A 144,179-nucleotide genomic window follows, 5' to 3' on the forward strand; every position below is an offset into this window, starting at 1 on the left:
TTGCCTTCACAGTGCCTACTTATAATAATTCCAAGCCTATTAAAATATACCATTGAAAGATTCTTCCACAAGGAATGTTAACAGACCCAACTTATATCAATATTTTGTACAACAGCCATTAGAACTAATTCATAAACAGTTTTGTCAATCTATATGTACTCATTCTCCTACAGGAATACTTATGTGAAGAGAAGATAATATCTTAGAATGGATATTTTTACCACACAGAATAAAAAATTAAAGATCTATGTAGAAAAAAATTTGATTTGATTCTAAAGGGAAAATTGAGACTTTGTCAATTAGCAGGAGTAGACCCAGCAGAAACTGTGGTACCTTTTCCTAATGCTGAAATTACCTCGTTATGGACAGAAATTGAACACTGGCAAAGAGTTTACAGTAATGTTTTAGGAGAGATTAGTATCAAATATATCCAAAGCAAGAGACTTCAGTTTATAAAAAGAACTAATTAGATTCTACCTCATATAATAAAAAGCACCCCAATTTCTGGAGCCCTTACATTCTATACTGATGCAAATAAATTAGGAAAGGCAGATTGTAAGTCAGAATAAATAAGTAAAGTGACTTAAAGCCTTTATTATTTAGTATAGAAATCAGAATTATATGCTATTCACATGGTATTATTAAATTTTTAGAACCTCTTAATATAGTTACTGATTCTCAATATGCAGAAAAAGTTGTTTTACATATTGAAACTGCTGAACTTATTCCAGATGATTTAGAATTAACTTTGTTACTTATTCAACTACAACAAATAATCAGAAATAGAAATCATCCCTTGTATATAACACATACTACATCCCATCGGGTTTACTAGGCCCTCTAGCACAAGGTAATGATGAAATCAATCAGCTATTTGTAGGAAATGTGCTAGAATTTCATAAGAAACATCATGATAACAGCAAAGTTTGGAAGAAAAAAATTTCTATCATTTGGCAACAAGCCAAGAAAAGTATAAGAAAATATCCTGTTTGTTCTTTGTATAATCAAATTCCATTACCTGCAGGACGTAACCTGAAAGGTACTCAAAGAAATGAAATTTGGTAAATGGATAGTTCATTTTGCAGAGTTTGGAAAATTATTAAAATATTTGCACCAGAGTTCGAGACCAGCCTGGTCTACAAGAGCTAGTTCCAGGACAAGCTCCAAAACCACAGAGACCACCACTGGCAGGAACCGGTCATTGCAGGTAAAATATTTGCACCATACCATAGATACATATTCAGGATTTCATTGGGCAACTGCTTTAAGTTTTGAAAAGACTGGTTCTGTAATTACACATTTCATGTAATTCATGAAATCATGGCCATTATGGAAATACCTATACAACTTAAAACTGATAATTCTCCAACATATATCTCTAGTAAAATGAAATCATTTTCCATATATTACAACATAAGGCATATTACAGGTATACCAAAAAATCCTACAGGGTAATCAGTCATAGAAAGATCTAATTGCAGTTTAAAAGATATGCTTAATGAAGGATCCCAGAGATAGATTACACAATGCTTTACTGAAGATATATATATATATATATATGCATATATGTATACATATATAAATCTTATAAATTTAGGGATAATATTTGTACCTTAAAAGTTTTAAAAAGTCAAAATAGGATCAAAGGATTATGAGATTAGTGACAATAAAATTGTCCCTTCATTTTGGTTTTTCTGTCCCATAACAGGTGGCTCTTCTTACAAGAGACAGAGATTTTAGATTTTGCTTTCACAAGGATACTTGGGTTTAGAGAAGGAAAGAGCCATGCTACAACTCCAAGTAGGACCACAAAGACCATTTGTCTTCTATGTTTGTAGAAAGCAACAGCAACAAATATTTGGGAAAATTTATGAAATCTTATCCTGTTGAAAATGTTCTATAACATTAGACAGAATTTGCTCTTTTTCTTGGGACATTCTTCTCTGGAAATTCATTCTTCTTTCTCAGACGTCTCATCTGTACAGCGGTCTTGACGTTCCTTCGTTGGATGCTTTTATTCTCCTGGAAGGACAAAAATAAAACCAAACCCTGCCCAAACCTTAACTTTGGGGAGTTCCTTTTTTGTCAAGTTATATCTTTGTTAAGACAAAATGGTTTTTGGCAACAGAAAAAAATGATCTTTTAATAATAAAAATACTTTTTGTATTATTATTTTTCATACTTGATCAAATGAAAGACACTCATTAGTCTTAGTAGTTAGTTTGGATTAAATGACTAATCTGTTTGCTGAACATCACTCTTATAATCAAGATGTGTTTCTTGTTAGAATCTAATCTTTATCATCTTAATGGTATTCATGGTTTTTCTCCTCCTGTGAAAACAAGCACAAAACCTCCTCACCAATATAACACATATCCTGGCTTCCAATCTTTAAAATATACAGGATGATTTAATTCAGCAGCATTTTTCAATGTCTCTCATAGCTATTGTTCCTTTTTCATTAGCATTTGAAAATTTTAAAATACATAAATTACTGTATAATCTATTTCTGGGAGTCTTTATTACCCCCTTTATGTTTATTAAGCATATCTTTTAAAGTGCAATCAGATCTTCGTATAACTGCTTGTCTTGTCGATTGTGTACTATACCTTTAATATGCTTTATATTGTAATACGCAAAAAAAAACTGTTTCAATTTACCAGAGGCATATGCTGGAGCATTGTCAGTCTTAATTTGGGAGAAATAACTTCTAACAAATGTGCAATTATAGAGTCAGTCTTATCAGAACTTAAAGCAGTTGCCCATTGAAATCCTGGATATGTATCTATGGTATGGTACACGTACTTTAATTTTCCAAACTCTGCAAAATGAAACCCATCCCCATAGGTATCCATATTGGTGTTGAGATCAGGCTGGTCCCTGTCCTAAGCTACTCCTTTTGACATAAAACAGTGGTTTCCCTGACTGTACCTTGTCCTGACCAACTACACAAGTAGATTCTGACTACATTCTGAGGATGGAGGATGACTCAGCCCCTGGCTAAGTGCACAGTGCCACATGTCCAGCACCACACCCACAACACAAACTGATAATTTATGCCTGGAAATAGAAAGGATACTTGTCTGTAAATTTATCAGAGTGAATTGAGACTTTAGAAGCACACTGGCATATTAAAATCATATCATGGAAACTAGGCCCAACGACTTACAAATGAAAGGGTGAATCCCTTCACCTGGACCCCTTAAAAAGGTGGACAGTAATGGTGTTAGCATCCACTGAACTGTCATCTGACCCCGGCATATGCACTAATAAACCCAAAAGCAGAGAACTCCTGAGTGTCCCAGGAGTTTAATTTCAGGTCATTCCCTGCTACTGACAAGGCCTACTCAACTACTGTCTGCCCTTCCTCCTATTCACCACTGTAGATCTGCTGTTCACCTGTTCACCTATTCATACATTTTATTCACCACTGTAGATCCGCTGTTCACCTGTTCACCTATTCATACATCCTATTCACCAGTGTAGATCTGCTGTTCACCTGTTCACCTATTCATACATCCTATTCACCACTGTAGATCTGCTGTTCACCTGTTCACCTATTCATACATCTTATTCACCACTGTAGATCTGCTGTTCACCTGTTCACCTATTCATACATCCTATTCACCACTGTAGATCTGCCATTCACCGTTCACCTATTCATACATCTTATTCACCACTGTAGATCTGCCATTCACCGTTCACCTATTCATACATCCTATTCACCACTGTAGATCTGCTGTTCACCCGTTCACCTATTCATACATCTGGACCAGTCCAGCCTTTTGCTTTCTCTGACTCTAGCAGCTTAACTCAGCCCCTGCATTCTGACTCCATAGCCAGCAAGCAGGGGTCAAAGTGCCTTCTCCAGCTTCTGCAGCTCATTGTGTTGGTCATGTCACTAATACTGTCTCTGTTTGCATTTCTATCAGCTTTCCAGCTGCTCAGACTTCTGAAACCTCAACTCTGCCACAGCCTCTTTAACCTTCTGTAATCATTCTATAACCACTATATACTGTAAATATATATACATGTGTGTATGTGTGTGTCTGTGTGTGTGTGTAAAGATCAAATTACTACACAGAAGTAGTATGTGGCCTGAAAATTAATTGTTAAGATAGGAATAAAATAATTAGGTTCCCCTTGACCAGGGCTATCAAAGAAAGCAAGAATATCTGGCAAATACTACCACTGAAACCCCTCGTGTCAATTTATTGTTATTCTGACATTGCAGAAAGACACAGACGTTTTTCTCCCACGAAAACTGAAACCTGAAGAGAGTGGCGCTTCTGATTATCTTAGGAAAGAGTTGTGGACCCTTTGTCACAGAAGACGTCCACACCATAGCCACTAGACTCCTTGTTTTCCAAGAGCCTGCAGCAATCTATCACCAAGTGACAATTAATGGGCAGGCCCTTCACTGCCCTCTTTAGAAACTCCCCAAACCTCTCCTTTCTTGTAGTCATGTCTGCTCTCACGTCTCAGCACCTGCCAAAGACCTCACCTTCTCCTCCGTTGTCTGGTTGATATGAAAGAATCACACAAAGATTTTCATCTCTCAAAACAAAATAAAACAAAAATAAAAAAGGTTGTTCTATGGCAACATCTGCTTTCTATTTAGCAACCCAAAGCCCCTGGGGCAAAAGAACACAATGACTTGGCTACTTTCTTGGAAGGGGAAGGGGAAAAACAGTGTTTAGCAGAGCAAACAAAGCAAAGATCTGAACTACAGAGCAGGAGGAAAAGAGAGCACTTAAGGATTTGGGGGAAGGGGAGAAAGTTTATCAAAGTGTATAAAGTATAATTAGGAGGAATAAACTTTGAAATCTATGGCATAGTGAGGTAAATACAATCAATGACAAAGAATAATGTATTCCATATTTCAAAATACTTGATAAATTTTAAATACATCACTACAAAAAATGCCAAGAACGTGAAGGGATATGCTAATTAGCTAACCATTTTACATTGTATACATAGATATCACATAGCTTCTCTGAATATATAATAATATTAGTTATAAATATTAGTATTTATATACTTCAATATAAGCATACATATACACTAAAAGCATAAGAATGGAAGAGAAGATATATAAGTATAAAGTTATAGTCATGAAACAACTGAAAGTGCTGTGAAAAATGAGGTTTTTGTTGTAACAGAGATTTTACTAAAAGGACCTGCTGCAACCTCTAGACGAGAACCATTACCTTTGAACTGCATTCCAAACCCAGGGGGAAAAACATGCTTATAAAACTGCAAAGGTCAAGGCCAGTAATGGAAATTGATTTTACATGCTCAGCAAAGTGTTTTTAAATCCATGGAACAGTACAAGGGAGAAAGGAGTCTATTTAATTACTCGACAGTCTTTTGTTGTCCATTAAAAAGGCTCCACAATTGTCTGCTCCCCTGAATCAACTTAATATAAATCCTTCCCATTAAAGAAGTACTTTTTAGAAACAGCATGGAATGAATGCTCCAAAGAGGTGAAAACTCCGGAGGATGAATTCAAACAGAAAAGAACGATTCCTGCACCAATATAAACTGTTTCCTTTCGATGCTTTTAATCAGCCAGAAATTTTCACTTAAAGTTCCTGCCTGCTACCTGAGTACTAGGCCCTTTGAACTCACATTTTTCTCCCTTCATTTTCTCCTTGAAGAGATAATGGAGAAAAAAGAAATCAATAGTTGCCCCTGCTTCAGGAGCAATTATGGTCTATTTTTTACCTTATTCTGTCTTGATTTTTTTTCTATCATGTTCAACACAAAATGTTTTCTATATTTAAAAAAATTCATGAGTTGAACTAAGATTTTACTGTTCAGCCCTTAGAGCATTTTAAATTCTTCCATTTTAAAAGGGATGTAAATATGTAAATTAGTTTTATGGAGCTGTGGTTGTGACTGACTAGTTGGCTATACAAAAAAAAAAAAAAAGGATACATTCTGTGACAGGTCAATATGCAAAGCAGTCCCCAAGGATGGCTGATGGAGGAAGGTCATTGGTTAATAAAGAAACTGCTTGGCCTGATAGGTTAGAACATAGGTGGGTGGAGTAAACAGAACAGAATGCTGAGAGGAAGAGGAAGTGAGCCAGACACCATGCCGCTCCCCTTCAGGGCAGACACGATGAAGCTCTGACCCAAGATGGACGTAGGCTAGGATCTTCCTGGTAAGTCACCACCTCGTGGTGCTACACACATTAATAGAAATGGGCCAAACAGAGTTTAAATGAATACAATTTGTGTGTTGTTATTTTGGGCATAAGCTAGCCAGGTAGCTGGGAGCTGGGCAGCAGGAATGCAGCCCGCTGCTCCTTTCTACAGATAGCAGTATTAGAACTATAGGAAGTCAGACTGCAAGTCCTTCTACAGATCACTATATTCAATCAATCACTATTCAAGTAATTCCATTTCATTAAAATTTCTAAAATGCACAGTTAGGCACTGTGTATATGAATTTTAGTCATCTTTCCAAATGAGTCACAATTAATTAATCATGCATTAGCTGTAATATACAGTACCTAGTCAAGGACAGTAACATGGAAACCAGGGCAAATGGCTCTTGCTACAACTATTAGTTTGAAAGACTTCACAGTTCCTATAGATTGATAGTAGTCAAAGAATGGACTTTGTCATAACTGTCACAGCTAGGTAAATTTTCACCTATGCCAATACTACTTCTGTTGCTTATCTCAACTGGAATGTAGCTTTTCTGATTCTTTCCCTTGCAACTCACTGAAATGGCATCTACTTCCTGTTAGTCATCCCAACTCTGAGAGTTACCATTTATTCTTCCTGAGGACAGTTTCCAGCCATTTTTGTTTAAACACACTTGAACTTTATACTGATCTTTTGAAATTTATTAGTCAGCCCTTTTCTGACCTCTATATGTACCAGGTACATACCTGGTGTGCATACATACAAAACAATTATACACATTAAGTGATAAATAAATGTAAAGAAATTGAATAAATTTTCTATTTATTTCAGTTTCCTATTAACCTTCTGCACAACAACACACACACAAACACTTTTATCAATCTACCACTGCTCTAGAAGAAGCATAGCCATGCTGACATTTTGACTGCAGCTCATAGATACCAACTATACTTCTGGCATCCAAAACCATTACACAATAAATTGTCAAATCACATTGACAGCACAACCCATTTCATAAACCTTAAAGCTGTTTTGTTTTATCTAGCAGCGGTAGAGCTCAAGAATTTTTCTAGCATTGAAGGCAGACAGTAAGTATGCATGGGGTGGGGGAAGGGTAGAGAGGACACAGAGCAGAAGGTGATGTCAGCAAAGTGTTAAAGTGGTAAATCAATGGCTAGGAGTAGGATTGCATGAGACTGTAAACATAATAAGGGCAGACATAAGAGGTGTCCAGGGTTCATAGAGGCGAAAAAAAAAATGCAGGGTCAATGAAAGTCATGTGATTCTGCCCAGGAAAAATCAATAGGAGACAAAAGGGCATTTGTTAATAACAGAGGTCATTAACAAAATTTTATGAACTGGTAGTAGAACTAAGAAAGCAATAGACTAGAAAATATAAAGTTGAGACAAACAAATGAGAATGGGTGCATGTGCTCACGGAAATGGAGAAAGTTCACAGATGAGGACTTCTGGGATGTGGTTATGAGAGGGAAGTACCAAAGTGGTTGTCTGAACATAGATGATCAAAGTCACAGTGGATATGGAAACTGACGTGATCCAACATGATAGCATGCATTAGGAGACCAGGATTCCAAATGGACCAAAGATGTAAATACAAAAATAAATGTGTAAAAGATAATGGAACTACTAGAAGAAACAAACATTTTTAAAAAGTTATCTCAAAATAAGGAAAGTAAAAAATATAACCTAAAATACTGGTAGCAAAATCCAAAGACTGACAAACTCCAATAATCAAGGAAGAAAATATTATCATTTATTTCAGTAGAGATAAATTTTCTTTACTATTTAAGGATTTCTTATTGGGAAATAGACAAAGAAAAACAAGAAGACAGGCAAAAGAGATGGCCACTGTTCACAGGAAAGGACATACAAAATCAAAAGACTGATAAACTCTAATAAAACAGGAAGAAACTATTATCACCTATTTCAGTAGAAATAAATTTTCTTTACTATATAAGACTTTCTTATTGGGAAAGAGGCAGAGGAGAGTAAGAAGACAGGCCAAAGAGATGGCCCTCATTCACAGGAAAGGACAGGCGACATGAAGCATGTTAAAAGATGCCCAATGTCATTCACAGCAACATACCAACAAATTAAAAGTTAAATGAAATATTTTTTCATTTTTGGATTGATAACCGTGTGTGTGTGTGTGTGTGTGTGTGTGTGTGTGTGTGAACGTGTGTGTTTAGAAGGATAATAGGAAACTGGCTTTTATTTATTTATTTATCTTATCATTTTATGTGTATAATTGTTTTGTATGTATGCACATCAGGTGTGTGCCTGGTATGCATGGAGGTTGGAAAAGGGCATCAGATTCCCTAGGAGAGCTGCTGTGGGGCTATTGGAATTCAACTCTGGTCCTCTGCAAGATCAACAAGTGTTCTTAACTGTTGAGCCAACTCTCCAGGCCGCCCCCCCCCCCCCCAGTTATTCAGGGTTTTTTTGTTTGTTTTTAGATAGGATCTTGCTATATGGCACAGGCTGGCCTAGGGCTCTCAATTCTCCTAACTCAACTGGCCAAAATGTGGGATTCTGCCAGTCCAGGAATGCAGCATTTTGTCAGACTCGGAAACTGGATCTTCCATATATTGCTAATGAATATGTAAATTGGCACACAGCCTGTGGAGAAAAGTGTTTCATTATCTAACTTTTTTTTAGTTTTTTTGTGATAGGTTTCTCTGTGTAACAATCCTAACTGTCCTGGAACTCAATTTGTAGACCAGGCTGGCCTTGAATTCCCAGAGGGATCTGCCTGCCTCTGGCTCTCAAATGCTGGAATTAAAGGCATCCACCACCACCACTTGACTAATCTACCAGAATTTTTAAAATCAAGCAATTACTCCCATTCTCACTACTAGAAAATGATGTCACAAATAACTTACTGTCAGGGAGTTGTCCTAAAGATGATAGCAGGGACCATTGTCCTAAGGATGTTTGCAGAGAGCCCCACATCCCAACTATCTTGAGAACTGTTTGTTAACAGAACCACAAAAAGAATGCTTCCACTTACACCAGGTGTGTTAACTGGTGACCTCTGCTAACCCCTACCCCCCACCCCAAGCCAAGTTCCTCATTCAAGGGCTATATAAACTGTAACCATTACCCTAATAAACGGAGACCTTGACAATTGAATTCTGATTGGTCTCCTTCTTTTCTCTCACCCATGATTCATACAGGTAGAACCTCTTCAGACCCTGAATAACTGGACCTGATGGACGGGTCGACTTGCAATATAAAAGATAACATTAGTAAAGGGTTATTTGTGGCAGCCATGTTTGTGATAGTAGAAGGTAAGAAATGAACTTAAAATGTTTAGCAGTATTCTTTATTCTTTTTTAATTTTCACAGGTAGGAGGCAGAAATTTTTGATAAAAAAAATTTAAAAAAATGATTAGCAGTAGATAGATTCTATAAATTATTGAACAACATATGAAATACTATGTAATAATTTCTTTTGAAAGGGAAACTTTGCATGTGCTGACAACTTCTTTTAAATATTTTGTTAAGCAAAATAAAGAAAGGGTTTTAGAAGTGTATAGAACATCCTATTGTTTATTTCTTTAAGAAACAAAAATGTTAATATAAATATGCATACATACTCGTGTATAGTCATATGCTTTTATGTGCACAGTATATCTCTGGATGGATATGTAAAGTCTGGTGACAATGCATTGCATCCAGAGAAGGAAAATGGGGAACAAGGAGACACACAGTAAAGACATGTATCATTGAATGTTCTTTTTGATGAGAAACCATGTGTCTTAGTCCTCCATGATTTATGGAAATTACCAAATTCACTGGGACAGGGTAGTGTCTTAGATGTGGTATCATAGAACACAAAGAAACAGTGAAGAGTCCAGGCCGAACATGGCTGTAAAGACTAAACCAGAGCATGAGAGAGGGAGGAAGAGCAAGAGAGTCACAATGGACAAAGAGAAGCAGCCCAGGCCAGGAGACCAGTCAAAAGGGCTGAGTTATATGGGGATCCATCTAGGGGAAGGGAAGCAGAAGCCTGGACCCTGGGAGGGAGCAGTTTAGGGTAAAGGACCAGCTGAGGAGGGCTGGGAGGAGTCACAGACACTGAGTGAGACTTGTCCTGGGTTTGAGACCTAACACAGGTATTGGATGATGAGCATAAGAAGGTCATGCTGGTCATATTTGGGTATCTTTTTTTTTTTTTAAAGATTTATTTACTTATTATGTAATCAGTGTTCTTTCTGCTTTTTGTCTGTCTGCTTGCTGACCAGAAGAGGGAACCAGATCTCATTATAGATAGTTGTGAGCCATCATGTGGGTGCTGGGAATTGAACTCAGGACCTCTGGAAGAGCAGTCAGTGCTCTTAACCGCTGAGTCATCTCTCCAGCCCCCTGGGTATCTTTTCTTGTTGATGTTGAATTAACCACCTAGTAAAACCAGGAGAATAGACAGTATCACTGTCAAACAATATGACACAGAAAATGAGCAAGTGATTGAGAGCTGGCAGACCTCCCTCCTGCCTCTACTGTTCACATGGCCGACTTCAGACAGTCTCCATTAACTGAATTCAAGCTCCTTTAACTCCATTCAAATAAAAATATTGAAGTAAAGCCATTTACAACTGTGATTGTAATGTGATTACTGAGGAAGTTGGAAGAATATTAGAAAATTATTCTTTGTTCCCATTTTAAAACAATTAAGTTGGGAAATGTGGTCTTGATATATATATATAGAGAGAGATACATACAAACATACAAATGTATATGTATATATAGAGTTTATATGATATATTATATCACAGAATATATGACATATAGTTTATATGAAATCATATTGCATCATATTGTTATATATATGTAGTTATATATGATATGTATAACTCATAGTTCCAGGGGAATTACCTGAAAGTGTGTGTGTGTGTGTGTGTGTATTTCTATCAGTCATCTGCTTAATCCAACTACCAGTCCGATGTTGTTTGTTAAGTAACAGAAATACTGAGGACATTTAAAGATGGAAACAATAAAGATCATATGCTTGCTTTATCATGGGAAGGTCAATTTCAGAGGAAAAAGAAAACGGTAACAGCAACAACTTTAATTCAGGTTGCTGCAAACTTTTCATTGAGATGGAGAAGAAAGGAGAGTTTCAGAGGAAATCAAGTTTCCTCTGGATGTAAAGGAGTGAGAAATATCCCCCATAAGCTCAGCTATTTGAATACTTGGTCTCTGGCTGTTGGGGAGGAACTGCATCACTAGGAGTGGGCTTCTGGGTTTGTGACCTTGCCCTGCTTCCTGATTTACCTGAAAAGTGGTGTCTCACTTTCCTTCTTCTGCCACCTGCTACCATACCTATCTCCCTCTAGAACAATAAGCCAAAACAAATTATTTTTTTCTGTAAATGGCTCTTGGTTATGTTGTTTTTAATCAAGTTACAGAAAAGTAACTAATACAGATACATTGCCCCATTAAAATACCATAGATGGCCGGGCAGTGGTGGCGCACGCCTTTAATCCCAGCACTTGGGAGGCAGAGGCAGGCGGATCTCTGTGAGTTCGAGACCAGCCTGGTCTACAAGAGCTAGTTCCAGGACAGGCTCCAAAACCACAGAGAAACCCTGTCTCAAAAAACCAAAAAAAAAATAAAATAAAATAAAATAAAATACCATAGATGATCAAAGGCTTCTTTAAAATGGAGATATGTACAAAGATTCCATGGTCAAACAAACAGGTTTTTTTTCGTCTTAGAATGCTTATTTGAAGATTTGGATGAGATCATCCAAAACCAAGATATGGGATAAAATTAGAGTTTAAAAGCATTAGAGAAAATGGCCAAAATCAGGCCTTCAAGTCCTGCTTCTCAAGCTAAGTACATGGAGAATTACCAACCATGTTATAAAACTGCATATCCTCACTGGGTTAGTCTGAGATTTTGTGTTTCTTATTTATTTGTTTGTTTATTCATTCATACATTTATTTATTTATTTATTTATTTATTTATTTATTTATTTATTTATTTATTTTGGTTTTTCGAGACAGGGTTTCTCTATAGCTTTAGACCCTGTTCTGAAACTAGCTCTTATAGACCAGGCTGGCCTCGAACTCACAGAGATCCGCCTGCCTCTGCCTCCTGAGTGCTGCGATTCTGTTTCTTACAAGCTCTGAGATCATAGCACTGTTGCTATTCCATGGCCACTCCTTACATAGTACCCTTACTCTGGTCTGCCCCAGGTCCTCAGCTCCCGCCTACCACCCTCCCTTTCCACCATCCCCGTCCCAGTTTACTCCTTCAACCTCTAGCATTCCCTGCTCATCTTTCATTTCACATATATTCTACTGGCCCTATAGTGTTGAACTGGGCTGTGAGATTGTAGGCTTCCACACAGTGTTTCATGTCTCCTTCTTGTAGGTACTTCTCTCTCTCACCTCCCATTTCCCCCATACTCCTGTACCCCTTCCTACTTAAGCTTTGATGCTCCCCAAATTTCAACTCTCTGCTTTCATTTCACCTCTAATCTACTGTTGTCTTCCCCTTACTATGCTCCTGTTACCAAAGGCCCCTTTCTAGTTTCTTGGCTGCCATTTGGCTTCAAGTTAAACACACAAAACAAACAAATAGAAACCTGAAGCTAGAATCTGCCCATGAGGGAGAACAGAGCCTTGTCCCCTAGAACTGAGATATCTCACTGTCTCGGGATCTGATTCCTGCTTCTCAGGCTCTGCTGTCACCCACTTCCTTCTACAACATCCCTAACACAGAACCATGCAAAATACCTGCTTTGAAAACCTTCGTCTTTGTCGAGAGCTCAGTTTTACAGGCCACCTGCATACGTATCACATTGTTCAACCCTTACAGAAACTATGAGGGTAGAATTATTCATGTCCTCATTTTACAAATAAAATGAGGCCCTAAGTACTTAAATGATGTGATCAATACTAATAACTAACTGTAGCAGGCTTTCTTGGACTGCCAGACCCCAAATAATGATACAGAGACTTACTATTAATTATAATTGCTTGGTCAAAACTTTGGCTCGCTTCTAGCTAACTTTTTTCTTGAACATAAATTAACTTTTTTCTATTAATCTACATGCTGCCCTGTAGTTGGGGGAGGCTGTTCCTTCGTTCCCAGCTGCGCAGACTCGAAATGATCATACAGAAACTATACTATCCGCAGTACTGTTTGGCCATCAGCTTAAGCGTATTGCTAGCTCTTATATCCAAACTAACACATCTCCATTAAGCTGTGCATCACCACAAGGTCGTGGCCTATGGCAAAGTTTCAGTGGGCTGCAATGGAGGCATCTGTTCCTGGTGAAAACATGGCTTCTCCCAGCATTTAGTTTAGTCTCCCACACTCCACCTGCCACCTACCTCTATTCTGCCCTATCATAGGCCAAAGCAGTTTCTTTATTCATCAACCAATAACAGCAACACATATACAGAAATACTTCCCACAGCACGGCCCTGAGACTTGTTTACCACATCTCTGTACTGTCTATCCTACTTTCCTGCTTCCTCTGTGTCTGGCTGACTGGCTCCCTTTTCTCTCTGCCCACCAGCCCCGTCTATCCCTCCTCTGCCTAGCTATTGGCCATTCAGCTTTTTACTAAATCCATCAGGTGCCTTAGGCAGGCAAGATAAAACAGCAACATGGCTTTACATAGTCAAACAATTGCAACGTAAAGGAAAGTGATACATCTGTACATAGTTGAGCAAATGCAGTGTAAAAAAATGCAACACATCTTTATGTAGTTAAACAATTATTCTGCAACACAAACAAATGCAGCATATCTCTACACAGGTAAAACACATATTCTATTCCACAACAGCCAGCTCCTGGCACTTGTCTTGTACAGCTTTATTTTCGTAAAGCACAAATTGTCTCCTCTTAACAAAACAAAAGTTATCTTCTAATTACCTACTGAATGATGCAACTTGCCTTTCCAGTTCTAACTCCCCCACATCCTATTCTACATTACTCATCATCCCCAGAATGTACCAGTGCTTTCCCAACGCTCATTTTATTCACTGTTCTCACCACCTACAATGTCTTCCTCCCATTATCACCATTCAAAAAGATTACATCTATCATTCAAATGGATGTCCTGGCATTTATGAAGTTCTTTCCTCAACAACTATGACAAACTTAATTAATGCATCCTTTCTCTCTTGTCAGATTGTTTACAACATGGTAAATAAAAGTATTGCTTCCGGAATCTAAGCGCCTGAGTAATGCCATCCATGCATCTTGGGCTTCAGTCCCTATCAGTTAAGTGGAAACCATAACTGTTCCTAACTTATGATGAAACACCATGCAAGCAGCAGATTTATAACAGGGATGAAACTGGAGAGGGTTCTGGAGCTGTGAATTTTCATTTCACAGCAAGAAATAAACAAGAAAAAAGGAAAAATCATGGTGCAGTATCACAAGCTAGGTGATCAGCTGTTTAAAGGCCGTCAGAGAAGTGAAGAGTGATCAGGGTCCAGCCTGTTCAATACACTGAAGAAACTGTCCTAGAAAGGGGACAAGTATGCATAAAGAACAGGAAGACCAAAGGAATCTGCCATGCTTGCATAGCTTTCACAGCAAAAGAAAGGTAGAAAAGAAGGAGGCAAAACCAGAGATACCAGGTCTTATATTAACCACGAATCAAAAAGTCCCAATGTATTTGAACTATAATGAGAGGACTGAACTATTTTAAACAAGTGACCAATGTGGTTCTTTTTTTTTCCTTTTTAAAGAATGATAGCCCAGCACTTGGGAAGCTATGGCATACAGATCTTGAGTAAGACACAACTGAACTACACAGTGATCCTCTTCCAGAAAGGAATAATAAAAAGAACGATGAGAAGAAAGGAAGTGAAAAGCAGAAGGGACACTGGTGCTTCTATAAATGAAACAACGATGTTCCCACATCAGCACTTAAGCAGGCAAGTAAATCATCTCCCAAACGTGCCAAATCCAAGACGAGGCGGCCCACAGGCTCTTCTCCCAATATGACATTACATTCTCTTACTGGTTACTGGGGTGTAAGTCGGTGAACTGCACAGGGATGGTGACTATAGCACTAGTGATAACATGAGGATTCCCAGATTCATCCAATGTCTTGTGAGGAAGCCAAGCAGCCACCGTGAGGAGCCACATGAGGCTTTCCAGCCACTGTCCCAGCAGAGACTCTGGTTACTAGACAAAATGAACCCCTCCATTGTAAAACTTCACGGGTTCCATCCCACACTCTACTCACTATGCGCTACCAGAACTAGGCTTAAGACTTAAAAACACACAGAAACAGACAGACAGGCAGATGTGGCCATGGGGACATCCTAGCAACAAGAATGCCAAAAATACCCCCCCACACACACACACCATTCCCGATCTCACTATGGGCATCCATGTGTAGCTCCTATGTCACTACAGGTCGGTATGCGAATCGGGCAACTATGCTGGAGACTTAAAAACACATGCACACAGACAGACAGAGACATGGGGACACGGGTCATCCTTGATAGAAGGATGCCAAGAATGCCCATTTTATTGTGCTCAGGGGCAGCTTATATAGGGCTCGGCCACGCCCCAGTTCTTGGGAATCTTTCAGCTGCAGACCCATCAGAACCCACTCCCCTGCCATCAGAATCTTGTGCTCAGAGCCAGCTGCAGGCTGCCCGGAGCAGAGAAAACAAGTTGTTTACAAGAAATTCAGGGTCTGGTGGTCCACAGTCCCCACCACTCCATATTTAAGTAAGACTTTAAATGATCTCAGCCTTTACCTTGAACCTCTCTAGCCATAACAAAGGAGACTGCTGATCTCTGCCTAAATGCAGACTTATAAGCAAATTAAGTGTTGTCACATTCTTTTAAGTCACCCTACACTTGGGGTGCCTCACTGCATAGCATTAGATAAATGAAACCGTAAATGCTAGCCTGCTAATTGCTAGCACAATGAACTCCCTCCTTTGCCTTTCAGTGCCCAGCTTTCTTTGCAACAGCAAAACTGTTACAAAATATATTCCTCAGATAGATTGCAGCTAGCAGTTGGCGTATGAATTGTTTCTGGCTAATAAAATATAGATGCATATTTATTAGTCGGGGCTTCCAGGAAAGCTATTTTGTTTAAAAAAAACATATAACAACAAAATATCAAAGAAGAAAGGAAGAAAGGAAGGAAGGAAGGAAGGAAGGAAGGAAGGAAGGAAGGAAGGAAGGAAGGAAGGTTGGTTAACCTGCTTCGCTCACCCATCTTACTAATACTAACCACACATGGATGGGTCTGCAACCATCTTGCAAGCATGAACATAAAGATCTGCCTTCATGAGTATGTAACCTGTGAAGTCACATGGTATCTTGTAATGTGGCTTGATTCTCTGCTGTCAGTACCCTGGAATTATTTGTCTTTATTATTTATTACATTTATTTATTTAGTATAGTGTGTGTCTGAGTAAACATGTACATTTGTGCACTTGTATTGTAAGGTATGTGTGTGTGCATGTCTGTGCATCATGGTGTGTGTGTGTGTGTGTGTGTATGTGTGTGTGTGTAGATCAGAAAACAACCTGTAGAAACAGTCCTCTCCTACTATACATATCCCAGGGATCAAGCTCACTCATCAGGCGTGGTGACATGCTCTTTTACCTGCTGAACTATCTATCTTTCCAGGCCATAGGAGTTCTTAATGACTGGAACAAAAAGGGGGATCCTTATTGGCATATTTCACTAGGCACTACAAACTTACTTTGCTGCCTTACTTGCTCCATTCCTCCTCTCTACCTTTCTTTCTTGTGATAGAAATTGAATGCAGAGATGCATACATGCAAAGCAAACATGCAACCACTGAGCCATGTCTCCAGCCCTAAATAACTCTAGCTTTTTAAATCAGTGTGGTAGAAATTAAAGATACCCTTCTTTGGCACTTAGCCCTGCTTTCCTAGATTATCCACAACTGTTACTGATGTTAGACAACAGTAATCTGTGTAGGAGCTGAGACATCTCTTTCTCATCTTGTTCTCCCTAGAGCATTAGCAGGGATTACAATCATGTCGGTCTACTGAGACATAGAGAACTTTGCCTCAAGAATTTACCATCCTCTAGGAGCCTGAGAAACATTAGGAGTAATTCACTAATTAACGTGACATAGCTAACACAGCCTTTAGAGAGGGTGGATGATAAAAATTAGTCAATAAACATTTAGGAATTGTAACTGTTAAACAAATAACTGTCCCTTCAAGTATGTCATCAGCTAAGGACATGGGTATTCCACCAGGTTTTATATCTCTTTATAGCTAGTTTAGAGAACCAAGCCTATTCATGCTTTTTTTTTCTCCAAATTCAAGGACAGTGTTAAGCACTTGCTACATTATTTGTTTTCTGAATCCATGATTTAAAAAGCACAGCCATAAGCATGGACATGGTAGAAATCTCAGTGGTTATCAGGTGCTAGGGAATAAGATCTAATAGGCAGATCGCAGATTTCAGGGGAGACAGTTATTCTGTATGAAGCTTTGAAGTAGATCATGTCATCAAACATTTGCTAAAAGGCAAACAACACACAATACAAGGAACGAACTCTCCTGTAAGCTATAAACATCCAGTGATGATGATGCATCAATGCAGCGTCTTTACTTGTAATAAAAATAATATCCGGGGGTAGGATGTCAAGAGGAAGATTGAGTATGACGGGAACATATGAGAGCTGTGTATTTTCTGATCTTTTTTTTTCTGAGAACCCAAAAGTTCTCTAAAAATAGCCTACTAAAAAGTAAAAAAAAAAAAAAAATCTATCTAAAAGTAGGAAATGATAGACCTACAATCATGTGTTCCCTTTAAGTATATTTACAAGGTACATTTCTCTCGCCTTATCAGACTGCCTGATATTTTATTTCTTGACCAAAGTCAGAATACTTATTATTTGATAGTGACTTAATGAGGATGCTATTAGGCAGAAGTTTTGATTGACTGGCTCCTCAAACAACCTAGCCGAATGATTGTGTGGCTTTATGACACCTCTGCGCCTCAATTTTACATTTCTAAGTGAGAATTATTATGGCCCTTCCTTGTGTTATGAAGCTATTTTGAGAAGAAATGAGTAAGGAAATGTTAAATATTTTATTCACATCTCTTTTTTTGTTTTTTTTTTTGTTGTTGTTGTTGTTTTTGTTTTTGTTTTTGTTTTTCGAGACAGGGTTTCTCTGTGGCTTTGGAGCCTGTCCTGGAACTAGCTCTTGTAGACCAGGCTGGTCTCGAACTCACAGAGATCCGCCTGCCTCTGCCTCCCAAGTGCTGGGATTAAAGGCGTGCGCCACCATCGCCTGGCTTTTATTCACATCTTGAGCTGAATAAATGTTAATACTAAAGACAACTACTGATTCTGGGTACTCATAATCCATTCCCTCTGGCTTTGGCAATCATATCTCTAGTTCTCTTTAGGGAAGTAGTATCCTTGCCAGTCACTCACACCATTATGGTTTAGTTGGCCCAGGTCCCAGCCTAACTACTTGTGGCACACTGAACATAGTCCTAACCTGTCACCCTTCCAAGGTCATAGCAACTTACTTCAGGATCTGCAAGCTGACTCCAACTTAGGTCAAAGAAAATCAGCAAGACTTTCTTAGACTTCCAAGTCAAAAGTAGATACTCTTGCCGGGCGGTGGTGGCGCACGCCTTTAATCCCAGCACTCGGGAGGCAGAGGCAGGCGGATCTCTGTGAGTTCGAGACCAGCCTGGTCTACAAGAGCTAGTTCCAGGACAGGCTCCAAAACCACAGAGAAACCCTGTCTCGAAAAACCAAAAAAAAAAAAAAAAAAAAGTAGATACTCTTTTCTGGGGGCCTTATAGATAAGGCTATACAAAGAATAAAGGTACTGTTGCCAACACAAAAGCAGAAGTTATCTATCATAGTTAGCTTTCTGTTGTGGTGATAAACCCATGACCAAAAGCAACTTGGGGAGGGAAGAGTTTATTTTGCTTACACTTCCAGGTAACAGTTTATCATCAAAGGAAGTCAGGGCAGGAACCCAAGGATATAACCTGGAGGCCATGTAGGAATGCTATTTACTGACTTGCTCAACCTGCTTCTTTATAGCAAGCAAGACTATAAGCCCAGAGATGGAACACCCACAGTGAACAGGGCCCATCCACATCAATCATCAGCCAAGAAAATGCACCATGGGCTTGCCCACAGGCAAATCTGGTGGGGACATATTCTCCATTGAGGTTTCCTTGTTCAAAATAATTCTAGCTTATGTCAAGCTTACATAAAACTAGCCAACACACAATCAAAGAACAATACTAGGCAAAAAGAGAATAGAGCCTGGGAAAGACAAACTGATTCTAATGGCATCACCTCAGTCTCTATGGCTTACTTTCAGGTACACGAGCAAATAAGCCTTTAGCTTTGAGGTAGTGTAGTTGAGATTCCTATTTAATTTCTATTTCTATTCTAATTGACTCAGTTATTATAACTGATAGAAAAAAATGTCACTATAATGTACACCAAAATAGAAGAACTGGACTAGTGAGATGGCTCAGTGGATAAAAGTGTTTGCTGCCAAGCCTGATAAATTCAATTCCTGTGACTCACACAGTGTGAAAACCAACACTTCCAAGTTGTTATTTGACCTTTACAGAGGAATTCTGACATACAGATTCCTGCGCACACTTGCTCCTTGGTGTAAGCATGCATATGTATGCTTGCTTGTGTATGTACACACATACAAGGAAAAAGTGTAAAAACAACAATTTATTAAATTTAAGAATCTAACAGATATATAATTATCTATAATCACACCAATCTGACTACTTTTTCAGCTTGCATATTACCTCAGAGAAATAAAGACACTTAAGCTACCTCAGCCTAAGATGAAACCTATATGAAAATCTGCTATAGATAGTAAACACTGAAAGGCTGAATTCAACCCAGTTCTTGCATACCAATAACAATTCTCCAGTGAAAAAGATATGATATAAATACATATATACATACACATACACACATTCATAGCAAAGATTTGGCTCATGGGATTATAAAAGCTGAAAAATTCCATCATTTGCAAACTGAAGAACCAAGAAAGTAAAAATCTGAGTCTGAAGACTGAGTCTAAAAGCTGAGAACCAACTGAACTAATTATGTAAATTCCAGCACAAGAGAAGAGATAAGATGTTCCAGCTCAAGCAGTCAGGCAGAACAAAAAGGAGGAATGGGAGATGAACTCTTCCTTCCTTTGCTCTTTGTTCTATTTGAGCCCTCACCAGATTAGATGCCCTCCCACATTCAAAAGACCAATCTACTGTAATAAGTCCGTTGATTCACATGCTAATCTCATCCATAAACAGATACACCCACAAGTAATGTTTAATCTAGGTACTCTGTGTCCCAATTAAATTTGACACAAAATTATTCTCTCCAGATATCCATGCTAACTATCTCTAATCAACATTTCAAGGAAATTCTAACATTATAAGAAGAAAAAGAAATTATTAGCAAATGGATTGGAAAAGAAGTCGTAAGTCTCTCTTTATGCATAGAAGGCATGATTATCCATGTTAAAATACTAAAGATTTACAACTATGGTATTAGCACTAAAAGTGAGTTTAGTTAAGTACTAGTCTATTAAGTTAATATAAAAGAGGTTATGGGCTACCAACACACACACACATACACACAGAGACTATATGTTAAATGTTAGCAATCAATAATAGGAAATTGAAGAGAAAAACTAAGATTTACATTGGCATCAAAAAATATGAAATACAATACAAAAGACAGGTAACACTGAGAACTACAAAATATTACTCAGAAATTTTAACAAAAACACATAAAAAATCTTCCCATGTTTAAAGATTACATGTTGTTAAGATGCCATTTCTTTCCAATTTTATCTAAAAACAAACAAAAAAAAAAACCAAAAAAAACCAGCAGGCTACTTTACAGAAATGACAAGCTGATTTGAAAATGTGATAAAGATTTAAAATAAAGAAAACTATTAAAGGAAATAAATGAACAAAGACAGAGGGGGTGTATTGTGTGTACCCTGTTTTTTCATTTTGGGGGTATCAGAGAGGCACCAACCAGCTCTTAAATCACGACACAGAGATGTATTATTTGTTTTGAGCACTCCGCTTAGCTTAAGTTCTTTTCTTTCTAGTTCTTGTCTTCTGCTTTTTATTAAATTAATCAGGTGCCTTAGGCAGGCAAGGTGAAACAGATGCAATATCTTTACATAAGTAAACACAATCCTTACATCATTAAACAAATGCAGCATAAACAAAAGCAACACACTTTTACACAGTTAAAATATAGTCCACAGAATAAACAAATGTAACACATCTTTGCCCAGTTAAAATAATATTCTACAATGTGTGTGTGATTGTATATTTGTATAAAGTATCTTCCTAGAAAGTAATTTCCAGCAGTAGTTTTAGGGAATGAAATGAATATATTTATTAAAATAATATACTATTAATATAAACCTTGTACTAAAAATCTGCTTTTGGAATACTTTTCAAGTAAATTATAAGTGAACTTGAGAAATGACTGAGTGACTTCCCTTTGGAGACTGTCCCTTGGAGCCCGCAGTTCACCCCTGCACAGTCCAGGAATCTCCATTTCTGTTTCTCTCTTTCTCTTTCTCCAAACCCCACCTGCACAGACAGTCTCCCAACAAAGCAAAGGCACCAAAAGCTGGCAACTAATGCAGCTTCCTCCCCTGATGCTGCCAGCTGCCCAACCTCTGCTAAAGCATCAGCTTTGACCATACTTGGGCATAAACCCAGCTTGTGGCAAACACATCACCACCTTTCACCTACAATTTGTAAAACCACCTTACATTAGTTTGGGCACGACTTCTCTGACCTCGACCTCTGAGACCAGTGAATCCATCCAGGAGCTGCTTTGCTCCTGGTACCTGTTATTATACTTTTTCAATTCAGCTTCATCTTGCTTACCGAGTCAACAGAGAAACTTATAATGAGTGCAGGGGACAGAAAACCTATTCGAGCCTAAGTGAGAATGAAATGTGGTCAAATGAAATTACTAGCAATATACATGATGGGCAGGAAAAAAGTGCAATTTCTAATAAGTAAATTAATATAGTGGTAATTAGCAAATTTATTGATAAATTCAAGGGAAGTATCCTATTTTTGAATGTATCTTGCAAATATTTGATAGCTGTAATTGTGTTTTAATAGCATAAAGAATAGTTAACTTAATGCCTATTAATAGAAGTTCTTGCAATGAACACTTGCAAATAATGATATATGGGGGGAAAGTAGAGGCTCCAGAAAATAGCTTGCACTAAGAATCTGCTGATGTAAACTGCAGTACCGGATCTGTTAATAACCAGGCAGCTAATGTTGAATAAGTGACTTCACCCCTCTATATTTTAGCATTGGCATTTTCAAAATAAGATGACTGGATGACTGTTTTAAGGTTTATTTTTTATTTCTTCTTATGCATGTGGGTGCACTGTGTGAATGTTCACATTGGTGGTTGCATGTGTGTGTGGATATTTACAATGGTAGATGCATGTGTGTGTGCATGTTCACATTAGTGGGTGCATGTGTGTGCATGTGTTTGTTCACACTGGTAGGTGCATTTGTGGGTGTACTGTGTGCATGTTTACATTTGTGAGTGCATGTGTGTGTGCATGTTTACATTGGTGGGTGCATGTGTGAGCACATGTTCACACTGGGGATGCATTATGCGTGCAGATGCACCTGAATGACTGCAGCTGATGCTGGTGAACTTCTTCTATCATGTTCCACTTTCCTCTTCTTCTTTTTTTTTTTTTTTTTTTTTTGGTTTTTCGAGACAAGGTTTCTCTGTGGTTTTGGAGCCTGTCCTGGAACTAGCTCTTGTAGACCAGGCTGGTCTCAAACTCACAGAGATCCGCCTGCCTCTGCCTCCCGAGTGCTGGGATTAAAGGCGTGCGCCACCACCGCCCGGCCCACTTTCCTCTTCTTAAAGAACATTCTCTCAAGGAAATCCAGAGCATTCTGCTTCGCAAGTCTAGAAGTACAGGCAAGCCTCCACACCTGAACAATATTTCATGTGGGTTTTAGGTAACCAAATGCTAGTTCCCTAACTGCAGGGCAAGAGCTTCAATTGCTGAACCATCTATCTCATCAGTCCTGTTTCAAAATATCCACTACAGATTCTGTTTATTACTATGTCAGTACACCCACACTTCGAACTTTCATCAGTTCCACGTCTTTGTGTCTATAAAATCCAATCTATGTATATTAGAGAACAATACCATAAGACTATTGTTTCTCTGTCTGAGCAACTGGTGTTCTAAAATGTTTTTCTTTTTCACCATCATTGAATCGTAGAAACGGAATTTAACAGTCTCTATCATTATGAAGTCTCCTGTTTTTTCATCTGTCTCCTAAATACAATTTTTGTTAGCTCATATACATGGAACACCTGCATTATTATTTCTGCTGATTTTCAGAGAACTTTAGGATAATGAAAGATATATAAGTGGAAAATGGTCTATCGTCTATAAAGAAGTGACTCTTCCCCTTCCTCTAATAACAACTGCAACAGCTCCTTTTCTTACCTTTACAAGTCTCATTCTGTACTTAATGGGAGAACTACTTAGTTTATAATGAGTGTAATCCAAAAGAGAGTCCTCTTAGGATGACTCTCAGTGCATAATCCAAAATCCAGAATGTAAGCGACATGAACCATCTTGCAGTCTTTGAAAACAGCTTTGTTTTGTAGAGCTTCTGTTATCCTATTTACCCAAGGCAAGTCTCAGGTCTACTCTGAAGAGCAAGCTCCCGCGTTCATGACCTTAGGAGACTTTCTTTTTTTGTTATACTAGAACAATTCATTAGTGCAAATGATTTGCTAATCTTTACCACTTAGTCTACCTGAAGCCTGTTGTTGATGTTGTTGTTTTGAGACAGGGTTACATTTTATAGCTCTGGTCTATAGCTCTGGAAGACAGGCTATAGATCAGGCTGGCCTCAAACTCACAGAGATCCACCTGTCTCTGCCTCATGAGTGCTAAGATTAAAGGAGTGCACCATTACTGCCTGGCCACATGAAGCCATTTTAAGGTGTATGCCTCATGAAGTTGGTGGGGTTATCAGGTAAAATACTTGCTACAAAATTACCTTAGCATACTGTGGTAGGTCGAATGCAACTGAATCTCTCACAAGGAGTGACACTACTAGGAAGTGTGGCTTTGTTGGAGTGGATATAGCCCTGTGGGGAGAAAGTGTGTCAGGATACTGCCCAGTGTCTCAGTCAACTTCCTGTTGCCTGCAAGATATAGGACTACCCTTCCAGTACCATGTGTACCTGCACACCGTCATGCTCCCTACTGTGGATGAAAATTGAAGAACCTGTGAAACTGTAAGCGAGCCACCCTAATTAAGTGTTTTCTTTATAAGAGTTGCTGTGGTCATGGTGTCTCTTCATGCAATAAAAACCCTAAGAAACATACTTTTTAAAAAGTTAAAATCACATACTCCTTGAGACTCTCTAGCCTATATGTTGAGCAGAATCTGAATTCCCATCTGCAATTCCTTTAGAACCCACAGACACATACTTTGACATAAATTCACCCCCCTTAGTCTTTCTGTTTTTGTTGTTTTATCTTTTTTTAAGACAAGGTATCACATATCCCAGGCTGGCTTCAAATTTGCTATATAGTTGAACTTGAGCTACAGCCTCCACTTCCAAACCTTGGGACTCCAAACATGCACCACCCTGTTCTCCTCAGTACTGAATACAAGCTAGACTCTAAAGACTGCCAGAATTTCCAGCTTGCTTTGTGTATCTTAAAGGCTGCCTTTGGGAAAATCTGACCAGCGTGGTCTAATGAATTTAGTAGACCCTCCATACCAATATGCAACTCAGTTACTCTGAGTGTTACCCTTATCTGCTCTTTTAATAGCTCTTCCCCTTCTTGATCTTTCCAAAGAGAACGCCAACCCACACTGTATTTTCTGAAGTTCTCCACTGAGCCCTTAGTCTTTGCTTTTCACATATATAATCCAGTCCCAGTCCTCACTAGACTGTAAATAAATGCTTTCATACTCCCGGAGAAGAGTGTGAATTTTGTTGACCTCAAATCTACTCTGAATCTTTCCATTTGTACCACTCAAACCGGAAGTAGATGAGGGAATGATCAAGTCAAAACCTTCACAGCCCCTCTTTGGCTCTGCTGAAGCCTACAGAAGACAGGCATTTTTAATCAGTGTGAAATGTCCCACCTTCTTCACTGCCCCGGGAGCAAGTGTAACTAGTGTAGCACACTTAAGGGGGCGAGTGTAACTAGTGTAGCACACTTAAGGGGGCGAGTGTAACTAGTGTACCACACCTAAGGGGGCGAGTGTAACTAGTGTAGCACACTTAAGGGGCGAGTCTAACTAGTGTAGCACACTTAAGGGGGCGAGTGTAACTAGTGTACCACACTTAAGGGGGCGAGTGTAACTAGTGTAGCACACTTAAGGGGGCGAGTGTAACTAGTGTACCACACTTAAGGGGGCGAGTGTAACTAGTGTACCACACTTAAGGGGGCGAGTGTAACTAGTGTACCACACTTAAGGGGGCGAGTGTAACTAGTGTACCACACTTAAGGGGGCGAGTGTAACTAGTGTACCTCTTATTCTTAAAATAATGTGGGGGAGTCTCCCGGGGGGGGGGCTCACGGAGCAGCAAGCTCTGGCGCGTCCCCAGCGGTGCCGGGCGCCAGCTCCATGCGGCAGAATTCCCAATGCGCGGTGGTTGTGAGCAGACCCATGGACACAGAAAGTAGCCATAAAAGCATTTATTAAAAGGGGAGAAAAGGGGGAAGGGAGGGAGGGAGGGAGGGAGGGAGGGAGGGAGGGGGGGGGAGGGAGGGGGGGGAGGGAGGGGGGAGGGAGGGGGGGGGAGAGCCAGAGAGAACGTGGCCACGCTGAAAAAACAGAAAAAGGAAGAGAAAGATGGCGCAGGCAGGTCAGAGGTAATGGGAGTGGGTGTGGCTTGTCCCTTAAAGGGACAGCAAAGCACAACAGTACCACACTTAAGGGGGCGAGTGTAACTAGTGTACCACACTTAAGGTTGCTGAGCAGGAGGAGTAAACATCCACAACGTCCAGCAGCTCTTAGATGCCAAGGATGTGGAAGGACAGACAGAGTAATTATTGGTATTGTGGAAATTAAATATGACATAAAGAGAAAAGAAAATGAAAATCATTAAGTCTGCCATGGCAACTTCAGAAGGTTTTGGTGGAATGAATAGTTGATATATTTGAGGTGTTATTGGATTCTGCACTGATCACTACTGTACAAGAAATTTACAAATGAGTCCTGAAAATATTTTATTATGTTTAGAATTCATAAAACTGTTTCATAAAAAAGGGTTCCAGACTTGGTGTCTGTGAGTGCTGTCCTATACTTAGGTAAAAACAACCAGTGGCCTGGCTGAACTTTTTTTTTGACACTTTGAAATATTTGGCTTAAAATGAACTCATGCCCTGAGCCACAGAAAACAAAAGGACATAAAAAGCATCAGGGAGAAAAAGGATTGGGGAGAGCAAGACATTTTCCGTTCTACTTTTTTATTTTGTGTTCTAACACTGTAAAGCACCAAATTACAAAACTATGGTGGACTGAACTGTTTACCACCATTGGGCGTGGCATGATTCTACACTAAAGTCATCATCTGTCTGAATGAAAATGAGGACCTGACTGCTCCTAAGTATGATTGAGGAGGATGTTTATTATAGATATGAGGAAGAGAGAAGCGAGAAACAGACTGAATATGGCCAGCAAACTGAGAGGAAAGGTGGTAGGAGGGAGAGAGGAGAGACGGCAAGAAGACCAAGTGAGATCTAGGAGCAGAGCCAGCCTAAAGTCATGGGAGTGCATGGGAAAGAAGAAAGAACATCACCAAATAGCTGAGTTCTATAGGAAGGGAAGCTGGGGGAAGGGAAGCTGGGGGAAGGGAAGCTGGGGGAAGGGAAGCTAGCCCCTGGGTTGAAGAGGTTTAGGGTATGGGGCAGGGTAAGAAGTATTGGGAGCCACAGGTACTGAGTGAGATTTGCCCTGGGTTTCTTTGAGACCCAACACTAACCTTTTCTAGAGATGAATCTATAAGTTGTATGTTCAGACTAAGGAACCTCCAATGCTAATGAACCAGTGTTCACTAGTTAGTGGGTAAAACATTTTGCTCTTGATATTCAATTTTCCTAGTCATTTTAGACTGACTTTTCTACAAGCATGTCAGAGTTTCGACACTTGGAATGCCTGTGAAGGTTGAAAAAAAAATTCCATCTCAAAGCGTGGCACTTTAACAAGCTGCAAACTTCAAATCAGGAGGAAGGAAAGGCCTTAAATTAGCTGTCTTAGAGTCAAGCTTCCCTCTCCTCTGACACAGAGAGGGCTTTTGTAAAATTCTCTCTCTACGCGAAGACCAGAAGTGTCAAAAGGCACAAGATTGCCTTCACTGTCCTTCCCCAAGATTCTACAAACCAGAAAAGATTAAATTCATATCACGGTAAGGAAGAATGGGAATGTCACCACGCCCACACAAACTCTGTCCCAAGTTCTGAGAACCCGGACCGGTGTTCTTCAGTGGGCCCACTGACATCCTCTGACCATCATGTATCACCTCCACGTGTGGATATTTCCCCATCATCATATCACCATTTACACACATTCCATTCATGTCTTTGCCTGGGTTTCAGGTAGCAGGGATGCACTTAAGACCCTCTTTGCCCCCGTTCCTTCATTCCCTTGCTCTAGATCCTGTATCTCACATCCTGCCCTTCCTTTGTCTTTTGCACAAAGTAGCACTGATTTGGAAAGGATGTCTCAGTGTGTGAAGTGACATGGAAGAATGTTGCATATTTGCTTCCAGTATGCAGCAAAGAAAGAAAAAGAGACTCAGGAGGTAAAGCATGTATGTGCTCTCTATTTGTGTTAATTTTTTTCATTGCACATAATTTTCAACTTTAAAAATTAAAAAACAGGGTAAAGAGATGATTCAGGTGTTAAGACCACTTGTTGCTCTTGAAGAGGATCCGGGTTCATTTCCCATCACCCAAATGGTTTATAACCATCTGTAACTCCAGTTCCAGAGAGCCCGATACCCTCTTCGGACTTCCGTGGGCACCAGACAAATACATGGTATACTTACCTATATTCAGCCAAAATACTCATATACAAAATGAAACAAAAAAATAAGTAATAACAAACAGTTTTGTTCCTAGGACTCCTGGTAAATCCTGAATCCTAGAGATTTGCATTTATGTATTTTCCATAAGAATCAGTCCAAGATCAATCAAGACCTGGCAATACTACTCTTGGGCATATGCTCAAATGATGCACAATCATACCACAAGAACACTTGCTCAAGTATGTTCATAGCAGCATTATTTGTTAATAGTCAGAACATGAAAACAACCTAGATGCCCCTCAACCAAAGAATAGATAAAGAATAGATGGTACATTTGCACAATGGAGTATTATTCAGTGTTAAAAAAAAAAAAACAGTGACATCTTGAAATTTGCAGGTAAATGGATGGAACTAGAAAAAAAAAAAAACATCCTGAGTGAGGTAACCTAGGCCCAGAAAGAAAAACACAGTATGTATTCACTCAAAAGTGAATAATAGATGTAACAAAGGATAACCAAGCTACAATTCACAACTCCAGAGAAGCTAGGTAAAAAGGGGAACCCTAAAAGGGACACACATTGAGAGCACCAGGAAGGAAAATAGTTAAGAAATCCTGTGTAAACTGGGAGGGGACGAGGGATGGGAACATGATGGGAACATGACGGCTCAAGAAGACTGAGTTGGGAGAGGAATGTAGAGGGAGAACAGTGGAAGAGATACCTTGATATAGGGAGCCATTATGGGGTAAGGGAGAAATCTGTGTTAGAGAAGTTCTCAGGAACACACAGGATGACCCCAGCTAAGACTCCTAGCCATAGTGGCAAGGGTGTCTGAAAGGGCCTGCCCCTTTAATCAGAGTAATGACTACCCTAATTGTCATCATAGAACCTACCTCCAGTAACTGATGGAAGCAGATGCAGTGATCCACAGCCAAACACTAGCTGAGCTCCTGGAGTTCATTTGAAGAGAGGGAGGAGGGATCCTGTGAACAAGGGGAGTTAAGAGCATGATGGGGAAAACCACAGAGATGGCTGACCGCAGCCAGTGGGAGCTCACAGAGTATGGACTGGCAGCTGGGGAACCTGCATGGGACTGAACTAGACCTTTTGGTTGACAATTATGTGACTTGATCTGTTGCAGGGGCAGAGGGGCTAAAAGTCACGGGTTTTTGGAGCCCATTCCCTATAGTGGGATACCTTGCTCAGCCTTGATACGGGAGTGGGAGGGGGTTGGTGAAGGGGCTTGGTCCTGCCTCAAGTTGGTATCCCAAACCTTGTTGACTCCCAAAGGTAGGCACTACCCAATGAGGAATGGATGGGGAATGGAAATGGGGAGTGAGGGTGGAAGAAAAAGAGGGAGGGAAAACTGGGGTAGGTATGTAAAATAAAAAGTAATTTTTTAAAATAAAAATTATGGAAAAAGTCAGTCCAACATATTTTGGGCAGTCTTGATTTCTCCCTAGACTCTCACTTTTCACTGTAGCGACTTCTACCTTCAAATACTCATTTACCTCCCACGCAGAAGAACGTAGAGAGACTCTGAAAAGTCTTGCAATGGCAAGAGACCTAATATCCATAAAGGAAATGGCACATCCCAGTGTTTTACTAAAAATACTGGTTTGCTTGTGACTATATTGGCTTCACCCTTCTCCACAGGTTGACTTAATCATTCTGCCATTTCTGTTTTCATAACATTTTTAAATAACTCTATTTGAGCATGGATGAGAAAAAAAAACCTTAGATATTTTAAATTTAATGAGAAAGAGCTGGGATAAATGAAAAAGAAGGGTTTGGAACAACAAGTTCTCTATTTTAAAAATAAATAAATTTGGTTTGTAATCATGAGTGTATGTTGACACTTTAACTCAAGTGCTAATGTGATGCTGTAGCTGCCACTTTAAACCACTTACAGGACCAACCAGTCCAGAGGCAATAGTGACTTCCCTTTGTAGACTGTCCTTCTGTTCCAAACTGTTCTTCTGATGAGGCCACCCTCTAGTCAACAGGAAAGTGTAAGTTCACTATAACTAAGTTGCTGTCTCCTGCTCCTGTTTCCATGTAACAGTGTTCGCCTTCTCAAATCTTTAAGTATTGCTAGCAGTTCCAGGAACTTGTCCCAGGTCTCTCGCTTGTCCTGGATAGTATCTCTAATGTCTCAACACATATCTCCTGATCTCAGGAGCTGGGTCATTAGAACTATGCGTTACTATTTTACTTTTCTGTTTACTCTAGTAAATTATAAACCCGTTGAGGACAGAAACTGTGATGACTCAATGTATGGATACACTTGACTGGCCCCTCAGATAGCTAGTCAAATGCTTTTATAGGTGTTCCTGTAAGGGTGGTTTGGATGGGCTTAATATTTGAATCTATAGGTTATAAAACTCAAAGATGTGAGTATCGTTCATCTAGTCAGCTGAAGCCTGAAAAAGAAAAGAGTACTGACCTTCTTCTTATTGAGAGAGAATCCTTCCTTCCTTTCTGACTGTCTCTAAAATAAGACATCCAGACTTAGCAGACATCAGCTCTTCTCAATGCAACAGGACAGAAGAGCACCATGGGTTCTCCTGGGTGCCAAGCCTTTGGAAACAAACAAGGTCTTTCCCAGTGGCTGCCCTGGGACTCAATTTCCTGGTTCACCCTGCAGCTGCCAGAGCCAAACAAGCTAATTTTTGAAACGAGTGATTTGTACATATTTCTATACATCTTACAACTCTGGGTCTCTACAGAACCCTGACACAAAATCGCACAATCCTAAGAACCCAGAACTTGGGCATAATGTCTAACCAAAAGCAGATGCTTCTTTTTCAAGGTATGGCAAATAAATTGGTATTTAGAAACAGTTTTCATATAATCTCCTGTTCTAAATTTGATTTAGTATTTTTTGTTTATTAAGACAGAAAGAAAACTAAAGAGATAGTTTAGAAAAGTCAAATTATGAATTATTTGCCTTTAAAAATAATGTAACCAGAAAGTTACAGAGATCTAAAAGGAAGAGGAATCCATGCAGCGAGGCTAGAACTAAGCATGTTATGTATTTTATTGATCTGAACTTTGAATTTGTTGACCCACACACACCCTTCCATCAGTCTGGGTCTTACTTTCATCTTCACAGACCATGGAGCCTGCTCATCCTTTTGTGTCTCCTGTCTGTCATTGCTCTCATTTTGGCTGCCCTGGAGCAGCTGCAAGCTCATATTCCTACTATGTGCCTTTCAGTTGCCCCAAAGGTTTTAGTAACTATTCAGCATCCACACCTTTACTTTTCTGTTTAAAGTATAAACCCCTGTTTGAGACACTCACAATATGATCACCATATATTTTTCAGGCTCATCTTTGATCAATCTCTCAAACGCTCCAATCTTCCTACTACGTGGGTCAATATATAACTGACACAGAACTAAATTTGCCCACATTTCAGAGCATTTCCACCTCCCTCTCATCAAGGTCAATTATCTCAAACACTATAGAATGAAGTTGGAGACCTGGATTCTAGAGTTCTCCTAAACCACTGTGGTTTGTCACAAGGGCAATTTTGTCAATTGACGTCCTTGAAACTCAATTTCCTTGTCCACTTGATAATGGAGAAAGACACATTAGTTTCAGTTAAAGGAAAGGATAATCACTTTCTGGAATGACTTTCATTATTAATAAAACAAACAGGTCTTGAGTACTTCTTCTGAGCAATAAACATCTGGCTCTCATTTCCACCATGCAGGTTCCCAGGATCTAATTTGGGTGGTCAGGCTGGGCAGCAGGCAGCTCTACCTTTTGAGCTATCATGCTGACCCTATAATAGTTTCTTAAACTTGGACTTCTATATATGTTCCAAAAAATAAAGTTCTCAGACTTTGAAAAATGTAACCTGAGATATTTGCTGCAAAAACATAATTTCCAAACCTCGATTCCATTCAATTCTGATTCGGTAATTAGTAGCCTATATTATCATAGGTTAACTCCCTCCCTGGCCCATGGTTCTGGTTCAAGTGGTCCATCAACCACTCTCTAAGATGAAAACAACTGCTCCATCTATTACAGCATATTTTTCTGTACTTATATATACTTCAAATTTATTTTTTAAACTATATGTTTTGGTCTAAGGAATAGTAATACTTGTGTTGACAAAGATCCAAACTAGCAAATGCGTCATAAGAGGCAGGTAAAACATACAGCTCATATTATTAAAAATCATAGGAAGGAAAGGATAAAAAGCTGAACATGCAAAGAACACGGGACACAGCATCGCCTGACGGGACAGTCAGAGGCACAAAAGGCAAGGACTGAGACCTACGACAATGGTGACAGGAGGCAAAATGTCAGACAGAGCTGGCTGGCCACAAGCAGTTGTTGAGGCAAGTTCAGACACAAGCAAACCTGCAGGTCCTCGTTCCACTCATTCTTTACTCCCAGGGAAGACGAAGCAGGGAACAACAGAGCCAATATTCCAAGGAATGGAGTGAAAGAGAAAACGGAGCCATTTGAGCAGTTGTTCTCCAGCTCTAGCTATCTGCAGGCTCGGGGCACGCTGTTCTGATCTCTAGAGAGACATTTTATAAAGTATCAAGAATTGGCAAACATTCTTGACTTTGAAAGAAGTAAAAAGTTGGATTCTGAGGCATGCTGCAGACTTGACCTTTAGTTCAACCAAGATTTTAGCACATTGGACTAAGACCTTTGTGGCTTTTGTGCTAAGAGCCTTAAGTTACTATAAGCAGACCAAGGACACCATTGCCAGGCAGCTTGTTTGTTACGGACCAGGAGATTCTTAGAAATTTGCTAGTCGTGCCTTTAATAGGCATCTCACAAACTAATGATATTCTTCTGAATAAGATCTCTTTCAAGTGATTCTCTGAAGTCAGTCCTGAGTTAGCTGCCTCATTTTTGTAAGAAATAATTAGCAACTGTGGTCCCTGGGGCTTTCTTTTTCATTATCGGTAATTCTCATTCAGTCAACAAATACTTATTGCACTTTTTACCAGTTATCAGGGACTGCTGTAAGTAGTGGAGATCCACAGCGCATAAATTACAGTTTCTCCTCTCTTGAGACACAGGTAAGAAGACAAAACGCAGGTAAAGAAAGAAGAATTGAAAGTGAGTAAAGGGTAACTGGAGGATGTGTCCTTCAAAGACCAGACAGAGAACAGCGCGTGAGGATAACTGGCCAGAGACACGGCGGTATGATGGAACTGGCTGTGTAATTATCCGAGGGAAGACTATTTCAGGTTGTAGGACCCTGAGCATATGCATCTGAAATAGACAGCCAAGGAACGGCCTCTCATAGCAGAAGCCTAACTCCCCAAATACATTCATTCATGAGTGTATTATTTTTTTTTAATGACTGCAACAAAAATACCTGAGACTGTATTACTTCATAAGGCAACAACTTTGTTTAGCTTGCAGTTCTGAAAAGTCAAGGTGCCACAATGACAGCAGCTTGCTTGATGCAGTCCTGAGGAATGCATGCCGTCACGGGACAAGAAACAAAGAGTGCACATAAGTGTGTATGTGACCCCCTTGCCACTCTCTCTTCCTACAAAACAGCCAGCATTCAATCAAGGGACCCCATTCTGATGGATATACCTATTCCTAATCTCTACCCAAAGGTCCCATTTCCAAATACCAGAGATGAATTATATTTTTACCCTTTTGATGATTTGTTTGATGCAGGGTCTCACTATGTGGCCCTGTCTGACTTGGAACTTGCTATGCTGCTGACTGGCCTTGAAGTCACAAAGATCTTCCCAAATGATAGCTGGGATTAAAGGTAGGGCTAACACATCCATCCCACCTTTGTAATTCCTTATAATGGAGATTACATTTCAACACGTGCCTTAAGGGACTCACTGAACTCATACCTCAGCAAGACACCACTTCTTGGAGTATATGAATTTGTTGGATTACAAGGCGAAAGAACCTTGGAGATAAAATATTGTTTCAAACCTCAAGACAAGAGATAATCCCATATTATCCAGATGGACGTAATCTAGTCACACGAGCCCTTACAAACAGAAAACATTCTCTGACTGCAGCAAGAATTCTTCAACACAAAAGGTAATCAGAGATGATAAGTAGGAGGAGGATATCATTGTTGCTGACTTGGAAACATCAGGACAACCAGGAAAGCCTTAGGAGACTCATCTAGGACGTAAGAACAGGCTCTGTGAAGCAGCCAGCAAGGATATGGGGACCTTAGTTGTACAAATTTCAGGCTCTGAATTTTGCTGACACCCAGAGAAATACCTAAGCCAACTCCAACTTCCAGCCCAGAACAGCCTGACAATAGATAGATGTTGTTTTAAGCTGTGCAGTCAGAGGCAGTCTGGGATCATTTGTTATGACAGCCATAGCAAAGTCATATAGATCCTAACACTAGACTGAAATGAGGGAGGAACACGGTGGGAGGCCCGGAAAGAGAAGGGGCCTGGGGCACGGTGCAAGGACAAATGAGCAGGAAGCTCAGAGGGCTTTTGTCTGCTATTGGAGGAAAAGGTGGAGCCAATGGGTGTTGGGAGCAGAAACATGGTATACTTACACTTACATTACATACAGACCATTTTGAATGACCCTGTGTAGAATCCAGTTAGACAGATGTCAGCATAGTTCATGCAGCAAGAAATCCTAATGGAGATTGTTTTAAGTTGAGGCATATTAAATCTCCACTTAAATGGGACCAAGGTTGAAAACCAAATGATGAGGTAAGAAATACAATGATGGGTGGTTTATGGAGTGTTGGAGAAAGAGAGGAGTCACTATTGGGCCTGAGCCATGGGTAGAAGAGTTACACTGAGGTAACAAAGAATGCAGGGGAGCAAGATTGATGCAAGCTGGGGACAGAAGGAAACACAAGTTCAACTTGGGATGTGCTATGTATGAAATGCCTGTCAGGCAGCCACAAGGAGAAGCATATGCATCCAGCTGCTAGATATGCATCTGGAAGTCAGAGGGTTACCTGGAACTGGAGCTGTTTGGAGTGGAGTTCTCTCAAAGTAATGAGGTGAGCAGTTCAGAGAAAACTGGCCCTTCCAGACTGATTCTTCATGAATGCTTCATGTGACTACAAGTGTGTATGTGTGTGTGTGGGGGGGGTATATCTTGCTATGTAGCCCTGACATTGGCCTCGTATTTATAGCCCTTCTGCCTTCTAATTGCTGAGTTTACTGATGCAAGTTATCATGCCCAGCTTCAACAAAACAGAGTATTATTAGTATTATATTTATTATTTGTTCATTTGCGTGTGTGCATACACAACCCATAATCCATATGTAGAGGTCAGAGGTTGGTTCTCTCCTTTGCCATGTCAGTTCTAGGGACTGAATACAGATCATCAGACTCAACAGCATGCATGCATTTTTACCCATTGAGCCAACTCACTGGCCCCCCAAAAAATATATTTTAAATTGTTTATGTATTTATTAAATTAATTTCTTTATAATAATAAAATTAAACAAAGCCTTACTTATTTATGGGTCCTGCAATTAAGGTTGCACAGTTCAGAGGCGGGTAATGGTGTCTCACACCTTTAATCCCAGTACTTGGGAGGCAGAAGCATGCGAATATCTGTGAATTTGAGGCTATCCTGGTCTGCAAGAGATAGTGTCAAGCCAGGCTCCAAAGATACAGAGAAACACTATCTCAAAGAAACAAACAGGGGCTGGGGAGATAGCTCCGAGGTTGAGGACACTGCCTGTGCCTTCGGAGGACCTGGGTTCAATTCCCAGCACCCATGTGCAGTTTACAACTGTCTGTAACCCCAGTTCCAGGGGATCTGATGCCTTCACACCAATTCACATTAAAAAAAAAAAAAAGTTTAAAAAAATTTGAAAAAAGAAACAAACAAAAACAAAAAACAAAGCTTACACAGTTAAAAAAGCACATAAAATCCAAAGCTACATTAAAGATCTAGTAAATTGTATTCCTCCCAACTGCTGCCACCCCAGGACTTTCTAATGTCTCAGAATTGAACATTTTCAATGCAACATTTATGTTGACCATCCGGTAAGAATATTATTATTCATTTCAGTTCCCCAGAGGTATAAGAATTAGATTTTTATATGTGTACAGTTAAAAACAAAAACAAAACAAAAGAAATGACCAACTTGGGCTGGAGAGATGGCTCAGTGGTTAAGAGCATTGCGTGCTCTTCCAAAGGTCCTGAGTTCAATTCCCAGCAACCACATGGCGGCTCACAACCATCTGTAAAGAGGTCTGGCGCCGTCTTCTGGCCTTCAGGCATACACAAACAGCATATTGTATACATAATAAATAAATAAATAAATAATTAAAAAAAAAAAAAAAAGAAATGACCAACTTGGCCCTGAGTTCTACTATCTCCTTCCTTGCACTCTGTGTCACAGCTAGCTTAGTATCTTCGCCGACATCCTTCTGGAAAACAAGCCTGTGAGCACTTTAGGGTAGCATAAAAACACTGACAACAGATCTCTGTTATACATTCTCTTCCCATTCCCCTTAGAAATAAGTCCACACATTCACGGCAGTGAGTAGAAACACTCCAACTTAAAACACTGTCCTGCTGCAGTTACCTCCGAAAGCACTCCTATAAGCACACCATTAGAAAATACTTTTGCTAACCACATCACAAACAATTATTAATGTGCTAACTTTAGTGCTTACTTTAAGCTCCTGCTGGATCAGGGCGGGGTGGGAACATGCTCGTTATGGGAACATCTCATTGGCTCATCTGCTGACAAAGCACCTTTGTGAAGCCTACCCATAATCATTCTAATTAGGCCATCAAGTGTCAGGACTTGCTGAGTGAATTTCATTAATTCTCGCCATCTCTGTGGTGGAACTGATGTTGCCTGCATTAAAGGCGTGACTCTGCCTGGGAAGCAATTTCCTTATGTGTATGACTGCGCCTGGCTACCTGCTGGTACTGAGGAAGGCTGGCAAACTGTCCTCACATATCTGCAAAACTCCCATCCAGGCACTTTGATATGCCTCTGTACCATACCACCATTACGGCCTTTACTTCTTCATCTGGCCCTTAGTTAATAACTCAACCTGTAAAATGTGAAGTGGCGTGTTTGCATGTATCTGTGCTGCTTTGGCAAAATCTCAGAGACTGAGTAACTTATTAAAAAATTGAAATTTAGTTTTCTCAAGAAGAGCTGTCTGGTGATGGCTCCTCTGCATCCAGTATGGCACATGCTCTCACCCTGTGGAAGACAAAAGGGTGAAGGAGACAAACTCCACTAAGTCATTGCATAAGGGTATCTGCTGTGATCTGAAGCTGCAGGGGGAGGGTCACGCCCATGGTAACGTCTCCACAAGGCTGATTGACTGATTGCAGAAAGCAGATCCAGAGTCAAACTATCTTGGACTATCTTCAGGCCCTTAATAGTCCTTCATTGCTCACCTTTGCCCCTGACCTAAATGCTGAACCTTTTGAAAATGTATTACATTAACAGATGACTAGTGTTCACCAATCCAAAAGCTAAGAATGCCAACAGATAGCATTGGAGACCTATAGTTGAGAGTTCTCACTTTGATGTAACTCACCTACAATGTTTCCAATGATGTATTTGGGAAAATGTATTGATTTATGACTTTCTGTTCTTTAACTATAAAACTCATGAACTTGTTTCTGCATGGAAACATGTTATTTAAGACAATCTTTTCTTGTATTATAGAATAATACTGTTCTATTGCTATGAAGGAAGAGACACTATGACCAATACAACTCTTATGAAAAAGAAAGCACTTGCGTACACGTTTAGAGGAATTAGTTCATGGCCATCATGGCCAGAAACACACAGGCATAGCACTGGAGCAATAGCTGAGAACTTTACATCCTGATCCATAGGCAGCAGACAGAGAGACTGGACCTGACATGGACTTCTGAAACCTCAAAGCCCACCTGCAGTGACACACTTTCTCCAACAAAGAAACACCTACTCCAACAAGGCCATATTTCCTAACCCTTCCCAAACAGTTCCACTAAGTGGAGACTATGCACTCAAATATATGAGCCTATGGGGGCAATTTTCATTCCAGCCACCACAGATTTGAATCTGTGATCTTGGAGCAGGGTCACTCATATTTAGCTAAAGAATAAATATTCTCTTTAAGGTAGGATCCATGTTTTGTATATAGCACTACTCTCATTTAGAAAGCAAGCCTTCTCAGGAGCCTCTCAATACTATCACTCTGGTAACATCGAATTTTGGAGGGGACACAATGAAACCATACTAGCATGTTTCTACCTGTGAAGACATAGTCACCCATATATTAGTTCGAATTTTGTTCTTAATGGCTGTACTGTCCCCAGTGCTGCACCAAATATTCGGTTCTAGAGAAGATGGCTTCTAAAATCAGACACCGATCTTCCTTTCTCTGCTTCTGATATGACTGTTTAAATGACACACACTGCCTCGCTCCCCTCCCATCACATGCTCGGACCCTTAAGCCCTTGGTTCCCAGCTGATGACACAGTTTGAGGAGGTTTAGGAGGTGTGAACTTTCTGGAGAAAGTATATTAGCAGGTCATGCTTGGGGAGCTCCTGTCCTCACCCTACTGCCAGTTCACTCTCTCTCCTTCCAGCATGGTCCAGATGTGAGTCCTCCCCTTTCTGTTCCTGCTGCCATGTTGATCCTATCCCTCGGGAACTATAAGCCAGAGAAACTCTTCCATCTATAAGTTGCCTTGCTCATGGTGTCTTCTCACTGCAACAGACAAGTGACTGATAAAACTGACTAAAAAGACCACATTTAAATAACTGAAGGAGTTTTCTTTCATCGTGTATGTGTGTGACTGTTCAGCGGGGAGAGGCATAAATGTGTACGCAGGTGTCTGTGGAAACCAGAGGACAATTTGGGCTGTCAAGCTCAGGTACCATCCACCTTGTTTTTGAAACAGGGTCTTTCATTGTCTTGAAACTGGGCAGTAGGGGAGGCTGGCAGGCCAGTGAACCTGAGAAAGCTGCTGTCTCTCTCTGCTTCTCTAGCATTGGGATTACAATTGTACTAGCACACATAGAATTTTTTTTTAGCCTAGTTTCTGGATATAGAACTTGGGTGTACCAAGTGAACAGAGCACTTTACAGATGAGCTATCTCCCCAGCCCAAGGTTTGTTTTCCTAATGAATGCATGCTTTATGTGGCTCAATAAAAAATTAACATTTTTAATCTTACTTATCAGCATGTCTTTGAGGAAACATTATTAGTTAACAATTGTTTTAGTAGCTGGCTTTCTGCATCAATTTGCTGATACAGCACTCAGTTTGTGCAAACATTAGTTTAGGAGTTAGACTGAAGGATACTTTGTAAACATGATTAATGTTGGATCCCCCTCTGTATGCTGTGAATATCATTGGTTAATAAAGAAACTGGCTTGTTAGGCCTAATAGGGTAGAACAGAGCTAGGCAGGGAAAATTAAACTGAATGCTGGAGTCAGGGAGAAGCCGTGTAGCCCCTCCAGACAGACGCTGTCAACTTTACCTTGTAAGCCACAGCCACGTGGCGATACACAGATTACTAGAAATGGGTTAGATTAATATGTAAGATTTAGCCAATAAGAAGCTAGACAAACAGTGTTTTTAAATAATATAATTTTTGTGTGATTATTTCAGGTCTGAGCTGTCGGGCAGCAGAGACACAAACAAGCGGCCTCCTACAAGACATGATTAATATTCCAAATCAGTTGCCTTAGTAAAGGAAGTTAACCTCAATGGGAGATCTGTGCCCCAATCAGTTGAAGGCCCCAAAACTAAAAACTGAAGTTTCTCAAATAAGAAATTTTGCCTTAAGATCTTATTATAGAAATCCTAGATACAAGATTAGGGCTCATGTGATGATTTCAATTATTGATAAATTTCTAGACTGTTGGCCCTATAAATTTTGAATTTTCTATCTCCCATAACAGTACATACCAATTCTTAAATCTCTCTCTCTCTCTCTCTCTCTCTCTCTCTCTCTCTCTCTCTCTCTCTCTGTGTATGTGTGTGTGCACAGATATGTACACATAGGCTCACTAATAAAGCTCAGTTTCTTTGATGTACTGGAAAATAGGTGAGTGGTAACTAAGGAAGCTAATAGCAAACGAACCTGATTTCCATCAAACACATCCAGTATGAAGCTCTGACTGGGCCCAGTGTACCTGTCCCACCTAGGCAATATGCTTACCCAGTTTACACACTCTTAAATTTATCAATAAAGAAACTGAGATGTCTCATCAAAATATTTTCTTTTCAATTGCAGGTATGCCCCTAACTGTGATTGTGGGACCCTGGCTTCTTTTGCTTCTAGGACCTGAGGTGAGCAGTTTGCTGTATCACAAGCTTGGGGCAGTGCTACTTAGCACATATTGGAGATAGAGTAGTGAAGTCACCTGAGCTTGGAGAAGCAGCACCAAAACTGCAATCCAAAATAAAGCTTCTCTCTTTGGAAGCTCATCTTCTCAGGGATTTCATCACAGTGATGGAACACTGGCCACCACAAATATATTATTCTTAGACTTAAACATTCTTAGATCACATTATTTGATCTCTAATGGTCCCCTAGGGCTATGCTGCTGCTACATAATACAACAGAACTTGGTTTTCAATATAAAAGTGATGGATGTGTATTCGGATTCAAATTAAACATGCAGATTAGAAAGACTGCACCTGAAACAGATATATCTCCATTTTATGTGTAGTATGAGTGTGTTGCACTATGTACGTGCAGTGCACTATGTGTGTGCAATGCTCCTGGGGACCAGAAAAGGGCATCTGAAGCCCTGGAACTAGAGTTTGTGAGTTGCCACAAGTGTGTTAGGAATTGAACCCAAGTCCTGTGGAGGAGCAGTTCCATGCTCTTAACCTCTGGACCATCTCTCCAGACTGTTGTGATCAATGCAGAACTTCCTGAGCTCAAAGAAACAAAGCTGTTTTGTTTAAACAGAAGTTAAAGCAGCACCGTTATTTAGTGAAAACGGGATTTTAAAATTATCTGCAAATTTGTTTACATGCAATATCTAATTCAGAAACCACATACAATTTTCAGAACTCACATACAAATCGGAGGGTGATTATTAGTTTCAGCTCTATCAGTGTGGTTCACTTTCAAAAAGAAATCACTTATACTGGAGCATATATAGTAGGAACTAAGAACCATTTTCATGAGCATCTTGTGGCAGCTATGAAAGAGAAACATTAATACAGAATTGTTTCCATCAGCCATGCTTCCTTCTTAGTTTATGCTGCTATAACATAAACAAAAGGCTGAGCTGATTAAATAATAGAAATTATTTTCTTACAGTTATAGAAGGTGGGACATCAAGATCCTTGGACCTGGTGAGGATTCATTTCCTGGCTTGTTGTCTGTCTTGTGCGTGTGTCATCTAGTAAAGAAGAAAGAGTGATAGTCTCTCCACTGTCTCTTTTAATAGGACATGCATACGATTCCTAAGGAAGGCTATGCTTATAATCCAGTCACATCCAGAAGCCCTCATCTCCAAATACCATCCTGACATGGCTGAGTTATTCTAAACAACAGTTGGTAGTGGCAGCACAAATATCCACTCAAGAGCAACTCCCTTTACACACTTCCTGCAGAGGATGATCTCATTTGACCAGAACAATTGTACTATTTTTTAAACTATTATGTATATGGATGAGTTTATACATATGCATATGAGTGCATATGCCATCAGACATCAGAGGTGTCTGGTCCCCTGGAGCTGGAGCTCCTGGTCCAAATTTGATTCTGGGTGCTCAGAATCAAACTTGGATGCTCTGAAAGAACAGCACATGCTCTTAATGGGTGAGCCATCTCTCCACACTTCTGTTTGTTATTTGTTGATTTTAGGAATTAGAACTGGAAATTTTTCTGAAGTACACAGACAGGGCTTTAAAAACAAACAAACAAAAAAAGCAAGGCAAGTTTTATGTATCTGAGTGTTGGGCCTGTATGTATGTTATGCACCATGTATGTGCCTGGTGCCTGAGGCAATCTGGAGAGGATGTGGAGTCACCTGGAACTAGAGTTATGAATGGTTGTTAGCAGCCATGTCGGTGATGAGAATTGAACCCCAGTTTCCCATTGGCACAACATGTTCTCTTAACCACTGAGCCATCTCGACAGCCTCCATGGGCAAGTTTTGAAAAGAACAGAGGGCTGGGCAGTGGTGGTGTGCCTTTAATCTCAGCACTGAGAGGCAGAGGCAGCCAGATCTCTGTGAGTTCAAGGCCAGCCTGGTCTACAAGAGCTAGTTCCAGGAGAGACTCCAGAGCTACAGAGAAGCCCTGTCTCAGAAAGAAAAAGAGAAGAGCACAGAGGGAGCTATAGAGTAGGAGAAAAATGAATGACAGAAAACAGAAGTGTTACAGATGTGTTTAGGAACACTGAACATGTGAGGGTTCAGGTTTTGGCCTTTTGTTTCGTTTTAAATATGGCACTTCTGTCTGAACTATGTGGACCACAAATTAATAAAGATTATATACGGATCCTAGCCAGGTGTGGTAGCACACGCCTTTAATCCCAGCACTCAGAGGCAAAGGCAGGCAGATCTCTGTGAGTTTGAGGCCATACTAGTCTATAAACTGAGATTCATGACAGACCGGGCTGTTATAGTCTCGAAAAACCAAAAAAGAAAAAGAGAGGGAAAGAAAAAAGATTACATACAACATTAATAACAGGATTTAGAAATTTCTTGACAATGAAAAACGTTTTTAACTACCTATTTTATGAAAACGTAGAGTTAAAGGCCCATATCGGTAAAATAACCTCTATATTATTATCAGTTTTATATGAAAACTGTTATGCCATCTCCTGGGATGGCCCAAAGAATACTTAGTACATACAGCACCGTCTTTCAGTTGAGAAACAGTCCTAGTTCTACAATAGTGGAACTCTATTGGAGATGCCTCTCATCAAATAAAAGCACTAGTACACTACTTTGACAATGGTTTGAGCGGTGTATATTACTGGCAAAAGTTATTTTTTGAGTTGTGCCAGGCTACAGTTGTTAGAAATTTTTCCTAACATGAGCGCTCTACTGATGCAAAAATCCCAATCAAGCCAAATCACAACAAGCCAAATTAAAAAGTATCCAGGTTTAATGGGATTTCTGCGTTCTCGGGTGGTCCCAAGGGGAAACTAGGAGACCACTAACGCGACCACCAGGGGGAAGGAAAAGACCCCAGGAAACTTTCCAGGGAAGCAGTTTAAATAGACTGAGGGCGTGGTCAAGATTTTGGCGGGCTTGTCTTGACCCTCCTCCGGGAGGCAAGACTTGGCGGCACAGGGACAGGGCCTCCAAAAATGGAGGTCAGAGACAGGGGCTTACAATAATCATCAACATCAGTAATGAAAAAGTTTAAATATTCATAGAAAAAGGCTAACACGTGTTACCAGCCCCTAGTAAACAACAAGAAATTTGGGGAAAGCTTTAACAATTAGTGTTTTCTCTCTCTCTCTCTCTCTCTCTCTCTCTCTCTCTCTCTCTCTCTCTCTCTCTCTCTCTCTCTCTCTCTCTCTCTCTCGGTTCTTTTTAGACAGGGTTTCTCTGTAGCTTTGTAGCCTGTCCTGAAACTAGCTCTTGTAGACTGTAGGAGCCAGCCATGAGAAGCTAAATATGAACAGATCACCCAAAGGAAGTTCTTTACTTCCAACCATCATCACCTGTCAGTGTTGGACTCAGCCATCGATAAATTTAATAAGAGGCCTGAGTCTCAGTAGTTTACCCTGAAGCAATACCTGGTTGCAGGAAGAACCATAAACTAAGATTACCTGAGCACCACCCAAGAACAGACCATCCAAAGGAAATGCCTAACATTCCAACTGCTGTAGATAGGATCACCTGCCAGCACACACTCCCCAGGACACCCCCCAGACAAATGTCACCCAATCAGGAGTCCTGAACCTCAGAGGCCCCTCACCCCCACCTTTACTACTATAAAAACCCTACTGTAACGGAGCTCGGGTTCTCCGTTTATTCTAATATGTCGGTCATGTAGCAAGACCGAGTTTGCAAACTTGTATAAAATAAAGGCTCTTTGCTTTTACACATGGGACTTGGTCTCCTTGTTGGCTTTTGGGGGACTTCACGGATTTGGGCATAACATAGACCAGGCTGGCCTCAAACTCACAGAAATTCCCCCTGCCTCTGCCTCCCAAGTGCTGGAATTAAAGGCTGCAGCCACCATGGTTCTTAATCTGCATTTTTTAGTCTTCCGTTAAAGAGTGTCCAGTGTTTTTCTGGCCTGTTTGACTTAATCAACTTCGTTCACAACACTGAAACCTTGTTGCCAGCTCAGCCTAAGAGATGGAATGAAATGTGCCCCTTTCATATGTGTTTAGTTAAGGTTTAGATTTATTCCTGGGAAGTCCTTGAGTCCAGAAATGGGAAACCTGGCCACTCAAGGATTGCTTCACAATACTCCACAGGAGGCTGCCATGCTCGGGCTCGGATGGAGACACCAACTCTGCCAGAAAAGTGCCCAGGTAAGAGTTATCTCACGTACAGGAGGGTGGGGAGGGAGCTGCCAGTGATTTCACAGCCGGACCAAGGAGGAGTAGAGTTGGTGCCAAGCTCCCCTAGGCGACTGCTCGAAGCAACGTGGAGATCTGGACTGAACTTGCCCTCAGGTAGCTGGGAGGCGGGTGGTACCGGGTGAGCGAGACTCGCGTGAGGAGGAGTGGCTGAAGAGCCTGGAGGACGCAGCCCGCCGGCCCCACCACGGGAGGTAAGGCCGTCGGGGCTCATGCCGGAGGCGCCACCGCGCCTCGTGCCAGCCCGGCCGTCGGAACCCAGGCTCGGAGCGCCGCCCGAGGCAGGAGCCAGCCGCGCGCGCACACACGCGGGCTGGGGGCGGGTCAGGTACCGGTGAAGCCCCGCCCCCGGGGCGCGCGCATTGGTTCGGCGCAGCGCCCGGCCTCTCCCAGCCACAGCCCCTCCCTTTTTCCGGGACTCGAGCCCCCCGCGCGCCGCGTCGGGACCGCGCTCCTGTTCGCTCGCTCGCTGGCTCGCTGGGCCGCGCGCTCCGTCGCCCGCCAGTCTGCCCGGCGCGCGCTCGGCGGCGGTCCGACGACGCAGTAGCAGCAGCAGCAGCAAGAGGAGGAGCAGCAGCCGCACTCGGCGGACCGGAGTCCCCGCGCTCGCGCTCGGCTCCCCGGGCCACGGAAGGAGGTCCCAGCCGGCGAGGGTGCAGCCCCCGGAGCGGCGGCGGTAAGGAGAGCGGGCCGCGGGGGAGACGCGGTGGCGGAGAGGAGAGCGGGCCTGGAGTGAGGGGTCGCGGTGGGCTCCCCGCCCAGGGCATCGGGGAGAGAGGCTGGGACGCGGCCGCCGCCACGTCGGAAGCAGAGCGGCAGCGGGTCCTGGAGGGGAGGCGACGCCTCCTGGGGCGCGTGCCACGTCGCCTACCGCCTCCGGGCCGGCGACAGCGGGCGTCGGGCGGGCGGGAGAGCGGGTGGCGGGTAAGGGCCAGCCGGCTTGCACAGGTTGGACGCGGCGCAGGCCGGCCCCTAAGGGGTGCGTGGGGGGCGCCCCGCCCGAGCCGGGCTGGCGGACCCTCCCCCCCCCGCCCCGTTCCGGCCGCATCTGGATCCCTCTGGCCACCACCGCCCGAGCGGTCAGGGCGCCTCGCCCCGACCACGCTTGCCGCCCCTCCACCTTGGCAGCGTCCACCTGGAGAAAGACTTGTTTCTAGAAATTGCGACTGGCTCTGTTCGTTACCGGGGAGGGGCGGGGGGAACTACAAAGTTACAAACTCCTAGAAGGCCGGGCTTGTGGAACAAAGTAGAACTTGAGGAGCAGCCGCCGTGGTGACGACGGTCCTGGATGACGTCACCAAGCCGTGTTTAAAATGGGAGCTTTGGGGGGAGTGTGGGTGGCACTAGGCGCCTAAGGTCTAATGGGTCCCTTCTGTGGTGGCTCGCCCCCCTCCCGGCTTCACTCCTGGAACACTGATAAAAGGGGGTGAATTTTTCAGCTGTTCCAGTCATCGTTCCTTCAAACAGAAAAATAAGTCCGTATGACTCATCTTCTGTTACAAACCAAAAGCAACCACTAAGTGGTTCTTTCCTTCCTTTATTTTTTTAATACGAAATTGAGCAAACAAAAGCAAATCCCCAAACTCGTATGTAGCACATATTGGCCGCCTTGATGAATGAGAACGGTCTAAGGATCAGTCCGTTTCTTTAGGTGTGAGTCTTTGGTTTCGTTGGGAGTGGAGCTAATGTACTAAAATCAGCAACTCTCTTGCCCTAATCGTGTACTCCATTCCAGTCGGTTTTCAGTTCCCTCATGGGTGCTCTGAAGTGGGAGGTATAAATGAAGCTTCGTAAAGTGGGGAATGCCTCACATTTTCCAGAAGGGAGGCTTACAGCTGTTGTAGATTGAAGTTCTGTGTGTTCACACACTGCCTTGTGGAGATTCCATCCACCAGTTGGTGATGGCAGTGGGCAGTAGATGAATTTGGCATTCTGAGAGTCCAAGAGGTTTGGGTATCTTACCTTCCCATGAAAGATGAGAGAGACTATGGCTGTCAGGACACACCTCAGATAACTGTATAGAATTTGACTCTCAGGTCCCATTTTGGTTTAGCATTTGCACACAGTAAAAGATCCACATTTGACAAAAAAACTTAATCCCAGCACTCGAGGAGGCAGAGACAGACGGATCTCTGAGTTCAAGGCCAGCCTTGTCTATCTACAAGAGCTAGGATCAGGACAGCTAGGGCTACTTGGGAAACCCTGTCTCAAAAAGCCAAAACAAACAACAACAACAACAAAGAAGCCGGGCGGTGGTGGCGCACGCCTTTAATCCCAGCACTCGGGAGGCAGAGGCAGGCGGATCTCTGGGAATTCGAGGCCAGCCTGGTCTACAAAGGGAGTTCCAGGACAGGCTCCAAAGCTACAGAGAAACCCTGTCTCGAAAAACCAAAAAAAAAAAAGAGTTTAAGAAAGATAAAAAAAAAACAGGTGACTCTGGGCTTTTGTCATTCTTAATTTCTTTAGAGCAGTCTGTTAGGCTAGTTCACTGGTATAATCAATACAGAAGGGCCTGTTGTTGGCACCCGGAAAGATGATGTTACTAGTAAATGCTACATCTAAATATCTCCAAGTTACTTTCATAAGCCAAGTGAATGAGCTCATCTCAAAACACATGTATATTCAAAGCAACAACCAGAACAGCCTTGGTGGATTAATCAATGACAAATCAGATCTTCTATTTTAAGAGTCTTTGATGAAGTTCCAAAACGTAACTGATTATTTAATTTTTTGAGTGATCCTGAATTTATGTTCTGTTGAATGTGTTTTAATACTCACTATTATGTCTTAGCTTTTTAGGAAGATATATCTGTTCCTGAAAGAATATGTATAAAACACTCAGTGCAGAAAAACTTTTAATGCATTAGCAGCTTTATTGAAGTATAATTCACATATACAACTTATGCATTTTAAATAAACAGTGGCGTGCTCTTAGCATAGTCAGAGTTTTAAAGCCAGGACAGTACTGTTTTAGAATAGTTTTTATCATAACAGAAAATTTACTTTGAACTTAACTAGAATTTTTCCTGCTGTTCTACCCCTCCTCCTGCCTCTTGGCCACCCAGTCTGTTTTCTGTCTATATACAGTCTATAGACTGACCTGTCCTAGACATAATATATGAAGGAAATCTCGATATGTGATATTGTGTGTTGCTTCTTTTCCTTTGCTTACTGTGTTTATGGTTCACCCTTCTTGTGGCATGTGTTAATACTTATCCCTTGGAATTGCCAACTTGAATATCATACTTTACTTGTCCATTCATCGTTTGATGGATAGTTGGAGTGCTTTTACTATGTAGCTGGTATGAATATCGCTACCATGGACATATCTGCGTATATTTTCGTGGGGACATAATGTTTTTGTTTTCTTGGGCTTATAGCTAGTAGAATTACTGGAACTGTCATAGTTTTTTAATCTTTTGGGAGAACTACACAAACTTCTCCAAAATGGAGCTATAGTACTAGATTTTAAAGATTTTTTTTCTCTTTGTGTTTATGGGTATTTTGTCTGCATGTATGTATGGCCACCATGTGTCTGCCTGGTACCCTCAAAGGTTAGAAGAGCCCGCTGCTTTTGGAGTTACAGATAGTTATTAACTGTAGTGATATTTTGTTTGTGTTTTAATAAATAAAGCTTACCTGAAGATCCGAGAGTAAAACAGCCACCCTAGTCAGGCTTACAAACCAGGCAGTGATAACACACACCTTAAATCTTAGTAACCACACCAGTTAGTCGAGGTGCACACCTTTAATCGCAGCACTAGAGAGGAATATAAGACGGGAGGAGACAGTTTTCAGTCAGTCTCATTCTGAGACGCCTGGAGGCAGGATCGCCATTTTGGCCTGAGGTAGAGGTAAGAACCAGAGGCTGGCTATATTGCTTTTCTGAGGTTGAACCCCAATATCTGTCTCTGGGTTTTTATTAATCATGCTACAATTAACCACCATGGAAGTCTGCTGCAAGAGTAGCAAGTGATCTTAACTGTTGAGCTATCTCTCCAGCCCTAAATGCTAGGTTTGAAAATGGACTCTTCTGTTTCGAGTTAGGATTTGACTTACTTGGTAAAAGCTGTGTGGTATTTATTACAGTGATTCTTTGAGGGTGTTACCTGGTTCTATTTTAGTCTTCAGAAGCAATGTGGTGTGTTCATTACTGAACTACTACTTAAAACTAAGTAGTAATCCCAGTCATATTTCCTAAGGTCTCTGAGGACTAAACAACATTAGTGGTAATTACTGGACAAGAAGGGAAAGCTCTCAGGGGCATATAGTGCAGAACTTTTTTTTCCAGTTTGTGTGTGGAGTATTTGTTGACACTGTTGTTTGGATTTGTGTTTTGTTTTTAAGAAAACTTTTATCTTTACAGGGAAAAATGAAGAACGAAATTGCTGCTGTAGTCTTCTTCTTCACAAGGCTGGTTCGAAAACATGATAAGTTGAAAAAAGAAGCCGTTGAGAGATTTGCTGAGAAACTGACTCAAATACTTCAAGAAAAATATAAAAACCACTGGTACCCAGAAAAACCATCAAAAGGACAGGCCTACAGGTAAAGAATTAGATTGGATGGTTGAATTGGACTGAGTGTAGATCAATTTGTGTAATGGCTACCAGGCCAGAGGACTGAAGGTTTAGACATGCCTATCATGCTTTTATCTGCAAAATAGGAAACTCTGGGGTGTCATGGTATTTATTGTTCATTTTAAAGTAGAAGTATTTGCTGATGGGTGCTATTGTTCAGTCTTGAAGCCAGAGCTCTAGGTTCATCAGTCAGTTTCTTTTGCCTACTTTGGCTCCTGCTCAAGTACATTTGTTATTACCATGGGTAGTCAGAGTTTTTCACAAATCTAGAGTTCCTAATCTCTCCTAAATGAGCATGATAATTAAGAGTTGAGGGAAATTAGCTGCTTTGTATCTAAAGATAAAGTGTATCCTGCCTGTTCTTTTAAGAAGGCAAGGTGTTAAACACCTTTAATCCCAGCACTCAGGAGGCAGAGGTAGGCAGATTTCTGAGTTCAAGGCCAACCTGGTCTACAAAGCAAATTCCAGGTCAGCTACAAAGAGAAATCCTGTCTCGAAAACCCTCCCCAAAAAAGAAGATAAAATAAGAATCAGATAGCGCCAGACATAGTGGCACACGCCTCTAATGGTAGCGCTCCAGAGACAGAGGCTGGTGGATTTCTGTGATTTCAAGGCTAGTCTGGTTTACTTAGTTACAGGACAGCTAGGGCTATATTAAAAGACCCTGTCTTAAAAACAAACGAAAAGATAATTAGTATAATATGTCCTTGGCTTTTATAGTGATGATCTTTTATATTGTACATCTCCTTTGTGGTATAAGCCAGTTGAAGGTAACTCATCTATGTACGTCAAATGGTAAATACTGACTTGGGGATTTGAAATGGTTTTGAATGCTGCCGGATTTCCATCACTGTGTGTACACCGCAGTCTTAGCACTAAGAAGGAAGAGAGTGCCTACTTGCAACTGACTTGTATTCTGATCGTCAGTTACACGCACAGCTAGAAGAGCAGACTTTTCCTTAAGCTGTACAAGAAGAACATGCCCTGGCATGCTCACTTTGGCACAGATGTATCTACTGAGAAGTAACTTCCTGAAGCTAGCTATCGGACCATAATGGGTCTACATTGTGAACATGGTCTCAGAATTTAAAAGTGAAACACGGTTAACTTGTGACAGCTACAGAAATTCTTTCATCTGTGCACATTTGTTGTCCCTGCTGTTTGTCCCACAGACCAGTACTTAAGGAGTTTTGATATGAAAGGTCTTCTTGGTTAACACTTAAAGTATAGAGCTGCCAGGCACACACCTTTAATCCCAGGACTCCAAGGTCAGGTTGGCTCCAAAGCTACACAGAAAAACCCTGTCTTGAAAACAAAACAAAACAAAAAGAGTATAGAACTACTTGAGAAATCTAAGACTGAAGTGGAAAAATGCAATTTTATTGTTATTTTTTATTTGCTTAAAGCCAATTGAGGTTTAATAGTGTGGTGACGTGAATAAGCCCGGGTAGTTTCTATATTTTTTCTTAATATTTACTCAAAAGTTTCCTAGTAAGTTGATCAATAATATGAATACAAGTAGACATGTAGCCTTTAATTTAGGCTCAAATAATTTTTTAACTTCTCATTTTATTCCTTTTTTCCCTACGCATCTTGATTTTTGATAGTGAACAGGTTTTGTGAATTAGAGTTGCTTTTTATACATGTCTTACTGATGTTAAATGGATTCTTTTGGAAGCGCCAAGCTGCTGAAAAATAGAAGCACTACCCAGTAAATACAGTAAGGTTAGAGAGTGTGCCATTTCACTTCCATTAATTCTGAAAACTTGAGGAAAAGGTCAAATAAGATTAAATTGAAGCTGGGCGGTGGTGGCGCACGCCTTTAATCCCAGTACTCGGGAGGCAGACGCAGGCAGATCTCTGTGAGTTCAAGGCCAGCCTGGTCTACTAGAGCTAGTTCTGGGACGGGCACCAAAGCTACAGAGAAACCCTGTCTCGAAAAACCAAAAAAAAAAAAAAAAAAAAAAAAAAGACTAAATTGACAATGTGATCGTGATCAGAAATGTCACTGAATCATTTTGAAGCTTCCATTTAAGTAAAACACGATTAGACTTCATGATAGATGGAAAAGGAAAAATATAAGTTAAAATGTTTTTGTACATTTTTATAAAAATGAAATATTTGTAGAAGGTTGGCAATATAAAGCTTAGCATCTAAATCACCCTCGTGACTATTATATGTAAACATGAAGAGCTCCACAGTCTCAGGTGCTTTTGGACTTGGTGTATGGGTCTTAAATAATCCTCTATAACGTTAGAATCACGAGGGTGATTTAGATGCTAAGCTTTAAAATCAGATATAAAGTTTGTTTTAGCAAATTTAGGTACATTACGTATTTTAATGCTTTTTTTAGCCTACATACTGGGATTATTTTATTAACTATTCTTTAAATGCAAGATTATAAAAGTTGCATGAAAATAGTATATTATGGAGCCAGAGAGATGGCTTAGTTGTGAAGAGCACTGACTGCTCTTCCAGAGGTCCTGAGTTCAATTCCCAGAGAAGACATGGCGGCTCATAACCATCTGTAATAAGACCTAGCACCCTCTTCTGGTATGCAGGCATACATGTAGACAGAATACTGTACACATAATAAATAAATCTTTTAAAAAATAAAATAATATTATTTACTTAATGCTTAAATTTTTTGACAATTACAATATATAAGAGACTTCTGTACTTATCCATATTTATCTGGATTTCTGATTATATGTTTCCAGATTAGATTCTGAGAACTAATAATGTTCAGAATATGAATATTTTTACAGGTATTATATTGCCGAACAATCTCCTACAATTATTTCATTTTTATAAAAATGTACAAGAAGGCAACAAGTTAGGCGGTGTGTAGGGTGCTGCCTATTGCTGCTGGCTGTATGTCTTTATTCCATTGTGAACACGACTTTTCTTAGGTTAAAATATAACGAGCTTTATTAATTTACTATCTTTATTAACTTATTTTGGCAACTTAGATAAAAGGAAGATGTTATTTACATCAAGTAAAGCAAAAATGTTTTAGAGTCACATGTTAGTAAGTATGTGATATGCATGCTTCTACTGTCCTTGAATAATTATTTTTGAAACAGTTGTAGTTGAAGTAAAAGCTGTCTCCCTTAAGAGTTAACCTTATGCCGGGCAGTGGTGGCGCACGCCTTTAATCCCAGCACTTGGGAGGCAGAGGCAGGCGGATCTCTGTGAGTTCGAGACCAGCCTGGTCTACAAGAGCTACTTCCAGGACAGGCTCCAAAACCACAGAGAAACCCTGTCTCGAAAAACAAACAAAAAAAAAGAGTTAACCTTATTACCTGGGATGTAAAAACAAGTTAGTAGCAATAAAACTTGTCACAAAAATTTCCAGTTTGCACTGGATGGAGTCTTTTATTAGTTATTAGTTACAGATTTTATCAGCTTACTCTACAAAACTTTGTAATGTCAGGGCTGGGGATATAGCTCAATTAGTTGAGTACTTTACACGAAGTTTAGGGTTTGATCCCCAGTATTGCCGTAAACAGGTGTGAGGGTTTACATCTCTAATTCCAGCACTTGAGAGGTAGAAGTGAGAATATCTCAAGTTCTAGTAACATAATCAGTTTTCATAGCAAGTTTGGGACACATAAGATATGCCACACACACGCCGTCCCCCCCACCCCAAGAAAAGATTAAGAGTTCTAAGTAACCATTTTGTTCTCTATTTATTTGATATCCATGTGCTGTTTAGTGGTCTCTGCTAACTTAGGACTGGTGATTTCTCTGGGCTCACCCAGGTACTTCTAGGCAGCCTTTGTGTTGCCCCTCTTGCCTGGAAGTTCAGACTAGAATCTCCAAGGTTCTCCATCAGAGTATTTTGTTATTACTCACCTTCATATATATTGTGATTTATGATTGAGATTCAATCCTAACTATCAATCTAATTCTATTTTGTTGTAGATGTATTCGTGTCAATAAGTTTCAGAGAGTTGATCCTGATGTCCTGAAAGCCTGTGAGAATAGCTGCATTTTGTATAGTGACCTAGGCTTGCCAAAAGAACTTACACTCTGGGTGGATCCATGTGAGGTGTGCTGTCGGTGAGTCTTCATGTTTAGCAGCTGAACCAATTTTACCAAACTTGTTCCTGTGTGTCCCACCTATAACTCTTTACAGCCAGGAGCTGGCAGTTTGGCTTTCTCAGAAGACGTTTATGAAATTAGGCTATGAAGGTGGGTGGTGAATCTATTTTATACCATGAAGAATTCAGAAACAGGTTTCCTAGAACTTTGCCAAGCTTTTTAATATACACCAAGAGGTGGCATGTAGAACTTAGGCACCTGCTCCTGTCACTGTGTTTCATGTGGCACAGCCCTTTCAAGTTAGGGGAAGCTCAAGTGATGATACAGGACAGTGACCTTTAGTTGGTCTTTATCTCTGCCTCTTGTTTCTGTTTTCAAACAACTTAACATTTTAAAGATTTTTATTTTCATAATAGAAATTCTGTTATCTCAAACAATTGTAAAAGGGCGTTAGGTGTTGTCTTCAACTATTAATACAAACATCACGTTAATTAGGCACCTATGGAGTTTTCAGAACTTAAACAACATTCTTAGGTAGTTCAAAGGGTAATAAGGGAGAAGAAATAGTAAGCAAATTACAACAGACAATTTGTGCCCTACTAGAAAGAAATTCCTGCAAAATACAGTGTTAGGTAGCACAACTACCTCGTGGGTGACACTTGGGCTGCTGTGTGAAGGGTGGATTGAGGGTGACAAGATTGGGAAGCTGTTTTTAAAGCCAGTAGCATGAGCGCCCACAATTTTCCTATAGTGGTGTTGTGGGAGTTTCTCTTTGTTTTGAAGGTGCAATTCTCTTGGCCTCTCTATTTTATAGTCTTTTTTGATATAAATCCAGATATATGCTATAGACATGGACACAGCTTTTAACCTCATCTGTAATGAAGATGAAAATGAAGATAAGTAGTAATGCTAAAAAGAACCGCATGAATGTTCTTCTAAATTTTATCAGGAAAACTCCAGATAACTACTTGATATAAGGGTATTGCCTTGGGAAACTGTGATGAGGTACAGGTTCATCAATTGTCTTCTTTTGGGCTAGGGATCTTCAATTGTCTTCTTTTGAGCTAAGAGATTAAGAACACTGACTGCTCTTCCAGAGACCCTGAGTTCAATTTTAAGCAACCACATGGTGGCTCATGACCATCTATGATGAGATCTGCTGCCCTCTTCTGGCATGTACATACCCACAGAACATTGTATGTATAAGAAGGAAGGAAGGACATTGTTTTGTTTTGTCTAAGCCATGTTAAGTTTTGACCAGGGACAGTCAAAACATTTTTAGACTGTGGGGTGAAGAACGAATTGTTGCTTGGGTGTTATACTTTGAAGACTTTACCCACTGAAATCCTGCTAAAGACCCCAATTTACATGAAATGAACATCAGTGTTACTGGGATAGACAGCCAATCCCTTCTAATCTTTTTAAATACTTTTATTTTGTGTCAATACTGCCAGCCACTTAAAGCTGTATTAGCAGTAACCTTATTAAATTTACTCCAAGCCGGACAGTGGTGGTGCATACCTTTAATCCTAGCACTCTGGGATATTATTCCTTATCAGATGTTACAAGCTTTAGGGTCATTGATATGTACAGATCTTTGTGTATAACTGCCATAAACCCCATTATTTGAACTCTCTTAATTGCTTGTATTATTTCTTTCAGTTTCTTTCCATAAAGACCTAAACTCCCTAATGATAGATAGATAGATAGATAGATAGATAGATAGATAGATAGATAGATAGATAGATATCATACAAGATAGATACATTGCCCAAATGTTTGTCTATGCATTGTGTGTATGCCTGGTGCCTGAGAAAACCAGCATAGGGCAATGGAACCTTGGACCTGGAGTTTCTGGTAGTTGTGAGCCTCTATATGGGTGCTGGGAATTGAACCCAGGTCTTCTGGAAGAGTAGCAGGTGTTCTTAACTGCCATCTCTTCAGCCCATACCTCCCTCCCTCCCTCCCTCCCTCCCTCCCTCCCTCCCTCCCTCCCTCCTTTCCACACCATTTCTAAGGCAAGGTCTTTCTATGGTGCCCTGACTGCCCTGATACTCACTATGTAGACCAGGCTGGCCTCAAATTCAGATTTTCCTGCCTCTAAGATACAACTAGGCTTTCCATTAGAGTGGGCAGATCCTCACTGCTCCATGACTGTGCTATGAAGGAACAAGCTCTTCTCTGTGTCCCGATGTAGTTCTGTGATGTGAGGTACATACAGAACACGAAAAACCAAAAAAAAAAAAGATAGATCCCTTGTGATGTTTCAGTTTTTGTTTGATGTCAGTAGAGAAGAAAATAGCCACTTTTATTAATACTTCAATAGACTAGCTAGAAAATTGCAGCCTACTTGTGCTTTGGATATTAATGTGCACAGTCCAGTTCTGGAATAGTTCCTTTCTTGCCATGGAAGAATGGCATGACCAGACCTGTTTAATTGTTTTTACAACCATTTCTTGCTTTTCATATGATTTGTAAGTTTTTTTGTGTACAACTAGGTATGGAGAGAAAAACAATGCTTTCATCGTTGCCAGCTTTGAAAATGAGGATGAAAACAAGGATGAGATTTCCAAGAAAGTTAGCAGGGCTCTTGATAAGGTGACCTCTGATTATCACTCAGGATCATCTTCTTCAGATGAAGAAACAAGCAAAGAAGTGGAAGTGAAACCAAGTTCAGTGACTGCAACACCAAGCCCCGTGTACCAGGTAACCACGGAATACTTCGTGTTACTAGATGGTAGATCGCAGGGCACTGGTGGGCTTGCCAGGTACTGCAGCTAGCCGTGCTTATGCTTCCCAGGGATTCTGTTGAATGTCTCAATCAGCTCTACTCTTTCACACATACTAATGGAAGCTGCTTCTCAGAGGTGCAGATTGGCATTTCAAGAAAAAAAATCAATAGCTTTTATAATTTTCCTATTCCCCTTTTACATTATTAAAGAGAAATTTTACTGAATTTTATTTTGGTTAGTTTTTTTATGTAAAAACGAAAAGAAAGTTGGCCTTGTTGGTCTTACCATGGAAGCATTGTATAGTAAATGTGTTTGCACCACAGATTCATTTACTTTATTTATATTTGTATATTAAAAAGCATTTTATTACTTTCTAGAAATTTGACTAGCAATATTCTTTAACAAAAGGAGAAATATTTTTAGACATTTATAGAAATATTTTGAGGCACTTTACTCTTTCTACATGTACTTTATATAATTATAATGTATTTCATATACAAACATGTGAGTGCTGCACATATAGCTGCATGTCAGAAGAGGGCATTGGGCCCTATTAAAATGGTTGTGAGCCATCATGAGAATTGAATTCAGGACCTCTCGAAGAGCAGCCAGTACTCTTAACGGCTGAGCCATCTCTGCAGCCCATATTTTTAGTATATTTTAAAATATACCTTCATATATTAGTCTAAATTAGATATAATTTAATGTGCCAAGTTTATGGTTAGATCAGTGTTAGAATGATACAAAAACTTGTACCTAATAATTAAGAATCTTTGAGTATGAAAAATTAAACTTTTCAAGTTCATATAATGATATGATGACTATTTCCTGATTGAAATGTAATTAATTTTTCCTTCTCTTGGTTGTTTAGTTATCCTTTCTTGAATTGACAGGAAAGATAAAAAAGATTATCACATGCTTCTTTTTTATAAAACTTTTCTTTTGAGAGTAGGTTTCACTCTTAGCCCCAAGTGGGCTACGTATGTACCAACTACATAGACCACATACATAGGTCTTAGACTCAAAGAGCTCCACCTGCCTCACTGCCTGGTGGGTGCTAGGGTTAAAGGCATGTGCCACTGCATTCAGTAAAATCCTTTTTAGAAAATAACTGCCTGGTGGTGGTGGCGTGTGGCGCACACCTTCAGTTCCAGTACTCAGAAGGCAGAGGCAAGCAAGTCTGAGTTCGAGGTGAGCCTGGTCTACAGAGCGAGTTCCAGGACAGCCAGGACTGTTACAGAGAGAAACCCTGTCTCAAAGCCAAGAAATAATTAAAACTATAAGAAAGGAAACTTGAAATACAAACAGTAAACTTAACAGTATAAAATAGTATGATAGTACATTCTTCCCGCACTCCTCTCTCCTGTGCTTTGTAAGGATGTTCACCACCACACTTGCTTTTTGTTATCTTTTCTTTGCTTTTCTTTGATTGTGGTTGCCTTTCGGATCATTTTTCAAATCTATGCCATACATATTGAGGTCATTTTTCTGTTAGTATGTTGTATTATATATTACAAACTACCTTTATTGAATTTCCTGGAAATCATCCAAATATGGTTGTTTTGTTTTTACTCAGTCAAGCAAGACTGTAAGTCCCAAAAGAAACTGACTGCTGTGAATTCTTTGTAAGTTAACCTTCAGGTTTAAAACCAATTGACATTTATTTTTCTCTAATACAAAAGAATGTTAGAATAATAGGAAAGTGTAGGAGTGGGAGCCGCGGGGCTGCGTCCCGCCACCCGGTTAGCTTTACCCGAAATAATTACACGGAAACTGTATTCTTTTAAACACTGCTTGGCCCATTAGTTCCAGCCTCTTATTGACTAGCTCTTACATTTTGATCTAAGCCATTTCTAATATTCTGTGTAGCACCACGAGCTGGCTTACCAGGAAAGATCTTAACCTGCGTCTGTCTGGAATGAGAGAATCATGGCGACTCACTGACTTGGCTTCTTTCTCCCAGCATTCTGTTCTGTTTACTCCACCCACCTAAGGGTTGGCCTATCAAATGGGCCTAGGCAGTTTCTTTATTAATTAACCAATGAAAGCAACAGATTAGAAAGAAATCACTCCCACATCATTTCCCCTTTTTCTGTTTAAGCAAAAAAGAAGGCTTTCATTTTAACATAGTAAGATTACATATAACAAAACAGTTATCAAGCAAGAATTACAGTTACAATATTTATATCTATTTTATCCTTTATCATAACTAAGGAAAACTATAACTATCCATTCTTCAACTCTATCAAAGACTCCAGAAGGATATAATATTACCTAAGCAAACAAGAAATCCCAAACTCTAGAAATGACAGAGACATCTTGCTGCCTGTACAGTCACCCAAAGTTCTTTTGTACTGTTGGGGCATCTATCTTCGGCCTACAGGCCCATAGTATCCAGCAGACTCTTCCATGAAGCAGGAAATTTCAAAGACAGTTCACTTTCTGCTGTGTCATGCAGAATTTCTTGTAGACTCTTTCATGAATCAAGAACCCTGAAAGACCATCTCACCTTTAGGCAAATTCAGCAGTCCTCTCTCTGCGGGTTCTTTGTGTCCAGTTTATGAATCAGTCCAGGCAAGATCAGTTTCTTGCCCAAATGTCTATCAAACTCCATAAGGAGCCTCTTCAATGCCCATCTTCCTCTTGAAGTAGCTGGTGCTGCCAGGAGCAGACATATCTCATTGCCATGAAAAACCCTAAGTTATTAAAATATTTTAAATGCCATATTCTGCACTCTTTGAAAGATATGAAAAATGCCTATCCAACTGAAATATGTCTCTATATATCTAGAAAATCTAACTAACATGACTACAAACTTGACTATTATTGATGATTATCCATTAGCAACCTATATTTCCTAATTATACATTACATTTTTAAATGAACTACACAATCACAATACCTTAATCAATATTAGAAATACATATACATATAACAAAATTGACCTTAAAATCCATGCCAATGCAAATTATTCATATCTATATCATATCACCTTTAAATGTAAAAGAACATTTATAAGCAATATTTGGGGACATGGGCGCAGTTTTTTCTCTCCAAACTGCTTCCTGCTGAATGTGGGCGCTGTTATTCAGATCTTTCATGGTGTAACCTGTGTGCCAGGGTCATCTCAGTCAGCAGTTGAATGAAGTAATTTTTTGAGGGTGTTCACAGCAACCTTTCAGGAGGGCGTGGTGTATCATACCATATTGAGATAGACACAATTCATAGGGTCTCATCCTCTGTGAAAACAAAAGAAGACCCTTTCCAAAGCATCATATCCTTAGACCCAAACTCTGAAGTCATACCCTCATGATATCCGTTCTGGTTCCACTTGGCAGCCCATATAATGAAATGTCTCTCTGTACTTAGCTCCTTTACAGTCAAAAATTTTAAAGAAAACACAATGTACATAATCCAGACTCTCTGTGAATTTTCCATTTTTACGTGGCTTATTTTTCTTTATTTCTTTTAATCTATAACTATCTGTACTCTATCTCTTTAAAGACTTTACCCCCCTTTTTTAAGGGCATTAACTTTCTTCTCTCTCTCTCTCTCTCTATATATATATATATGTATTTTTTTTTTCTCTCTCTCTCAAGCCTACGTACACTCATCCAACATTGTGATCCATTTAGTGGTCTGAATCTGTCCTATTGTGAATTTGTAATTTCTTTACTATCCAGGAGCACTTTTGATTTGCGCCTTTAAATCACTAAGCACTTAAGAATCTAAGCTGTGACATTCCTAGGTCAAAAACAGGTACTACCTGCTTGCTCTGGCTGGTCCAACATGGTGCAGGTGCTCGTGCCTCTGATCCTTGCACATTGCACCACTAGCATGGCGGAGCTGCTTGTGCCTCTGAGCTGCGGCACACAATGTCCCCCTTTTAGGCACACAGCAGTCTAGTTGCCATCAAACAAATCGTAGCACTTTACTCCAAATGCTCCATTCAAAAGCTCTGTCTTCCGCAGGAGCCAGACAGAGATCACAATGGCAGCACAGCCTACAAAGCCGGCATTTTAAAACAGCCAGTTTTTTCCTGCTGCTGAGTCAGGACAATTTCTTTGCGGCACGCAACCCACAAACAGCAAAAAGCTGTCTTAAATTCTCTCTGTCCTTTTTAAGTCCTCTCAGGTTTTACATGGAGTTCATTAGCACCTTGGGTGCCACTCTGTAGGAGTGGGAGCGGCGGGGCTGTGTCCCGCCACCCGGTTAGCTTTACCCAGAATAATTACACGGAAACTGTATTCTTTTAAACACTGCTTGGCCCATTAGTTCCAGCCTCTTATTGACTAGCTCTTACATTTTGATCTAAGCCATTTCTAATATTCTGTGTAGCACCACGAGCTGCCTTACCAGGAAAGATCTTAACCTGCGTCTGTCTGGAATGAGAGAATCATGGTGACTCACTGACTTGGCTTCTTTCTCCCAGCATTCTGTTCTGTTTACTCCACCCACCTAAGGGTTGGCCTATCAAATGGGCCTAGGCAGTTTCTTTATTAATTAACCAATGAAAGCAACAGATTGGAAAGAAATCACTCTCACATCAGGAAAGGTGTGGAAATTAGGATATCTTACATGCTTATTTGGAAATATTGTCTTTGGAATTCTATTCAACAAAACGTTTCACAGAAAGGCAGGCAGGCTACTGTTTTAAGCCCTAGTATAGAAGAAGCTTAGATACAATTCTGCTTTAACCTTCCTATTTTTCTTGACAGTGATATTAATGGGTTTTTCGGTAGTGTTTTAAGGTATATTCTAAAAACAAGTCCTTAACACGTAAATGTAATGAAAACATATCTTCTATAATTTGATGATCCACTTTCTAGTTTTTTTTCTCGAGGGGGATTATCTAATAAAGACATTCATAGATCCTGGCAGGAAAGGGTTTTTGTTCTTTAGAGTCTCTGGAAATTACTCCTAGAGTCAGCTCTCAATCTTTCCCCAAATTGATCTATGGACTCAATTCAATCAAAATCCCAAAAGTCATTAACACATTGATTCTAGATTTTTAAGAAAATAAAATTTGAGGGCTAACATGAATACAAAACTGTTCTATGCATCAAGATTGTTAGTAGTTTAAGGATACATAATACATCATTGGAACAAAATAGAAATTCCATAATAAGCTCAGTTTTATATATTTAACCCCACTCACCTCTCTCAAACCAGAATGTCAAGGCAATTAAAGGGGAAAAGTCTTGAATAGTTCTAAAACAAGAAGGGAAAAGGCCAAAATGGGACTAAGTGTTGCCTAATAGCCATATACCAAAAAATGGATTTGAGATGATTACAGCTCTCTACATATAAGAAAGCTAAATTTTGATGTTTTATATATGGAGAAATATGGAGAATTCTCTTGAAAATGTCTTCCAAGTATCACAAAAAGCATTTAAAAAGAGTTAATTTTTATCAAAACTAAATATTTTTACTAAGCAAAAGAAAACATTAGAAAATGAATGATTGGATCACAGAAAGTATATTCTTGTTACACATATGTATTAAGGACTTGTTTTCAGAATATACCTTAAACCGCTCCAAAAAAATTAGTAGGCCTGGTGAAAGAGTAGGAGGATCACAGATCACAGCCAGCTGGGCAAGTGAGACCCTTTCTCAAAATACAAGCTACAAAGGAGAACTGGAGATACAGCTCGGCACCACAGCAGTCGCCTCATGCACAAGGCCCGAGGTTCCATCCTCAGCACTGCAGGAAAACACACACGACCTAATGAGGAAATGGGCAGAATTCTCAATATGAGCAAAAATTGTTTAAATGGCTAGAAAGTACATGAAAAGGTGTACTCATTCTAAGTGTTTGTAAGAAAAACCCAAGTATATATCTTTGTATATATCTTTGAAGGCAAATGTAAAAAACTTCAGGTATGTATAGATGCGCCAGAAGTACAAATATAGAATCTCTTTTCAAAATATCTACAAAATTGGTCCATGTCATTTGATCCATCTGAAGTAAATGCTCTACAGAATTTTAACTGTTAAAAAAAAAAATCTCCCATCTAGAGGGACAGGTTAGAATCAGAGAATCTGAAATTCATAGTCTGTATGTTCTAAGCAAAATAGTTGAAAACCACTAATGAGAATTTAAACCATGTGAACCCTACCTGCCTTATAGTATACTCTAAGATCTTTGAGCCCAAGTACTACACAGGCTGCAGCAGAATGGTCTGGAAAGTTGTCGAAATACTTGGTCTCTGTTTCTAAGATTCCATTATCTTTTTAGTAGACTTTGAGCTGGAACATGAAAATTTATGTCCTAAGTTCCTGGAGTGACTCCTTGCTTAACTAACTAACCTCCAACCTCTTATGTTCATTCATTCTGCATTTGCATCTTTGATGCTTGAAGATTTTTAATTTATTTACTTTTTTCTTCATTCAGAAAATACATGTGACCTATTAATGAGGTGAGGGTTTTTCTTTCTTTACATATTTAAACATAACCAAAGGATGTCCCTGAGACCAACTTTTAGGGTAATTGGTAGTTTGTGTTTAGTGAGCGGCCTGAAACTTAATCTTTACTGAAAACATGTATCATTTTTTTTTCCTTTGAATTTACTTAATGCTTTCTCTTTCCTACAGATTTCAGAACTGATATTCCCACCTCTTCCAATGTGGCATCCATTGCCCAGAAAAAAGCCAGGAATGTACCGTGGGAACGGCCATCAGAGTCACTATCCTCCTCCTGTTCCATTTGGTTATCCAAATCCAGGAAGGAAGAATAAACCATACCGTCCAATTCCAGTGACATGGGTACCTCCTCCTGGAATGCATTGTGACCGAAATCACTGGATTAATCCTCACATGTTAGCGCCTCACTAGCTCCTTTTGATTTTGTTTGTCATGTTGATAGAAAGGAAGAATAGACCTTACTATATATACTAAAAGTTCCTACTTGTAGTGAAGTTAGATGGGCCAAACCATCAAACTTATTTTTATAGAAAAGTTATTGAGAATAATCTTTCTTAAAAAAGTATATATATATGCACTTTAGATATATTGAAATAGTTTGAGAAACTTTATTAAAGTTAGTCAAGTGCCTGAGTTTTTAATATTGGACTTAAGTATTTATATATTGTGCATTGACTCTGTTGGATACAAAAACACTGTAGGAGTGGGCGATGTGTTCTAGCACCTTTGAGCATTGACTTTATGGAGAGTAAGTTATTTATACACAAGGAAATCTATTTTATGTCATTATTTAGAAAAATTGCGTGAAATCATGTAGTTGCAAATAAAAAGTAGTCTGAGGCATGACAACGTGTGGTTTTGTTCTGTACATAAGAAAATAATCTAAAATGTTCCTTTAAAAAAACAACTTTTTATTGAACATGTTCCCCAAAACCCACATATCAAAATATACATGTAAAAAAAATTATTTACTGGCAGTAACTAGTTGAAAATATAAAATACAACAAAATAACTTTGAACTATCATAATCAATATATATGGGAATTTTGTCACCAGGATTTTGGCCTGTAGTTTCTAGGACATCTGACTTATATGCTTTATACCGTTAGAGAAAGCAGAAGTGTTCTTGTAGCCGTTCTTAGTCTGCCTTGTAAGCTAGGTACAGTGGCAAGCACCTGTACTCCCATTTCTTGAGAGGCTGAAGCAAAAATAGCAGGATGTTCGGACTTACTTAGCTAGACATCAGATTTGATGCCAGCCTGGGCGAGATGAGACCCTGTCTCAGAAACTAAAAATGAGGGGCGGGGGGAACGAAATGTGCTGTCCTTTTTCCAAAAAGCATTAGTCTTTACTAGAGTTCTAATGTAAAAAATTATGGTACTTCAGATTCTTCAGTAGTCCTTCGTATTTATACCACTGTAATCCCATCGGTCGTGTAAGTGAGCTATAAAGAAAAAAAGAAAGGAAAACCATCTATGAGTTTGGGTATTCTAAAGGAAAACTTAACTAAGATCAGCAATACTTTCCCCATTGTTCTAACCTTCAGATCTTTACTCTGAAATTACTCAACCTAACCAAGAGTGACCACAACTTACTAATAACTGATTAAAAGGCTTTGACTTTCCAAGCATCCCTATTGTCAGGTTTCTTTGTTTCATTTCTTTTGTATTGGTTTTGTGAGATAAGGTCTCTCTGTAGCTCCAGCTGCCTTGGAACTCACTGCTGTGTAGAGTAGGCTGGCATTGAATTTACAGAACCACCTGCTTCTGCTTCCTGGGTGTTGGGATTAAAGGTGTTTGCCACCAAGCACAGCTCTTTTTTTCAGTTTTTTGAATTTACTATTCAAATACAGAAAGTAGGGAGAGTGAAGTTAAAGCTCAGTGGTGTGAAATAGGAAGTCTTCTAAGATTTATTATATATAGTGTTCTTGTCTGTATGTCTGTATGCAGGCCAGAAGAGGCACCTTATCATTACAGATGGTTGTGAGCCACCATGTGGTTGCCAGGAATTGAACTCAGGACTTTAGGAAGAGCAGACAGTGCTCTTAACCACTGAGCTATCTCTCTAGCCCATGAAGTCATTTTTTTATTTTGCAGTTTACTTTGTTTGCAACTTCATTCTGAACCATATTTTAATCTGCAGAGATTTCTAGTTTTAATCTCAATGTGTTCTGACTTTTTAAGCCTTAATTTTGGCATATTTCTAATGCACAATATCAACTTTACTCCAAATGTTTCCTACTGGTAATTGGCATCACAAGGAAGATTATTTTTAAAATGAGGTGATGTATTTTGACATGGGGGAGTCTTGCTCTGTTTGCCTGGCTTGTCTCCCAATTGCTGATCTCAAATGACCCACCTCAGCACCCTAGTGCTAAGGACTTCAGGACTGTCATCATGCCCTACTGAAAAATCAGCTTAACTATTAAGGTCATTGCTGGATTTAATGGAAATAGTGGCAGATTTATGGGCAGTTACAAGGTTGGAAAGTTTGGAATACTTTTGTAGGGGAAGACAGCATTTGTTCTACTAGTTTGCTTATATTAACAGGCATATAAACTTGTTGGGAAATTTGATAGCCATTCAGGAAGAGAAGCATCAATTTTAGCACTCACCAAATTGAACTCTGCACATTATTCCTGCAAAACAGTCAGCAAGATGGCTCAGTGCGTAAAGGCACTTGCCACCAAGCCAGCTGACCCAAATGACGTTAGGAGAGTCAACTCCAGCAAGTTCTCATCTGACTCCACGTGAATACTGCGGCACTTGTACATGCATGTGCATACACAGAAATCCATAAACATGGCAGAAGTGAATCCTTAATCAGCCCCGCCAGCCTAACCTAATGATGATACTTAGGGAAAGCCGATGTTTACATTGATTTTTTTTTTTTTTTTTAATTTTATGTAAGTGGGTCTTTAGTATGCAAGAATGTCTGTGCCTGTACGTGCCATGCCTGGGGAAGCCAGAAGAGGGCATCAGGTCCTCTGGCCCTGGAGTTAGATGGTTCTTAACCATCCTGCCTGTGCTCTGGAAACCAAATGTGGGCTCTCTGCAAGAGCCAGTGCTGTTAACCACTAAGCTGGCTCTCCAGCCCTGGGGAAAGCTAAGTTTTAATTTATAGGCATTTTAGATAATTTTCTATATAAGACTTTAACCTTTATTCTTACTCTAGCTTGTTTTAGAGTTTAAGTTCATATAAGGTAAAGCTTTCAGGAGTGAAGCTTTTCCAGTCTCTAACTATTGAAAACAAATTACCACTCAGCAGTTGGCTCTTAAGTTCTGGTAGGCATGGGGTACTCCGTAATGGAAATTAAGACCAAGTTAATGTTTCCCTTACAGGATTGATCTAAATGAAGACTGACAGCAACAGCATAAGTTCAGCTTCAAACCTTCATGAGAGGCTTCAAAGCAGGAGTGGCTTGTGAATGAAAAATGATAATTTGTTTAATTCCCCATTTTGTATTTGTAGGTATAACAGCAAAGCTCTAACTTTTTAGAGGTTAAAGTTGGACATGGATGTTTGGAAAAAAATGTTCTTTGGTGAGTTCTACAATATCATTAATGAAGTGTTTACTTATGTTGTATATTTTTAACTATATCTAAACTACAGTCCCCCCCCCCTTTTTTTTTGTATTTTTGTTTGTTTTTCAGGACAGGTTTTCTCTAACCTTGACTGTCCAAAAGCTCAATTTTAGACCAGGCTGGTCTCGAACTCTGAGATCCTTCTACCTCTGCCTCCCAAGTGCTGGGATTAAAGGCGCATGCCACCACTGCCTGGCTGAGTGCATTATGATTTAATCTAAAGTAAAGCATTTCTATTAACGTCTAATCTGTCAGTTTTGTGATAATTTGTTTATTCCTCATAATCATCTCATGATTTGTGCCATTTTTATTTCAGTTAAATAAGGACTCTGAAAGAAGTGAAAGGTGTCCAAGATGACAGCAAGCTGAATAACTTTTGCCTTAATTTAAAATAGATAGGACCTAAATGCCTGTGCCCCGTGGTGCCTCAGCACTACTATATTTTGTTTCCTGTGTACGGTCTATTGGGGAACGGGGGAGGGGGGGCAGGTATCAGACCAAGATTGGACAGAGAGACCTAGGCAGATTATGATTAATACAAGACATTAGAATTTCTATATTAACCATAGTTCGTTGTTACAAACTATCCAGTTATAGCTGAGAAAGGGTACTAAAAATTTGACAGCAGTTTTGTTTCAACTGTAAATCAAACTTCAGCAGCAGTGTGGCCTGGAGGACAGGAAAGCTACTTCTCCAGGAGAAAGATCACACATAAGAGAACAGGAGCAATGCCCAAGATGAGCACGTCTGCTTTTCTCTTAATTATCAATTTTTGGGTAACTTAGTCTGGAATACAATGTTAACATTACTTTTACCAACATTTTCCCGTATATTCTCTGGAATTAGACTCTGGTTAGTGAAGCGTTAATATGGATGTTCCCATGTAAAATGTGTATACTCTAAACATTGCAGAAATTGCTACCTGTGTATAGCAGAAGGCCATCTTCAATGTACACCAAAATAGAAACATTTAATAGTCATCATAAGCATGGGGACTTATAGCAAATAATGTCACTCTTATTATTGGTGTCGTTTGATGTTTATTGCATAAAACAATTTATTTAAAAATCTTAATTGTTTCTACCCTCTAAATGGAATAGCTTACAGAAAGAACTTTCATAAGGGTTACAAATAATCATTGAGAACTTATAAATTTCATAGGACTTAACCACTTCTGATTTACATACATCAGTAGAGATCATAAAATGTAAATCGGTGAGATGTAATGTTGAAAAGCATCTCTGCTGTTAGCTATCTCATGTATCACTTCTGTAGTACTGAGACCAGTATGTATCAGCTTCACTAGTAATCAGGGTTGAAAGATTTATTTAGACATGCAGGATTAGTAATCCCAATTATTGTGTAAACATAAATGTATCTGTTTATTGGAATATCCCATAGTACCCTAAAAGTACACACATCTTTGTGATATATCAGTTAAAAATTAAATATAATTTTAAAGGTAATGACCCTTGTTTTTGAGGACTTGTGGATAAGTAGAGATTTAGAGGAATCTAACCTTTTGTAAGGCAAGTACACTTTTGAACCCCATGGTTTCACCTAGCACCTATACTCTGAGAAATTTAGTATTTAAGTGGGGGGGCTATATCTACTATGTAAAAGTTCTACTGTAATATATTTTTGGGTAACAACAACAAAAAGGAACAGGCATAGTAAGTGAGCAGCTAAATAAAATGTAAAACATCTATTCAAAGTAACATGGAAAGTGCTGTGTGACTGGGAAAGGGTTAAAATGACAAAGTGTTGGAGGTGGGGACATGAAAATGTCCCACCTGCAGTGGAGTGTGCATTGTCTGAATAAAGGAATTTGGACCGTGTATTCAGAGGAAGGAGAAAAGGGCTAAATGGAGACGATTTTATTTTTCTGCTCTGCGTCTTATTTCTTTGCATTTTCTGGTGAGCATTATTTCTCCAATTTTTTTTTAACTAGCTTTCTCGCTTATTTATCTATTTATTTATTTTTGGTTTTTTGGGGGGCAGGGTTTCTCTGAAGCTTTGGAACCTGTCCTAGTCCTGGCACTAGTTCCTGTAGACCAGGCTGGTCTCGAACTCACAGAGATCCTCCTGCCTCTGCCTCCCGAGTGCTGGGATTAAAAGCGTGCACAACCACCGCCAGGCTAATTTTATTTTATTATTTTTTTTATTTTTATTTATTTTTTTTTTTTTGTGGTTTTTCGAGACAGGGTTTCTCTGCAGCTTTGGAGCCTGTCCTGGAACTAGCTCTGTAGACCAGGCTGGTCTCGAACTCACAGAGATCCGCCTGCCTCTGCCTCCCGAGTGCTGGGATTAAAGGCGTGCGCCACCACCGCCCGGCCTAATTTTATTTTTAAGAGATAATATAATATGGCATTATGATAAAACAAAATCTAATACATTGGAGTTGGACAAGATAGACGGACAGAAGGAAAGAGTCCGAAAGTAGGCACGAGCATCAGAGGCCACTCTTTCACACACTCAAGAAATCCCACAGAACACTAAACTCGAAGCTGTGATTCCATAACACTTTAACTGGAGGGGGAAAAGACAATTTTTTTAAAGTGCTTTAAGTTTACTGGATTTATTATTAATGAATGCAAGATGAGCTAGCCTATGGAAATACTTGTAGAAAGAGTCTCTATACAGAATGCTGTGTTGAAATGTGCAGTAGTGAAGGACTAATCCATCCATGCCGAGCAGCAGCATGAAGCCAGTGAAAGAATGACCCGAGTCTACTGAAGAGAAGACACGTCCACAGTACTAGGAGAGGCCTGGTGAAAATACTTTCCAAAGGGGATGAGCATAGAGTGTGCCTTAGAAGACTCTGTTTGCTTGCTTCTTGGTACAGGGTCTGAGTGTCCCAGACAGTCCAGTCCTCAAACTGCCATATAGCTGAAAATGACTGTGAACTCCCAATTCCTTGCCTCTACCCCAGTGCTGGGATGATAGGCATGAGCCAGCAGGCCTGGCTTAGAACTTATTATGAAATGACTAATGTAAGACACTGGTGCCTGCCTGGTGAGTATTAATACCTGGTGTGTTTATGAGGTACCTGAAAGGGGGAAAGTGAATATAGAAAATAGGACTAATAGACCCTCCTTACTAGCTTTCCAGGGTGGTATATTCATGAAGTCTCAGCACTTGGGTGGCAGAGACAGGAAGACTGCAAGTTCAAGGCCAGCCTACACTATTAAGGCTAGGCTCTTACCTCAAAAAAAAAAAAAAAAGCAACCTGGGAATCAATATCAGTACTATGGTAGTTCATGTGTATGCACATATGTAACAAAATATTTTACCTAACCTATTGGGAATTAAGTACTATAAGTGATTTCCATTTCATGATAAACCTGTGTGTGTCCTAATACTGTCCACCTTATACAGAAGAGAAAGCTGAGTATTTATGCTGTCAGGGCACAGTAGCTATGGAACTTTAAACTCGGACATTGAAACTCTAGGACACATGATTTTAAGAGATGGGTGATAGAAGTTTACGCAGTCTTAAACTGTTAATAATACTATGTAATTTTTTTTTTTTTTAAAAAAGGAAACAATGAGGTATGTATTATTCTGATAGATCGGTTAGGCCAGACTTCAATGAAAAACACCTATAAAAGTTGGCCACAAGAGGGCATCAGATAATCTTGTCAAAGCTAAAGTTTGGATTCTATGTAATGTCCCCTTGATATGAAAAGTTAGTGGTTACAGTCTGAAGCAACCCTTCCTATAGTAATAGGAATTTTTAAGTTTCCATAGTTGTGTACAATGAACATTTCTTTATTAGTTGTTTTTATGTTAACAGAAGTAGTATCTGCAAAAGGAAGAAACCACTTCATCCCTTTGGTATAGCCACTGCTGAAATTGTAGAGGGTAGAGGGGGACATTTTTCTTTCTATACATGTTTTAGTTTTCATATTCAAACTGCCATTATGTATGTTCCTCAATTGGTTTAATGAGCCTTTGTCGTTAGATGTTAAGCTGCAGATGTCTTAGAACTTTGGCATCAAGTGTCTCAGTATGTCCCTTTATAAAAGTGCTGGTGGTGATAGGGAGTATCCCCTCCACAGTCCAGAAACACAAATTCATCTCCTGACTGCCAGCTTTCACTATATTGTAAGTAAAGCAGTAAAATTCAACCAAACAGCCAAATGTGGGTTGTGTATGAAAGGACAAACATGGCTTTCCATATTATAGATAACAGCTAAGTGCATCTTCCACAGGAGTAGAAGTAGAGACCTGGGGGACTGTCAAACGTGCTTGGCCTAGCATGTGTGAGGCCCTGGGTTTGAGCTCCAGCTTGGGCTGGGGGAGGGGAGTTCTTTAAATGCCAAGGCTATGTAGTGGGTTCCGGGCCAACTGGACTACAAAGGAAGGCCTTTCTCAAACTGTTGTCGTTTTTTTTTTTTCAGCTTTTTAGTTCTATCACCTGAAATGTTAGCAAGTGAAACCTGCTTCAGGCTTGCATGATAGTATAACCTGCTGATTCTGTCTGCTGCATGTGCCTAAGAAGCAGAGAGATGCTGACCAAATGGCACACGACTAGGCTCAGAGACCAGGAGACTGGATTTGAAGCCAGCCTGGATTACAGTGAGACCCTGTCTCAAAAACAATAGAAAGTTAGTTAATCTAGACAAAAACAAACACAAGTTTGTTACATTATTTTAAATTTTGATAAGCAAAATAATTCTTTGGTAAACAACTTTAATCATAGCATTTGTAGTACTTGATATACTGACAGGGCTCATAAGCCATCGTCTTTAACTGTAAAGGAAATGTATTTAAAACAGGCAGTCCCTGGTGTTTTAGGGGTGGTTGAGTCCATTTCACCCTTTCGGCATGAACAAATAAATCACTGGTGTCTTAGATGTACTGACGGACTTCAGGTGCTGCCTTAGTGCCAAAGTGCGTGATTTGCAGTAGTAATGTGTGCTGTAGAAAATGCCATAAACTACCACCCCAAAACTATCTCTTAAAGTTGGGTGTCATTCCTGCAACTATCATAGACAGTTACATTCTTTTAACATTTTAAAGTCTGTTGACATTCCTTTTTTTTTTTTTTGTAAATTTTGACTTGCTAACTTACTTTCACTTAACTATGGCATATTGCTTGCCCATAACATAAGAAATTTCAATCAAACTCAAACACATTGAAGTCTTGTTAACACACAGCACATGCTTTGCTGTGATCATGACAGAGAGCAAGCATCTTGGTCGTCAGGGCAAGACCTCATCTCCGCTTGGTTAACTTTAATTTAGATTTATGTTATGTTGTTTCTGTGAATTGCTCTAGTCTTCACATGAAAATCCTGGTGTGTGTTAGAAGATTCTCAGCTTTGCAATAGTCTACAAGTTGCAGTTGCTGGTTTTGATTCCTTTGTCTTCCCATTGCTTCCTGGAAATGTTCTTGCTGTTTGACAGTTCTGGGACTATGTGATAGGGAAAGTGCCCTACTTTAACATTAAAAGAACAGTGCCAGAGGCCAAATTTCATCTTGGAATAGTGTGTAACAACTGGCCCAGTATGTCACCTAATTGCATTTTCTTTTCAAGGGCAAAGCAAATCATGCTTTCACCTAGTTTGTGCAGATTTTATAAAGCTGCTGAAGGTAGAAATCCCAGCCTGGTCTACAGAGCGAGTTCCATGACAGCCAGGGCTACTCAGAGAAACCATCTTGAAAAACAAACAATAAAAAGGAAATATGGACAGAGACAGGAATTCCAGAAGAAAGACAATGTGAAGAGAATTGGGAGAAGACCCATGGACAAGCCAAATATTGATGCCTGGAACCATCTCCTAGCTCCCAGAGGGGGCTGTCCCTGCTACCACCTTCACTGGCCCTCTGCTCTTCAAAACTCTTGAGGCATGAAGTCTGCTACTTAAGCCTTACCAGTTGTGGTAGTTATGGAAGAAAGCCCTAGCAAACAAGTACAATTACATAAAGAGAACTCACACTCATTAACTAGTTCAAGACCAGTCATAGACTTGAAGGCCACTGACATAGTGCTCTAGTGCATTCTAAAAACTAGAGTATAAGGAGTAGTGTTCTGGGTATCTTAGCAGGCCTCCCTAGATTTTTATACCAAAAGAAGTATTAGGATATCAAAATCAGCCTACATGCTACCTTGACTAGCATTTATTTCTCAAGCCTTTATTAGCTCTTTAAATCAACCAAGGAAATCACTTCTTTGCTGTTCTCGTAAGACAGCACCTTTCCTTTCCGTACAAATGCTTATCAACACTAAAGAGTGAAGTGACTTCACTTCTACTTCAGAAACACCTGCAAAGCTAAATAAACCTGAGCTTGCCTTCTGGGCCTGACCTGATCTTTTGACTCTCGACACTACTGCATTTTGGAATTATATTCAGTTATGCATTAGACATATACTAGACCTCTTTTTTCTTTAGTAATAAGTTACTTTGAGTATTTCAGTTTTTAGTCAGTTTCGACTCAATTAGCCAGGAGTATCATGATCTTTAGATTCATTAAGTCAGTATGGTGTGAATTAAAGACATTCAATTATCCACTGTAGTTTCACTTGGCATTTTATTGTATGTGGACTTTGAAATTCAGACTTGAAATTCTGTGTATCATTGTCAGCATCTCAGATGTCAAAGATAAATGCAAAAATTCTCAATCATGTCAGTTCTCTTTAAAACCTGACATCTCATGAAGTAGGTGACTATCACCATCTTAAGCTCCATGAAACCTGCAGTTAAGTGAAGCAAGCAGCAATCAGAATTCAAACATGACTTCCTTATATCCTGTGCTTGTCATGTTAGCCCCAGAAGAAAACTGCACATTTACTGTAAAACCACTCAAGTTGACCTCATTAGACTTCTACCCTAGGCAGTGCAGGGACAATAGCAATGTTTAAAGACATTTCATTGTAACATCTGGGATGGAGGCAAGGGCACTACTGACATCTACTGAGTAGGAGCCACTACCATTCCATAGTGCACAGGTCAGTTGCCTACACGTAACTATTCTGCCCAAAATGTTGACAATGTTGAGGCTGAGAAAACTTAGTTAATATCCAAATTATTCCTTAACATTCTTACAGGAACTTCAGCAGCCCCCTTTTCTTGAAATCAACATTTCAAGCCTATAAAACATAGCTTTAAACCATAAGGGTTGTTCCTGTGACCTGAATGTATGCTCTCCTGAAATTCTTCGGTGAACTCTCAGTGGCTAATGTAATAGAAAAGAGTTTGGAAAGTGAAAGTCATGAGGGCTTCACCCTCTTGATTGGAGTGAATGTCCTTATGGAAAGGCATGAATGAACTCCTCTGTCCCATTCCATCTTGGGAAGACATGATAGAACAAGCCCTCCACATTCTCCTGGGGCTATGGAGTGGGTTTCCCAGCCTCCATAACTTAGCCGAGTTTCTTTATAAATGGCCAGTATAAAACAATCCTTTAATGCAGCAAGAGGGACCAAAACATGTCTGTGTCAAATGTATTTATACATACTTTTGGTTCAACTGAAAAACGGGATTATTTCCAAAGTTATGGGATTCCAGAAGCTTCATTTTGTATACTAGCAAACACATAAACTAGAATGGCTTATGTATTTAAACTATGATGATAAGCCTTTGTTCTTTTTCAAGGGATATGGGGGTGGAAGATACAGGAAAGCATACTGAAGCTTTAGTAGATGTCTGTAAAAGCAAAATAAAGCCACACCACAAGGCAGAGGACTACTTTCTTCATTTTATTTCAAAAGTACACAAGGTCACAAAACTAAGAGCAAGTTGCTGTTTTTAAACAAAATTGTTCTTACAAACTTTTAATATCTGTATCATTGGATATGTAAGCCAGAAATTTTTGTAAGACAAAATCCGAAAATGACACTACCCATACTGTACCTTGCAAATGTGGGGTGTGTCAAATTGTATTCTTAGTACAACTGTATTTATTGCCAAAATTCACAATTAGGGACAAGAATAAGACAATCAGTGAATTGTGATCCTCTTAACACAGGTGTCATTAAACAAATGAGCAGAAACCACAGAGCTCATGTTTGGCAAAGCCTTTGGTGTCTAATACCAAGGCCAGCTGATGGTGTCTGTATTCTAAACTACAAACTCTGACATATATTTTGTAAGCTTGATCTTAGAGCTTAGCATCAAATTCTAGAAGATAAATGCTTGGGTCTTCCAAAAAGAGAAATAACCACAACTCACAAATTTATATATTATTCCCTTTCTGTAATATTTTCAAATGGAGTCTTGCTCAAATATGTATTATTTTAGAGTCAAAGTAGACAAAGAACAAATTCTACTGCAGAACATGTTGCCTTTATTGCTGGAATATCCAGAGGCATTTGAAATACTAAAACTTGCCCAGAACATTTATACTACCAAACACAAGGATGTTATAACGATATGTACACATATAATATATATGATGTCACAAACCACTTAAAATTGTGCCAGCATTTTTCTACACACTACTCTGCAAGTGACACATTTAAAGCATTCGCCACATAAAATAAGGCAGCTCAGAGCACTCTAAACACTCACTGTTGAAACAGAACTCAGAAGAAAACGAAAACCTATGAACATTCACATAGCTTCAAATTTACATGCTGTGTACAGACAGTAGGTATTTAATAAGTCACACATTAAAGAACAGCCAACTCCATGCATTCAGTTCTTTCTAATCAGAAGTTTACTTGCCTCTTCACTTAAATTCTAAATTCTCAGGGCTCAATCTGAAATTCCTTAAAAGAATTCAGATTCAAACCCCAGTCTTTGCCATTCGAGGCAAAGCACTCTATCACTGAGTTCAAGCCCCAGGTGTTAGGCCTTTCAGTGTAGCTTTCAGGCTTGCTTTCGACTGGCTACTGGCCTCAAATCCAAGATCTTCCTGCACCTCTAGAGTTCTGGGATCAAAGATACACGTACAATCACAGGCATTTCCATAGTCAATATGGATCCTTCCCCCTAAACACACTCAGTCTGTGTTATTTATTATTCTAATTCTTGGCAGATAACTCAAACTGAAGGAAATGCTTGTCAATGGAACTGGTCAGGGAAATCAAGACTTGTGAGCGACAGGGAAGGCTTTCAAACAGGAAAATAGTGGTAAGATTATCAATAACAATACTCAAATTTCTGTGTTCCAGGCACAGACTGTAATCCAGTGTCATTTCTGTCCAGATTGCCCCATGTAACATTAAAATATGGTTCTAAGTCTCTGATGTCTAACGTGGAATCAAAAAAGGCCTGCTGTGAAGACAGTGCTGGCACTGACTTGCTGGTGCTCTAGTTTGAACGCATTAATTAAGATGTTGAACTCTTGATCACAAGTATTAAGTTGAGATACTTGCTCCCTGGTTCAGTTAAAATCGTCAGTGAGAATTGTTTAGGAAACTAACTGAAACTTACAATGAGAATAACTGCACACCAAAGCCTAAAATTTAACTGTATCACTGATTCTATATTTTATTGACCTCTTTTTTCCCCTTCAGTTTTTTATTGTTTTGTTTTTCAAACAAGCTTGTCTTTCCAATTTTAGTTGCTACAGATCTGGACTGAAATACTCAGATACTCTAGGTTTTCTTTGCCTTTAAATTTTTAAATAAATACAAAGTATAAGGAAAGGAAAAGATTACACACATCTATTATCTATAGTAATTTCTACCTAGCATAATCTCCATTATGTAAAAATCATTAGAATTTACATTCTAATTTATTCTTGTTAGATCTTATAAAAATGCCAAATATCTGACAGCCAAACGTGGCTATTGTTATAAATCAGAAACAATCAAAAGAGTACTGGGTGTGTGATTTTTTTTTAATCTTTATATAAACAATGGTATCACTTAAGTGACATCAAAAACAGAGCAGAGGAGAAGAGGCAAGGCTGAGACTGTAAAGGCGGAAAAGGGTCACAGTGATGTGCTTTTGGAAATAGTACCTTCACCTCTAGCACCTTCCAGGTAGGTGATAGCCAGCTCATAGGCACCAGGAAGTCATAGTCGAAACTAAATTACCCAAAAAGGCACAGATGAAACGACACAAATATAAAAAGTAATTTCATGTGAAGTTAGAACCTACTTTACAAAATGCTTCCAAATATGTAAAACTGTACACTAATCCATTACATGGACATTCAGCTTAAACTCACCATTAAAAGGTATACACAATACTCTGCCTAATTGTAAATGCATGCAACATTAATTTTTAATGTAGCATTTACCAGCGCAGCACCTGAAGAGATTAACAGAAAACAATTCCCTGGGGGAAAGGTTTTAGAGTTAATGAAATCTTATATTACAGACTATATCTACTATAAAGAAACTGCTGGCTCATTATACTCTACACACTCCCTCACAATCTTAAGGGAAATACAATAAATTCACTTTTCTCTACAAAAACTATATTTAATACATTTGGCAGATAGGAGTATTCCCTTTACTCCTTTTAAAATTTCTTTTAAGAGTAAGTCACTTTCACAAAATTAAGACTCAAACTTGATTTGTGAGACCTAATAGGCAGGTTTGGCCACAGGACGGCAAGCACATTGCCCAAGTCTGGAATTCAGGGCTGGTGGAAGACACTTAACTTGCCTCAAATATATTTGTTCACTGAGTCTTGGAGAAAAATAACCTCCCAGAACTGTACTCCAGATAATAAGCCTACATTACATGTCTCTACAACATAAAATATGCAGTACAGTCTGCCACAAAACAAAAATACAAATTTAAAAATCAGTAATTAGAGAATTCTCATCTATAACTGCCAGATAATAAATTAACATTTTTTGTTGTCTTTTCTTTCTTTTTTTTAATTGCAAAACATCACCGAAAGTGGAAGGCCAGTGTTCAGTTATGGACTGACAAATCCTGTATCCTCAATCTGTCTGGTCAGTTTTGCAGACGTCCACAGGACCTGAGGCACGGGACATACTCAGGGTTTCATCTCTGTATATGGTAGAAGCAAATGCTTCTGCTGAATCTCAAATGTGTTTCTTTTCTATAGCACATAAAAAGTTACTGCTTCCTGTTGCCTCTGCAGTCTATCAGTTAAAAATACGTAAGAAACTGTTCTACAGCCAGGATAGTAACACAGACTTGTAATCCCAGCATGCAGGAAGCTGAAGCAGAAGGATCATGATTTGAGGCCAGCCTAGGCTACATACTAAGACCCTATGTCAAAACAAAACAAAAAGGAAAGAAAGGAATCATTTCGTGTTTATGAATGACTCAGATATGAAATTAGTCATTTCTAAAACACTGTAGTGTCTCCTACTCTTAGAGAGATATCCCAAATACACTTAGAATTCTCAGAAAGATTATAAAAGAAATTCAAATGTTGACATTTTTCCATGGATGTTTCTGAAATTTAGGGGATACTATTGTTCATAACTAAATAAGACTACAAAATACCATCTTTAGATGATTCAAGTATCAATTTGGCAAGTATGTAAATTCACAAATTTCTTCACCTATGACATATTAAAAGTGCCATATCTTTCTTAAGCATTATTTATTCAGATGCCATTGAAATCAACTTAAGAAATCTCATCTTTTCCAGATGATAAATGCCATTACTATTAAGTCTTTACTGTTTCACTATAATGAAAGAAAATCTGTGGAATGTGTTTCTTATAGTTTATTAACTTTGTATGTGTGTGTGTGTGTGTGTTTATTGGGGCTGCTGTTAACAAAATTTAGACTAGAATAAGTTTTGATATATAAAGAGAAGAAACGACCCATGGGAAACAGAAGAGAGAGACGCCGAGTTCTATACTATAGACCCATCCTTGCTTTGTGCTGGAATCATCACGGGAACCGCCCCCATTCGACTTAGATTAGGGGCAGCTACCTTAGCAGGTGCCAGAGTCGGGCTCTGAGGAGCACGTTCAAAGTCTTCACTGGGGACTTGGTTATACTGAGTCTTGGAATACCCTTCCATGTTGGAAGGAGACATGGATCCCAAGGAGGAGTGGTTGCTGCCAATGTAGCTCCTGGCAGTGGATGTCCGACTCTTTGGAGGTGGCACATCTTCCCTGCAAAATAAAGTCGCCAACACATGCTATAAAGCTAGTTTCTAAAAACCTACAATTATGTAAGCTACGCATTAAGGGTAAGTACAAAAAAAAAAAAAAAAAAAAGGAAAAGAAATCAAAGCAAGGCCTGACATCATTGTGTGCCTGCCCCAACATATTATCTTGGTCAAAGCACAAAAGTCAGTTAATGAACTATGGTTTTGGTATAAATGCATATGGTTTTGGTAATACCTAATGAGGAAGGAATCTCAGTTTCATATACTAGCATCACTGATCATCTAGTTAGCCATTCCATTAACAGTAAATAAAGCACCGACAGACAGACATATATTTCTATCCCCAGAGGAAGGAAAGAATCCCTTTCTGCTGTAAAAGTTCTCTAAGATGTGAGCCAGAAATGACATATTTCTGTTTTCAAAACCTGAGAATTCCTAGCTAAGAATATTCATCAAGCACTGACATGATGATAAACTCCAAACACTTTGGGTGCATCTTTAAAAAATGAGTGCTCCAATCTCTGAGCTCTAGACCCAACAGCAATTTCTGGGTTGCTGATCTATTTAAGTCATATGTATTTTTTTCTTAAAGTATAATTCTAGTACAAACCTACCAATTTAGAATATTTGAGAAAATAAGCTATGTGTGCGCCTATGACTCCACCATTAGGTGACTGGAGCACAAGGGTTATGAGTTCAAGGTCAGCTTGGGCAACTTGGTGAGCCTGTCTCAAGAAGAACAATGGCACTGCATTACTAGTTTCAAAAACTACCCCCGTCACTTGTGAATATCAAGTCCCCTCACATGAAAGGTCAGGCATTCTTGAGAAAATCATTTTGTGAGCTTCTCAAAATAGGAGAAGATCTGAACGGTGGTCAGGTGGATGCACCTGAACATGGATGCTTGGAAATAATCTGAAGGGAGGGAGGAACCAAAGTTGGTACCCAGTTTTCATGCTCATTCAAGTGCTTCCAGAACTGATTTACAAACGTAACCGTTTGTTGTATACCTGTCAAGTCTACTTTCACTTCTTTACCTGATATCATGATGGACTTCCTTTTCGTACTTCTCTTCTCTGCGTTTTCTATGACAGCAAAAGAGGATGGCCCCGATGAACACGAGAGCCAGCAGTATCCCTATGATGGCTCCCGCGATCGTTCCAGCTCTATTTGAAGCTAGAATATGATTTCAACAGAATTAGTAGGAAGAAGAAAACCCACAACATATGGCTTAGTACTGAAAATATGGCATATATACATAGGTTCATTTCATTGCAAGTATTAACTTTTAGAAAGCAGATCAGCAAGGCTTTGGTCTAGCAAGAAAAATGTATAAAAACATTTTTTTGAATGTTGCATCACCAAAATTTAAAAACTGATGTAATTTGAATCAAAGTCATCTTGATTGACACATGAAAAATGTTGCAAGCTTCTTGAACTTTAATGGCTAAATAGTGTGCCAAAGCTGATTTGATGACTTTTGGCTACTAAAATGATGGTCTTATTGATAAAGTGTAGTGTCTTGTCTTCTGCACGCACTAAAAGAGTCAGTAAATACCCACAGTGCTCTAATCAAGATGAGCATCCTTGCCTTTAATACACCCTTGCTGACTAAGCTAAGTGAGGCTATAAGATTCTACCAGAAGCAAAGCAGATGAAAAAAGCCACTTACGAGGGACCACGTCCAGACGCAGCATACACTGATCAGAGCCCACTCTATTCTGGACTGTGCAACTGTATGTTCCAGAATACTCAGAACTGGCATTTTTCACAGATATAACCGGTGAAGTCATTTCTATGGAAGAAGAGGCGGGGAAGCAAATCTGTTTTTACAGGCTGTATTACTCTCAGTATTTAATAAAGCTAATAAACCTTACAGAAGTTTGACAAAGCAGTTAAGAGACAATGTTGCTGCAAACAGACTGCCAGAGGCAGATGCACACATCCAGATGCATGCACTCAGCCTGCAGGCCCTACAAGCAAGCTTACAGTTACCAGGATCCCTTAGCCACAGCCTCAGCTAAAGCAAAGTGCTTGGTCCACTGTATAGTGGTTATATTATCAAATGCATGATTACATTTAGCCAAGTTGAGACTTTTTAGCTCATATCACTTCCTATGTTTCTTGGTTTAAACCTATAGGTAAGTTACTGTAACAGAGTAAGAAGCTGGGCAGAACCATGATGACCCCACTCTGATGCTTTTCTACTGAATTTTGGCCTTGAACATTTCTCAACATGCAAACAAAAACAAAAAAACGATCTGCCACAGTAAATATTAGATTAGTAAACATCCTAATATTTCTTCCTCGAGGACACTTGGTTATGATTATAAAATACTAAATAGCTTTCATGGTGATTTGGACCATTCTACACAGACCAGGGAATTTAAAATGTAACATATACATACAAACACTACTAGGTTTAAATCCAAATCAGCGGCCCAAGGGTACCATTGTGTGTCGGAAGCAGTACCTGCTAACCACGGAGTAGGCATTCTCTGGGAGTCTGACAATTTCTGCCATTCATACCGCAATGGAAGTGAACCTTCTTTTGGTTCACATTTTAGTTTGAAGTCATTTCCAATCTCTTCTGATCCATCCACAAAACATCTCGTACCGGAAGGCTTAACTGAACAAGAAGGAAACAAATTACAGCTTTATCTAAGAAAATGGGATTGGTTTTTCTAACAGATTACTTAAGCACAAAGTACGATGCACAGCCACTGCCTCCTTGATCAGCCACTGCTGGGCTCGGAATGGACAAGGGAACAAAGAATGACATGTTGTCAACACTAGTTTATGCAGCTTTATCAAACACAAACAGTCACGAGCTCAGGCAAGCAGCCATTGCATAAAGTTTGGCGACATCTCAAATGCAGCTCAGCTCTGTGCACGGCCATTCCATAGGCACACGTCAAAAAAGCAGGGGGTGAGGCTGGGTGATGATGCTCCCGGAAGCTACCCTCCATTCCTTACCTAGTCTCTCTCCTTGAAATGCAGCCATCTGTGAGTACGTGCCAAGTCATATCTCTCTAGGTGTCGTTACTGGACAATCGACACTTATTAACAACGCTGATAACTGGGACAATCCACTTTAGTGCAGCACAGACCACTGAATTTAGATATTTACATGAATTCAAATCCATTCAGACAGCAGAGTCACAAAAAGTAAATCGGAGGTTATCTTTCCGACCTCGGAGCAAAGGTTTAGAGCAACAACTAATCTCATTACCTGCAGCTTACCCCAGCTCTGGCCTAATATCCTGGTATTGCGCCATTCTGCAGCCCATTTGAGGCATGGCATTTATGAAGTAAAACTGATATGTTAGTAAAATGGATTTAACAAATGTGTTTACGTTGTTTCGTACTCTAGTAGGCAACTGATTTCAGAACTCTATAAGTATACAATTATAGGATTTCCAACTATTTTACATAAAATGACATAGTTTTTCACTTAACCTACTATGGCTTAAGACTTCAAATTACCTAGACATTGTTTGTAATACTTACTACAATATAAATGATCCTTAGTTGTTGTAGTGCTTAGGACTGGAGAAAAATCATTAAAAGTCTGTATACTTCATGTACATAAACGTTTCCAAATATTTTTTGATCCATGTTCAGTTCAGCGTGAGGCATGAAACCCAGGGAGACAAAAGGCTGACTGTAGACCTACTGAGCAGTAGTCATGGCTGCAGCCAGCTGGCTGACTGGTCAGATTTCTATCCTATGGCATAATCTCTCCTTCTGGAACCATGACAGTAGTGAAGAATGGTACATACTTTGTGGTCTTTTATTCCATTACGTTTTTTATGAGGAAACAATGCTGTGTGTATGAGAAATCATCTTTGGGAGATGAGATTACTATGCCACTGCATCAGTTCATCATGAGTGTGGCTGCCCAGTCAGCCACCGAGGAAACCTGGAGTCTGGGGACAGACAGGAGCAAGTGCAGAGTCTGCAAAATCAGAACGAACCGCCAGGGGAAGTACTACACAACATGACTACATAAGAAGCAAAAACCTGGAAAGAATTTGGGGGTGTTCTTAGAAAAGCAGACATGGGCTCTTGGGCAGCTATTTCTGAGGAGACAGCAGGGGAGAGGGGACTAAACACGGAGTGGGAACTGTCAGGAGGGAGGGACCCTAGTGAGGGGGTGGTGTAGGATCAGTCTAGGAGCAGTACTAGCTAAACAGTAAGGCATTCTTTTCATTTTGTTCTAAGACCTTGGGAAACACCATGTTTGCTATGAAGTCTGTGGTTGGCTTTACCATCAGCACTTGCCAGGCTGATAAGTGCCCCCAGTCTAAATCGATTCTCATACTTCCAGACTTAAGTGGCATTTCCTCGTTTACCATTACGAATAAAAGTGGGTACTGGAACACTCGGGCGCACACACACACACACACACACACACACACACACTAACTTACAGGCCATTCCGGCTGCTGTCATCGTGTGCTTAGCCACACCGCCATCATGGCTGATCCTCCCACAGAAAGCATGCCTGTCCACAGTTACTCTGAGAATAGCTACGCAAATCCTATTGCTTCCCAATGTACCCTGTCCCAAATTTTGATAGCCAGCCGTCAATCCCATTGTGAATAATATATGCACACCAGTATGAAATGCTCTACAGTGTATCTGAACCCAGTATTTCCAGGATAGTGCTGAAAGAAGGGATACACAGAGAGACACCCGGCATCTGCATCAGAATATGAGAAAGAGTTCAGAGTTCTGCTTTAAAGGAACCATTACCAGCGTAGCCATTTACAAACATAAAGGTCAGTCCATGCTTACATGATATAAACATAGCATTTCAACGATACCCCCTTCCCTTCTCTGGAACCGTATTCAGTCTCACTTTCACACAGAAAATACTTTTAATTAGAGCCATTTTAAGACGGCGTGTCTTTACGATCAGGATCCCTTGGGTGCTAAGCCAATGAGGAGGCCAGCAACTAAGACAACCTCAGCAGTCGTCATTAGGGTGTAATCACAGCTCCCAGTCCCCAATTGCTCACACAGGCATGCTGTAGCAGAGGCCTTGGCTGGGAACACTTACTCATCCTACCCTAAACTAAAGCCAAGTCATAGAGTTTGACAAGAGTTAAATCTCTGATTTAATTTATTCCCAAGAATATCTTAAGTAATTCTAGTCATCAGCATTTTCTACAAAAAGTGGATCTCCCTGAACCTAAGACTTTGAATCCCAAGGCAGGAAAATTACTATCGTAAAACAGCTGACTGCAGTGTTGCACTTCAAGGAAACCAGCCGCACTGCATATACAGCCTACCACAAGGAAGTTTTAGAGATATATGTGAGTTATAGCCTTGCAGAGCCTCGCAAACTGAAGAGATCCATTGCACACACTGTTTCAGATTTTAAAGGTGAATGAACAGCCTCTGCAGTCTTTGACAGCTTACTAGGAAGCTGACACTTACTAAGAAGTGACCAATCAGAGAGTTACGAGGCATCCCGGCAACTGATCCCCTCCACTGAAGAACAGAAACAGTGACAGCAAGGAGGAAAATAATGCCTCAGTCCTTATCCCAAATCTTTTTAGCACAATCTATCTCCTCCAATTGAAACACTCCAGGGATTTGGGGCTGGATGGATGGCTCAGTACTTATTGAAGCTCTTGCAGAGCACCCGAGTTCAATTCGCAGCACCCACATCTGATAGTTCCTAACTGCATTTGACTCCAACTTCACAGGCATCTGATGCCCCTGGCCTGCATAGGCACTGGTACACACAGACACCCACGTACACATAATTCAAAATAAAACAAATCTTTAAAAAGTATAGATAAATAAATACTATCAGTAATCAATCATAGAAATCTCATTTATCCTTAGAAGCTAATCAACCAGAATAACTTGATTTCACGGTAACTGACCTAGTATCATTGAAACTACATCAATCCTTTCACAAGAATGGAGGCTCCTGAACATAACTATCTAAAATATCTACCCACTTCCTAAGCCTCAATGAGTTTTGGTGGCAACACACTCAAACCATAGCCGAGTTCTACTTCCGTTATCTACGACCCTTTCACTCAATCACTTCACAAGTAGGCAGACCTCTTCCTTTCTCCACTCAGAGAAATATAAGGACTAACTCTACTTTTTGCTGCCTGAGGACGTTATGTTGTCCTGAAAGCAGTTTTGTCTTCCGCAAATGCTGATACTACAGGCTGTCGCCACTTTCCCTGCACCCATGTGGCCCCCATCGACACAAGGAATGGTAACTTACCAAGGACAGTCAGCAGAACTTTCTTATTTGCAACCCCAGGAGCTTTCTTCACTTTGCACTGATACGTGCCAATATCGGACAACTGCAGATTCGTTACATTTATAGACGCATCACCAGACGTGACATCGTTACTCGTGAAATGCACTCGTCCCTTCAGATCTGGGTAGTAGTTATCATAAATCTTGTCTCCAGAATACAAAATGATCTAAAACAAAAGCAAAATCAAACAAAGAGATAACAAAAGGCTAAAGCTACCTCATTTCATAACTGTCTGCATTTCCCAGTAAGATCCCCTCTTCCTGTTCTGAGACTCAAGGGCAAAGAGTGGACCCAGATTCAAACAGCAAGGCCACAGTTTGGGACCTCTACAGGTGACTTTCATATCTGAGCAGGATGGGGAAATGACACACAAGAATATCTTGCTTTCTCCCAACATTAATGCAAAAAGCAAAACCAGAAAACTGCTGTATTCTGAAATGTCAAGCTATCTAATACACAAGATAAGAAAGCCAAAGAGATCAAATGGGACTGAGCTGTGGCTTGTGCTCCACTTCAAACAGGTAAACCAACGTGGAATAGGATTGCATAATGTGCCCTATACTAGCCAGAAACAAACAAAAAACCCCACCTGCAAACACAACCATAATTGACACAAACTTCTTGTCTGGAATGTTAATTTTGTTCTGTACAGCTGGAAAATGTCTCCCAAGGATATTGTTTTGCTGAGTTTTTCTGTATCTGCCTCTTCTAGCATATCCACCCCAACCCAATCTGGGCCCACAGAAACACTGTGTGTGCGTGTCAACTGCCCATCACCAGGTCACAGTCAAGACCAGTTTGCTGAGTAAATGCACAGAGCAGCTGAAGGAGCCAGCACGGGGCCTAAGCGCACTAGCCGTTACCTTGCTCCTTAATCTTGCCACCCCCACTTGTCAATACCAATCAATGTTCAAGCGTTCACAAACAAGACACTCCGGCTTCCTGTCTATTAAATTTTTCACTCACGTTATGAAAAGCTACAGAGTTCAAACAACTCTCCTTCCAAAGTACATTTTGACACGTACATCTCATTTTGGTATCTTAAGAAGCACCAGACAGGTAAGATGTGTCCCCACTGTGAGTGACATACACCAACTAAGTGATTTCTTATAACGACTGGATAAAAAAATGGGCCGACTAGCATTCACCAGGCAACTTTACATATCTTCACTGATTTCTGCCAGTGTGGCAAGGATGCTGGGATTGTCCCCTTGTAACATCTATACTAAGACAGTACCGGTTCTTGTCTTCACATAAATTTATGTCACCCAGCTAAGCCATGAGCCGGACCTGTTTTCACTGGGCACCACATGTAACCAATGCTTCTGTATTCCTCCCAAGTTCATGAAATACTTAAGTATGCAGCATGTCATTGCATCCTAAGAGGTGGCTAGGAATATGTCCCTACCAGACACACGAGGAACCGGGTTTATGGAACATGGGAGGAGACGGGAAGGACAACACAAAGGATAACAAAAGCACAGGTGTGCGACCTGCAGATGTCTGGGCTCAAATTCCAGCTGCTAGCTGGATGACACTGGGCGTGTCCCTTCGCATCTCTGAGCCTGTTTCCTCACTTTCATAAGCACAACCATGTGCATCCTACAGAGTCATCTTAAGGCTTAAATACGTATATAGAGTCCCGTGCTGCGTACAGAGGGTTCTGTCAACCCCAGAGGGTGTATATACAACAGCAGGGCCGTCAGACTACTTCATAGCCATCTTATGTCTGTGCAGGTGCATTCCATGATGTTCAAATGACTGTAAAAATCTTGTGTGAAATCACACCAACACTGACCAGGGCGTGGTACACAGTAAAGCGTCACACAGGGACAAGACTAGACATTTCTCCAGCCCGGCCTTCCAACTCCAACTCCTTAGGTACCGTAACCTGCCAAGCTAACTTGAATCTAACAGGAATTCAGCTAATGAAGCCTAGCTAGAATTCTGTGAAGCACCATCTTCAGAGATCTCTCTTTACCTGCCATCTTCCTCTTCATCCGCTCTTATTATGCACTAAAATCTGAGGCCAGGTTTCAAACCCAGAAAATGCCTGCTCCAGACCAAGTGCCCCGCCGTGTCATGCCAATTTCACAATTTTGTGCACTGTCCTTAGCTAGAGAGATTTGGGACCCTCCCTCCATGAACCAAGCGTGGGCACACTGTGCCTGCTGGTGTCTATAGATACCTCCTCACAGACCTCACCTTCTCCTGTAACTCAGGACCGAAGACTCACACTCTCCTGGTTAACCCCAGATTCAGAATCCCGAGCAGGACTACTAGGGAAGGCAGTGCTGGGCCTTCATTAGAAATGTGTGTTCAGAGTGCAGACAACTTCACAGAGAGAAGGGGAGGGGAGAGTGAGAGCGGCGAGGGCCACAGGGTATCAGGGATGATGGGAGGAAATGAGACAACTCTGTTACTGGGGTTCTTTTGCTTAGGAAACAGATGGTTCTGGTCACTGAATCAGGAGAGGCTAATCTGTAGCCCTTGTCGCTGACAACTACAGGAGCTTCTTGTTTTTTTTTTTGTTTTTTTTTTTGTTTTTTTTTTTTGAATTTTCGAGACAGGGTTTCTCCGTAGCTTTTGGTTCCTATTCTGGAACTAGCTCTTGTAGACCAAGTTGGCCTCGAACTCACAGAGGTCTGCCTGCCTCTGCCTCCCAAGTGCTGGGATTAAAGGTGTGCGCCACCAACGCCCGGCTTCTTTATCTCCTTCACAAATTTCTGGACTTATCAAAAATACTCATTTCTGGACTGCACTAATTCAATCACTAAATGGAAGAATTTCATTTTCAGTTATGAGATAACCCCTTCCCTCTTACTTGAACAGTAAGTAAAACTGCAAGTCTTTTGAAAGGGTCGCGTTATGTGGTGCAGGCTGCCTTCTGCTGCAGCCTCCTGAGTGGGGATGGCGGGCAGGCACTACCGTGCTCAGCTCCTACAAAGACTTGGATCACTAAACCCCCATGAAATCTTGAACGTACTCTTTAACCTCTGGCCTGAACTAAGCGTGTAAGCAAGTATGTCATAGGGTTTTATGTTGTCGGCCCCGACCCTCACCCCTTCTGAGCATTCTGTGTGCCAGGCAAAGGGCTCTTGGGAAAGGAACCTATCACCAAGAATGAGAACCTGAGTTCCACCCCTGGAGTCCACATGGTGGAAGGAAAGAATCGGCCTCCAAAAGTTGCCTCTAACGCCCACTGGCTCGCATATGGCATTCACATGTGCACAGGCCACAAGTAAATAAAAGGTAAAACAAATAAACAAAGATTTCATTCCCTTCCCAAGTAATTCACTGTACAGGGCATTTAATTTGAGGAAATATGGAAAACGGGCTCTAGTGATAACGCTGTACATCTTCCTTACAGTATATTATATCGTATATCTTCTTTAACAAAATGGATTTACTCATAGTCCCTGACACTGTGTGTGCTCCCTGCCTGCCTGCTCCTGGTTCCCTGTATCCTCTGCTCTGGCCCCTCACATGCATATCCAGACCTTCAGGAGCTTCCGTGGGTCCCAGAAGTAGCCTTTCATTACTTCATCCATTGCATTCACAGTATCTCCTGGCTGTGTCAACACATAGCATGACTGTGTCCCTCACTCCTACCACACCTGAGCAACTAGCTGGGTGCTTTCTCCCCTTCCCCCGCCAGGCTATGTGAAGACACACCCAACATCCCCATTGACACGAGCAGTGATCAGCACAGATCCAACTCACCACTTGATCCACCTTCTGGTTATCAGATGGGGATATCAGCCATTCGATGTCCAGGGGTCCGTGGTCATCAGGACCAAGTGTAAACTTGCAGGGTAGATAAGCAGTTTCCCCTTTAGCTTTGTCGATACTTTGTTCAGGAGTAGTGATACTCAAACCTCTGGTGACATCTGCAGAAAGAAACACGTACGTGGGACAAAGCTTCTGCGATTGCCCTGGCGCATGACCCTGTGGCCATTCATGGGAGCACAGTGATATGGGGTTTGGGCTCAAAGCAACAGAATTTAGGGTATGCGATGCCCTAATGAGCCCATTGATACTAAGACATCCATACAATAACTTTTTTTCAGCAAAATAACTTTATTTCCTAACACAGTAAACATATACATCCAGTATGTGGTGCTTCCATGACAACGGCTTTGAGAGTTAACATGTGTAAAAGCTGTCTTGATTGAGATGTGAAGTGTCTGGAAGGCTAACCTTCTGAGCATATTGGACTCGCCACAGCAGAATCTGCTTCATTAGGTAAGTTGCAGAAATTTAAAACCTTGAAAAATACTACACTTTTGCATCTAATGCTTCCAGGTTAACAGGATGCCGCAGGATCACTTGGATTCCAGGCATCTCATCAGTTTTTCTGGTGAAGAAACAGTTTATCCACATCTATCGGTAGTAAGCAGGCAGATTCACATGGTAGTGGCAAAAGCATCCACAATGGCTTTGGCAGCATCAGGATCATACCTGAAAGGGCTCTCCGACAAGGAGATTCCTTCCCCGTCTGTTTTCTTAATCACTGATGCTTTCCAATATTCATGAGTGCCTTTGATAATGTCAATTGCAAAATTCTTGTCTTTAAATTCTGCATTGAACCCAAACTCATTTTCTGGTTTTCCATCAGGAACTTTATACCTTCTAAACCAGCCAACAGCGGCTTCTAAGTCGCCAGGTTTCAGAAATATTTTGACATCAGAAATATTGTTATAATTGGCCACATCTGGATCATCCACGTTAATGGCGATGACTTCCCAGTTGGTTTCGCCTTCATCGATCATAGCCAATATGCCCAGAACTTTCTCCTTGATGATCTTACCTCTTGTACACACCTAGCTTCCAATTTTACAAACATCAGTTGGGTCATTGTCGCTACAACAGCCATTGTTTGTCACTGTACCCTAGGTCTTCCCATGTGTGAGGGATGACACCATAGTTCCAGATGTATCCTTTGTAAGGGAACAGACTGGAAACATGGTGGAGCTTTCTTTTCTTCATGTCTTGCTTAATTGGATTAAGGGGTCCTTTTTAGCAATCTCCATTTTAGCATTTAACTAGTGTGGAACAACCACCACGTGGAATACATCCTTTCCTGCATAAATCAGATTATCATGAAATGGAGAAATAGACTGTCCTTTCTCATTTTTTAGGAAGATGGCGGTACTCAAAAGAGTGAAGGGCACAGGGTGCTCCTCACTGCTGAAGCCACTCATGGTGTCTGAGACGCACCGCAATTGCTCCCATACAATAACTTTTAAGAGCAATGTAAACTTCCAAAGGCAAAGAAAATGAGTTTGCATTGCTTTTGTGCAGAAGCTTTGATCTCATAGCCCTGTCTCGACAGGCCAAGTATTGCTATTATAAAAGCACACCGCCAAGCCCAACTGTAAAACTAGTCTTCTAGAGCTGACGATGCAGCTCGGCTACCTAGCGCATGCAAAGCCCTATGCTGAATTCTTGTTGTTGTTGATGTTTGTGGCACTGAGCATGTGGTACACATCATTAAATGCAGCACTAGGGAGGCAGAAGCAGGAGGATCAAAAGTGAGAGGCCAGTTTGAGATACACAGCAAGACCCTGGCTGAGAAACAGAAACAGAAAAAACAAAAAAATGATTTGCCATCAAATGTGGTAGCACATTCCTGAAACCCAGCATGAGGGAAGCCAATAGGAGCTCAGAGTTTGAGCACCTGCTCAAAGGCACAGCAAGACCCTTTGTCAAAACAACAGGCAGAGAGAATACACCACCACCACCATGGTAGAGCACTTGCCTAGCATTTAAAAGACTCTGTGGGTTCAATCCCCAGCACCATAAAAAGAAAGAGATAAAAAGAGAGAGAACACAAACAAACAAGCAAGCCAGTCTAGCCATGGTAGAGTACGCCTTTAATCCTAGCACCTAGGAGGCAGAGGCAGGTGTCGTGAGGAAGAGGGGCCACTTCCCGCCACCCGGCTAGTTTTACCCAAAATAATTACATGGAAACTGTATTCTTTTAAACACTGCCTGGTCCATTAGTTCCAGCCTCTTATTGGCTAGCTCTTACATATTGATCTAACCCATTTCTAATAATCTGTGTAACACCACAAGGTGGCTTACCAGGAAAGATCTTAACCTGCGTCTGTCTGGAGTGGGAGAATCATGGCGACTGACTGACTTGGCTTTCTTTCTCCCAGCATTCTGTTCTGTCTACTCCGCCTACCTAATTTTCAGTCGTATCAAAGGCCAAGCAGTTTCTTTATTAATTAACCAATGAAAGCAACAGATAGAAAGATGACCCTCCTCCATCAGGCAGGTGGATCTTTGTGAGTTTGAGTCCAGCCTGGTCTACAGAATGAGTTCCAGCACAGTCAGAAGGGAAACACAGAGAAACCCTGTCTCGAACAAACAAAATAAATGAAAAGCTAAAGTTGGTGCTCAGATCAATAACAAAGGTATGAAGAGTCTGGTCGTTAGCTTGACTTGTAGCACAAATTCAATCATAAATGAATCATCCAATACAAGTCTTTTAAGATCATTTACAACACAAAAGTTTCCGCAGAACTTGTCACATCTACTGGTTTCTCTGCGACCAGCTTTTGTTTTCTTTTGTTACTCTGAAACAGGGTCTCACTCGTTAAGCCAACCTGGCCTGGGACTCACTTTGAATTCTAGACAACTCTCTTACATCAGTGTCCCCAGAGCGAGTATTTTACAGGCACGAGCCTCCACCTGCTAATGGATTTCCTAAACATTAACTCAACCATCTCCATTGCTCAGGACACGAAGCTTCACCGTTTTGGGTTAAGAAGCAGCTTTACCCCTTGAACTCCTGCCCTTCCCAACCCGGATGTTCGATGTTGGATGAGATTGTGAATGGTACCTAGGGCCTGACTCTCCCCACCTCCATCCTCTCTGCTCTCCTTCCCCCTCTCTTCATCTTGCACCTATGATTAATACACTGAGCAAAATTAGAAGTCAATCAATTCCAAGCCCTTACTCTGCACAGCAACTATTCCATGATGTTTCTCCAATCACGTATGGTATTATCTTTTCTATTAGGTGAGAATTAATGTGCTATCAGAAATAATATTAGGTTGGTAGAGTTGAAGCCCAAAGAATAAGAACTAAAAGTTCCTTTCCTAAGCTTGTACAATATTTAAGGACATTCCTCAAACTGAATAAAGAATGTGTGCAGAACCTCTGCATTCCTCTCTGAAACCAGACCAGTGAAGAGTAACAAGAATGTGCCGGGTAAAATCCAGGGCGAGGCCTCCAGATTCCTTGCTAAATCCATTCTCCCCTTCTTGAGAACTCTTACCATTGTGCAAACAATCCACATGGGAAATAACCGAGGTGGGTGACCAGCAGCCATTAGTCCCCAAGATGCAACCCCATCACCCATCACCCCACCGGCAACCCCTGTCTAGACCAGCTTCTGCGGTGTCCTGAGTGACCTCACAGCCTCCTTTCTCATGCAAGCCTACCCCAACCAACACCCAAGGGACCGTGGATACACAATGTCTGTGTTAAATATCTAAAGGTGGGGTTGGTGTTTCACACAGCAAAAGTTGATGATCCACCATTGATGGAGGTGGGTCTTGTATTAATCTGTTGCTTTCATTGGTTAATTAATAAAGAAACTGCCTAGGCCCATTTGATAGGCCAACCCTTAGGTGGGTGGAGTAAACAGAACAGAATGCTGGGAGAAAGAAGCTGAGTCAGGGAGTCGCCATGATTCTCCCACTCCAGACAGACGCAGGTTAAGATCTTTCCTGGTAAGCCAGCTCATGGAGCTACACAGAATATTAGAAATGGGTTAGATCAATATGTAAGAGCTAGCCCATAAGAGGCTGGAACTAATGGGCTAGGCAGTGTTCAAAAGAATACAGTTTCCGTGTAATTATTTTGGGGCATAAGCCATGCGGGTGGCCGGGTGCCGGGGACGCAGCCCCACCGCTCCTATTACAACATACCATCTAGACCTACTGAGACCAAGCAATGGCTTACCATTGTCCTGAAAGTATGCTAGCCATCAGTCTGTTTCAGCCTACATATTTATTGTATTAAAATATGGTTTTTGACACTGATGTCTGGCATCTCTAGAGTTCCTGCTGAAGAGCTATTGGAACTCTGGGACCCTTTTTATAATGTCTAATAAATTCAGTCCTATGCCTGCCTCATTTTCAAAAATACATTTATTCTATTACCTCTCCACCCTCCAGTGAGTTGCCTGTCCTTCCTTCTAAGAACATTCATGGAACTTCACCTGTCTATACGGATCACCCTGTGCCTTGAGCACACACTGACTTGGGTGTCTGTTTTCTTTTAGAAATCTATGCTCAGTCAGCACCCACTTCCATCGCATTTGCTCAGTCACCACTTTTCTTGCCAATGCTACCCTTTAAGGTAGAAATCCTGATTTACTATATCATGATTGGCTTCATTAGGGGTCGGGAACTCACAAATACCTTTGTCTCTTAAAAGAGCACCTTATAATTTGCAGAAAAGAATTTGAGATTGAGTTATATTCTGATCAAGTTTAGAAATGTCAGGGAAATATGAAAATCTGCCAGAAGGGATTCCTACATTTCAAGTGGTCTGTCTTGATTTTCCCTTTGCTGGTGGACCATGTGCTCAGGCTGTAGACTGCAGATCATGTTATGATCATGTTATATGTGCATTAATAGCACCTGCACATGTTAGTGCACCCGCACGTGGGCCCCTCCAGACGCATGGAGGTGCGATTCTGCTTAAGATATTTTAAGCAGTCCCAGAAATGACTTTCACTATTTCCTTTTTGAAATGGGTTTGCTCCTCACTGTGTTGTGCTAAAAATGAACTGAAATCTCAAGGTCCTCACAAAAGAGTCTTGGGTTTCCTAGCAACACTGAGAGCTCTCTCTGAAGAGGCATCCTTTTTCCAAGTGCTAAAGTATGAAACAGTCAAAACTGTATAAAACAAAAGACAGACATGCTTCTTGGTCTCATGGAGTGACTCTGTAAATTCCCAATACTTGAGTAAGCTAAGCAATAAATTAACTCGCAAAGTACTCGCAGGTTCAGAGTTTAAAAACTAAATCAAATATCAAATCTTATTTAAATTTTATTTAAATTCATTTGCAAGGTTTAGAGAGATAAATGGCACAAAAATCCAAGCCTCAAGTCCTTGCAGAGGTCAGTTATGAATGCTCAGAACCGGAGCATATAAACAAACTGAGCGCCGCCCATCCTGCAGGAACACTAATTGGAATGGCATCTTTCAGCCTCCTGCTTGCTTTTCTTCTCTCCAATTTCTAAATCTGGGTCTCTGAAGACTCTCTGCTGCCCGGTCTAACTGAACATCAAAGTCATGTGACATCAAAGAATATTTTCCAGCCCTTGATGTCACCTCCTACTAAGCCCCTTAGGAGATCAGATTCTACCAAGAATGGTGTGAGTAGGGAAATGGAAGGAGCTATTGTTCTGAGGGGAGGCAGAGCTCTGGATGGATGGCATGCCTTGTCCGGGTGCTTTAACTGGTCAATGTGGGTGACTGGCAGTGAGCTTTGCCTTTCAATCATGCAAAGGTATAAAATGCCGAGGAAGTTTAATGGTTTTTTCTTTTTTTTCTTTTCTTTTTTTTTAAAGAGAAGATGAGAGTTTTAGATTACTTTGAGAAGGAAGGCCTTAGAGAAAAGTGGTTTTTTTTTTCCTTCATTGTTTAAGAAAAGGGAGAAAAGCTATGATTGGGGGGAAAAAGTATTTACTCTAAACACTTAAAGTTACAAACTATCACTTCACAAAACCACAGAAGAAAAAGCTTCAAACAAGACGATCAAATGAGAAACAGAGTATCTTATGGGGTGTAGCAAAATTTCAGGTAACATGAATTACAGAGGGAAAATGGTGGCTTTATAATGGAAGATTCTAGTGATGCACCACCTTAACCAAATGATCAAATCACTTTCCCTAGGTCAACATGGAAAGAGTGTGCCTCCTGATTCAAATAGAGCTGCGCTGGAGATAATGCACACCAAGTTAAAAGGGTATAAGCTAACCCAGATGGTAGGAACACCTTTAAACTGTATTTGCAAGGCCCAGCATGGGGTGCTTACCTTAAAACCCAGTATTTGGGGGGCAAACTCCGTGAGTTTGAGGCCACCCTGGTGTACATATAAGTTCCAGGCCACCAAGGCTACATAGTAAGACCGCATCTTGCAAACCAAAACAAAAAAGTCAATGGAAAAGGTGATGGATGTTCTGTTTGATTACAGCCATATGACTTTCTACAAAAGGAATAATTTAACCCAGTTAAAAAGATGATTAGAGAGAAGAAAGGGAGGGAGGGAGGGAGGGAGGGAGGGAGGGAGGGAGGGAGGGAGGGAGGGAAGGAGGGGCAGGGCAGGGGTTTCTTAGAGCCGCCAAGCTCTTCCGATACCCAATGTTGCAATGGTAGAGACACATCATTGTGACTTTAAATAAATTTAAGCTGTACAATAAACAGGACTGCAGCTCTGGGATGATAGAAATATGTCTCAGGCCCATCAAGTCTAACATACGCAGCCAGGAGGTGCTGGCACACACCTTTAATGCCAGCAGAGACAGGCGGATCTCTGTGAGTTTGAGGACTACAAAGTTTGATGGTCTACAAAGAGAGTTCCAGCACAGTCAGGGCTGTTACAGAAGAACCTTGTTGGGGCAGATTGGGGAATAATTGGGGTGGGGGTCTAACATATGCATATCCCTGCCTAAGGGATTTTCTTTTGTTGGGGAGGCTACAAAGGGTTTAGGGCAGACATGAAAGAACTGGGAAATGAGTGGAATTGGGGTGCATGTTGTGAGATTCACAAAGAACCAGTAAAAAAAGTTATGTTAAAAGAAATAAGGCAAGGTATAAGGGAATTTTTTTGTGCATATTCAATTTTGCTGTGTTCAATTTTGCTGTATATTTCAAACAGTTCTAAAGATATAATCTATTTTAAAATGTACATTTGTAATTAAAGAACTATAGAAATATAAATTAAAGCAATGTGATACTGTATTCCACAGATAACACTGGTAGTGTTTAAAGAACACTGTTATGCATGAAGGTTCGCACCTATAATCCCAGCATCTGAAAGTTCAAAGAGTTTAAGGCTAGCCTCGGCTTGATAGCAAGTGCAAGCTAAGTTTGAGCTACATAGAGAGATTCAGTCTCAAACACCAAGAGCTGGAATTGTGGCTCAGCGGTAGAGCAATCACTTGCCCATCATGGACAAGGCTCTATGTTTGATTCTCAGCTCCACAAGAAACAAACAAACAACAAAAGAGTTTTAAAAAAAGCCAAGACTAACAAAACATTAGAAACTGAGAAAGTGAAAGTTAAGTAATACATCCTATTTTAGAAATAACAGAAGACCTGGAAATGGGTTTGTGCACTTTTGGGAATTATGGCAAAACGCCTATAGTGAAGACTTCCATGTGCACGGACATTCTTCACCCAAGAAGTTATTTCCTGAAGTACTATGAAGCAAGAAAACATCTGAAAGCAATCTTGTTGCGCAAAAACAAGCAAGAAAGTTGGGCAATAAACCCAAGATCATCTACACAAGACAGAGATCTACAAAGGGTACACGGGATGGAACCAGTCTCCTCCAAAAACAAAGAAAACCTGCCAAATTGTTTGGTGGTAAAATTGAATCTCACTCACATTAATAAAAGTATAGCTAAATACTGCCCTCTAGGTACCAGTTTATTTACCTAATAATTTAGTCAAATCAGATCATTCAGAAAGTACATCGCCTTAAGCTCACATGAATAAAAATAGCACACTAATAAACACGTGGGGAACTAGGTTATTGAAAACTCCCACAATTCAAGTGCAAAAGTTCTGACCTGTGACTTGGAGCTACAGCCTGTAAGGTAAAAGATCTGAGCTGAGCACTGGAGGAGGAGTCGCCATGAATTCACCTTGTACACACAGAGAAGAGAAGGTGTCTGCCTACAAGTCAGAGAGAGGCTCCTCACCATAAACCAAGATGGCTGCCAACCTGGCCCTGGCTTCCTTAGCCTGCGGATGTGAGAGCAAACAAACAAAGGTCTTTACTTAAGGCATCCTCTCTGGTACCCTGTTGAGGGAGCACGGAGTGCCTCAAAGGATCCATGGAACAAGTGTGCTACTTATTACAACGAAAACTCCCAAGAACGACCTAAGCATATTGAGACTTCACAAACCTCATCAATGCAACTAAGTTGGTCTCTCCAGACAAGCAGGAAATAACTAATGCCCATGAAGATATAGAGGAACTTCATTAATTTTATTTAATTACACTTTACTAATTTCCTTTCAGTGAGGCATCATTTGAATGAAGTCAAGTGGATTATCGGATTGATCCCTCACAAACCCTACGGAATAGACACCACAAACTATGACACCAAATCTGGTTGACAGTAACTAGCACTGTCTCATAACACTAGTATATGATGCAGAGGGGCACAACAGAGGATAACAGACACGCGGGCAGAAGGAGAAATGATGAAATAAAGCAAACAAATTCAGAACAGGTAACAAAAATACTGCTTAAGACACCTTTGTATATACAACCATTTAAAATGAGGAAGTCACCAGTGGTTTCCAAGATGGGCTGGAAAAGCTTTTACAACACAACCTACTCCCACAGTATAGTACATCTTAAATTTTAAATTATTCTTATAGCTTCCTCACCTGCTCCATCTTTTAGGCCAAATCCTACTACTCTCTGCTTCATTCCATCACTTCTTCCGGAGAACGCCTCTTATTCCCATCTGTGGACTGAACCAGGTGTCTCAGCTGGTGCTGCGCCGAGACCACCATGAGCATTTGGCTCATTGTTTCTCGCTCAGTCCTTTCCGTTCTCCACCTTCAGTGACTATTTCACTTTTGACTTTTAAAGCCGGGGCCACGAGAATCATGACCACCCCCGCTGGTCTTTTAGCACAGCAAATCTCCAAGTGCTTAGGCAGAAGTCAGCAAGCCTTTGCTGAATGAATGCCATTGACTTCTCCTTGTACTGTCACTGAAGGGACAGAAGGAAATGTGTCTTTTGCTTTTGCCTATACTTGCCATTTCAAGTCTGACCACTGAAGGCATACTCAGAGATTTGAAAGGTCAAGTCCTGTAGAATTCAAGCAGTGGCAAGTAAGATCTTTTTCATCTGGGTACTGAGCGGGGTTACCAGTTGAAATCAGCAACCACATAACCTATTTTGCAGTCTAATCAATCAAGAAAGAAAGCAATTTAGAATGTCTAGAGGTAAAAAGACCACGATTCTGAGGTACTGATGGGAGGAGAGCTCACTGGTATAAAGTATGCTTGAATTAGAGAAGGGAAACAGAGGGACCACCACAGAGGAAAGATGGCACATTTCAAAATGAGGGGACAAAGAAGTGCAATTGGATGGGGGAGAGAACGAGGTCTGTTCTCTACTAAAGATGGAAAACATCAGTGAAACTCCCTGGTCCAGGGTCCTCAGAAGAATACAGTGAAACTTCCTGGCCCAGGATCCCCAGAAGGAATTCACAGTGAAACTCCCTGGTCCAGGGTCCCCAGAAGGAATTCACAGTGAAACTCCCTGGCCCAGGGTCCCCAGAAAGAATTCACAGTGAAACTCCTTGGTCCAGGGTCCACAGAAGGAATTCACAGTGAAACTCCTTGGTCCAGGGTCCCCAGAAAGGATACTCAGTGAAGCTCAAATGTCTGCTGTCCCTAGAAGAAATAACCCGGAAGACACACCAGGTAGACCGAGGTGCAGGAACACCATGTTGGTTCAGTTTCCCGTCTTTCCCCCTCAGAACCTCTTACGAGAGTACTTCTAACCTGTCGCCTCCTCCCTGAAGCATCCCTGGTCCCCACAGGCAGTGGGTACCCACTGGTTTCTCCTGCTCTCACCCAGTTCCTTCACTGTAGGTAATTGTCAGTCCTTCCCCCAAAGCACATATTTTCAATGACTTAGAGTACCTTGGAGCCACATTGGTGGAGGATGTGTCCCAGATCTCGCTCGGCCATCTCTGTACATACCAAGTAAATAAAGCTGCTGAGCTGAAAGTGGAGAGGGAGATTTTGAAAAGAGGCAGGTGAAAGAAAGGGTAGCTATTGGAAAGCAAGGTGATGAAAGTGAGGACCATGAGACCGTTCTAGAAAAGCAGAGGGCTGTGGACTTGGGAAAACCATGAGGACATAGATAAAAACAGTACAGGCAGGCGAGTCTGGTCATATGCTCACACACAGACAGGACACTTGCTATTTTAAGGAAATGTTAGCAAATCTGGAAAGAAACTAACATTATTTACTTTACATCCAACTATTTAACATGAAAGAAGGTGCTGAGAAAACTTATATGAGAGATGAAGAAAAGTTGTTTGTCTTCCTGGTGTCCTAAGGAAAGGAAGTAAATGGGGAAAAAGCACACAGGCAGGATCCCCATTGCGGGTCCTCACTGCTGGGTCCCCACTGCAGGTCCTCACTCCAAAATTGTAAAACAAGAGCAAAACATCTGGGTTCTGGTTGCTGTTTTTAGTCTCAGACAGCCTAGGCTGGTCATGAATTCACCCACATGGCCTAGAGTGATGCTCTTAAGCTTCAGAGCGTCCTGCCTCCACCTCCTAAGAACTGGGGCTACAGGTATGGACCATCACACCCCATTTATGCTTTGCTGGGGTTTGAACCCAGGGCTTTGCACAAGCTAGACTAATGTTCTTCTGACTCTACATTCCCAGCCCTTTTTCTGGACTTTTTACAGTTCCCTTTGTAGTCCGTGCTGGTCATGAACTCAGGGAGATCTCGAAAAACCAAAACTATGTTTAATTAAAAAAAAAAAATGTTTTTTAACTTTCAAATATCCTCCACGTTTATTTAATTTCTTGGGAAGAGGTGTTAGAACGGCTTTAATGCCAACTGATATAAAGAATTCTCTCAGTAGTCTTCTTTTGGAGAAATGTCAACGCGTGGCCTGAAGGTTGCTGGGTTTTGGTATTGTTTTGTTTTTCCAAGACAGAGTTACTTTGTGTAAAGGCCCTGGCTGTTCTGGAACTTGCCTATAGACAAGACTGGCCTCAAACTCACAAAGACCTACCTGCCTCAGCCTCCAGAGTGCTGGAAACACGTTCGACATGGTGGCCATTTTAAAGAGAGGACATAGTAATCTTGCTGAGTTAAGTCACAACTTCAACCATACAGCTAAAAACACAGTAAAAGAAAAGAAACAGTAGCCGAATCAATTGGGGAGAAACCCAGACTGCCTTCCCCTGCAGGGCTCCTCCCCATAGCCTCCTAGCTAAAAGAAAAGGCTGATGGGACTGATAAAGGAGACCAAACCAAGGAGCCTGCCACAGAAAAGACCTGAAGGGTTGTCTGCTATTCCTGCAAGACCCTGAGTCTCAGAAGGCCCTGGCAAAGATGGGAGAGGAGATTCCTGAAGAAGAAAGAGAGTGAAGCCAATGGGAGCAGCCCTGTAGAATGCGGATGTGCCAAAATGAACCAGACAGCTGCGAGTGCCGAGGCACCGAGAGAAATGCATGCATTGTTACAGCTGCGGGTGGCACATGACAGAGCACTGAAAATACTACTTTTTAGTCAAGTTTTGTAACAATCAAGAATTTTCACTTTTTTTTTAAATCAAAGTCACCTTGTTAGCACACATATCCCTTTCCTTGTTTTGGGGGGAAGTTACATAGTTACATACGAATATCTCCCAAGCCAGATAATATGATAATATTCTTACCTCCCCGGACTCTGAAGCTGACTGACTCACTTAGCCACCTTGGCACAGAATGCCTTATAGTGTGGAGGACTCAAAATGCAGTTTTATGTCCTCCTTTCTCCTCCCTCTACCATCAACATAGTCTTAACTCCCTTAAAATCAGAACCCTGCTGGGGCCTGGAGCAGGTTTACGCAATGTCAGGCAATCTGCACTTTGCTGTGATACTGCCGAGGTAGCCCTCAGGAGAGCAGCAGTCCCTTTTCTAGAAGATCGCTGATCTTCAGGATGATAATTCCAGTATTTTCCCTTTAGTTCCTCAAAGCTGGGATCTGTGTGTGGCAACTGTTACACAATACGCTTATGTGAACAGCCAGCCATCGCCCAAAACTGCTTTATGAAGTGGGCATCCCGAAGACTTCGCTCTAGTGTACAAAGACAAAAAGAAGACAGCAACTCTCTGGCCTAATTTCAAGAAGTAAATTTAAAAAAAAAACAAACTAGCAACACACACATTAAAGTGATTGATAAGTGCTGTGGGGGCAATGGTTTTACCCTGTAAAGATTTGTTTCTTAATAAAATGCTGTTTTATTAATAAAATGTTGATTGGCCAGTAGTCAGGCAGGAAGTATAGGCGGATTACCACGCAGGAGGTAGGGGTGGGACAATGAGAATGGGAGAATTCTGGGAAGAGAAAAGATACAGTCTGGGGTTCCCACCCAGGCACAGAGGAAGCAAGATGTAACTGCCTCGTTGAAAAATGTGCCAAGCCACATGGCTAACACAGACAAGAATTATGGGCTAATATAAGTTATAAAAGTTAATAAGAAAGGACACTAAGAGAGAATTACATAGATATAATCTACATGGGAAGTAGAAAGTAGAAAAAGACAAGACCTCCTGAGTAAATTGGTAGCATGGGGACCTTGGGGGAGGATTGAAGGGGAGTGGGAGAGACAGGGAGGGGAGCAGAGAAAAATGTAGAGCTCATTAAATAACAATAAAAAAAGAGTTAATAAGAAGCCTGAGCTAATAGGTCATATTTCTTTGGGACTGAATGATTGTGGAACCGGGTGGGACAGAAACCTCAGTCAACAGATAAGGACAAGCAGAATTTTGTAGTTTAATCATCAACACTGCAGACTTGCTATTGGTGACCACATCACAGAAAAGTCAGGTCTGTGCCAAAAGGAATTGGTTATCTATGCTCTTGCATTCGATTCCTTCCTGTTTCACCAACCTGTGCCAACCTTCTTGCCAGGAAGTTCCTCTGGGATTAGTCATGGTTTAGAAAGTCACCTGACTGTCCTGGTTTTTCAACCAGAGAGGGGGTGGAGCGGGGCGGGGGTGGGCTGGGCTGAGTATAGTGGCATACATGGGTAATCCCGGCACTTCAGAAGCTGAGACTGAGTTTGAGGTCAGCCTGGGCCAGACTGGAAATTTCAGGTCACACTGGGACCTGGCCTGAGTGAGGAAGAGGAGGAGGGAGAGAGGGAGGGAGGGAGGGAGGGAGGGAGGGAGGGAGGGAGGGAGGGAGGGAGGGAGGGAGGGAGGGAGGGAGGTGGCGGTAGATAGGCAGGGGAGTGGTTAAATGTCTTAATTAATTACTTCAATTAGTCCTTTATATGTTGTTGTGGGGAAATCTCACAAGGGTGGGGGCTGCTATATTTTAGTTGTTCAATTATCACTTCTATCTGCCAAGATAAGAATGCTAATAGATAAATTAGCAACAGTAAGAACTAGCACATGGATACTTTAGTATTTTATAAATGGCAGGAGTCGACACTCCACACTGTGAAGAATCGAACACCAGGTACCCAGGAAACACAGTGGGATGGAAACCACCAGGGAACGGTAACTTTTTGAGACAGGGTCTCATGGTTTAGCTGACCTCAAACTTGAGATCCTTCTACCTTAGACTGTGGGTGTTAAGAATACAGCTGTGTACAACACCCAGCTTGAAGCCATCGTCTTAATAAACAGGAAGAGTGCTCGCTAAATGCCTCACACTTTTCAAAGTGCTCTAGAGCTGGGGTTCTCAACCTGGGAGTCAAACGACCCTTTCACAGGGGTCGCCTAAGACCATCTGCAAGTCAGATACTTACATTACGATTCGTAACAGTAGCAAAGTTACAATTACGAAGTAGCAGTGAAAATAATTGTATGGCTGGGGGTCAGCACAACATGAGGAACTGTATTATTAAAGGGCCGAAGCGTTAGGAAGGCTGAGAACCACTATCTAGAGATTAACTATGAATTCTCATTAATGACGCCACGACAGAGATATTAACAGTATCCCTACTTTGCACAGAATCAGAGACACTGAGACGTAGCTTAACTTATAATGGAGCAAAATACAAATTAACCAGGCTGGCTACAACTCAGCCATAGTAAACCCATATGTAGGCGGGGACAGGCCAGGGCTTCTCAGCTACAGTCGTCCTGTAGGAATCCCAAAACCCTAGAAAGGGCAGGGGCTACCATCAGAACCCCTCCAGATCTGTGAGATGGGGAGGGGCTGAAACATGCACAAAGTCTCCTCTACACTAGCTTCTTTTTTAACCCATACTTTGTTTTTAATTGTGTGACTGTGGGTTTGTGTACCTGAGTGCAGTGCCCACAAAGGCCAGTAGAGGGCAGCACATGACCCGGAGCCTGAGTTATAGGTAGTCATGAGCCACAAAACATGAATACTAAGACCTGAACTTGAGTCTGCGTAGTACCTGTTTCTGACGGCTGAGGCAGCTCCCCAGCCTCTACACTAAACTTCCAAGTAGACTTTCTCTCAGGCACTCGGTTCAGAGACTGGGTTCTTTTTTTTTTTTAAATATTTATTTATTTATTTATTTATTTATTTATTATGTATACAATATTTGTCTACATGTATTCCTGCAGGCCAGAAGAGGGCACCAGACCTCATTACAGATGGTTGTGAGCCACCATGTGGTTGCTGGAAATTGAACTCAGGACCTTTGGAAGAGAAGGCAATGCTCTTAACCGCTGAGCCATCTCTCCAGCCCTGGGTGGGTTCTTTTTAATAGAGAAATAAATACCAGACTAGTCATCTGTTACACACACACACACACACACACACACACACACAAGCGACAAAGAGACAGAGAGACAAAGACAGAGAGAGCAGAGAGAGAGAGGGAGAGAGCGAGCTGTCTGTGTCACTTTGGACAAGTTGACTCTCTGGGCCTCAGGCATAAATTAAAGGTGTTGAACTAAATTATCTGTTTCAGAATGAAATGTTCTCTAAGTGTAGTCCATCAATCAACCAAAAAGACGCCTTTGCCTACATCATTTCCTCCCACTCCGCCCATCAGCACGTCAACAGCTTAGCAGCTCAGAATCTACCCCTCAATAAGTGTGGTGGAAAACATTCACAGCCTGAATTACAGAAGTAACTTATCCAATGAACAGTGAGGGATGTAAGGTCAGATCTGAGTTCAAATTCAAAGTTTGCTTATAAAATTATCTGTAAGCAATTTATAGCCTCATGGTGACTAAATGTTTTCACATTTAAGATGAAAATAAACAGTAATAATGCTGTCTAAGTACAGTGGTATATCCCTAGAACCAGCACTCAGGAAGCTGAGGCAGGAGGATCACCAAGTGTCTGAAACTAGTCTACTCTATATTTGTGAGTTCAAGGCCAACCTGGGCTATACAGTGAGTCCTTGTGCTGGAAAATGAATAAATTGTAATAATAAAAGGGGGCTGGAGAGATGGCTCAGTGGTTAAGAGCACTGACTGCCCTTCCAGAGAACCAGGGTTCGATTCCCAGCACCCACAAAGCATCTCACAACTGTGACTCCAGTTCTATGGGATCCAACACTCTCACACAGACATACATGAAGACAAAAACACCAATGTGTATAAAATAAACTTTAAAAAAATAAATTGTAATAATGCATTCATTACTGTAGTAGGATCAAATAAAATAATGCACATATGTCAGGGTCAGGAGGGCTGGCTCAGTGGTTAAGAACACATACTGTTGCAGACTGTTAGTTGAAGATGTGTTACATTTGTTTATGCTGTGGAATATTTGTTTAATGATGGAAAGAAGTGTGGCATTCTTTTATGTTGCATTTGTTTAACTCTGTGAAGCTGTGTTAGTTTGCCTGTCTAAAACACCTGATTGGTCTAATAAAGAGCTGAACGGCCAATAGCTAGGCAGGAGAATGAAACAGGTGGGGCTGGCACATAGAATAAATAGAAGGAGAAATCTAGAAAGGGAAGATAGAGGAACGAGAAAAGGAGGAGAGGAGGACATCAAGGGCCAGCCACCCAGCTACACAGCAAGCCATGGAGTACGAAGTCAAGAAAGGTATGTAGAATAAAGAAATATAGAAGCCCAGAGGCAAAAGATAGACAGGATAATTTAAGAAAAGCTAGATAGAAACAAGTCAAGCTAAGGCCATGCATTTATAAGAATAAGCCTCTGTGTGATTTATTTGAGAACTGGGTGGCTCGCCAAAGACTGGAGAATAAAAGCAACCAACAGCACACGTACTGTTCTTCCAGAGGCCCAGAGTTCTGTTCCTAGCGTATTTGACAAGGAGATTACCTCCAGGTACCCAATGCTTCCACATTCTCAGGCACATAGTTTAAGGACAGAGTCCAGCAGGCCAGAGGTCTCTCTTCAATAAATAGAGGACAATAGGCAGGTCATTGTCATCATAAAAGCCCATCTCAGGCGAGGACTATAGCTTACTTAACAGGGTGCCGCATGGCGAGCGTGCAGGAAGCTCCGGGTGCCATAAACTGGACACGGTGGTGCATGCCTACAGAATGTGTCTTAGTCAGGGTTTCTATTGCTGCAATGAAACACCGTGACTGAATAGCAAGTTGTGGAGGAAAGGGTTTATTTGGCTTACGTTTCCACAGCCCTGTGCATCACTGGAGGAAGTCAGGGCAGGACCTGAGCAGAGGCCGTGGAAGAACAGTGCTAATGGCTTGCTTCTTTTGGCTTTCTCAGTCTGCCTTCTTGTACAACACTGGACCACCAGCTCAGGGATGGCCCCACCCACGATGCGCTGAGCCCTCCCCCATCAATCACTAATTAGGGAAATGCCTTACAGCTGGATCTTATGGAGCATTCCCACAACTGAGGCTTCCTCCTTTCCGACACGCTAGTTTGTGTGTCACGTTGACGTAAGACAAGCCAGCACAATATATAATGAATAAACACACCAAACCCACCCCTCCTGTTAGGATGTAGACCCCTCTGGGTCTCTTATCTATTAACACTTAGTAACAGGGTGTTCCAAACAGTAGGAACTCAACACTTATTATGAAAGGACAAGACAATAAAAGGTTTGTACTAGTTTTGATAATTGCTGGCTGCCTAGGTCAACTCCAGCACAGCTCTGTTGATGTGGAATAGGATACATCTGACTGGAATGACAAGGGGACCCAAGCAGAAACAGAAGCTACTGCTATTTTGAGGAGCGTGGCCTTCAAGAAGAGGACAGGAACAGTAGACAGATTGCGAGCCTGTCCAAGTAAATGAAATGAGGCATTTCGAGCATGCTTGTAAAAAAAAAAAAGGGGGGGGGGGACATGCACTAGAACACCTGGATTTGGATTTAAACATGAAAACCTCAGAGAAATAAAACCTTGTTGGAAACACAGGATAAGACACCCGGAAGACTGGAAATACACAGTAGAACAGTAGAGTTATGGTTAATTTACGCTGGGGTGCGAGAAATAAAAGAAGAAAATGTCTGACTCCTCCCGAGAACAGGGCCTTCTCATTTCTATCCGGGGACCCACTGCATCTCCTCAGCAAAAACTACGCATTATTTCCTTCAAACTTCCACAGGAATTGCAATTGCTTGTGACAAATATCTAATATAGAAGAAGCCAGGACTAAGGAACATGTAAATAACCACGGGAAGGCAGGCGAGGAGCATGCAGATATAAGTAGGGCTGACCTAGATTGAGACCCCCTTTCCCCAGCCCCTCACAAGGACCCTCCCCCCTCCCAGCCCCTCACAAAGACCCTCCCCCCTCCCCAGCCTCTCACAAGGACCCTCCCCCCTCCCAGCCCCTCACAAGGACCCCCTCTTGAAAGGCTGCATTCACATTTCAACTCTGACCAGTGACTCCAGCCCTGTCCTATCTAAGCAGTAATTGTCTTCCCCCCAGACTCCACTACACGGCTGCTAATTTCACATGTGTCCGACAAAACAAATGCAAATAGGTTATCTTGCATTATGGGTAAAAGCAGAATGGTTGCCATGGTGAATATTTTCATCACCTTCATGAAATGCGATGTATCACTCCATTTTAGAAAATTTCCTAGCCTCCTTACAAAAACCTCAGCTGCCTTTTCTTCCCTTTTCATTAACGTAAGTCTGGAAAGGAACTACTTGGCAAAAACAGTAAGAAAACACTCGAATAAAATAAAAAACGTAACAAATGGACATACCAAAATCAGTAAATAGTGTTTCACTTTAAAAAAGAAAAAAAAAACTCCTAAATTGGTACAGAAAAGGTCATTTACATCCTGTGATACGCATGTCTAAACTGGCTGCTTTAATCATGGTATAAATGCCTTCCCAATGTCCCAAAGTGAATTCAAACTCCTCCTCATCCATCACCAGGGTCGCGGTATCCTGTTTATTTGGTACCCTCCACAGAATGCATATATTTCCCTATGGGCAAGCTTAAGATATACATTTGTGTGTATACGTTTTTCTGTCTTCCATGTAAAATGCACAATATTCATAATTATCAAGTAAGGGGAGTTGACATCATTGTGTCCTTGTAACAATTGCTCTGATAATTAAGAGAAACTAAATAAGAAATAAGAGACTTTATTTAGCTCACTGCCAACAGAAAATACTATGTTACACACATAATTACTTGAAAGATAAAACCTCACAAGAGTAATACAAAGGCACAATCCCTTACACTGCTTTTGTGCATTTTCTGAGTAAGCGTTCATTCTAGGGCTAGCTATAGCAGAAGTACTGCTTTGCATTCTAGGTCTATGCTGGCCACTATGGTGACTGCCAGCTACTGGACAAGTGTCTAATGCAAGCTGAAATGCGCTATAATGAGCTATAAATGGAAACACTAACCAAATTTCAAAGACTATTTGGAAAAGAAATATTCACTATCTCAATGTTTAATTTGATCATATATGGAAATGTGTTTTATATAAACCAGGCTAGGGGCTGGAGGGATGGTTCAGTGGTTAAAAGCACTAACTGCTCTTCCAGAGGACCCGGGTTCAATTCCCAGCACCCACATGGCAGCTCACAACTGTCTGAAGATCCATTTGCAGGGGATCTGACACCTTCACACCAATGCACATAAAATAAAGTTAAATAAACCATAAAAATATTTAAAAAAAAATAAACCAGGCTAAAAGTTATTCAGTTAACTCCATCTTTCCTTTCTAGATATGGCCGGAAGAGAATTTCTAATGACAAATGCAGGCAGCATTGACATTTTCACTGTACTGCACTGTCTGACATCACGGCCACAATCAAGTGGATGCAAGCTTGGATTCCTCAATTTTGAATGATGGATGTCCTTCTTATTTCAAGGCTACTAAGAGGATAGATTCAAATAAAATTTCAAAAACAAGAACCCCTGAGTAGTGGCCCAATACTGCAGTCACAGATTTCTAGAGACTGTGATTGGCTGGCTGCAGGGAGATCAACTCCAGTATGGTTTATACAGAGACACATCAAAGAAACAAACAAACAAAAATCAGAGTATATTCACTTTTCTATCCCGGACTCAACTCATTCTAGGTTGTTTTCTTTTTTTGTTTGTTTGTTTGGTCGGTTTTGTTTGTTTGCTTGCTTGCTTTTTTTTTTTCTTTTTTGAGACACAATTTCTCTGTGTAACAGTCCTGGCTGCCCTGGAACTTGCTCTCTACGGGCTGGCCTGAGAGATTCACCTGCTTCTGCCTCAGAGTGCTGGGATTAAAGGCATGCACCATCATGTCTGGCTCTAGACTGGTCTGAAGTGGTCAAGTTTACAATGAACAAGTAAGGAATAATTACAGTTCTTACAACACCACTCCAGTACAAAACAAGGTGAAAGTTTATATCCAACCACTTGAAAACATGGGAATTTTCCTAGTTTTCAAGTTCAAAACATTGTTTACTGGTGAGTCTGAAGACACTGATGACGTCATCACTCTAAGGACTTAACAAAGATGACTCACGGCATTTGGCTCACTGCTTCTGGAGTCAAAGCATAAGAAACCTGGAAAGCTTCCGGGAAAGCAGACCTGTGGCTTCAGAAGGTCCAGCAGTATCCACGTGTCTCCTTCATTCTTTCAGTCTAAACATCTTTCATGTCACGGACATGGACTTGTTTCCAAAGACATCTGTATTTCCTCAGTATGAATGTGTTAGTTCATTTAACTGTGCCAGGCCTTTTTCTCAAATACTGAAGAACAAACACCGGTAATATCAGACCGCTGTGGTTTTCCTTCTTTCCCTCCTGCAAGAGCAGGAAGCAATCTTCTCTATGCACCCTGTCAATTACAATCAACTTTAAACTCTGCTGACTCCAGGTGAGATAGTTAAGGACAAAGCTCTGAACCAGCCACCCGCTTAGTCCAAATCAAAATGGGTGAGACAAGGAAAGGAGAAAGGTTCCAGAGCATCGGACATACATTGTTAACTCCTTGGCCTCATCAATAGTTTACCTTCACCTTCATCATCCCTGTTACTAAATAGAAATAGAACCTGTTTAACTACTTTGTCCTGCATTAGCCAGGAGTCAGAAATGGGCTGGGGAAAGTAAATCTGCAGAAAAGCAGCTGGTTCCAGTTTTCAGAAGGAATCCTATCACCATGCCAAGGGGGTCACCTACACTCTTCCCATTCCTCCATCTATACCTTCAGCCCAATTTAGAAATTAAGTAGAAAAGAAAGGAGAGTTGGAAAACTTATTTTTTTATTGTCTAGTGTCTAGGAAATGATCTAACCCCAGAGCCACCATGGAAGATTTCTGTAATCCCATCATTTTGAAGGTGAGGCCTAACAAGACACTATGAATAAGGAAAAAGAAAACAACTTTTATGCATGTGTTCGTGTGTGTGTATGTGTGTGTGTAGGGCAAAGGACAGTCTCAGGTGTCATACGTCACACACCATCCACTTTGACTTTTTGGAGACAGTCTCTTGGCCTGGGAGCTCACAGTCATGCTTGACCAGTCAGGGAGCTGCAGACACCCCTGTCCTTGCCTCCTCGGTGCCTATGTCTGGCTTTTTATGAGTTCTGGGGACTGAACTCAGGTCTTCATGCTTGCATGCCACGCACTTTTACTGACTGTGCTGTCTCTCCCAACTTCAAGAAGAAAACCTAAATATGAAAACCAATCTAGCAATAATTTTAGAGCACCTGGTTCTCAACCTTCCTCACGCTGTGACCCTTCAATACAGTTCCTCATGATGTGCTGACCGCCAACCAGAAAATTATTTTCATTGCTACTTCATAACTGTAGTTTTGCTACTGCTATGTGCAGTAACATAATATCTGATATGCAGGCTATCTGATACACAACCCCAATGGGTTGAGACCCACAGGTTGAGACCTGCTATTTAAGACTATTGGTTTTCTTTTCCTAAGGAGCATAAGTTAGGTGAAAGCCAGGAAGCCAAGGTTCTAAGGTCATTCCGGTTAGCTGCTACTTGCTTCCTGGTTTACTCCAATAATTATCTCAGAGTTCACATCCACGACTTGCTGACCACTGAACAGACACAGTCCAAATCCCCACCTTAAATATTTCCTTTATTTTCTCACAAAGGGATCCGTTTTCACCCGCTGATGTCTCGTGTGTAGATTGGGGAAGTGTGGCAACCAGGAGACAGAAAGAACAGACTGGAAACAGAACACTCGAGCTTGGGCTGGAGTGGAAACGGGCTGCCCATTCCTGAGCAACCAGGCAAAGCTACCCAGAGCTGCCCAGGTGAGGAGACACCGCCAGGCCTCGCTCACCACTTCCATCAACCCCCTCTGACCTTCAAACGCTCTTGCCATTCAAGGTCCTTCCCAAGTGCCTTGAGGACCTTTCTGCACGCGTCCAATGAGTGTGCGTAGCGTCAGTGTAAGCTGGAGAGGGCAAATACAGTCTTTATCTCAAGAAAGCATCAGGCTGGTGAGAAACCCAGTCATAATAAGGTGTGGCTGGCGTTAAAGGGACAGGCCTGGAGCACAGCGGGAGGTTCACCTGAGCAAGGCCTGCTGTGAAGATGCTATGATATTATGACCCAAGCAGCTCGGGGCTGGAGGCACAGAATGAGAATGGATGAGAGAGTCAAGTGAAATGCCACACTTCTGCCTGAGATAATGTCAGAAGGAATAGGCTCAGTGAAGTGTGAAGTCTAAGTGGAGAGAGGGGGTGGCATGACGGGATGGGCGAAGGCTGTGAGAAACTAGAAATAGACCCGTGGCTGCGAGCATTGGAATGGTTACCAAAGCCAGGAAACCTGGGAAATCTGCGCTTACAGAACAAGTGGGAAACTGAGCACAGCACATCTAAACTAGCAAGACAGGACAGAGATTGATTAGCAGGGAGGAAAACAAGCACCAACCCCAGAGGGGAGAGACTGTTTAACAGGGTTTGGTTTCTTATTTTTAATGTTATGTGTATGACTGTTTTGCCTGTGTAGGCACCACAAGTATGCAGTGCCCACAGAGGCTAGAAGAGGGTATTAGATACCCAGAAACTGGAGTTACGGATGATTTTGAGCCACCATGTAAGTGCTGGAAATTGAATCTGGGTCCTCTAGAAGAGCAGCCACTGCTCTTAACTACTGAGCCATCTCTCCAGCCCCAACAAAGCTATTTCTGCCACAAGGCTGAAGAGGCAAGACGTGACGCAGCCACAGCGGTAACTTCAGTGTGGACAACCACCGCAGCTTCACAGAAGCATGGGAAGGAAGGAGGTGACATGAAAAAAGAGAATTGAGTCAGTAAATGCAGGCAGCTGCTTCAAAGTCTGGTTAAGACAGGAAAGGACGGCAGTGATGACGGTTCTGGAAATACGGGTTGAAAGCACACAGAGGAGTAAGTTCAGCACTGATAGGTCCAGAAGTAAGAGATGAGATGGGAGAATGTCATCCCTGAGCATCCAAAGGGTTCGGGAGTTCATCTGCAGGAGAAACAATATTCAAGTAACAAGGTTTTTGAGATTTTTGATCTGAAATGAGAAAAAGAAAGATCTGGCCAGGAGGTGGTGGCACACGCCTTTAATCCCAGCACTCAGGAGGCAGAGGCAGGCATATCTCTGTGAGTTTGAGGCAAGCAGGTCTACAGAGTGAGTTCCAGGACAGGCTCCAAAAGCTACAGAGAAACCCTGTCTCAAAAAACAAAAACAAAAAGAAAAAAAGAAGAAGAAAAATAAAAAGCAAGATCTGCTGGCTTCTTGTTTTGTAATTAGGGCTAAAAAGGCAACGTGCAAAGTACAGTTTCTAGTCTCCACTAACCGGACACCCACACAACCTATTAAAATCCAGCTTTTGTATCACCAATACAGACACTGTCCTTGTGGAATCCATTGACCCCAATTTCACAACCGCTTGCTGGCAATAGGACCAGCCTCATTTCTACATCGGTCTCTAGAGCAACCGCACCATCCAGCTCTCCAGCAGCCCTTATCACACACCTCGATGCTTCCATGATCTCATAAGTGCTTGCGCTGCTTATGGGTGATATTTCTGCCACCTCCTATGTCATCTTTGTATTCATAGTTGGCATCTCTCAGCAGTGATCCTCAATTCAGGATTGCTGATCTTTGCCTCTCCTGGGATTAGATCTTTTAAAAATCTTCCTACTGGTTTCTTGGGGGATTTGTTTTGTTTTGTTTTTTAATTCCCATCCTAAGATCCTAGTCAAGGGCTGGAGAGATGGCTTTGCAGGTAAGAGCACTGGCTTCTTGTAGAGTACCTAGGTTCTGGAAACAGAACCCACACAGTGCTACATAGTCCCAAGGGACCTGGCACCCTCTTTTGGCCACTCCAGACATCAGGAATGGAGGAAGTAAGTACACATACATAATTTACATAAAACACTTATACACATAAAGTAAAAACAATTAAGTCTTTAAAAAAAAAAAAACAAATGGTGGTACACACCTTTAATCCCAGTGCTTGGGAGGCAGAGGCAGGTGGATCTCTGAGTTCAAGGCCAGTGTAGGCTACAAAGCAAGTTCCAATACAGCCAAGGTTCTCACAGAGAGAAACTCTGTGTCAAACACACACACACACACACACACACACACACACACCTTGCACTTTTCTTTATTCTGCCCATAGACTGTGATATCACCACAAAAATCAAGTCAGAAATTGCACTGCTTTTCTCCAAGTTCTCCCTTTGGTAGAAAGAACCAGAAGGCTTTTTCATGTCTCCCAAAAAACCTTCCCAGACCCAAGGGGAAGACCAACATCGCTGCGCAGCATGTCTACCGGGGCCATCCATGCGCACAGCAAGGCCGGAGTCCAGTTAGAGCTGGCAGTTCTGCCTGCCTCCAGAATGACTGCATTGTTACCATTCGAGAACTTTTACAACGCCACCAGCCAGTCTCAGGACCATGGGTGCGCAAGACTGATTTGACCAACCTATAATCTTCTGCCAAGCTCTCAAAACAGCCTTTACATCTCTGTCCACTAAACATGGTCAGCAGTGACATCATAGGGCACTTGTTAACACTTAAAAAAAAAAAGACCTCAGTCCCCACCCTAGGCCATCTTATGACTCATGTACAATAAAGGTTTCAACAGTTTTTGTTAATATATTTTATATCCACTGAACTTCTAAAACCCCCGACACATCACATGTCCTTCATTGCAAATTCCACACCTCTTCGTTAATACATTTTACAATTTGTATCATACGCTATTGTAGAGGCACCTAGCACAGAGTATGGAATATAGTAAGCCATAAATACTTGACTGAATAGACCTTTCATCTTCTAATGAATGAAAACGTTTACTTAGGGACTTGGAAAAATCTAAAGTATGGAAGTGAAACCTTGACTGTAAGACTCAAGCAGGTATGGCAGTTTATGTCTACTATAATCCCAGCAGTTGGCGGGGCAGAGACAAAAACATTGTCATGAGTTCAAAGCTAGAATGGGCTACATAGTACATTTCAGGCTAACCTTCCCTAGCAACGGAAAGAGACTTTGGAAAGAATGAAAGAAAAAAAAATCAAGATGAGAGCAGGCCCAGAAAAAGAAACAAGAGGTAGAAAAAGAAGGAAGAAAAGAAAAGGGAAATAGTTCAGAATCCAAACTGAGTTGAGTTGGAAATTATCTTCATGGCGTGTCAACCAGTTGTAGATATGAGGTCACTCAGGATTAGGACACAGTGTAAAAAGGGCTATGCCAAACCATGGAAAAGCTAACACTGAGAGCAGTAAGGGTTGGAAAACCAAAACTAGATGTTGGGAATTTCAAAAGAGAAGCTTATGGTAAACACAGCACAGAACTTAGAGCGGAACACTGGAATGGTGGTGTGCAGGCTCACACCTAGAATCCCATAATTCCAGCTTTCAGGAAGTTGATGCAAAAGGATGACTGTCCTGACAGCCTGGCTACATAATAGTACAATGCCCTAGTGAGAGAGAGCCAGAGATGCATGGGAGGAGGGAGCAGAGCCGGGAGGAAGGAGGAGGGAGCATGGAAGGGAGGAGCACACCAGTGTGCTCTGGAATGACTGTATCTAGCCACGTAATAGACAATTACCTCATACCTATTTTTTGTGGTAACAGTTAAAATCTACTCAGCAATTTTCAAGACTATGTTATTAACTAAGGTCAACACGTTCAAATACATCTCCTAAACGGACTCCTCTGACCCACTGAAAACAATGCATCCTTTGACCACCACCTTCCCAACCCCTTCCTCAGTACATCGGTTCTGCACACACAAAGCATCTGGGGTGTCCTTCGGACTGTGGCTTAGCCACCATCAAACGGCTGGCAGGTGACCGGCAATCGGGGTGTTTTAAAGCTTTACTCACTGGTAGAGCGAAAAGCAGCAGCGTCCTGTTAGGGAACAAACTTTCTGAACTGCTGACACTAAGACCAAACCAGTCAAGTTTTCATCACAGACAGGAGCTCGTGAAGTCTCACCTGCAGCGTGGACCAGAGCACGGTTCTACAGCCCTGCACATGTGGACCTGCTCCAGTGGATGGCTCCATATCCACACACATATGGACGGCACTGAATAGACTCACTGGACTGTAAAAGGACATGAAGTTGGGAGGAGAACGTGGCAGGGGGAAAGGGGATCATCAGGGAAGAATCGAAGAACAAATGGGAGGTTGATAAGGTCAAAATGCATGATATACATGAATGAAACCCTCAAAGAATTAGTTGTTTTGGATTTCGGTGGGTTTTTTTTTTATTGTTTTATTTTGTTTTTGTCTCTCCACACATCCTGGGTTGTCCTTGAACTCACAGAGATTTACTTGCCCCTGCCTCCAGATTACTGGGATTAAAGGCGCGTGCCATTACACCCAGAGAGTTTTTTAAAAGAAAAATTCTGGTGCTGGCTAGGTCCAGGGTTCCCTTCTGTAATCTCACTACTTGGGAAGTAGAGGAAGAAGAACTGGGAATTCAAAGCCCATCCTTGGTTAGAGGCCAGCCTGGGGTACATGAGACACTCTCTGAAAACAAAACTAGTTCGGTACATGGGGTACATTCAGCCATATTAGTTTCCAACAGTGTCCTAAGCCCAGAAAAATCTTGGGTTCCTCACAATGACTCAGAAGCACACAACCAAGGCCATGAAATTAAAAGGTTAGTCATAAAAGCCTTCAATATTTGACACATGGTCAAACCAACACCAGGTTCTTCACAAGTGACGGGTGACCAGTGTTAGAACTGAGGATATCAATCAGAGGTCATCAAAGAGGAAAGTGGCTGCTTTAAAGGTATAATCTCACGGTGACAGGAGGAGAATGAGCAGCAAAACCGTGACTACGGCACATTCATTTACACAACTACTCCATGCCTCAGTTTCTCTACTCAGACAATAGAGATGGTTGTGATACATACCCTCAAGGGTCACTTGAGGGATTAAAGGAATGTATACACAGGTCAGGTATGGGGGTGTGCTCCTGCAAATCCAGCAAGTAGGAAGTAGAAGCTGAAGCAGGGCTGCTGCTAAATTTGCTGTCTACGCAGCTGAGTTCCAGACAAGCCTTGAACCCTTAAAAAAAAAATCACTAGCCATTAGAAAAGTGGCACTTACAGCTGGGAATGTGTGTAGCTCAGTCGGGAGAGTGCTTGGAGCCCTGAGTTCCTAAGCCAAGCACTGGGAAAAGGCAGGAGGGTCAAGTGTTGAAGGTTATCCTCAGCATGCTTAGTAACTGTTTAATCAAGGGTTAATCTTACTAGTACAGCTCCAGCTCCACTATTGCTCCTAATCAGATAACTTTGAACTACATAGGCAGTAAATAGACCTGTAGAGTCCCATCAGCGTCCAGGACATAACACAAAATTTGCAAAGACTAGGGCTGGGCTGGAGAGATGGCTCAGGGGTTCAGAGCACTGATTGCTTGGTCTTCTAGAGCTCCTGGGTTCAATTCCCAGCATCCACATGGAAGCACACACCTGTCTGACTCCCATTCCCTCACACAGACATACACACAGGCAAAACACTAATAAACATTTAATAAAAAATAAATGATTTTTAAAAACTTGCAAAGGCAAGTCTACAGCATGGCAGTATGTCAATAAATAAAGCTTATTTTGAAAATATGAATCATTGTGTTAGCAATGAACTAGAACTTCTCACCATTACTACACCTAAGAGCCAATACTCAAAGTCATAAATCAATTAGTTTCTGAAGTGTCTGGGATTTGGGTTTGGGTGAATGGTACTGGGCGGGGGACACGGACTGGGGAATTCCTGAGTTCTTAAGCAGAAAAACTGGAGTGAGCCGGGCGGTGGTGGGGCACGCCTTTAATCCCAGCACTCCGGAGGCAGAGGCAGGCGGATCTCTGAGTTCGAGGCCAGCCTGGTCTATAAGAGCTAGTTCCAGGACAGACTTCAAAGCCGCTGAGAAACCCTGTCTCGGGAAAAAAAAGAAAAGAAAAGCTGGAGTGAAAACAGTTGTCCTTTAATATGTTCACCATACCCTAGCCCCCACTCTGTGAAATGAACGGCTAAGTATATTACAATAGCCTTAATGGAAAGAGTGGCTATCAATGAGGTATTTCAGAAGAAAAAAAAACATACCCCATTCCTTCACCAAAAAATAAATACAAAAAAGGTGTGTGTGTGAGGGGGTAAGGTGGTCGGTCTCCTACACTTTCTGCTTTGGACGTGGTCTAAACGGTATTTCCTCCCCAGAATACAACCTCACATACTCAACTTGAGTTTGTTTTACAAAACAAAGGTGGGATACACACAGTAGACTGGTTCAATGACCCTTCAGGTTTCCCAGAAGATTTACTTTCCAAACTTCAGCCAAGACTAAAAGATCTGTATCAAAAAGAGGGGAGGTGGAGCGATCGCCTCAGATTAGACCAGTTAATAGAATGTTGATCCCATGAGCAATGTTCACAGCTGCGGCATCCAACAATGGAATTAACATTTCAACAGGAAGTGGAGAGTCATCTCAACAGACAGAGCCGCCACTGATTCAACCTCCTCCCCAACTCCCGGGACCCTCCCCCAAAATCATCTTTGGCGACTACACTGTGTGTGCGCGCGCGCGCGTGCCTTCTAGAGCTGTACCTGGGAATCCTTTTTAGGACTCATTTGGTTTTTAAATTCCGCCAAATGCTTAGTATAGTCAATGAGATCAACTAGTTAAAACACACTTAGGAAAAGATCAATTTCTAAGTGTCAAAATGTCTTTTGGTATCCAGGCATTATTTAAATATCTTTTTCCTTCTCCCGGAAAGAGGTTCTGCAGCTGAAAGATATACTAGGCGATTGCTAGCACCGCACAACTCACCACCTGAACGTCGTCTTTAAAAAAAAAATGAATCAACTCACTACCAACCCCTTGGTAACTCCTCCCCAACACTGACTCCCTAATACCCAGTCTACGGCCAGCCTATTCTTGGAGACCCAAATCCACCCGGATAGCGCAGCTTGGGTGCTCCTTTCCTAGAGGTAGCCTGGACGACTGACACAGAACGGCTCAGTCTTCTCTCAATAATGGCGTTTGTAATTCAGTCTCCCCGCCTGGACTACCCGATACCTAAACACTCGCAGCCGGGAGCTTGGAAATCGGGGAATGCTGGAGAACACAACACCCAGGCAGACGCGGGAAAGAGACAAGGGCAGATAAAGCAAAGCGGTCCCCCAGGGTAAGCTGCCCTGGAGGCGCGCCCCGCACGCCGCTCCATGAGCCCCGACCACCGCTACGGTGCGATCTGGTCCCCGCTCCGCTGCCGCCCCACGCCCCCTGCGCGACTCCTGGTACAGATGCATTCTCTCGGCTGGTGCGCGTGGCCGGGCCATATCACCCTGGTGCATGGGTGCCCACCCGCCACCACCACAGCAGCGCCCCAAATTGAGCCGCCCCCTCCCCCCACGCCCCATTGTTCCCGGGAGGCCGCGGGCTGCGAGCGCGAGGGATTGGGGACAGAAGGATGCCCCACTCACCCGCAACCCCGTACAGGAGCACGAAGCACAGTAGAAGCGCCATGGTGGCTGCCCGGTCGCAGCTTGAAGGTAAACGCTCTTAGCTAGGTAACCTTGGTTTTCCAAAGCCTGGTACACTCCCGACTAGCTCCCGGCAGAGGCAGCAGCGAAGGCACCTCTGCGCCCCGCCCCAGCTCGGCAGGTGAACGCGTCACTTCCGGCAGCAGTCCGGAGCCCCTTGGCAAGAACCCACAGTGTTGGCGCCCTGGCGTTGTCATGGAAACTAGGCGCAGCGGGCGTCCCCCTCCAGGGAATCGTCCAGCTTCAGCAGTCTTGCGCCCTGCACCTGCTTGCACTGGGAGCCACCTCCAGCTCCCCAAAGCCTTCTTCCCTCGGTGAAATCGCTGCTTTGTGAACTAGGAACCAGCCTGCCCGTCTCTCCACTGAAACTGCCGTCCGTCACTCCCTCCCCCGGGGACCGCTCCAGGCCAGAATTGTTCCCTTTCTCTAGACCCCGAGTTAGGCTCCTACATACACTCCACCCGACTACAGCTGCCGGACTTTGTGGACTAGGGTGCCAGCCTCCCGCCACCCTTGTGCCCTTGGGCGATCCGACAGCTCCGCGAATCTGTCGCCTTCTTTTTGAATGGATAGGTTCCTGTAGAAGGCTAGGGAGAGGCTTTTCTTCCGCTCCTGTGTACACTCGAAGCATAAAATGAGGCTCCAGACTTAACAAATATTTTGGGCTTTTCTCCTCTTTGCGTTTATGAGCTAACCAAGCCCCGAAATTAGCCCACAAGGACAAGAGAGCTTTAAAAGTGGGTCTGGCAGGAAATAGCCTTAGGTAGGGTGAACGGGAGTGGCTCTTCGGGAATCCTGCCCTGTGGCTCTCCAGGCTGTTGTCTTTAGGCTTTCCCTTGCTGCTTGTTCTTGGTTGCTCTTCCCAGATAATGTTTGTTTTTAACTGTAAGATGTGGAATTTCTATCTGGAGATAGAAAATAGAAGCAACCAGTTCAATGGCTGGGGGTCTGGGTGAACAAGTTATTTTCTAGAGAAGACAAAATCATGCATGAAAAATGCTTGGCACCCCACAGAGCACATAAAAAACACTCAATGAGTAGCAACTAATAAAGAAATATTGGGAATGGCTTATTGTTTATTGAACCAGAAAGAAAAGCAGGCAGGTGTGAAGGTTTGAATAAGAATGGTCTCCATAGGCTCATATATTTAAATGCTTAGTCATCAGGGAGTGGCAATATTTGAAAGGATTAGAAGGAACTGGAGCTGCAGCCTCTTGGAGAAGGTGTGACCTTGTTGGAGGAAGTTTGTCACTGGTGGCTTGGCTTTGAGGTTTCAAAAATCCATCCCAGATATTCATATTCTCTCTCTCTCTCTCTCTCTCTCTCTCTCTCTCTCTCTCTCTCTCTCTCTCTCTCTCTTTCTCTCTCTCTCTCTCTCTCTCTCTCCCCATCCCTCTTTATCTCTCTCCCTCTTTTCCTATCCCCTTGTCCTCCTCTCTCCCTCTCCTTATAGATCAGGATGTAGTTCCCAGCTACTTCTGCATCACACCTTCCTGTAGCCATGCTTCCTGCTGTGACGATAATGAACTAAACCTCTGAAACTGTAAGCAAGGCCCCAATTAAATGCTTTCTTTTCTAAGAGTTACCTTGGTCATAGAACAATGATTAAAATAGAAGCAATAACCAAACTTCAGTCTAAAGAAGCAACTATATCCTCCCCCCTCCCCCCAGTAAAGTCTAGGAGGAGGTGATGCACTACCCTACTAAACAGCATAGTTTGCTAATTCGTTCAAGCAGAAGTCTGGGGAATATATGTAGGAGTGGATTTTTAAGGATGTGAGATAATGGTAGAAGGAGCGTAAAACTGGATCAGGCTGAGTTTATTGATATGGGTCCCCTGCATGGAGATTCTCGGTTTAATACAGAAGCTTGCACAGTTAACAAAGGTGTCAAAAGTCTGAACGATTGGCTGAAGCGTTTGTCCAAAGCCGGCCTACTGAAAAGGAGTTGGAGATGCCTGGTACTCCTTGGCTGAGTGGTGATGAGAGGACTTTAAGGCTCAGGGAAACTGCAATGCTGGAGTGGGTAAACTGAGTAAAGCCTGGTCCTCTGCAATGAAAGGTCCAGAAGATAGACCTTTCAGTCATCCTGTAAGATGCAAGACTGTGAGAGAGACGCCAGCACATTTAAATAGCTTTAGTGTTGCCCTTTTCCATGTGCCAGACCTCAGGATCGAGACACTGCTGTTCAGTTGGATGAATTAAATACAGTGGTTTAATCAGGCCCCCAGAAGCAGGTGCCAGGTGGTAGCACTGACTGTCCAAAAGGCAAGGTGATTGTAGCATAATGGGATGCATAGGCAATGTCCAAGATGGCCTGACCTGTCATGATCAGCACATGCAAAGTGGATTTTATGGTGGCCTGACTCACGTGGACCTTTGATACCGGCTTATTAAGCATGGTGTTTCCAGGCACGGAACAGGTAAGAAGCCTACTGGAATTATGGATTGTAGCAAAAGGGAATAAAATCCAGTGAGCCAATTTCCATTCTTGAGCTAATTTGCAGACCCAAAACCCCTTGAATGAAGGGATGGCCAGGTTCCCCCAAACACTAAAACGTTTTATTGCTAGCCGTTCTATAGTCCTTCCCCAGAGGGACATATGGTCTTTTACAAGGATAACTGTACACTGGAGGAAAGGAAACAATCAGACTTTCTCAGGTCAATTGGATACTGGTTTTAAATTGATGCTGATACCAAAAGATCCCCCCTCCCCCCAAAAACACTGTGGCCTTCCCATTAAAGTAGCAGTTTGGGAAGGTCAGGTAACTAATGGAGTTTTGGCTGGTCTTACTCATAGTAGATCCAGCGGGTCCTCAAACTCATCCTGCAGGTGTTCTCCCAGCCCCAGAATATATAAGTGGGATAAATAATACTTAGAAGTCAGAATTCCAACATTGGTTCCCTGACCAGTGGAGTGAGGGCTGTTATGGTTGGAAAATCTAAGTGGAAGCCTTTAGAGTTGCCACTGCCAGGGAAAATAGTCAATCAAAACAGTATCACATCTATTGTAATTAAAAAAAAAAAAGTGGTGTGAGAGAGAAAGATGCCATGCATGGAGGGATTATCATTATCATTATTGTTGTTGGAAAGGGAATGGGGAAAGGTGGAAGGGGGGGGGACTGGCCTCTGGTGACAGGAGCAGTAGAAGAGAAGAGAGACGGGGGTGGGGTGGGGGTGGGGGGGGGGTGGGGGGGGTGGGAGGGGTGGTGACCAGCCAGCAACCTGGTGGCAGATTGACCATGTCGGACCACTTCCTCCATGATAAGGATAAGAGTTTTTTTCTTACTGGAGTAGGCACTTATTCTGGCCATTTGCCTTTCCTGCATGTAATGTTTCTGCCAAAACCACCTCCCATGGACTTACAGAATGCTTTATTCTCCCATCATGGAATCCGCAGGTCTAACCTTCTTTCCCATCATCCTGAAGCGACTGGCATGGTAGAAAGATGAAATGCCCTTTTGAAGACACAGTTGTAGATAGCCCCTATACGGTGACAAACCTATAGGACTGGGTCAGGGTTCCCCAGAAGGCAGCATATGCTTTGAATCCGTGTGCAAACCATGTACGGTGTGGTTTCTCTCCTAGCCAAGATCTATGGGTTCAGGAATCAAAAGGTAGAACATCAAATAGTTTCACTCACTATCACTCCAGTGACCCACTAGAAAAATTTGTGCTTTGTCTTTCAATAACCTTAATTTCAGATGGCCTAGAATTTTTGGTTCCAGAGTGGGGAGTTCCCTGCCAGGAGCACAGCAAACATTCCATCGAACTAGAAGTTCAGACTTCCTCTGAACATTCCATTGGACTAGAGGTTCTGACTTCCCAGGTCACTTTGGGCTTCTGATGCCCTTAAGTCAACAGGCTAACAACAGTGTTAGGAGGGGTCATAGATCCAGATTACCAAGGAGAAATTGGATTGTTTCTCCACAGTAGAGGTATAACAGAATTTGTCTGGAGTGCAGGAGATCCTTTAGGGTGTATCTTGGTCCTCCCATGTCCCGTGATTAAAGTCAATGGAAAACTACACCAACCTAATCCAAGCAGGATGACAAAGGGCACAACCTCTGTCAGAAATGAAGGGGTAGGTCACCCCTCCAGGAAAGGTGCCGTGGAGGAAGTACAGAATGGATAGTAGAGGAAGTTAGTTATAAATATCAGCCAAGGTCAAGGTACCCAGTGATAGAAGCAAGGACTATAGTTGACATGGGTGCTTTGTCATATATTGTTCAGAAGGCGTTTGTACAGATATTTGTGTTTTCTTTCCATGATTTATCATTTAATACGACATCAACTAAGAGATACCAGATATGTTTGAGATGCCAAGAGAATGTCTCTCAGGAACATTGCCACATCTTCTAAATTTAAAATGCATTTGCAGCCGGGCGGTGGTGGCGCACGCCTTTAATCCCAGCACTGGGAGGCAGACGCAGGCGGATCTCTGTGAGTTCGAGGCCAGTCAAGTCTATAAGAATTAGTTCCAGGACAGGCTCCAAAGCTACAGAGAAAAAAAAAGATACATTTGCAATTGTATGTGTGATAGTCATATCATGTTAGGTGCAATTGTGACATGGTTATTGTTTACATTTGAAAATTAAGCATGACATGAGAAGATATAATTCAACTGTGTGTTAAATTTACAAGGGGTGGACTGGTGATGGCTATTCTTGGTTGTTAACTTGACTACATCGGGAATTACCTAAAACCCAAATGGTTGTATGTACCTATGAGGGATGTTTTTCTTAAATAATTTGAAGTAGGAAGACACACACTTTTAAACAAAATAAAATATAAAATAAAACAAAAACTATCACATTGAAGTTGGACAAAACAACAGAAGGGAAAGAGTCCAATAGAAGGCACAAGAACCCACTCATTCACACCCCGAAAGCTATACTGATAAACTGAAATCTATAAAGTATAGAGAGAGGACTTGATGCTGCTTCAGTCTCTTGAGTTCATATGAGCCTTGGTCAGTTTATTTAAAGGGACTTCTTCTCCTGGTGTCCTCCACGCCCTCTGATCTTATACTCTTTCTGCCTCCTCTTCTTTGGGGTTCCCTGAGCTCTGATGGAAGGAATTTGATGGAGGCACCCCATATATAGAGTTGAGTGTTCCAAAAAGGAGAACCCACTTCTAATCCGGATCTTTGAAGAGGGAAAATATGCCTATAATCTAGATCTTTTAAGGGAGATCTGAGTCATACCTTGTGCTGAGAGCCTAAATATAGGACACAGAAGAAGGAAACTTGTTCTCTCTTTGCATGGTTGCCCTCACTCTCACTGGCAAGTCCATTCCCTCACTGTCTTGATAGCCTACTTCTTAGGGATTCCAACAAATACTGAAGACCAGTTGACACATCCAACCTCATGAGTTGAGTAACTACTGGATTTTTAAACCTTTTATTGGTAGTCATTGTTGGACTAGCTAGACCTTAACCTGTAAGTTATTTTATTAATCTCCTGAGTGTGTGTGTGTGTGTGTGTGTGTGTGTGTAAATTCATTCTATATATATCTAACAGGGAAAGCAAACTAGTTATCAGGAAGACCAAAATTATCCAATAGCAGTTCATTCCAGAGAATTTCAAGCCAACTCCCTCTTAAAAATATGTGGAGAGGAACTGGAAAAATGGCTCAGAGGTTAAGAGCACTGATTGTTCTTTCAGACCTCCTGAGTTCAAATCCCAGCAACCACATGGTGACTCATAACCATGTGTAATGAGATTTGGTGTCCCCTTTGGCAGAACACTGTGTATATGATAAATAAATAAATCTAAAAAATTATGTGGATAACTTTTTAAAACTTGGTACCAATGCTAAGGGATTGGTTTGCTCACCCCTTAATCCTAAATTCAAGAGATTAGAGCAAGGAAGATTGCTGCAAATTTAAAGCTGACCTGGGATACCCAGTAAGCACCCCTTCAGACAGGGTTACTCAGAAATACCCTGTCTCAAAAACAAAACAAACAACTATCATGCCCAAAGCTGTGGTGGTTTGAACAAAAATGACCCCTACAGGCTCATAGGGAGCAGCACTTCTAGGAGATGTGGCTTTGTTGGAGTAGAAATTATGTCACTAGGGGGTAGACTTTCAGAAACTCAAAGTCAGGCCACTTGGCTCATTGTCTCTTCCTGCTGCCTGTGGATCCAGATGTAGAACTCTCAGCTACCTCACTAACACCATACTGGCCCGCCACCATACTTTCCACTATGACCATAACCATATAGTTCATAAGCTATGAACTGTAAGGCAACCCCGATGAAATGTTTTCCATTATAAGAGTTGCCAAGGTCATGGTGTCTCTTCACAGCAATAAAACCCTAAGATAAAAGGCTACCACATTTCTCCTCATGGGCAGACCCACTCACTTTATCCAAAATTGAGTCAGCTCAAGTTGACTATTGAAGGGTTTCCGGCAGATAGATAAAAGTCAGCATTCCTCAGAAATTTGTGAACTGACTTCCAGTCCATTAAAAGCAGTTATTACTCATGCCTCTGACAGAAGAAACATATGGCTTTCTAAGAGACATACCTGTAGTGACTATCAGTATATCAAAGCCCATGCTGGCCTCCAGGCTCCTTCAGCCCCTATTCCCACTTACTTGTTATAATCTCAAAGCCCACTCTAGCCCTTCTCTCCTCCTCCTCGGCCCTAAACTCCCAGGCTGTTTCTGTTCCCAGGCTCACTCCTAGCTACTCATCCACCTTATAACCCTCATGACTTTCCCACACCCCCACTGCCCTAGTCCTGACCTTGTCTAGTCTGCTTTTTCAATTAAAGATTCCCTCCTAATGGAGTGGCCACTTAGGTGGCTTCTTTACAGCACTCTCACTTAACAAAACACAATAACAAAACAATAACAAAAACACAAAAAGAAAGGAAGGAGGGAAGAAGGTGGCTTAGGTGTGCCCCGAGCAATGTAACTCCATGCCCTGTGAAAGAGTGACTTTCGGGCTGTGCCTTGCCCATGATGATACCTTTTACAAAGCAGTTGATTCTATTATGAGTGCAAATGAAAAGGCTGAAAAATCTTACATCTTGTTTTTCCGTGTAGACAGCATCACTGTCTAACACTAAGAATGAGGCACAGACAGACAAATAACTTAGGCATGCAAGTCAAAGCTACCTGCAAAGTTCCCAGAGAAAAGCTGGAAACATTTGGGCATGATGGCTCATTAAATCATGAAGCACAAAACTAAGCCCTAAGAACATAATAAACATGTAAGATCAACTAAAGGTGTAATACCTTCACTTGACAGCATAAAAACACGGACAACAAATGAAGATGGTGAGAATCTCACTGACCAGCTTGGATGTGTGCCAAGCAATTGGCAAGCACATAACTCTTGGTCTCAGCTCACCGTGGTCCTGCTGTTTAATGTGGCTGTGCTGGCTACTTTTATGTCAACTTGACACACTCTAGAGTCTTCGAAGAGGAGGGAGCCTCAGTTGAGAAAACACCTTCATAAGATGAGCTGCAGATAAGCCTGTGGGTCAATTCCCCAATTAGTGATTGATGAGGAAGGGACCAGTCCATCGTGGATTGGCTAGCCCCAGTCTGGAGGTCCTGGATTCTATAAGTAGGTTGAGTAAACCAGGGGGAGCTGTGGAAATTATAGCCACTTTTGGTCTCTTACTGGAGATCTTAGAATTTAATTCAAAGCGATACTTACTTTTTGACTCTCTTTCTTGGCACTTTTTTCTTATAGTCCTTATGTTTTAACTCCTGGGTTGGACATCTACATATCTATTAGTTATGTCTCTTACTCTGAGTATTTCTAGAACTTAAGAAAGGCACACTGTTAGTCTCTAACATTGATATCAGCTAACTGTAGGAGATTCCCTAGCATTTAAACAGAACCTTTTCTATATCATGTTAAATTATTTACAAATTCAGACAAATCATTGCACCTTGATATATCTTTGAGAATGTATGTTTCAAATTTTATTTATTTATCTTATGTGTCTGGTGGTTTTGCCTGCATGTATATTGCACCACACGTAAGTCTGGCACCCTCTAATACCAGAAGCCAGTGTCTGCTCCCCTGGGACTGGAGTTACTAATGGTTGTGAGCCTCCATGTGAGTGCTGGGAAACAAACTAAATCCATTGGACAAACAGCCAGTGCTCTTAACTGCTGAACCATTTTGCCAGCTCCTAGAATTTTTAAATGTAAATTTTACCCATGTGGACATTCAGGTGTATAATCCCAGCACATAGGAAGTAGAGGCAGAAGAATCAAGAATTTAAGATCATCTTCAGCTACATACCAAGTTCAAAGCCACCCTTGTACTACATGAGTCCCTGTCTCAACCAAGCCCTCCTCTCAAAATAGATTTTTCAAAATCAATGTTGTGTGCTTCTTTATATTACAGAATACAAATTTTGAGGGCATTTTTTTAAAATATGAATTAAGAAAGGAGCAGTTTATCTTGCTTTGGGAATTATTGTTCTTCAGAAAGTTTTATGAAGTCACTCTTAGGCTCTGGATTGTGACTACATTGTCACATAAGTATTAAATAAGATTATGCAGGTAACTGAAACCTGATAATGATACCTTAAAATGCCTTTCTGCCTGTCTGCTTAAAATGCCTCCTGGAAACTATAGTGTAATAATCTCATTAATTCTGGAATGTGCAATTACTCTTTGTATGGCATACTCAAACCAAACAAGCAAATAATGCTCAACCATTATATAGGTTTCTATTTCATTGAGTGAAACTCTGTATTGTGTAGCCTCTAAACCAGCAGAAAGATGATAGAGGCCCATAGAGAAGGTAGCAATTAGACGTAAACCACTCTGTGGTTAATAAACCATCTGTCCTTGCACGGAGTTCTCAGTGGTGATGATGTGTCCACACACCCACAGGTGATGAAAATTGTACAACCAGGATTAACTTACACAGAAGTTAATGATTTTCCACCTCTTTTGTTTCAGACTTAAATAGATTCTTTCTGTCACACATGACTGCTGACTCCCATGTTTTCTGGAAAATGCTGATGCTGCTCTTAGGAATCAAGGTTGTGTTTGGTTAAATGCATCACCCCAGTTCCCTAACACCCCTTTATACAAAAAATCTGGATTGTTTGCCTGGGGATTTTACCCCAACCCCATTTCAAGCCCCCTCCCCTGGGAGTTGCCTTAGTCCGAACTCCACCTCTGAGAAAGTCAGCCAGACGGTGACCCCTCCTCAGGGAGGATCAAGAAAGTCCATGGAGCCGGGCGGTGGTGGCGCACGCCTTTAATCCCAGCACTCGGGAGGCAGAGGCAGGCGGATCTCTGTGAGTTCGAGACCAGCCTGGTCTACAAGTGCTAGGTCCAGGACAGGCTCCAAAACCACAGAGAAACCCTGTCTCGAAAAAGAAAAAAAAAAAAAGAATTCTTAAAAAAAAAAAAAAAAAAAAGAAAGTCCATGGAAACAGTAACCCCTCCCCAGGGAAGGTCAAGACCACTCCCACAGGCTACTGAAACTGCCCCCCAGAGAATGAACACGTGGTCTCCGAGTTTTGCATGGTCTCCCCTTCTCTCTTTCTTTTCTTCTCCATGCTTTCCTAGGGCTACCCGGGAGCATGGGCATTTAAAATTCGGTTTAATTTGTTCTGATTGGGATTATTTGTGTCGGCAGAGAGGCTTGTCTTAAGAAAAACCTAACAGGTTGGTCACTAGTGTATTTGCATTACCAGCACATTGGCTTGATACATAAATATCATACAAAGCCTACCTATTTATGCACTAAGCAACACACATAATATAAATACGTATATGTCATATAAATTATACATAAACCATTTTAGTACTGGTAATTCTGAGCATTTCTTTAGATTCCTGATAAAAATGGATGAATTCTGATTGCTTTCTTTTCTTTCCTCAAATCTCCAGCATTTAATACTATTGTTTTCTTCTTCCAATTTTTGGTACTTCATAGCTTTTAGCTCAGAGATAAAGCAGAGTAGTGTATTGAAATCACCTAGCTAGGCATGGTGCCACACTCCTGTACAAACATTAGTACTCTGGAAGCTAAATCAGGTGAATTGCCAACACCAGCAAGTCAGTCCCAGGCCAGTCCAAGCTATAGAGGGAAAAGCAAAGTCTGAGGGAGGACCCGACGATAATTGCTGTTATGGTTTATGCCTGAATATTTACTTCATGTATTGAATGATTGGTCTCTGATTTTTTTTTTTTTTCTGAGACAGGGTTTCTCTGTGTAGCTTTGGTACCTGTTCTGGAACTAGCTCTTTTAGACCAGGCTGGCCTTGAAGTCACAGAGCTCCATCTGCTTTCTGCCTCCCAAGTGCTGGGGTTAAAGACGTGCGCCACCACCGCCCAATTTGGTCTCTGATTTTTGATAGGTGGTGTAAATGTTAGGAGGTGGACACCTACAAGAATCAGCAGGTCACTGGAGGGGTGTCTGTGAAGGATATACATGGTCCCTAACCTCTCTCTGCTCCTCTCCATTGTGAAGTTAGCGGCTTCTGTGTCGTGGTCCCGTAGCTGTGATGTCTCACCCCACCACAGCCCTAGAAGTACACACAGTCAAACACTGTGAACTGAAATATCTGAACCCATAGCTGAACATACATCTCCCGCTTTTAAGTTGTTTGTATCAAGCATTCTGTTACAATACGATTAGTCTTTCTGTCTCCAGTGTAAATACACTGGGGCTCATGCTCTGGAAATACAGCGGAAATCAGACTGGGTATATCACATTTTATACCTATATGTGAATTTTTATTAAATACCCCTTTATTCAATATACCATCTATCCCAACACTCTGCTTGATGTCCCTTATCCTGAAGGCCCTCCTTCCCCTCAGTCCCACTGCTGAGGACAGAATCTAGCTCTTCCTGCATCTAAAGGTGTTCTAACCATTGCTGTAATTCAGTCCCATTTGCTGCAATTTTAATGTTTTCAGGAATAGAGATATATGCATATATGCTATTATCTACCTTCTTTCACAAGTCTGCCATCAATTCTCTGAAATATTCTCAAGAATTTTTACAGATTCTAAATAACATGACATCTTTATGTTTCTCCCAAACAACAGTAGTAGTAGTAAACTTAGGTTATTTTAATTCGTAATGTAACCAACTTTTTTCTCTGTTCACCTTATAAGTTATACATTGTTGTATATTAAGTACAGTCAATATTCAGTTAGTTTAGTCAATGTGTCTGTGTATACTATTACATCTTGCATCTCAAATCACTTCTAGGATCAGTTTCCTTTATTACAGATTATGTCCTGCACAAACTCCTGCTCTAAAGACTCCTTTGAAGTAAACGTTGTTCAAATTGCTCTAAAATATTTTGTGTCTAACTGCCGAACAACCTCAACAGTCAAATCTCACCAAATGCTGCTTTTCCTACAGTACCTCTAATTTTATTCTATTAATTAAATGTATAGTACATTTCCCTTTGTATCACATGACCTTTGGGGAGGGACAACTAACCCATATCATGGGTTTTCATTTAAGTTACATTTTTCTTTATAGATTTAATTCTTGTTTCACATTTCTGTGGTTGTTTCTTGTTTTCTACTTGTATGTTACCAATTATGTCTTTTGCCTCTTTAAACATGGTAAAATATGTATTTAAACAGTAAACACACATATAATGCATGCACATCTTTTCTGAAATAATTGCATGACCAAATCAATGCTTTTGTGCATCTCACTTTTGTGTATGTGTTTGTGCACATGAATCGTGCTTCTTTTTTTCATGTTTTTTATGCTTTTTAAATTTTTAACTCATTTGGGAAGCTTAGTATGAATTACTTAAAGGGTTTAAGTGGGTTTTTTTTATCCTTTGTTCTTCAATGACGTTAAATATGTACTACACAGATTTTACTATGGTAAGCATACAATTCAGTGCCATGGGAATAGTTGAATACTTGGTAAACTGAAATTCTGTACCTATTAAACAGACAATGCCCCTTTCCCTACTCCAGCCCTGCAGTCCATCATTCTACTTCTTTTTAAGGACATCTTCCCAGCTTCATATTCTTTTTTTTAAAACCCACTCAGCCAGGTAGTGCTGCCTATAAACACATGATTGTGAGACCATACACTGGAGCAGGGGCATCCACCCTGAAGAAAACAACCCATCCCTCTCCCAGTAGGCATTAACCACCAATAGCACTCATCTAAGGATGGGGTCACATGCTTTCCTCCCCAGACCCAAGTAGGAAGTGACACAGTTCACCACAGTGGGGCGAGGCTTGGAGCACAAGACAGCAGACCACATTGTATCGTCAAGATGCAGAGAGGGATAACTGCAAGGACTCAACTTGCTCTCTTCTTCTATCCACTCTGGTACCCAAGCCCACAGCGTGGCCCAAGAAAGAGGTTCAAGGTGAGTATTCCTTTCCTGCTCACTCAAATTTGGTGGAAACACTCACAGGTGTGCCCTGAAGTGTGGTTCCATGTTAAATCTAAATTCCATTAAGTCGACAATAAAGATGAACTATCTAATAGGGCATTAACAAATATAATCTATAGAAAGCTCAAAAATTAAAGATGCGTGTGTGTGCACACATACACACAATGTCAATGAATGTGCTTATACCTCAGACCCTCTTTAAGAAATACAAATGGAAGCCAGGCGGTGGTGGCGCACGCCTTTAATCCCAGCACTTGGGAGGCAGAGGCAGGCGGATCTCTGTGAGTTCGAGGCCAGCTTGGTGTACAAGAGCTGGTTCCAGGACAGGCTCCAAAGCAACGAAAAAACCCTGTCTCGAAAAACCAAAATAAATAAATAAATAAATAAAAATGGACGACACAAAACAATCTCAATATTTTTGTGGAGTTCTTGTTTCATATGCTTTGTTTTGACTTTTTTTGTCATATTGGTTTTTTTCTTATTTTGATTTTCATTTTTGTGGGATTTTCTTCAGAGTTTTTTATGTATGTGTGTTTTGTTTGTGTGATGTGTTTGTCTGTTTTGAAAGAGAAAATATAAATATGGATCCATAGGGAGGTGTATTAGCTAGTTTTATGTCACCTTGACACAAGCTGGAGTCATCAGAGAGGAGAGATCCTCAACTGAGAAAATTCTTCTATATGATTGGGTTGTAGGCTAGACTGTAGGACATTTTCTTAATTAGTGATTGATTGGGGAGAGGCCATAGCAGTGTAGGTGGTGCCATCCCTGGGCTGGTGGTCCTGGGTTCTTTAAGAAAGCACACCGAGCAAGCCATGAGGAGCAAGCCAATAAGCAGCAGTCCTCCATGATCTCTGCATCAGCTCCGGCCTCCAGGTTCCTGTCCTGCTTAAATTCCAGTCCTGAATTCCTTTGATGATGATTTGTGATGTGGAAGTGTAAGCTGAATAAAGCCTTTCCTCCCCAAATTCCTTTGGTCATGGTGTTTCATCACAGCAATTAACCCTAACTAAAACAGAAGGCAGAGAGGATCTGGGAGGAAATGAAGGGAGGGGAAACCATGATCAAAATATATTGTATAAAAACATTTCTTCAATTAAAATGGTTAATAAATAGTTAGAAAAATATCAAACATCTCTAGCCTTTTAAATGCAATTTAAAACTTGAAATTTTACCTCACAGAATCAGGATGACTATTAGGAAAACAAAGGGCCAGCGCTGGTCATGATCATACTCATGATAGATCAGTTCTCTATCACTAGCAACTTACTCAGCCCACGTGAACATTTTCATTTTCTTGTTTAGGAGAAAAGAAATGTGAGAGTAAGCTCTACAAAGAAACTAAAAGAATTGCAGTGGAGTGACCAGTGCGTGACACGTACATTCCTAGGGCATTTTGAGACCAGATGATTTCATGTTTGCCCAGTGCTTTGAGCATAACAGATCAAAGATTCTTTGCTTATTCAGCGTTAAACATATTTAATTTATACCCGCCTATAAATTTAAATATGATAGTAGTATACACATCCTCATCTACGTTTTACTGGTTTCTTTTTGGCTGGAGACAGCCATCTGTCTTATAGATAATAACAATGCTTCACGTTTATAGACAGTAAAGCATCTTTCATCCAAGGAGTTAAAAGAACTCAACAATTATGACTCATTGTTCTTTACATTATCTGGATGAAAACGGAGGTGGCGCTAAGTACTGGCCAGGCATTTCAGGAGTCAGAGATGGAGTGCACAGCAAGTTCCCTTTCTTTAATTCTGCAGCAGCCAAAAGCACATCTTCCTTCTCTTCAAAGGTCTCCAGGCTCATCCACCATTATGGGTACAAGTGATGCCATCATCTTTTACATTTTGGATCCATTGTTTCTTCTCAAAGGGGCAATGACAAGTATCCTGGTTAATTCAGATTCCACCATTAGAGTTTCTAGAGTGTAGATAATGAAGTGCAGGTTGTTCTAAAGAATCCAGGATTCAGTGGGATGATTTAACTTTGTGTGAAGTGTTTGGAGAACTCCCTGTAGAGCACATTGAACAGTTACAGCTTCATACCTGGATATCTAAATTATTTAATTCTTTAATATGGATTAATATCTAGCTCCCTCAACGGTTGGATCCATGAGTATAGGGAATAGGTCTGATTTCTGTTATTACTGTGTCAGTTCAATGCTTGGCTCTAGTTGGCTCAAAACAGAGAAGATTAAGAGAATCAATTTTTATTTTTAGCAAAGAATTTCTTGGAAATGTGAGATTAAATCTTGGAACTTCAACTTAAAACTATAACCTACATGCTAATTATTCTAGTTTGTTATTCTAATATATTTGAGTAGAAAAACATAAGATGCTTTAACAACTTATTTTTTTGTTTTGTTTTGTTTTTTTCGAGACAGGGTTTCTCTGTGGTTTTGGAGCCTGTCCTGGAACTAGCTCGTGTAGACCAGGCTGGTCTTGAACTCACAGAGATTCGCCTGCCTCTGCCTCCCAAGTGCTGGGATTAAAGGCGTGCGCCACCACCGCCCGGCTAACAACTTATTTAAAACCATTTAAAATCTAACAAGATGAACGGAGACAAATTAGGAAAGTAATGAACTGAGAGGAGCTCAGAAAACCAATTGCATCCATGGTCTGTCTCCCAGGCAGAAGGGACTCCACGGGAGTTTTTCCTGGGGCACCTAAGAGATATATTAAAGCTGCCTGCTCTCTGGGCTCATTGAAGAGACTTGCAGACAGTTGTCGGTGAGTAAAGCCTCAGGTGTACCGGGTGCTCAAGTGATACAGAATGGACAAGAACCCCTCTTCTTCTTAAGTCAGTCCTTCTGGTTAGTAGAAAGGACCACCCAGTGTGCGCTGCTGCTTCTTTCCTTTAGATCAGGGGCTATCGTAACCTTGTCTGTGTTTTGGAAAGATCATCTCAGAGAGTGCCAGGAAGGCACCTGAAGAGAGAGGGAAGGAGCCAGCAGAGAACAGAACTCAATGAAGAAATTATTGCCAAGATCTCAACAGAAGCTGGAGCGATTGTGGCAGAGAATGGAGATTTAGAGAGGTTATTTCAGAGGAAGCGCTAGAAAAATTTGAGCCTAGTTGAACGAAGACAACAAGTGGGTGGGGGAGGGGGGGAGGAGACAATGGGAGCTGTCTCAGGTGTCTCAGGTTTCTAGGTTTGGGCGACTTGTGGATAAAGGTGCTGTTAACTAAAAGGGAGGAGCAAGAAGAGCCGGTTTGATGGAGTGCAAATGCTAGGTTTTCAGTGCCTGGGGGATATCCAAGTGAAGATACCAGGAGAGCCAGACTGGCTGGAGCTCCAGGTTTGGGAACCTAGATTGCATGCCTTTGAGGAATTTGTTTGTATTTTGTATTGGTGGTAAATGGTAACAAATCCCATGGCAACCGTGCTGCAAATGTGATTACCTTCCCATGGAAGCCCACAAACACTACTTATCTTTACCATCTTTCCTGATAGAATATCATAAAATGTCATTTATTAGACCGTTTATTTACTCTGCGGACTTGAAGTAACTAGGCCAACTTCAATAAAGCATCTTTTCTTGCTCCAGCACAGAATTGGTAGCAAACACACTTCTTTCTTCTCTTCTTGGTAACAACGGATCAGACCCTGTCCTGTGGAACTAGCACCGTCAGGGGTTTTAGAAAGAACTGACTACATTTTCAGCTCCAAAGACGAAGGAAAAATGGACAAGGATTTCATGAGGAAAGTGATGAGGTGTGAACAGATGCTGTTGGGATGGGGTGGAAAGGACCTTGGCGGCAAACAAAAGAGTGAGCAGCAAGACTGAGAACGAGCAAGACGGGAAAGCACAGGAACCACACATCCTAGGCAGTTCTGGAGACCTTAGCATGAGTTCGGGAAGATGTCAGCCAGGCGTTATGCTAATCAGTAAAAAGATGAGAGAGGAGGTGAAGTAGAGCGGCACCCAGAGCACTAGGGTCTGTTCGGCTGGAACCTCCAGTTGGACCCTGTATGATCCAGAAAGCCCCATTTTTCTCTTTCCAAACCCCACCCTCTCAGAAAATCTCCAACAAAGCAAAGGCTCCAAAAAGCCCAGTTCTGTATTCTTGGCCGCGATGGCGGCTCCTCCCCTGAAATTGCCAGCAGCCCAAGTCCCTGCCTAAAGTGCTCAGCTTTGGACCATACTTGGGCTTGCGGTGGATATGCCATCAGCCCTCACCTACAGGCTACGTAAGTTCTCTACTTTACTTAGGGCATGAATTCTCCGACTCACCCAGAAGTTGCTTTGCTCAAATAAACCTGTTCTTACTTTTTCAGTTCGGCTTGATCTCACTTAGTGAGTAGTCAGCAGAGAAATGTATTATCGTGATACAGAAAACCTATTAGGGTCAGTCAGAAAAAAATGCTCTTCTTAGGACACTAGGGGGATTCTCTGACTGCCATGGCCATTCATAAGAATGCTTAATTTAGGGTTGGTAATAATAATAATTCATAAAAAAAGCTCTGAAGAACTAGGTACCACATAAGCTTCTGGTGAAGGAGGAACTCTCTTAGCAATCTTCCTTCCTTTCTTTCTTTCTTTCTTTCTTTCTTTCTTTCTTTCTTTCTTTCTTTCTTTCTTCCTTCCTTCCTTCCTTCCTTCCTTCCTTCCTTCCTTCTTTCCTTTCCTTTCCTTTCCTTTCCTTCCTTCCTTCTTTCTTTTCTTTTTTTTCAAGACAGTGTTTCTCTGTAGCCTTGGAGCCTATCCTGGAACTAACTCTTGTAGACCAGCCTGGCCTTGAACTCACAGGTAGCCAGTCTCTACCTCCTGAGTGCTGGGAATAAAGGCACGTGCAATCACCACCCTGTTTCTGCGTGTACTTTCTGTAGAGGTGATCTTGCCTGTCTCTGCTTCCTAGATTTAGCAGTCAGTTAAGTGTTGCTTACTCGGAGGCCCTTGAAGCCAGGTACACTAGTGCATAGATATGACCATGGCTGTCCAGGGCACTGAAGCAGGAGGTTGGTTTGTGTTAGAAACTCAAGACAAACTGGGGCACCTCAGAAAAAAAGAACCCATTTAAAACAAAGTATTAGAGACACTTAGACATCTCTTAACAGTAGAAGACACTTCAGTGGCTGTCTAGCCTTTATGTAAATATTATTGCTTAGAAAACCAAAATGGTTTGTTTTGGGATTTTGATACTATAAACCAATGGTATTGAGCAGGCTTGCCCCAATAGGTGTGGTCTTTTCTGGAGGTACGTGACTGGATAAATTTGTGTGAGAGGAGGCACATGGCCTCTTGGAAGGTGGACGGACTGGTAGCAACCACTCACAGCTTAGCTGAAGTTCCCAATCCTCTTTGGGAAGGAGGAGATGCCGGTGACAGCGACAGTGGAAGTCTAGCGGCTGAGACTGTAGCTTTTAATAAACTGTAACATGACTTGAGTGGCACCCTCCATCACCTGGTGCCCAACGTGGTAATCTACCCTGAGATTAAGGGTCTCGTGCTTTTCCGACTGAACTAGCCAGGCGGTGACTGTCTCATATCAGACTGTTTGCTTTTCTCCTTTGTGGTTCCTAGTTTTTCTATTTCCCTAGAAATGGGGAAGCAATGTCTAGGCTATCACTGAAGAGATTCTGTTGTGTCAGCAAATCAAACTTCAGATTTGACTGGAGGTCTTGGGCGGCGAATGTGGAAATAGTAACTAATGGCAACGTTAAAGTAGAAACTCTTAAAAACGGAGAAAGTACAATTAACACGTTAATTCCATTAAATAAAAATATTTAGGAGGATGAAGTGTACAGCACTTTTGTGTTTATTCAAGTAGAAATTAAACATCCTGACATGTGAGTGGCAGTGCATTCCAGGCATATTCTGGAATCTTAGTGTGACAGGCATTTTCCAGACCATGGTAAGCCACATCTTAAAAAAAAAAAAAACTATTTAGTATAATACTCCAATTTTCTTACTTGCTTGCTTGAGGACAGAAATGGACCTTGGGCAAATAGCTCCAGGATATTCCACACTGCTCTCAACACATAGCTGATGGTGTTCAGAAATTGTTCTTGTATAGCTGCTCTACCATGCAGTAAAATTGCTTAATGGACAAAATAAAAGTCAGATTGACAAATATTGGCAACTCTCTTAGAAACTCAGATGATGAATCAAAACAGATAATTAGGTTTTGCCCACAGAACTGCAAAAAACATTTGTCAAACAACACGCATCCAGTTTCCAGAGCCTGGCATTTTAACAGTAACCAATGCTCCTATTAATATCTTAAGAAGAATGAGATCATGGAAGTGAGAAAGAAGAAAGGCTGTCCAACAAAGCCACCCAGACAACAACAACAACAAGTTATCCAAAGTAAGTCAGGGTCTTCAATAAAACAAGGTCAGTTAAAGACTTAAGCGCCCACTGTGAGGTAGGTGAACTTACTTCTCATCATTCAGTTCATTCTTTTCTCCAATACAGGCAACTGAATATCTTTACATAACCGTGCTGAGCACAAAATGCTAAATTATGAGGATGTGTTATGTAATTCTCTCTAAGCTACCACTACCTCTAATGTTCTATGGATGGTAGAGAGTTGTAATATTAAGTAGGGTCACTATCTTTGGGAATATATAGGCATTTTTTAGCCTTATTTCAGTGGATTTTCAGATGAATATAGGGTGGTTGGTGCCAGCTAGGAAGTTACCAGCTTAGTCAGGCTTAGGAAAAAGGACCATGAGATGTGAAGGGCAGAATCTTATTGTTATATGGAGCCACCACGGTCTGGATGGCAGCAAGGTTAGTAGTCTTCCTAGGACTCAGCTGTAGGAAGCAGAGAAAGTCAAAGATGGCAGATATTGTTATTAGGGTCTAGCATGAGTTAGGAACTGGGAAAGGAGACATATTTTCACAGAATCATAGCAAGTACTCCTCAAACTGCTTTTCATTGCTTGGGTAAAGTGAAACAAGGAACAGCTTGGAGGTTCTAAAATGACCACAAAGCTAATGGGCAAACTGATTACAGCGAGAGCAATCAGTTACCCTTCCTGACCTAAAGGTAAAGAAAAAAAACTAAATAGAAAACTCATGGTAATAAATGCAGTTAACAGTTTCCAATCTCAAGCACCCACCTGGAGTTTTTAAAATGGCTGCAACTGAAAATCCACAATGGGATGTGGTCAGTCACTTCTTATTTGGCTGGTCCAAGGTGCCTGGAGCGTGGCTTTCAAGCCTGGGGTTCACATCCTGGGCAGAGTGTAGTGCTCACCACAAGGTCAATAAGAACCTTAGCAAATGTTCGAGGTACCTCCTTCTCTACCCTCCCTGCTGTGTGATCCTTTCTTCACTTCCAGTTTTTTAAAATCTCGCTTATCCTTTACCCTGGTCTCTACTTCATCCTTTGGGAAGATGTTCTGGAGGTGGCAATCCCAAATTTAGGGGTCTCATCTAAAGACAAGGGTGATTTTCCAGTTCTCTCTCTATTAACAGTATAACCAAGACACCACTGTAAAAAATAGGGAAGGAGGCAGGGATGGAGGGGGAGAGTCCTAGGGGCAAGAATGTCTTTCTTAAATTAGGTGAAGCGTGAACTTCAATTTGATGATAGTAAAACCACCTAATATTCCTACAAGAACAGCATGATAATCTAGTTCACTTTACATTTTGTTTGTTAAGTAGGTAATATGATCCTACGATTCCAGCTTCAGTAGATACAAAATGATTTGACAGTTGTTTGTCCTCCTAATTCTTGTTAGACAGCTAGACTTCCTCCTTCCTGCTTTCAGTTTCTAGCATGGTTGTATGGATGACTGCAAGAGAAGGGTTTCTAGGAAAAGGAACTATTGAAACAGTAGCCATAATTACTACTATGCTGCCAAGACATTGAAAATAAATAACATTATAAAATGAGTAAACACAGGTCATCACTCTGGACCCTGAGGAAGCGGAAGACTTTTTGGTTTACCAATTGGATTTCTGGATTAGCACAGACTGCACATGACAAGACAGGCATAGGTTTCTTTGTGATGGAAGAGGCATCAATTGCATATCTTCTGTGTATAGATGGTGACTTGGAGAACCCAGTGATTTACTAACAGAGTGTTCAGTTTAAAGATACACAGGCAGGCTGGGCAGGAAGCACTGACTAGATAGACTCTTTCTCTTCTACAAGTTTGAGACAAGGGAGCTATCAAAAAACAAGGCTTAAAGATGCAAGAATGCTGGTTTTGTTTCCCAAGCAGACCTGCTGCACCAAAGGAGAATTTTGATGGTATAGTATATGATCTATACGGTTCTCACATGGTACCTGAGTTACCAGATAGGAAAATAAGAAATACAAACTTGGATTAGTGGGCCAAAGTTACAATTTTGGACATGGAGTGTATGAGAATTTCAGAACACTGAACTAGAAAACGATGGGTGTTATTCCTACTTCATGATTCACTTAAGCAAGAAAATAAACTATGACAAAAAAAAAAACAAGAATAAGTAGGAAGATTTTTCTATACACTGGTTCTTACTAAGCTGCCAGTGTTTGTGGATCTTCTCCAACAAGTTATAACACCATCTCCTTAAAGCTGACCTGGTATTTTAGCCTTTGGCCTAGAATATAGATTGTGTGTGTGTGTGTGTGTGTGTGTGGCAAATTTGTTATCTCTACTAGCCCTTAGTCATTTGAGGACAGATGTGTACACAGAAATGGCAAGAGATACTGTGGCTGTGTGGTATCTCACATCTTTCAAGGAGTTGATGTCATGGAAACAATCTAGTATCCATCGACAAACAAATGAAGAAAATATGGTGCATATACACAACAGGATCTTATCCTACTATGAAAATCAATGAAATTCTCTCATTTGTGGCAGTGTGGATGTATCTAGATATCATTCATTATGTTAAGTGAATAAGACAGGCATAGAAGCACAAATACATCATGATCTCACTCATAGGTGGTACCTGGATCTCATAGATGTTGAGAGAAGATGGGTGGTTGGGTTGTTAACAGAGGCCAGGGACTCTGTGTGTTTGTGTGTATGTGTATGTGTGTGATCTCATAGATGTTGAGAGCAGATGGGTTGTTAGCAGAGGCCAGGGAATGTGTGTGTATTTGTGTGTGATCTCATAGATTTCGAGAACAGATGGGTTGTTAGCAGAAGCCAGGGAGTGTATGTGTGTGTGTGATCTCATAGATGTTAAGAGCAGATGTGTGTTAGCAGAGGCCAGGGAGGGAGTGAGTGAGTGTGTGTGTGTGTATGTGTGTGTGTATTAGCAGTATTGATCAGTGGGTAGCTATTAAGTTGCAGTGAGAAAGGGCAAAGTTCTGGTTTCCTGTTGCAGGATAAAGTGACTATAGAGAACAATAAACCACTGTACTTTTCCAGAAGCCAAAAGCAGGTATTTAGAAAGTTTTCACCACAAATAAGTCATAAATCTTTAAAATGTTATAAACAGCATACATCTACGAAAGGATTACATTTTGTCCCATGGCCGTGTATAATTTTCTGTCTTTATGTGCCAGTTAAAATATATTTTATTAAAAAGTAAAATAAAAAAATAGAAAAGAATGTAATGTTAACTCAAAGTATAGACAAACTACTTTCTTGAGGGAAATGCTTGTGAGGGAAAATGGAGATGGGGCAGAGTGAACTGGGAGCCAGGAAGAGACCTGGGACAAGCTTTAGACTGCAGTGCAAGGGCTCAAGGGCTGGGCATTTAGCTCAGCAGTGTAGTGCTTGCCTAGCAAGCAGAAGTCCCTGGATTCAGTCCTCAGCTTCCAGGACGAGAACAAAATTTAAAAAAAGACACCCCTCCCCCAGAAAAAGCAAAAAACAAAACAGCTAGGCTGCAGTGCAAACAGCGGGCCCCCAGGATTCCTGGCATACCTAGATATCGGAAAGAAAGGAGAAATTCAGAGAGTTATCCAAGAACTCTTGGTTACCGGGGTGACAAGTGGTCCTTTTAATAGTGATGGAGCATAAGAGGTTTATTTGAGTCAGCGTTCTTTTCATTGTGAACAAAGACCTGGCAAGGAATTCATTTTGGATCATGAATTCATGGGATTCAAAGATTTATTTTGGATCATGTATTCATAACGTTCAGTCCATGGCCTCGTTCTATGCACTTGGTTGGAACATCAGAGTGGTTAGGAGTGGGTGGTGGAGTGTGTTGTTCTTTACTTTTTGATGAAAAGGAGATAGAATCAGCTGGGCAGTGGTGGTACACGCCTTTAATCCCTGCATTCGGGAGTCAGAGATAGGCAGATCTCTGTGAGTTTGAGGCCAGCCTGGTCTACAGAATGAGTTCCAGGACAGGCTCCAAAAGCTACACAGAGAAAGAGAGAGTGAGTCACTAGGACATGGTCTCTGTGGCCTACTTCCTCCAACAGACTCCCAGCTCCTACCTTTCACCATAATCCCTTCATACTCAGAACCATCAGAGAATCCAATCACCCCTTCAGTGCTGTCATCACAAACATACTTGGGAGTGTGCTTCCCTGATCCTCCAGGATCTTAATCCAATCAAGCTGACAATCAAAATTAGCCTTTACAAGACACCATTGACTACAGGGATCTCAGTATTCTAGGACAGGGAGGTAGCCACTGCAGTAATGGCAAAAGGCAATAATCAGGGAGCATTTGTGATTGGCCAGGTTGTGATAATTAATGTGTGGCCCTCAGCTAGAAGGCCGTGAGAAACATCAAAAACTATACTATACTATACTGAGTCCAGTTTCTGTGATTAATAACTTCAATTCCAGGGTTAATTATCTACTACAAGAGGAGTACAGGAAGAAATAAGAGTTGATGTCTATGAATTAGGCTATGTCAATATAATGTTCAGTCTACATGCATCTAAGATGCCAGGAGCTGGTGGAGAGATATATAGATATATAGAAATCATAGTGTTCCACAGATGTTCCTTTACTGTTGTTAATATGGCTACATTGCCCCTGAAAACTTGTTTTGTGAACTGTTCATTTAGGTAATGTGGAGAAAAGAGCTTCCCTGCCTCCATTTTTATGCTTTTAGTACAGACTGCCGGTTTGAGAAGTTACTATGAATTTGTTGGTTTTTCAAGTCTTCTTGGATTTGTTGGATAAAGTACCTGATTTGTATATTTAGTTTGGTGTGTCCTCTGTGTGGCTTTAAGTCACCATGGGCTGTATTCTCCTGTCTTTTTATTAATAAATCAGAGAATCTGAGACATAGGGAAGAGACAAGATTTATTGTTAGCTTTTCTGTCTTTTTGACAACATGTACTGAAAAGCAATTTGAAAGATGAAAGATTTAGGCTGGTTCACAGTGACAGAGGCTTTGCACATGGTTGGCTGGCTTCAGTGATATGGACCTTTAAAAAAAAAAAGGCTTCTAGACCCACAAAAACGGGCACCAAGCACAGCTTTTTGGTAACAGTATTTTTTCAGATAGCCTCTGTTCACAAGGGAGGTTCAGTTAAAAACTGCAAACCTTCTTAAAAATAAAGGTGAGGTGGTTTCCTGGTTCACTAGCACAAACAGCTCTAACTCTTTGGGGAGGGCCAGCTATGGAGCATTTAAATGGGGTCTGTGAGCAGAGTGCTACAACTTGCTTAATGGCGACATAGACCCAATGTGTGCCTAAAAATGGGGCAATGTACATGGCTCTCAGAGGCAGCAAACATGCCTCTGCCATGTTGGACAGGGCGGAGCAAGCAGGCAGGGCCATGTTGGCCTGAGCCACGCCTGCTTAGCATTTACAAAAAAGAGTGCTTCTGGTCAGAAAATAATTACAGATACACAATAAAGGTAGATTCAGATTAGAAAAAAAGACCTCTAAATGGGTCACAGTGTTAGATGAATGTATGTAGGCTTAAGAAACAGAAGAAAAAGAGTATAGAGAGTTATAAAAAGAAGTAAATCATTTGAAAAATAAAATGAAGTCTTTAAAGAGATAGAGTACAGTCATAGATTAAAAGGAGTAAATAAAAATAAGCCATGTAAAGGTGGAATATACACAGAGGGTCTGTATTATGTATATTATCGTGTTTTCTCTGAAGGTTTTGACTGTGAAGGAGCTAAGTACAGAGAGACATTTCATTGAACAGGCTGCTAAACTAAACCATCATGGATATTTTAAAGGTATCTTGATTTCAGAATTTGGGTTTAAGGATATGTTATTTTGGAAAAGAGGTTCTTCTTTTGTTTCCACAAAAGATGAGAACCTGTGGATTATTTCCAGACTAATGAGGTTTGATGGACCAAGACCCCTCGAAATGGTGCTGTGAACACCCCTAAAAATTACTTTGCCCAAAAAAAAGTAGGAAGCAGTTTGGAGAGAACTATGCCCAAATTCCCTAAATGATTGTTTATAAATGTTTGTTTACATTTAAAAGGGATATTATATAGAAATGAATGCTTTGCATTGGTATGGATCTTGGTCTATTGATACAAATTTTAGGTCAATTTTGTTATATGTCTATTTCTGCTCTTGATTAAGGTATTGTGTTTGTGCAGCTCATTTAAAAATATAATGTATAACTAAAAATATAGGTTAATAGAGAGTCATCTATAATAGTTAAGCTTATAGTTATATTAGTTAGGTTTTCTAGATATATAGAGCTATATTTCAGTTAGATAGGTATTCTTCAAATCTTTCAGAGACCTTTAGAATATGGCACTTAAAATATTTTAAAAACTTAGGTCTTTACATGACAATGAGACTCATCTTCTCCTGGAAGCACCAATCTACTTCAAGAGGCTGATAGGCACCAAAGAGGCTTTTTATGGCATTAGTTAGCCATTTGGACAAGAAACTGTTCTTGCCTGAACTGTTTGATATTATGCTGTTTGAACTGGAAATGCAGGATCCAAAGAAAAATGACTGCTGAAATTACCTAAAAAAGGTGAGACAGTCCTTTCGGGTTCCTGCTTCATGAAAGAGACTGCCAGACACAGAAGAAACTGACTGACAAATTGCCAATAAAGGCAGAACTATCTTTGAACTTTCTTGCTTCATGGAAAAGTCTCCTAGATACTATGGGCCTGTAGGCTAAAAATTGATGATCCAATGTTGATGGAGGAAGGTCATTGGTTAAAAAATAAAGAAACTGCTTGGCCCTCATAGGTTAGAACATAGGTGGGTGAAGTAAACAGAACAGAATGCTGGGAGGAAGAGGAAGTGAGCTCAGATGCAGGGCAGCTCTTCTCAGAGACAGATGCCATGCAGCTGCTCCCCAGGGCAGACACGATGAAGCTCCAACCCAGGATGGACGTAGGCTAAAATCTTCCCGGTAAGCGAACCTTGGGGTGTTATGCAGATTATTAGAAATGGGCTAAATTAATGTGTGAGAATTAGCCAAGAAGAGGTTAGATATAATGGGCCAAGCAGTGTTTAAAAGAATACAGTTTGTGTGTTGTTATTTCGGGGCATAAGCTAGCCAGGCGGCCAGGAGCTGGGCGGGAATGCTGCCCGCAGCTTCCACTACACAATGTTACAGAAAAAGTTTGGTGACTGTCCAGGCAGTGAGATGTCTCTGTCAATTCTAGAGTTTTGGAAGTTACTTACAATGTGCTTCCTATTTACTTAGGTAATATTATATCCTTCTGAAGTCTTTGTTGAAGTTGAAAAATAGATAGTTATAATTTTCCTTAGTTATAATAAAAGATAAAGTAGACATTAATATTGTAACCAAAATTCTTGCTTGATACCTACTTTGTTATATGTAATTTTATTATTTTAAAGTTAAAACCTTCCTTTTTATTTAAACAGAAAGGGGAAATGTGTGAGAGGTTCTTCTATATATGTGTTGTTTTTATTGGTTAATAAAAAAAAGAAGCTTCCTTGACCTGATATAGGACAGGGTAGAGCTAGGCAGGGAAAACTAAACTGAATTCTGGGAGAAGGAAGGCAGAGTGAGAGAACAACCATGGAGCCACCACCCAGGACAGATGCACCAGAATCTTGCTGGTAAGCCACAGCCATGTAGCAATACACAGATTAATAGATATGTGCTAACCAAAGATATAAGAGCTAGCTAGAAATATGCTTAAGCTATTGGCCAAACAGCATTGCAAATAATATAGTTTCTGTATGTTTATTACAGGACTGGGCAGGATGAAA

At 41.2% G+C, this 144,179-nt stretch overlaps 2 protein-coding genes and 1 pseudogene across 3 annotated transcripts; 1 reads left to right on the top strand and 2 right to left on the bottom strand.

Annotated features, from left to right (window-relative positions):
- Positions 1-45,191: 45,191 nt before the first annotated feature.
- Positions 45,192-63,336, top strand: Btg3 (BTG anti-proliferation factor 3). The gene is made up of 5 exons (XM_057764083.1): positions 45,192-45,430; positions 49,121-49,299; positions 53,259-53,396; positions 55,877-56,084; positions 62,705-63,336. The coding sequence occupies exons 2-5, from the start codon at positions 49,127-49,129 to the stop codon at positions 62,942-62,944; spliced, it is 759 nt and encodes a 252-aa protein (XP_057620066.1). The 5' UTR covers positions 45,192-45,430; positions 49,121-49,126; the 3' UTR covers positions 62,945-63,336.
- Positions 63,337-63,519: 183 nt separating this feature from the next.
- Positions 63,520-117,849, bottom strand: Cxadr (CXADR Ig-like cell adhesion molecule). 2 transcript variants are annotated; one of them, XM_057764082.1, is made up of 8 exons: positions 117,695-117,849; positions 88,142-88,308; positions 84,380-84,584; positions 80,597-80,752; positions 79,796-79,918; positions 79,161-79,299; positions 77,944-78,127; positions 63,520-63,977 (listed from the first exon to the last, which is right to left on the bottom strand). In XM_057764082.1, the coding sequence occupies exons 1-8, from the start codon at positions 117,735-117,737 to the stop codon at positions 63,942-63,944; spliced, it is 1,053 nt and encodes a 350-aa protein (XP_057620065.1). In that variant the 5' UTR covers positions 117,738-117,849; the 3' UTR covers positions 63,520-63,941. The 2 variants fall into 2 exon arrangements, with proteins under 2 accessions (XP_057620065.1, XP_057620063.1); XM_057764080.1 differs by lacking the exon at positions 63,520-63,977 and having other exon boundaries at positions 73,849-78,127.
- On the bottom strand, positions 88,767-89,622 carry LOC130871015 (inorganic pyrophosphatase-like; annotated as a pseudogene).
- Positions 117,850-144,179: the final 26,330 nt, after the last annotated feature.

Source organism: Chionomys nivalis, chromosome 3, assembly GCF_950005125.1.
Source record: "Chionomys nivalis chromosome 3, mChiNiv1.1, whole genome shotgun sequence".
Classification (NCBI taxonomy): Eukaryota; Metazoa; Chordata; class Mammalia; order Rodentia; family Cricetidae; genus Chionomys; species Chionomys nivalis.

What these genes read in the sequence shown, in the direction of transcription:
- Btg3 (XM_057764083.1), top strand. Translation starts at nt 49,127, where the DNA reads ATGAAGAACGAAATTGCTGCTGTAGTCTTCTTCTTCACAAGGCTGGTT. An exon ending in TCAAAAGGACAGGCCTACAG is followed by an intron (nt 49,300 to 53,258) that starts GTAAAGAATTAG and finishes ATTTTGTTGTAG; the next exon opens with ATGTATTCGTGTCAATAAGT. An exon ending in CACCAAGCCCCGTGTACCAG is followed by an intron (nt 56,085 to 62,704) that starts GTAACCACGGAA and finishes TCTTTCCTACAG; the next exon opens with ATTTCAGAACTGATATTCCC.
- Cxadr (XM_057764080.1), bottom strand. Translation starts at nt 117,737, where the DNA reads ATGGCGCTTCTACTGTGCTTCGTGCTCCTGTACGGGGTTGCGG. An exon ending in ACCAGAAGGTGGATCAAGTG is followed by an intron (nt 84,585 to 88,141) that starts GTGAGTTGGATC and finishes CTTTTGTTTTAG; the next exon opens with ATCATTTTGTATTCTGGAGA. An exon ending in GCGTCTGGACGTGGTCCCTC is followed by an intron (nt 79,300 to 79,795) that starts GTAAGTGGCTTT and finishes ATCATATTCTAG; the next exon opens with CTTCAAATAGAGCTGGAACG.